At 54.8% G+C, this 134772-nt stretch overlaps 6 protein-coding genes across 21 annotated transcripts; 4 read left to right on the plus strand and 2 right to left on the minus strand.

Annotated features, from left to right (window-relative positions):
• The first annotated feature begins 13255 nt into the window (after positions 1-13255).
• On the plus strand, positions 13256-73194 carry P2RY8 (P2Y receptor family member 8). Of its 6 annotated transcripts, none has more exons than XR_006340113.1 (3): positions 13256-14175; positions 17931-17933; positions 36186-36197. XR_006340113.1 is itself a non-coding variant. In XM_043897776.1 (3 exons), exon 3 carries the CDS (start codon positions 71762-71764, stop codon positions 72824-72826), a length of 1065 nt encoding a protein of 354 aa, XP_043753711.1. In that variant the 5' UTR covers positions 13256-14175; positions 51193-51324; positions 71708-71761; the 3' UTR covers positions 72827-73194. The 6 variants fall into 6 exon arrangements, 4 of the variants coding, with proteins under 4 accessions (XP_043753711.1, XP_043753710.1, XP_043753712.1 ...); XM_043897776.1 differs by lacking the exons at positions 17931-17933; positions 36186-36197 and adding exons at positions 51193-51324; positions 71708-73194; XM_043897777.1 differs by lacking the exons at positions 13256-14175; positions 17931-17933; positions 36186-36197 and adding exons at positions 37960-38101; positions 51193-51324; positions 71708-73194.
• Positions 73195-74684: 1490 nt separating this feature from the next.
• Positions 74685-78591, plus strand: LOC122690617 (basic salivary proline-rich protein 1-like). Its single transcript, XM_043897498.1, has 3 exons — positions 74685-74776; positions 76718-76763; positions 77737-78591. The coding sequence occupies exons 1-3, from the start codon at positions 74685-74687 to the stop codon at positions 78589-78591; spliced, it is 993 nt and encodes a 330-aa protein (XP_043753433.1).
• A 226-nt stretch (positions 78592-78817) lies between these two features.
• Positions 78818-101156, plus strand: ASMTL (acetylserotonin O-methyltransferase like). 3 transcript variants are annotated; one of them, XM_043897772.1, is made up of 13 exons: positions 78819-78998; positions 80602-80733; positions 83203-83250; positions 87274-87338; positions 87987-88048; positions 89775-89883; positions 91004-91388; positions 92328-92490; positions 95078-95241; positions 96754-96886; positions 97888-98031; positions 99466-99588; positions 100187-101156. In XM_043897772.1, exons 1-13 carry the CDS (start codon positions 78906-78908, stop codon positions 100405-100407), a joined length of 1842 nt encoding a protein of 613 aa, XP_043753707.1. In that variant the 5' UTR covers positions 78819-78905; the 3' UTR covers positions 100408-101156. The 3 variants fall into 3 exon arrangements, with proteins under 3 accessions (XP_043753708.1, XP_043753707.1, XP_043753709.1); XM_043897773.1 differs by lacking the exon at positions 80602-80733 and having other exon boundaries at positions 78818-78998; XM_043897774.1 differs by lacking the exons at positions 80602-80733; positions 87274-87338 and having other exon boundaries at positions 78865-78998.
• LOC122690822 lies at positions 97176-102699 on the minus strand. 5 transcript variants are annotated; one of them, XR_006340116.1, is made up of 6 exons: positions 102472-102699; positions 101926-102020; positions 99742-99855; positions 99501-99636; positions 97694-98139; positions 97176-97599 (listed from the first exon to the last, which is right to left on the minus strand). XR_006340116.1 is itself a non-coding variant. In XM_043897780.1 (2 exons), the coding sequence occupies exons 1-2, from the start codon at positions 102449-102451 to the stop codon at positions 101662-101664; spliced, it is 654 nt and encodes a 217-aa protein (XP_043753715.1). In that variant the 5' UTR covers positions 102452-102461; the 3' UTR covers positions 101159-101661. The 5 variants fall into 5 exon arrangements, 1 of the variants encoding a protein (XP_043753715.1); XR_006340115.1 differs by having other exon boundaries at positions 99742-101789; XR_006340117.1 differs by lacking the exon at positions 101926-102020.
• Positions 102700-105355: 2656 nt separating this feature from the next.
• Positions 105356-110224, plus strand: SLC25A6 (solute carrier family 25 member 6). Its single transcript, XM_043897779.1, has 4 exons — positions 105356-105610; positions 107329-107815; positions 108776-108916; positions 109677-110224. Exons 1-4 carry the CDS (start codon positions 105500-105502, stop codon positions 109832-109834), a joined length of 897 nt encoding a protein of 298 aa, XP_043753714.1. The 5' UTR covers positions 105356-105499; the 3' UTR covers positions 109835-110224.
• A 2025-nt stretch (positions 110225-112249) lies between these two features.
• IL3RA (interleukin 3 receptor subunit alpha) lies at positions 112250-133084 on the minus strand. 5 transcript variants are annotated; one of them, XM_043896365.1, is made up of 13 exons: positions 132259-133084; positions 131107-131228; positions 126658-126756; positions 120810-120934; positions 120168-120279; positions 119337-119454; positions 118857-119041; positions 117942-118060; positions 116174-116200; positions 115530-115650; positions 114034-114133; positions 112771-112852; positions 112250-112491 (listed from the first exon to the last, which is right to left on the minus strand). In XM_043896365.1, exons 3-13 carry the CDS (start codon positions 126719-126721, stop codon positions 112417-112419), a joined length of 1128 nt encoding a protein of 375 aa, XP_043752300.1. In that variant the 5' UTR covers positions 126722-126756; positions 131107-131228; positions 132259-133084; the 3' UTR covers positions 112250-112416. The 5 variants fall into 5 exon arrangements, with proteins under 5 accessions (XP_043752300.1, XP_043752301.1, XP_043752299.1 ...); XM_043896366.1 differs by lacking the exon at positions 132259-133084 and adding an exon at positions 131903-132059; XM_043896364.1 differs by lacking the exon at positions 132259-133084 and having other exon boundaries at positions 131107-131854.
• Positions 133085-134772: the final 1688 nt, after the last annotated feature.

Raw genomic sequence — 134772 nt, forward strand, 5'->3', positions numbered from 1 at the left:
CTCCTTAATGAACTGGAGAGAGCTCCCTTATATTGATCCTTTGGTCTGGTTTTGAAGCCAGCACTTCTAAAGAATTATCCATCCCTAGCAAAAGCATCAGCCCGGTCGTTTCCCAAGAACATTTCCCGATTGATGGAATCTGCCGTCTGCAACTCAGTCTCTTGTTAGATCAATTCTTTATTTAGTCCAGAACTTTTAATGCAATTTCTCATGCTGTTTGTTGTTCAGTTGAAAGTCGTGTCCGACTCTTTGGGATCCCATGGACTGCAGCACGCCAGGCCTCCCTGCCTCCACTGTCTCACAGAGTTTGCTCAGACCCATGTCCATCGAGTCGGTGATGCCATCCAACCATCTCATCCTCTGTCGTCCCCTTCTCCTCCCGCCTTCAATCTTTCCCAGCATCAGGGTCTTTTCCAACGACTCAGTTCTTTGCATCAGGTGGCCAAAGGATTGGAGTTTCAGCTTCAGCACCAGTCCTTCCAATGAACACCCAGGACTGATTTCCTTTAGGATGGACTGGTTGGATCTCCTTGCAGTCCAGGGGACTCTCAGGAGTCTTCTCCAACATCACAGTTCAAAAGCATCAGTTCTTCAGCCCTCAGCCTCCTTCTTGGTCCAGCCCTCACATCCGTACCTGACTACGACGCAGCACAATAAAAAGTCACCCTGCGAATGCAAGACAGAGCAGAGAATACAGTCTCTGCTCTGCTGGTGTTGGTTGCACAAGTTCATCTGATTTTCCAAAGGAGGCTGGGCAAATTCTATTACATACCATTTTCAATGTGCCCACATTCTCTTTGAATCTGCAGTCTCGATGTTGATGTTGCTAATTCATCCTATGGAATGATTTTCCCACAGATATACAAAAGCATATGTGTAAGTTGTATTCCATATGTTTGTGTGGCAGCTCCCCAAGGTGGCGCTAGTGGTAAAGAACGCACCTGCCAATGTAGGAGATGCAGGTTCGATCCCTGGGTCGGGAAGATTCCCCTGGAGGAGGGCATGGCAACCCACTCCAGTATTCTTGCCTGGAGGATTCCATGGGCAGAGGAGCCTGGCGAGGCTACAGAGTCAGACGCGACTGACAGACTAAGCATCCACGCATCCTCAAAGTTGGAACTCTCCATCGTAGAGGCAAAAAGAGACCTGTCTTTGATTCAGGTTAAATCTTCACGACACCCAAGCAAGGGGCTTCCCTGGTGGTTCAGTTGGTAAAGAATCTGCCTGCTAACCCAGGAGACGCAGCTTCGATCCCTGAGTGGGGAAGATCCCCTGGAGCAGGGCATGGCAACCCAGTCCAGTATTCTTGCCTGGAGAATCCCATGGACAGAGGAGCCTGGCGGGCTACAGTCCAGGGGGTCGCAGAGAGACGGACATGACCGAGTGACTGAGCGTGCACGCACACACACCGTCCCTGTAGGTGTCAAAGGTGTGTGTGCAGTGGATGCTTCTGGCTGCAGGGGACCTGACATTGGAGACAGCCCTCAGGCACACACAGGATGCCGAGGAGGCTCTCACAGTAACGGCGACGCTGAGTCAGGCTCGGATGTCCTCCCCCACCCACGCTCTCATGTGAAGACTTTATGCTGCGGGCCTGTGACATCCCCCACGGTTATCATGACTCAGCGTTCCCAGGAGGGTTCACACCAGGATCCGCAGTGTGGGGTGCGGGTGGAGGCAGCTGCCGTGTCGAAGGTGGGGAGAGGAGGAGGAGGATGGAACGAAGGACTTACAGCTTGATCAAGGGGTGTCCGGTTGGATTACGGGGATATGAGGGAGCCTGAGGTCCCAGGCTCTGGCCACCGGGTGAGGTGGCCAGAGGAAACCAACAGCGGAAGGGACACTCTGGAGTAGGAAGGAGGCAAGTGAGTCCAGTTGGAGTTGGAGTCAGAGTCGGAGACACCTGCAGCCTTAATGGAGCTGTCCCATAAGGTAAGGAGTCCAGGGTGAGCCTACGGCAGAAAAAGGTCATGATATAGGAGTAGCTTCCCCAGGACAGGAGAAGAAACTGGGCACAGTCCATTAGTCCACACGTCTGTCCCTCAATTCATCCGTCCGTCCATGTCCATCCATCCATCCATCAGTTCATTTGTCCATCCATCTATCACCAACTCAGTTATCCATCCATCCACCGATTCAATTATTCAACAGTCCACTAGTTCAATTATCCATCCACCCACCCATCCATCTAATAGTTCAATCATCCATCCATCCATCCATCCACCAATTCAATTATCCATCATCCATCCATCCATCCATCCACCCATCTATCCATCCACCAATTCAGTTATCCATCCATCCACCAATTTGATTCTCCATCCATCCATCCATCCACCAACTCAGTTATCCATCCATCCATCCATCCATCCACCGATTCGATTATCCATAATCCATCCATCCATCCACCAATTCAATTATCCATCCATCCATCTGTCCACCAATTCAGTTATCCAACCATCCACCAATTCAATTGTCCATCCATCCATTCATGCCAGCATCAATGTGTCACAATATGCATGGAATATTGTTCACCAGGGAAGCTCCCCTGAACCTCAGCATCCAATAGTTAGCGGTACTCGAACACATACCAGCCATGTGGCTGTTCTTTAGTTTCCAGCCCCTCCCAGAAGTTCAGGAAACTAGTATTTGCAGCCTCTGTCTTCCCCTGGAGTTTGGATCTGACACGGTGTGTCCCAGAGTCCCCATCATAAATTGCTTCCTCCGTCACCCCCTTCTCCTCCTGCCCTCAATCTTTCCCAGCACCAGGGTCTTTTCCAATGAGTCAGCTCTTTGCATCAGGTGGCCAGAGGACTGGAGCTTTGGACCTGTCTTTGAGTCAGGTCTAGTTGTCACTTCGTACAAGCCAGGAGCTTCCGTGGTAGCTCAATGATAAAGAATCCGCCTGCCAATGCAAGACACTCAGGTTCGATCCCTGGGTGGGGAAGATTCCCCTGGAGGAGGGCATGGCCACCCACTCCAGTCTTCTTGCCTGGAGAATCCCATGGACAGAGGAGCCTGCCGGGCTACAGTCCACGGGGTCACCGAGAGTGGAACATGACAGCAGCTGAACAATGCCAACGGCATCTTCAGTACACAAGCAAAGTACAGAAAAGCCACGATTTACGGCAGGCCTTTGAAGGAAGATGACAAGAGGCGATAGACAGCCTGCGGAGGTGAGGGCGGAGTCCCCTTAGGAGAACAGGATGAGAGCTTCAAAGGCGGGAGGGACCACAGGGCTCTTGAAGGAAGCTGAGATGAACCTGGCCTCCTGGTGCGGACAGGGTTCCTCTGCACGGAGCCCAGGCAGCAGCAGCCCAAGGTCCTTACGGGGACTTTCTCTGGGGGCGAGGAGCTCAGAGCCCTCCGGCGGGGTTCGCCCAGAGAACAATCCTGGCCGATCGGCACGAAGCCAAACCGTACCCCGGCCGGCAGCTTCCAAGTGGAGGCTGTGACTAGAGCCCGCTGCGATAAGTCCGCCTTCATCTCTCACTTCCCTTCGCCTACGTGGCCCGTCACAAGATTGTAGACAGACTCGCAAGGTGTTTCCTGGAGCAGGAGGTCGCTTTAGCAAGGGCCCTCCCCGCTCCAGGCGTGCAAAGCTGGGCTGTATTTTCAGGGTGGTTGTTCCTTCTTTGCAGACATGAGTCAAGTATCTTTGGGCTTTGCTGTCTTCTCCATCATTTCTCAAAAACATTCCTCAAATCGCCACAGTCTTTCTACCCCAAATCTACACAGTGAGCACCAGAATCATTTTTTTTTTCATATCTATTTGTACTGAAGTGTTGTTGAGGTCAGTTCAGTTCAGTCGCTTGGTCGTGTCTGACTCTCTGTGACCCCATGGACTGCAGCACGCCAGGCCTCCTTGTCCATCACCAACTCCTGGAGCTTGCTCAAATTCGTGTCCATCGAGTTGGTGATGCCATCCAACCATCTCATCCTCTGTCGTCCCCTTCTCCTCCCGCCTTCAATCTTTCCCAGCATCAGGGTCTTTTCCAAAGAGTCAGTTCTTCACATCAGGTGTCCAGAGTATTGGAGTTTCAGCTTCAGCATCAGTCCTTCCAATGAATATTCAGGACTGATTTCCTTTAGGATGGACTGGTTGGGTCTCCTTGCAGTCCAAGGGATTCTCAAGAGTCTTCTCCAACACCACAGTTCAAAAGCATCAATTCTTCAGCGCTCAGCTTTCTTGATAGTCCAACTCTCACATCCATACATGACTACTGGGTCAACCATATAGCTTTGACTAGATGGACGTTTGTTGGCAAAGTAATGTCTCTGCTTTTTAAAATGCTGTCCAGGTTGGTCATAACTTTTCTTCCAAGGAGCAAGTGTCTATTAACTTGATGGGTGCAATCACCATCTGCAGTGATTTTGGAGTCCAAGAAAATAAAGTCTCTCACTGTTTCCATTGTTTCCCCATCTATTTGCCATGAAGTGATGGGACCAGATGCCATGATCTTCAATTTTTTTAATGTTGAGTTTCAAGCCAGCTTTTTCACTCTCCTCTTTCACTTTCATCAAGAGGCTCTTTAGTTCTTCATCGCTTTCTGTCATAAGGGTGGTGTCATCTGCATATCTGAGGTTATTGATATTTCTCCCGGCAAACTTGATTCCAGCTTGTGTTTCATCAAGCCCTGCATTTCTCATGAGGTACTCTGCATATAAGTTAAATAAGCAGGGTGACAATATACAGCCTTGACGTACTCCCTTCCCAATTTGGAATCAGTCCGTTGTTCCAGGTCCGGTTCTAGCTGTTGCTTCTTGACCTGCCTACAGATTTATTAAGAGGCAGGTAAGGTGGTCCAGTATTCCCCCCTCCTTAAGAATCTGATTTACAATATTGTTCATTTCTGTTGTACAGCAAAGCGATTGGGTTATACGGATATGTACATTCTTTTCTTAGTATTCTTTTCCATTATGGTTTACCATAAGATCTTTTTAAATTGGAGGATAATCACTTTATGATATTGTGTTAGTTTCTGCTGAACAACATCATCAATCAGCGATCCATATGCATATATCTCCTCTCTCTTGAGCCTCCCTCCCACCCCCCCTCACCCCTCTAGGCCATCACAGAGCCCCGAGCCCAGCTCCCTGGGTTGTGGAGCAGCTTCCCACCAGCTCTCTGTTTTGACACACGGTCATGTATAGAGGTCAGGTCTTTTCAGATGGGTCAGTGGGTAAAGGACCCGCCTGCCAACGCAGGAGACGTAAGAAGACGCTGATAAGATCCCTGGGTCGGGAAGATCCCCTGGAGGAGGGCGTGGCAACCCACTCCAGTGTTCTTGCCTGGAGAATCTCCTCTGACACAGGAGACTGGGTGGGCTCCATAGGGTCGCGAAGCGCTGGACGCAGTTGAAGGAACTCAGCACGCACACACACGTATATGTGTCGATGCTATTCTCTCGGTTTTTCCTGCCTTCTCCTCCACCCGCTGTGCCCACAAGGACTCCATCGTGGTCCAGTCGCTCAGTCGTGTCTGACTCTTTTTCTTGCCTTGAGAAACACCCCATGAGGACGTCTTCCTATCTAATAAATGACACCAGCCTGAGCCCTCCCCTTCTCCTTCCTGAAAGGACAGATGACATGTGTATGGTTCTCTTGGAGTCTTTCTGCCCCCCTCCCTTTCTCTCCCCCTGGCTATACGACACACGCGTCATCTCTGATCTTGGGGTTTGCAGACAGACCCCTGAGGGCTGGTGCGAGGCAGACAGAATCCGCCCCAAGTCCCTGGAAATTGTCCAGGGGCTGATTGGACAAGCAGAGGTGATCTGTGTCCAGCCCTTGTTGATGGCGAGCTCGCAAGAATCAAACAGGTTCTGTGAGAAAGGACCCGGGGTACCACTCTGGGTTGTTTAAGGTTGCTAAGCAACCGGTGTGAGAAAGGTCCCGGGGTACCACTCTGGGTTGTTTAAGGTTGCTAAGCAACCGGTGTGAGAAAGGTCCCGGGGTACCACTCTGGGTTGTTTAAGGTTGCTAAGCAACCGGGGACCGGGGAGGACATTTCACTGACAACACAGCCTCTGCTACAGATTCTGGGAATTCATTATATGTTGGTGTGTGAGTGGTGTTACAGATGTGGTGTGAAGGATGCAGACGGTTTGGCTTATTTCCTTTGTGAGAGGTAGACAATGACTTGTTGTGAAGATCAGATCAGACAGAGGCTTTGGAACAGAAGAGAAAGATACAAAACCAAGATAAACAAGAGTCCTTCCCTTTGCAGAAATGATGTCTTTGGGTGTCTCACCCGAGTCCATGCATGTGGCGTGCATGCTCAGTTGCTCGGTCATGACTGACTGTTTGCAACTCCCGTGGACTGTAGCCCACCAGGCTCCTCTGTCCACGGGATTCTCCAGGCGAGAATACTGGAGTGGGTGGCCATTTCCTCCTCCAGGGGATCTTCCCGACCCAGGGATCGAACCTGCGTCTCTTCTGTCTCCTGCATTGGCAGGCGGGTTCTTTAGCACAGCCCCACTCCGGAAGCTCCGTGCAGGAGTCTGGGCTCATTGAAGTCATTCGTTTGGTGTGCGCCTCAGTTATCTGGGGCCAGTAACCTGTTTTTCTCCCGAGTCCTCTCAGGGTGCTCTGTGGGGAGCGGCTACTGTGACTGAGGACGGGGTCCGGGGGTGTGCATTCCATTTATTTCAGTCCTGACTTCCCTAAGGGGTCATGGTCAGGAGACAGTAGTGGCTGAATAGCGGCAATATTGTTTTGCAATACGGAAGTCAATATTTTTCAATCACTGTTGCAATGATTGAGAATCCCACTGACAAGTGAAATGAGCTAGGGTCTGGGAAGTCACAGCACTGGCCACCTTTATACTCTTTATCAATTCATGCATGCACCCATCCATCCATTTGTCCACCCACCATCTACCTACCCATAAACCTTCTATCCAACATTTATCCATCCCCCCACCCACTCAGGCAGCCACCCACACACTCATTCATCCACTCATCCATCCATCCATCCACCCACCCATCCATCCATCCATCCATCATCCATCCATCCACTCATCGATCCACCCATCTATCCATCCACCCATCCATCCATCATCCATCCATCCATCCATCCACTCATCGATCCACCCATCCACCCAACCATCCTTCCTACCTCTCTACTCTCCCAGCCTTGATGAGTGAACACTCATCACAAACCCTTCTCAAACTCTCCGTCTCCGCACATCTCATCCTCAGTTGAGAGAATCGCCACTTTGGACAAAATTCTCTTGATCAGGGGACCACCAGTCTCTCCGCTTCATGTTTCATGAACTTCGCCTCCTGCCTCTCATCCTCATTTAAAATGATACTGTTTGGTTCCTTGTGAATTTCTGCAACAAGTTTCACTCTCCTCAAAGATCACATACCAGGAGCATCGCTCTGCTGATCAGTGAATTTGGGGCCGCTAGTTTTACGGCTTCCCCAAGGACATACGATCAGCAAACTCAGGGAAACTCGCCAGTTATTGCTGGCATTTCCCTCTCCTGGAGACAGTAGCTAGCTTTGCAGCCCATCTCAGTCACCCAGCCTGGCTCACAGGTAAGCTTGCTGCTTCCTACAGCGAGGGGCTGGGTGGGGCCGGCTCTTAACTTCCTGCCTTCTCTCGGTTCCATTTTTCACCTCTTTGCTCACCAAGCATCTTGCAGCTGCTGTGACAAAGACAGACATGCAGAATTGCAGGGATATTTAGGGGCTGGTTAGGGCTTCCCCGGTGGCTCAGATGTTAAAGAGTCTACTCACAATGCAGGGTCTCGAGCCCTGGGTCAGGAAGATCCCCTGGAGGAGGAAATGGCAACCCACTCCAGTATCGTTGCCTGCAGAATCCCGTGGACAGAGGAGCCTGGCGGGCTACCATCCATGGGGTCACAAAGAGTCGCACATGACTGAGCGACTCACACTTTCACTTTAGAGCTGGAAGAAGTGTTTACCTTGCCATGTGCCCCTTCTCCCGCTGTGCAGAGGGTTTCGGCACCCATCGTGGCCAGGACCCTCACACCTGGGTCTTTCCATAAATGAACCAGTTCCCTAGCATTCACTTTGCCTGTCTGTCCCAGGCAGCTGCAGAGATGCAAACAAACTTTACAGTTCCTTTCCTTGCATATGGAAAGCGGTTAGGGTAAGATCAGCCTGCGACAATGATGGGTTGTGTTGCTTGGAAAAGCCCCCTCTGACTCCACGTTGGAACTGTTTCTTGGACTTGCTCTCTGTCGCGTCTGTTATTATAATCACACACAATGGCCTGCCTCAGAGAGCCCTGCCACTCTGCCTGGCTGATAAAGCACCTTTGTTCAGAACCCCGTCCACCGGCGGATGGCGTGAAGGAAGAAATGAACGCAGCCCCCTGTCTGAGGCTCGCCATTCCAGGAGATGTTTGCAAGACGAATGTGTTTCCTCACCTCCCCACCTCACCTCCAGCCTCGGTTCTGAGCTGTCGAAAGCCAGGAAATCTCGACAAGAAGGAAGAAGGGTGGGGGTCCCTCACTCTGAGCTGTTCTGTCTTTGCCTTGATGAGAGGGGATCGGACTTGGCGGGAGCGGGGGCTGAGACCTGCCCCAGAGGAAAACCCCGAAACCACACAGAGGAGGGTGTCGTCTGTGGGTGGGCCCACAACCCCCAGGTTGTCTCAGAATGAACCCACTCACCACCACAAAGAAACCCACGCTCCCGGGGAGAGTCTGGGGGTAGCCTTGGGCTCCCTTCTGTCTGCGGCCGAGCCCTGGGGCCTGAGAACTTATGGCAATCCTTGTGACTGAAGTGGGAACACTCTTTGCAGAGGTAATTCATGCAATAATCCGGGTGAGGCCCCTCCTGGATGGGGGGTGGCCCTAAACCCAAGGACGGGGTCCTTATAAGACACAGAAGAGGAGAGACAGGGACACAGAGGAGAAGCCACGTGGAGACGGAGGTGGAGATGGGAGGGAGGCAGCCACCAGCCCAGGAATGGATGCCTGGAGCCCGCAGAAGCTGAAAGAGGTGGGGAGGACTGTCCTCTGAAACATCCAGACAGAATCGACCCTGGGGCCACCTTGACCTCAGACGCCTGGTCCCCAGGACTGGGGGACGATGGATTCCAATTGTTTTAGTATGTTCAGCTTATGGTCATTTGTAGCAGCTGGTGGGGCTTCCCAGGTAGCTCTAGTGATACAGAACCTACCTGCCAATGCAGGAGAGAAAAGAGATGTGGGTTTGATCCCTGGGTCTGGAAGATCCCCTGGAGAAGGGCATGGCAACCCACTCCACTGTTTCTGCCTGGAGAATCCCATGGACAGAGGAGCCCGGTAGGCTGCAATCCGTGGGGTCACAAAGAGTCAGACACGACTGAAGTGACTTAGCTCACACACACACACACACACACACCCAGTGACCCCCACAGTGGTATGATTTAAAACTTGCAAGATTTTGAGTCCTTTGGGGGTGGAGAGAAATCGGGGTTCTGGAGGCCCTGGGCCAGGAGACCCAGAGGGCAGAGATAGGCCTCGCAGGGGATGGTTTGTTCTTGGGGGTAGGGGGAGGGAGGGCTGCGTCCTTGGCCAGGAGCCCGCGCACCTCCGTATGGCCCAGCCATGTTGAGTTGGGTCTCCAGTGTCTCAAGGAGCCCAGGGACAGGATCAGCGTTGCCATGACACAAACCGCCATGAGGAACTCACGTCGAGGGGCTTTAGAAACTGAATCTCGGGTGAGTCAAGTGCAGGCTACTGATTTTGCACCCTCTGTCAGTTTCACTTTTTGTTTTTGCCCGCAGGCAGCCATCTCCAGGGTCTCATCGCTTTTGCACGCAGCCAGCCTAATTCTGCTGGCCAGGATCATACAGGTGATACAGGGACCCTATTTCCGCTTCAGATATTCCATCTCTTGCCTGGGCTCTGGGCTCTTGGGTGATGGGCCGGAAGGGACCCAGCAGGAGACTCAAAAGCCCTGGGGGCAGTTCACACTCCCAAAGGACAGAGTCTGTCTCATTCTTGTTTTTCTTTTTAATTTCGGCGAAATCCACATAGCATTCAACGAATCATTTCAAAATCCACAGAGTTGTGCAACTGTCATCTTTATCTAGGTTTGGAACATTTCCATCCCCCCACAAAGACACACCACCCCAACAAGTCATCCCCCTCCCGCCAGCCCCCTGGCGCCACAAACCCACTTCCTCCCTCTGTGGATTTGCCTGTTCTGGTTGTTTCCTACAGATGGAGTCACACACTGTGCGTCTTTCTGTGTCTGCTTGTCTCACTGAGCGTCGTCTGTTCAAGGCCCATCCACGCTGAAGCCTGTGTCAGAGCTTCACTCCTTTTCATGGCTGCATAATATTCCACTGAATGGATGGACCCCATGCTGTTTATCCATCATCCACCCATCCATCTATCCTTTAATCCACGTACTTATCCATCCACCCACCTAACCATCCGTCCACCCACCCACCCACTCATCATCCATCCACCCATTCATCCACCCACCCACCCATCCATCCATCCATCCATCCATCCACCCATCATTCAATCATCCATCCACCCATCCATCCACCCACCCACCCATCCATCATCCATTCAACCTCCATCCACCCACTCATCCATCCATTATCCATCCTTCATCCACCCATTCAACCATCCAACCATCCATCATCCATCTGTCATCCACTTATCAATCATCCATCCATCCATCCATCCATCCATCCACCTATCCATCCATCCATCCATCCATCCACCCACCCATCTGCCCATCCATCTATCCACCCATCCATCATCCCCTCATCAACCATCCATCCATCCATGGCAACTTGGGTTGTTCCCAGCTCTGGGCTGTTGTGACTCATGCTACTTGAACAAGACAGACTCATCCTCTCCTGGGTCCCACTTAGTGGGACCCAGAGCCCTTTCTGATCCCCTGATTCACTCATACACTGAGACCTCACTGCCTGGCCACATGCCAGGGCTATGGGGGAACTGAAACCTTCCCCCTGGGCCTCTTGTACCCATGACCTTGTTTTTCCTCTTGAGGTTTTGTCAGTGCCAGCCTCTCAAGAGAAACCGCCAGACCGGACGGAGAGCGCTGATAGGTGAGCTGAAGGGTGTGTCCCTTTTTCCTCTTCCCGTGTGTTCACCTGATTCTCCGTACCAAGCGGGCCACCCAGGGCTGCACCGAAACCCAGAGGCTGTGGTACAGGGGCCCGCCTTTGCGAGAGACCAGTTGTGGTTCCTGCAAAACTAGGGGCTGGCTTCATCGCCTCTTAGGGTCCACTTTGCTCTGAAAGGTGGGATGGAAACCAAAGTGCAGGCTCAGGACTGTGACCTAGCCCATCCACCTGCTTATCCATCAACCCATCCATTCATCCACCCAAACACCCATCTACTCATCCATCCATCCTCTCATCAATTCATCCATCCATCCATCATCCATTCTCCATCCATCATCCATTCTCCATCCATTCATCCACCCAAACACCCATCTACTCATCCATCCATCCTCTCATCAATTCATCCATCCATCCATCATCCATTCTCCATCCATCATCCATTCTCCATCCATTCATCCACCCAAACATCCATCCACTCATCCATCCATCCCCTCATCAATTCATCCATCCATCCATCATCCATTCTCCATCCATCATCCATTCTCCATCCATCATCCATTCTCCATCCATTCATCCACCCAAACATCCATCCACTCATCCATCCATCCCCTCATCAATTCATCCATCCATCCATCATCCATTCTCCATCCATCATCCATTCTTTATCCATCATCCATCCATCAATCATCTATCCATGCATGCATGCATGCATCCATCATCCATGCATGCATGCATCCATCATCCATCCATGCATGCATGCATCCATCATCCATCCATGCATGCATGCATCCATCATCCATCAATCATCCATCCATGCATGCATGTATCCATCATCCATCCATCCATCATCCATGCATGCATGCATCCATCCATCCATCCATGCATGCATGCATCCATCATCCATCCATCCATCAATCATCCATCCATCATCCATCATCCATCTATCCATCATCCATGCATGCATGCATCCATCCATGCATGCATGCACCCATCATCCATGCATCCATCATCCATCCATGCATCCATCATCCATCATGCATGCATGCATGCATGCATCCATCCATCCATGCATGCCTGCATCCATCATCCATCCATTCATCCATCCATCATCCATCCATCCATCCATCCATCCATCCATCATCCATCCATCCATCATTCATGCATCCATCCATCCACCCATGGGTCTTGTCTCCTTGGGGAGGAAGAGAAAATGTGGGCAACTGGATTTCCCCTACACAGGCTCACCCCAGATGAGATCAGCATCTACCCAGGGGCGTGGCCTGGCCCCGCTCAGTGGCAGATCACGCTTCTCTTACCTTCTACTTTCACATTTGCTGTAACCAGGACCCCTGAGAGCCAGGATGGAGAGCAGACCCTCCACCCGCTGGAAAGACCCCAAGTGGACAAATTTCGCAGTCTGCATGAGAGTAGACATGGGTTGGCTGCCAGATTGCCATCTTGTCATCCTAAGGTGCTTTCCAACAACTAAACAATCCCACACCACGTGGAGGACGGACGTGTTCCTCCCCACTGTAACTGGGCAGGTGCCTACGAGGCCTTCCCAGGACAGACCATGCCCTGCAGTGTCCCCGGCCTGCCTTTGAGTTTGCAGCGAGGCTTTGCCCCCAGGCCTCCCTGAGTTCCAAAGAACACATTCAATCAGAGAACCGAGAAGACACAGAAACAAAGAAAAGCAATCAAGCAAGACAAAATAATAATCATGGTGCTTCCCCGGGGGCTCAGACGGTAAGGAACCTGCCTGCCATGCAGAAGACTCAGGTTCAGTCCCTGGGTCTGGAACATCCCCTGGAGAAAGGCCTGGCAACCCACCCCAGGTGGTTGCCAGAATACTGGAGTGGGTTGCCATGCCCTCCTCCAAGGGATCTTCCCAACCCCTTCAGGCGGATTCTTTACCGTCTGAGCCACCACGGAAGCACATAGAGGTACTTATATCCGCCATACCCCACAAGTAGACAGATGACCCCGGGTTTTCCCGAAACTGCGGTTCCACATTCGCTCATTCAGCACCCCTGTGACTTCCTAGAAGCCGGCGGCTCAGATTCAGCACCTTCATCCCCTCTTCCACATGACCCTGGGCCCCAGAGCTGGACTTTGGTTCTCGAAGGGTCTTTTCCCAGCAGCTGCCGGCGCGCCTGCTGTGAAGTCCCCTTCTTCACCTCTCCACGTCGGCCACACCATCCGGCCCAGCTCCCTCTCTGCTCTGGATTGCGTGATGGATCGAGGGGCTAGGGGGGTCTGGGGCTGGGGTAGGGGTGGGGTTGGGGGGTCGGGATAGGGGTTGGGCGTGAATCCCTCTCGGTGCAGCTGGAAGAGGGAACGTGCTCCCTGGGCGCCCCCGGGGGGAATGGGTCACCCGGGCAGGTCACCTTCTGGTTGCAGAACCAAAAGAGGTCCCCAGGCACCCAGGTTTCGCCTGCGAGAGGAAGTCTTCGCTTAGCACAGTTTTACAACTTTTTTTTTTTTAAATAAAAATCGTCAGGCGTTGTCTGGTCTGGGATTCACTGCGGGTCACTGCCGGCGGCATTGTAGGGACCTCGACCCCCGCCCGCCTGGTCTGCAGGGTCTGGTGCGCGTCTGGACGCTGCAGACCTTCTCGGAGAGGCGGCGTCTGCCCCAAGCAGTCACCCCGGGGCCCGGCACGAGCCACCACGAGGGCCCGGCTGTGCGCCGCACCCCAGCTCCCGCCCCTGCACCCCGCCCCCGGGCGAGGGCGCGCGCTGATAGGAGGGGCCCCGGCGGGCTTGGACGCCAGGAGACTGCAGACCATCAGACGGTTATACAGGAAATTTCAAAACGGGTTTCCTCTGCACCTACCCTGGGTCTCCACGGCGGCAGCCCGGAGCCGGGGAGGGGGTACCTTTCGAGGCTCTGTATCTGCCGAGCGTGCAAAGCCCGCGCGCAATGTGCGCGCCCCACACGGCGGCGATGCGGGCGTCCGGGTCGCGCCCTGACACCCACCCCGGGCTCCTTAGGGGGCGGCGGGACGGAGGCTTCCTGACGCCAGGCTCGGTCTGACGCACAGCTGCCGCGCGTTCGGATTCAGCCCCGGGCTGCGTCCACACTGCTGACGGGCATCATCGGCCTTTCCAGGTGCGTCCAGTGTCTGACTTACGCGCGTTGTCTGGAACCCGGGGCGCCGCCGGGGAAGGACTTTACGAGGGTGAGAGCCTGCGAAGGAGGGCTGCGTGTGTCCTCCTCTTTCGGGGGTGAGGGGCGCCGAGGAGACAGGAAAAGCTTCAGACAGGCAGGGCGTGCGAGCGCGCTCAGTCAGTGGTGTCCGACTCTTTGCGACCCCACAGACGGCAGCCCGCCAGGCCCCTCTGTCCATGGAGATTCTCCAGGCAAGAATAGGAGTGGGTTGCCATGCCTGTCTCCAGGGGATCTCCCCGACCCAGGGATGGAACCCGGGTCTCCTGCGGCTCCTGCATTGCAGGTGCGACCACTTGGCGGGGAGATGCTTTGAACGCAGTCTCCTGGTGCAAACTCCAGGAAAACTCACCGGCGCACAGATGAGCGCTGAAGGTGGCCAGGCACGACTAGGGGACGGAGACGGGGCTGCGTCGGGGAGGGTTCCAGCCGCTGGGGGGCCCCCGTGAGGCCCTGAGATCACCTCACTGGCCCCGATTCACCCAGAAACTGCGAATCCAGACCGTAGCCCACCTGGCTCCTCCGTCCACGGAATCGCCTAGGCAGGAACACTGGAGTGGGTTGCTGTTTCCTTCTCCAGGCAAATCTTTCCCACCCGGGGACCGAACCCCGCAGTCTCCTGTGGCTGCTGCCTCTGCAGGCGGGTTCTTTCCTTGGAAAGCTGCATTTTATAAACCACCCGCAGTTTGGGGAGCAGTGAGGCACCGCGTGCACATTGGTCTCTGCCCTGGGAATTCCTGGCGGTGCAAATCGGGAGTCTGTGCGCTTAGGGTCACGCCTGGCGAGGAGGAATTAACGCAGCGTAATGGTTCTGCTTCCAAACCAAAGAGGGTTTTTTTTTTCCCCCTTCTCTGCTTTCTGTCGTGTCTTCTGCGTGCGGGCCAGAAGGTGCACCCCGCCCCGGCTGCTACCCGCGCAGGAGCGCAGAGGAACCGGGGCAGGGCGGGGCCCGCGTGCTCCGTCCCCCTCTTTAGATGCGGCGCTGAGTGGTTGGATTGGAATGGGCACCTGGGCCGGACGTGAGCGCGGACTTTCCATTTAGAACGCCTCCAGGAGCTGCAAGAATCGCGGTTTCGTTTTCGGGGGCGGGGTGAGCCGTGCATTGCGGTGGCCAGCGTTCGGGGCCGGAGGGGGTGCACGCCCTGTATGTGGTCCCCGCATCCTGGAGACCCCTGCCCGCCTCTAGGAGGAGGAACCGGGCCGTGGGACGAGTCTGGAGGCTGGGCCGACCCTCCGGACATCTGCTGTGGTTTGTGAAACATCCCCACTCAGCCTCACAGACCCCGGGGGGCCGGGCGGGGGGGGGGGGGGTGGTGCGAAGGGGCAATACCAGCCCTTAGAGGTCACCTGGGACCCCCTCGCAAACCTACTGAGGCCTGTGTTATCATCTTAGGGATGAAGGTGGGAAGGCGGGGAGTGATGGGTTAGTGACGGAGAAGGGGGGGGGGGGTCCCTAGGGTGCCCCTCCTTGCTGGCCCAGCCTCTCTGAGCCTCCATCTGTGGGTGTGTCCACTAGATGGCCTCCTTCCCAACGCCCCTCTCCTGTCTGGGAGTCAGGAGTGGGTAAGACACCCGGAACCCCATTCCCCTCTGGTACCTTATCCTGGTCCCTGACTGTGGGAAATTGTCCAGGCCCCCCATCCGCCCTCCCCCAGGAGATGACCCATCCCCACCACAGACCTTTCCCAGAGCCAACACCACACCTCAAGGAGCCCTGACCCAGCAAATAAGCACACACATGGGGTGCAGGGTGGGGTCCCCCGGAACGGCCCCCGGGGTCCGCGCTGGGAGCCCCCAGGGAGAATCCTACAGCCGTGTCCACCATCCCCTCCTGGCTGGACAGATGGACACGTGGATGCAGGGCCTGCCTTCTCTTAGGGAAAGGCATGCTTTGACAGGTGACTGGTGACCAGGTTTGCTCTTGAGCCATGCAGGGAACTCAGAGCTTCCCTGTTGTCTCCGCAGAAAAGGTTCTGCCTGCCAGTGCAGGAGACACAGGAGATGTGGGTTCGATCCCTGGGTCTGGAAGATAAATAGATGCTAGGCAGACAGACAAAGAGATTGCAGACAAATTAGACAGATGATTGGTAAACCATCTGTTGATTGGTAGATAGTGGACAGATTGACAGCTGAGAGTTGGATAGACAAGTAGGTGAATTTTTTGATTTGTAGATAGATACACAGATAATAAGTGAGAGAGATAGATGCACAGATGATAGACTGACAGACAGGGATAGATTAAAAAATGGTAGATGAATCTGCCTGCCAATGCATGAGACTCGGATTCGATCTCTGGGTCAGGAAGGTCCCCCGGAGGAGGGAATGGCAACCCACTCCAGTATTCTTGCTTGGAGAATCCCATGGACAGAGGAGCCTGGCGGGCTGCAGTCCATGGGGTCGCAAACAGTCAGACATGATTGAAGTGACTTAGCATGCATGCCTGCATAGATAGGTAGACATAGATAGCACATACATAATAGAAAAATATAGATAAATGATGGATGACAGATGATAATTTGGGTGATTGAGGGAGGATAGATGGATAGATAGAAGACATAGAGAGAGGTATAGATGATACGTAAGTATGGAGACAGATGGATGGAGGGATAGAGAGAGAGATGGATGGATAGATGGATGGATAGATGAATGGATAGATAGATGGATGGATAGATGGATAGATGGATGGATGGATAGATGGATGGATAGATGGATCGATGTATGGATAGATGGATGGATGGATGGATGTACAGATAGATAGATGGATGATAGATGGATAGATGGATAGATGAATGGATAGATAGATGGATGGATAGATGGATAGATGGATGGATGGATAGATGGATGGATAGATAGATGTACGGATAGATAGATGGATGGATGGATGGATAGATGGATGGATGGATGGATGGATGATAGATGGATACATAGATGGATAGATGGATGATAGATGGATACATAGATGGATAGATGGATGGATAGATGGATGAATGGATGGATGGATGGATGTATAGATGGATGATAGTTGGATACATAGATGGATAGATGGATAGATGGATGGATAGATGGATGATAGTTGGATACATAGATGGATAGATGGATGGATGGATGGATGGATCAATGGATGATAGTTGGATACATAGATGGATAGATGGATGGATGGATGGATCAATGGATGATAGTTGGATACATAGATGGATAGATGGATGGATAGATGGATGGATGGATAGATGGATGATAGTTGGATACATAGATGGATAGATGGATGGATGGATGGATAGATGGATGATAGTTGGATACATAGATGGATAGATGGATGGATAGATGGATGGATGGATGGATCAATGGATGATAGTTGGATATATAGATGGATAGATGGGTGGATAGATGGATGGATAGATGGATAGATGGATGATAGATGGATACATAGATGGATATGTGGACAGATAGGTGGATAGATAGATAGATATAGATCATAGGTATGTAGGGTTGCAGATACATAGAGAGATAGTGATAGATGAAGGCTAGGTGGGTGTGGAGATAGAGAGACAGAAGACTGTCTTGGTTAGACAGGGTTTCTCAGCTCACACTATTAATACTGGCCCTTTAGACGGGATAATTCTTGGCCTGTCCTCTGCACTGTGGGCTGGTAAACAGTATCTGTGGTCCTCACCGACCAGAGGCATCTAGCATCCCCAGAGATCGTGACCTGCAAAACTGTCCCCAGACATCAGCGAAACCTCCTCTGGGGGACAGAGTCACGACCCGCTCCCCACCCCCCCCCCCGTTCACGACCACCAGGGAAAGGACGAGACAACGGCGGCGGGACGAGTGCAGCCACGGGGCTCGGCGGAGAAGCAGGACCACCTCACATTCCCCCCCCGCCCCCCGCCCTGGGTCTCAGGGTGACAACCTGCCGCTTCAGGGCCCCCTGGGCCACTTTGTGCCACGTCTCAAGCTTAGCCGCGTGCTCCTCTTCCTGCACATCAATAATGAAAATGAGAGAAGACCCTGTGATTCGCTGAGATCACGGCTACGGGATAAACGAGCATCCTTTGGGCGGGGCAATGTGTTACTCAAAGCGGGTGTAGAAGGTGGCTGCTGGCTGTTCAAAGGCCAAGAGACAGGCCAGGCTGGTGGAAGGGAAAGTTTGCTTTATTTCAGATGCTGGCACCTGGGTGGGGAGCGGGTGGCAGAGAGTGGTGGACATCTGTCCAGAGGCTGACTCCCCAACCCCCAGCTCTGACAAGCAGGGGGTGAGAGCTTTTGTACACAGAAGGAGGGGGCTCTACATGCCGAAACAGCACCGTCATCCCTAACGGTCATCTTCATATCGGTCATCAGTGCTCCCACCAGCCTCATCTTGGTTGTTTTACGTATAGTTCATCTTCAGTTCCAGGGGTGCACTTGTCTCCATTTCTTTGCGGCCAGCTCTCGGAATGGTGCCAGCTCATGTCCTGGGTACAAGTCCAGTCCTCATGCAGTTATCTTCTCCCCCTGACGTTCTAGTATCTATAAGACAGCTCACAGGATATGGCTCAAAATATAGAGCCCTTGAGAAAGAAGTAAAGGTCCTTGACTGTGTTTAATGACTCAGTTCAGTTCCATCGCTCAGTCGTGTCCGACTCTTTGCGACCCCATGGACTGCAGCACTGCCAGGCCTCCCCGTCCATCACCAACTCCCAGAGTTTACTCAAACTCATGTCCATTGAGTCAGTGATGCCATCCAACCATCTCATCCTCTGTCGTCCCCTTCTCCTCCCACCGTCAATCTTTCCCAGCATCAGGGTCTTTTCCAATGTGTCAACTCTTTGCATCAGGTGGCCAAAGTATTGGAGTTTCAGCTTCAGCATCAGCCCTTCCAATGAACACTCAGGACTGATTTCCTTTAGGATGGACTGGTTGGATCTCTGTGCAGTCCAAGGGACTCTCAAGAGTCTTCTCCAACACCACAGTTCAAAAGCATCAATTCTTCAGCACTCAGCTTTCTCCAGCTTAATGACTACATTATTATTATTTAGTCTCCTTTGACTGTTTTCCTTTGTTTCTGTATTTCCTACCTCTCTTATTAAACTTATTCTTTGAGTAAAGTTTTCCACAGACAAAATGCAGGCAGAAGACATGGGGGGGGGGCGGCATTCAGTGGGCAATGACCATAGCATCCTGCTCCATTTCAAATGGTCCGAGATTTAGACCCCACTGTCCACACAAACCAGTCACTCCCAAAGGAGATCAGTCCTGAATATTCACTGGAAGGACTGATGCTGAAGCCGAAACACCAATCCTTTGGCCATGTGATGTGAAGAACTCGCTCATCAGAAAAGACCCTGTTGATGGGAAAGATTTAAGGTGGGAGGAGAAGGGGATGACAGAGGATGAGATGGTTGGATGGCATCACTGACTCGATGGACATGAGTTTGAGTAAACTCTGGGAGTTGGTGATGGACAGGGAGGCCTGGCGTACTGCGGTCCATGGGGTCGCAAAGAATCGGACACGACTGAGCGACTGAACTGAACTGAAGTGTCCACACAAAGGGCCCCAGCGTGAGCCCTTTGCATCTTCCCCATACCATGGGATTACCCACTCAAGAATGAAGGAAGCATGGGCTCCAATAAGGGGCATTGTTACTGACAAAACGGGAAGTGTAGGAAGCGTCTTTTGTAACATCCTGTGCTATAAAGGGAATGGAGGGAGTGGGCGGATTACGAGATGCGGATCCCAGCCTTCCTGTCGGTAACCGCCGTGGACCAGGCCCATTGGCCAAGGTTGCAGGCTCCTCCGAGTTGCCCCGTGGCTGGAGGCGTGGGTCTCCTAGGTTCGTGTCACAGGCACCTGAGCAGTCGGGGCAGGGGTGGACCAGCAGGACGGCGGGCAGGTGGAGTAGAAGCAGAGACAACTCCTCAGTCACAGACACTGGGAATGAATGGGCGGGATGCATGTGGGGGCTGTGGCCTTGTGAATGAGGGGCCAGAATGAGTCAGCACGGGCTCAGTTAACATTTGTTGGATGATGGATGGAAGGATAGATGGATGGATGGATGGATGGACAGATATGTGGGTGGATGAATGGATGGATGGATAGTTGGATGGATGAGCAGATGGGTAAATGGATGGATGAATGAATGGATGGGTGGGTGAGTGAGTGGATGGATGAATGGGTGGTTGGATGGACAGATGGATGGACGGGTAGATGGATGGGTGGATGGATGGATGGATGGGTGGATGGGGATGGGTGGATGATTGAATGGGTGGATGATGGATGGATGGATGATGGATGGATGGATGATAGATGGGTGGATGGATGGATGATGGATGGGTAGATGATGAATGAATGATAGATGGATGGGTGGATGATGGATGGATGGATGGATGATGGATGGGTGGGTGATGGATGGATGGGTGGATGATAGATGGGTGGGTGATGGATGGATGGATGATGGATGGATGGATGATAGATGGGTGGATGGATGGATGATGGATGGGTGGATGATAGATGGATGGGGGATGATGGATGGATGGATGATGAATGGGTGGGGGATGGATGGATGGTTGGATGCATTGTTGGATGGATGGATGGATGAGTGGGTGAATTGGGATGGATAGATGAATGAATGAATGAATGAACAGGCAAAACAAAAGAGGAGGCTGGTTCCCAGTCAGTTCCTTTGAATTAGCTTCCTGGGACAGTCATAACAAATGACCACATACTGAGTGGATTAAAACACCATAATTTTTTCCTCTGACATTCTAGAGGCCAGAACTCCACAATCAAAGTTTCTGCAAAGCAGTGCTACCTCTGATGGATCCAAGGAAGGGTCCTTTCTGCCTCTTCCAGTTTCTTGGGTCCCCAGGCATCCCTGGACTTGTGGCCACCTCCCTCCAGCCTCTACTTCTGTCTTCGCACAGCCATCTTCGGTCTGTGTGTTTCTGTGTCCATCTGTGCATCTTCTGTTTTCACAAGGACACCGGTCACACTGGCTTAGGACCCACCCTAATGGGCTAATCTTAACTTATATCTTAATCACATTTTCTTAGACTCTATCTCCACATAAGGCCACATTCGCAGGCACCAGGGTTGAATATATCTCAAATAAATTCTCCTTGAAGTCTTGCACTCTTCCTCCTATCAGAGGAAGAGAGAAGGTACAGTGGAGAAATCGAGACCTGGGGCCCGGCCCAAACGCCCGCACTCTGAGTCCCTCACTTGCTCATGGACCCCTGCTGCAAAGCACAAGAAGAAGTTCCATAAGAACAGTATCGCCTAAAGGGGTCGTTTTGAAGACAGAGTAAGATCCACCTGTCTGTTCAACACTGGTGGCAGGCAAGTCCCCAGTTGATCTCATTCTCGGGGTTTCATCCTGATCCTTGCAGGATTCCCCATAGGGCTGTCATTGTAGGTGTTCAGGTGGATTCTTGGAACCGTCATGATGTCCCTCTGAGAATGTTGTCGACATCTCTTTGCACGTGGGAAACTGAGGCAGCAAGTGACTCTGTGACCTTCTTAAGGTCATCTAGCCAGCTGATGGTCTACACTGCCTTATTATTATGGTGATGATGATGAAGGTGATGGTGGTGATGATGATGATGTTGGGGATGATGGCGATGGTGGTGGTGGTGATGGTGATGATGGTGGAGGTGGTGGTGATGGTGATGGTGATGATGGTGATGGTAATGTGGGTGTTGATGATGGTTGATGGTGATGATGGTGACAGTGGTGGTGGTGATGATGATGTCAATGATGGTGATGGTGGTGATGATAATGATGGTCATGGTAATGAAGGTGTTGATGACGGTGATGGTGGTGATGGTGGTGATGGTGGTAGTGGTGATGGTGATGGTTGGTGGGATGATAATGATGCTGATGGTAATGAGGTGTTGATGATGGTTGATGGTGGTGGTGATGATGGTGATGGTATTTATGGTTATGTCGATGATGATGGTGATGATGCTGATGGTGGTGGTGATGGTGATGATGCTGATGGTGGTGGTGATAATGATGCTGATGGTGGTGATGGTGGTAGTGGTGGTAGTGATGATGGCATTGGTGGGTGATGGTCATGATGACGATGATGGTAGCGTAGTGTTGATGGTGATGGTTGGTGGGATGATAATGATGGTGATGGTAATGAGGTGTTGATGATGGTTGATGGTGGTGGTGATGGTGATGATGGTGATGGTAATGTGGGTGTTGATGGTTGATGGCGATGGTGATGGTGATGATGGTGATGGGGTGGTGGTGATGATGATGTCAATGATGGTGATGGTGGCGATAATGATGGTCATGGTAATGAAGGTGTTGATGATGGTGATGGTGGCGATGGTGGTGGTGATAATGATGGTGATGGTGGTGATGGTGATGTGGGTGTTGGTAATGATGGTGATGGCGATGATGATGGTGATAGTGGTGGTGGTAAAGATGGTGGTGTTGATAATGATGGTGATGATGGTGACGGTGGTGGTGGTGATGATGATGTCAATGATGGTGACGGTGGTGCTGATAATGATGGTCATGGTAATGAAGGTGTTGATGATGGTGATGGTGGTGATGGCGATGATGATGGTGGTGATGCTGATGGTGGTGGCGATAATGATGGTGATGGTAATGAAGATGTTGATGGTGGTGGTGGCGATGATGATGATGATGATGCTGATGGTGGTGGTGATAATGAATGTGATGGTGATGATAGCCGAGGTGGTGATGATGATGGGGATTGATGGTGATGATGGTGGAGGTAATAATGATGGTGATGGTGGTGGTGGTGATAATGCTGGTGATGATGGCGGTGGTGGTGGAGGTGATGTTGGTAAGCATTGCTCGTGCACGGGGAATCTGAGCCTTCTCTCTGACAGGCTGTTCTTGATGCTAAAATACGCGTCTGCGTGGAGATCGTGGAAGCGTTCTCGAACGAGGTAGGAGCGGTGCTGACATGAGGCGGTGAATGCACCGAACGCCAGTGAATCACCTACTTTGAAACGGTGAGCTGTAGATCCATTTTAAAGAGAGAGAGGAAGGAGGCAGCTGCCCGCCGCCACACCCCCACCCTTGACTTCCTCATCCCAGGCTGTACACACTGTCTGCCCGCGTGTTTGCTGAGCCTGCCGGCTCCTGCAGGCTCTGAGTCACGCTCACAGGAAGCCAGCAGAACGGGTGTTGCTGAGATCCTCACACCACAAGGTGCCTGGCCCCGCCACGGGTGGCTGATTTCCTTCCCAAGCTCGGCTCCCTTCTAAATAAACACTGCCCTTGCCATTTCTAAACAGCCATGCAAATGATGGACGGCCGGCTCTGGGCACCGGAGTGGGACCGGGGATGCTGGCTTTGTGCAGCCTCCCTCCCATCTGTGGCTTTTTTTTAATTAATTATTAATATTCCTTTATTTATTTGCTGCACCAGGTCTTAATTGTGGCATATGGGAGCTTTCCTTGCAGCATGTGGCCTCTAGTTCCCCAGCCAACGATTGAACCCAGGCCTCCCGCATTGGGAGCACAGACCACAGAACCACCAGGGAAGTCCCCCTGGTTCAGACTGTGATTGTCAGGTCATGAGATGCCTTGCAACTGGGCTGATCTGTGAAAACATCACTCTCTGTCCACACTTTTTCTCCTTGTTTAGTCACTCCGCCGTGTCCAACTCTTTGCAACCCCGTGGACTGTAGCCCGCCAGGCTCCTCTGTCCATGGGATTCTCCAGGCAAGAACACTGGAGTGGGTTACCATTTCCGCCTCCATTGTCCACATTGCTGTTCTTTAAAATGGACCACACAAGAGAGAGGATGGGGAACCAGACAGGATACCGGGGCCCAGAGATGCTTTGGAGACAGGAGTGAAGTGCAGGACTCAGGAAGCTTACTGAAGATCAGAGAAGATATTGATGAGCACAGACATTCCTGGGGGACCAGAGACTTTGGGGACTGGAGAAAAAACTGGGGAGCAAAATATTATTGGGGGGCAGGAAAGCAGAGTGATTATTGGGGGACAGAGAGAATATTGGAAGGCCATAGCCTTTGGGAGGCCAGAGAGGTTATTGGGGAACCCAAACATCATGGAGGGAACAGAGATATTATTGAGGGACTAGAGACTTTGGGCATCAGGGGAAATACTGGGGACCAGACACATTATTGGGAGAACTGAGAGGTTATTGGGGGGCCAGAGAGAATCTTTGGGGGACAGAGAGATGATTGGGGAACCCAAATATTTGGGAGGGATCAGAGGCATTATTAGGGGACCAGAGATTTTGGGGATCAGGAGGAAATATTTGGGACCAGACATATTACTGGGAGATCAGAGAGGTTATTGGAGGGGCTGCAAAGAATCTTTGGGGACAGAGATGACTGGGGAACCCAAATGTTAGGAAGGGATCGGAGGCATTATTGGGGGACCAGAGACTTTGGGGGACCAGGGAGATCACTGGGGGAGTAGAGAGGATATTTGAGACCAGAAATTATTGGGGAACTCAAATATTATGGAGGGGCCAGATACATTATTGAGGGGGGCAGAGAAAATACTGGAGTACCAGCTATATTATTGAGGGGCCCAAGATATTATTGGGGGCCAGAGACAATATTGGGAACTGGAGATCACTGGGAGACAGGAAAGAATACTCAGGACCAGAGAGACTATTGTGGAACCCAAAAGTTTATGATGGGACCAGAGACATTATTGGGGTCCAGATATATTATTAATTTGGGGGGACAAGAGAGGATGTTGGGGAGAAATGACTTGGGGCACAGAGGAAATATTAGGCAACAGAAAGCTTATGGGGGGGCAAGCGAGATTCCTGGGGACACCTGGCCAAATTCTGGCTTCACTCTCGATCACACTGGCAAATCCCTCATGGGTCTGCAAGACGGCCAAGCACACTTTCCCCGAGAACTGTGAACAGGCCACGTGTGTCCGGAGCAACCCCGCCTCAGAGGGTTTGATCTCTGCCCGAGCCCGGCACACCAATGAGCCTCAGATCCTCTTTTTTTTTTTTAACCCTGAAAGTGGTTTCCATTTTGCTCAGAGCGTCAGAAGACTTCCCTAGTGTTCAGGTCCTTGGTCCTCAGGCTCGGGGGAGGGAGGGGGTGTGCGGAGGGGGAACCATCACCCCAGGCCACGTGCCGGGGCTTTCCCGGGGGTGGGTGGGGCGAGGGCTGACATCTGCGGGGCTCTCGTGGCTCATCCTTGGAGCTGTCTGCCGCCCCGGACGTCCAGCTTCACCACCGCTGAGCGTGAGCCAGCTTCCTGTCCACACCTCTGCTGCTCACCTGTGCTCACCTGTGCTCACCAGGTGTGCACAGAGCTCCTTGCAACGCCTCCTCGCCACTCACCTAGCACCGGCCCCGTGCCCTTTCCACCCCCTTTTAGTGTCCAGCTGCTGAGCGTGGGGTGACCAGCAGTCTCGTTTTACCTGAAAAAACTCGAAGGTGGGACACAGCTTTAGGGGCTGAAATGCAGATAGTCCCGAGCAATGGAAATAATCACTCCCCCGGCTGCCAAGGGCTGAATTGTGGCCCCTCCAACACACGTCCGTGTCCTCACCCCCAGAACCCAGGAATGGGACTTTATTTGAACAGAGGGTCTTTGCAGACCCTTTGATGATGGAGTGAAGGGTCTGAGGTGAGGTCCTCCTGGATGGGGGGTGGCCCTAAACCCAGGGTCAGGATCCTTATAAGACACAGAAGAGGAGAGACACGGACCCAGAGGAGAAGCCGCGTTGGAGACGGAGGCAGAGACGGTGGGGAGGAGGCCCCCAGCCCAGGGACAGATGCCTGGAGCCCCCGGAAGCTGGAAGAGGTGGGAAGGACCTTCCCCTGGAGACTCTGGATGGAGCTGCCGGCCCTCTCTCTCTCTGGGAAGCCCGAGGGGGGTCTATCTAACTGCAGCTCATGGACGCCCACCCGGTTAAACAGGGACCCGACCCCGCCACATAGGCTGGGACATCGAGGGACACTGGGGGCTTGTTCACATTCCAGGGACCTCCCAATAGCATTGTCATGGAAACTCAGAGTCTGTCGTATCACACCGAGTGGGTCACGACCCAGGCCAGCTTCCTTGTCCTCAGCACTGTGGACATTTGGGGCCAGATTGGGGGCCTGATGGGGGCCGTCCTGTGCGCGGTGGGGTGTGGAGCAGTGTCCCATCACAGTCTCCGCCCAGCACGGGCCTGGAGCACTCCCTTCCCCAAGCGGTAGCCGCCAAACACGTGTGTCCAGACTTTGTCATCGGTGCTCCTGGGCGTGCTCAACTCATCCCCAGTTGTGAAGTGCTGTGCTGGATGGTAGATAGCAGGGGATAGAAAGATAGATGGTAGATAGATATGGATGGATAGATGGTTGGACAGGTGGATGGATAGATGGGCGGATGAAGGGGTGGAGGGATGATGGATGGATGGATGGATAGGTGAATGCATAGATACATAGATAAGGATGAATAGCTCGACAGACAGCAAATGAATGAAAAGACAGATGGGTAGAGGCATGGATAGATTTTAGATAGAAGATAGATGATAGGTAGACGTAGATATTTAAGATGATACATAGATGGATGAATGATAGCTAAATGACAGATCATAATAGATAGGTGGATGGATGGATGGATAGATAGATATGGATGAATAGGTAGATGGATAGATGGATGGACGATTGGGTGAAGAGAGATGGTGGATGGATGGATAGACATACACATGGGTTGATGGACAGACAGACAAGTGGATGAAAAGACAGATGGGTAGAGGCATGGATAGATTATAAGTAGAAGACACATGATCGGTAGATATAGATACTTAGATGATACAAAAATGGATGGCTGATAGTTAAATGATAGATGATAATAGATGGATGGAAAATAGATAGATGATAGACATGGATGAATAGAAAGATGGATAGATGGATGGACGATTGGATGAAGAGAGATGGTGGATGGATGGATAGATGCATACACTTGGATGGATGGACGGATAGACAAGTGGATGGAAAGATGGATAGGTAGAGACATGGATAGACTAGATAGAAGATAGATGAATGATAGATATAGACACTTAGATGATACATAGATGGATGAGTGATGATTAAATGATAGACCATAATGGATAGCTGGATGGATGGATGGATGGAAGACAGATGATGATACACAGATATGGATGGAGAGATGGATGAATAGGTAGATGGATAGATGGGTGGACGAGTGGGTGGAGAGATGATGGATGGGTGGGTGGATCGATACATAGATAAGGATGAATAGATGGACAGATAGACAAATGAATGAAAAGACAGATGGGTAGGTGTATGGATAGATTTTAGATAGAAGATAGGTGATAGGTAGATATAGATACTTAGATGATACATAGATGGATGAATTATGGTTAAATGATACATGATAACGGACGGATGGATGGATGATGGATAGATAGATGTGGATCAACAGAAAGACGGATAGATGGATTAATGATAGTTAAATGATGCATGATAACAGGTAGGTGGATGGATGGACGGAAGATAGATGATAGGTCTATAGATACGTAGATGATTCTGAGATGGATGAGTGATAGTTAGATGGTAGATGATGATGGATACATATATAAGTCGATGAAGTCACTGGAGCTAGGTCAGAGTTTCTCAGACTCACCGCTACTGTCACCTGGGGCTGGACGCCTCTCCGACATGGGGAGTCCAGCACCCCGCTGCGTTCCTGGTCTCCACCCACCACGTGCCAGGAGACCCTCCCGGAGGTGATGGCAACCAGAAACAGCCACAGGCAGCGCTGAGTGTCCCCAGTGGGCGGGGGCGGCCTGATCACCCACAGCCAAAAGCCCTTGACCGCCGCAGGGCCCGCTTTAAATAGCCGCAGCCCGTGGGCGGACGCAGCCCATGGTTTTGAGGGACGCTGATACTCGGGACAGCGGCCAGAAAATCAGCGTCAGTTGGACGGCGTCCAGTGCCGTGTGACCAAGAGCAGCCCTTGACTCTTGACCCAAAGCCACCGCCTCCGCGTGTCTGTCTGGGGCTCCGTCGTGAGAATGGATCTGTAGACAGGCCCCGACCCCCTGGGAAGCCGTGGAGGCGGGAGGGGAGGACCACGGGGCCACCCGTAGCATCACGGTCTGGCCTCACCGTGAGAAGGTGTGTGCGTCCGTCTGGTGAGGCTGGTGGGACTCTGCTTCTTCCCCCACAGACTGAGGTTCATCCCCAGCTGTGTGTCTGACCATGGCCACCCCGTGACCTAATGACTAAACCTCAATTTCCTCTTCCATCAAACGAGAAAAACACCACTTTCTCATCACAAGGACGCTGCACACACACACAAAAAGAGCTTCTATAAATATAAAACTACACAGGCGAGAGGTGTCCACCAGCAAAACAGGTCTAGCTGGCTCTCGAGGGGGTGTCCTTAGCTCTCCCGAGCCTCGGTCTAGAAATCCATACAATGGGTATATCAGCAGTCCTTGGTCTTTAACGTTAAACCGGCTCTGTGACTCCATCACGGGACACGGGGTAAATTAAGGACACGTTGGTTATGAGCTCAGTGATGGTTTTCTGGTCTCGAGGATTGGTGGGGTCCTAACGTTGGCCCATTGGGTCTCTAGATTAGAGACAGCATATCCTGGGACTTCTCAGTCTCCATGATCACAGCTGTTTCCTTATAATATATATGGAATGGGTTCTGTTGCTCTGGAGAACGCTAATGCTCAGTCGTGTCTGACTCTTTGCAACCCACTGGACTGTAGCCCGCCAGGCTCCTCTGTCCATGGGATTCTCCAGGCCAGAACACTGGAGTGGGTTGCCATGCCCTCCTCCAGGGGACCTTTCTGATCTAGGGATAGATAGAATCCACGTCTCCTGCATTGGCAGGCAGATTCTTTACCAGGGAAGCTCCAAAGCTAACGCAAGTATTAAAACGATGGATGATTAGATAGATAGATCGATATTTATTTATAGATGATAGATAAATTGATCATGAATGGTTAGATGGGGATGAATAGACACACAAGATGGATGATAAATACATGATAGATAGATGTATATAGTAAGTAGTAAAGTCGCTCAGTCGCGTCCCACTCTTTGCAACCCCATGGACTGGAGTAGCCTACCAGGCTTCTCCCATGGGATTTTCCAGGCAAGAGTACTGGAGTGGGTTGCCATTTCCTTCTCCAGAGGCTCTTCCCCACCCAGGGATCGAACCCGGGTCTCCCGCATTGTAGGCAGACTCTTTACTGTCTGAGCCACAAGGTAAGCCCTGTAGATGTATATACTTATCTATAAATTAGCTAGATAGGTAGATACATAGAGATGAGAGACAGAGGTTAAGGGCAAGGCTTATGAGTGTGGAAGATCTGTTGTTATTCAGTCGCCCAGTCGTGTCGAACTCTTTGCGACCCCGTGGACTGCAGCACGCCAGGCTTCGCTGTCCTTCACCATCTCCCGAGGTCTATTCACACTCACGTCCGTGGTGGAATGTGATAAGTCCCAGTTCTGCCAGGTAGACCAGTCGTCTGAAGGCCCGGGGAAGCGATGATGTTGTAGGTTGCATCTGAGGTCTGTCTGGAGGCAGAATTCCGTCTTCCTCAGACAACCTGTTTCTTTTCTCCAAAACCTTTCAACTGATTCGACGAGGCCCACCGGTGTTACGACAGGTCATCTGTTTTGCTCAGAGTTCAACGATTTAAATGTGAATCGCGCCTTTAAAAAAAAAATACATACACAGCAACATCTGGACCAGTAACTGACCACATATATGGATATTGTGTTGGAGATGGGCGAGGCAACCCACTCCAGTGTTCTTGCCCGGAGAATCCCATGGACAGAGGGGCCTGGTGGGCTGCAGTCCATGGGGTCACAGAGAGTCAGACACGACTGGGTGCACACACCCACACACGCATGGATATTGTAGACAAAACTCACTGTATTGGCTTGGTAGCAGTTCGCCTGGATTACATCAGGTCCCCAAGGCCCGACTTAAAGCTGATCCTGCCTCTCATGGCGTGACCTGAATCCCAGGGTCAGACCAGCTCCCCCAACCTCGGGCCCCTTGGCTTCTGTGACCTGCCCTTTACTCCTCACACAGGGGCCCCCCGGGGTCCCAGCCACTCCCCCAACCCTCCCTGTATCCACTCCTGTGGGTGTGGACGCTCGCAAGGCGTACCCATTGTCCCAGGGAACCACGTGTGTCCAGAAAACGGAAGCATCCAGGACTCTACTGTGATGCTTTTGAGTCACTGGGATGCGGTGATACTGTATGGAGATTCTGGTCACCATGGCAACCACGGAGCGGGGCTCTCTCAAGGGTCCTTTGGGGATCATCCCACGGGCCTCTTGCCTGGTGAAGAGCGTGAGCCTGTTTCTCCTCCCCGGATGGCAAACCCCCAGGCTCATCCTACAGGGGCCCACAGCATGAGAGAATGTGTTTTCTTCTCCCGTACGAGTCTTTGTGTGGACGTGTTTTTTTTCCTTCCTTTGTCCTCCCCAAATTAAAAAAAAAAAATGATGTTTATTTTTTTGGCTGTGCTTGGGTGTTCATTTGCTGTGCGTGGGCTGTCTCTAGTTGCAGCGGGAAGGGACTTCTCTCTAGTTGTGGTGTGCGGGCTTCTCATCGCGCCGGCTTCTCTTGTTGCAAAGCACATGCTCTAGAACACGGGATCAGTAGTTTTGGCAAACGGGCTTAGTCGCCCCGGGCGGGGGGGATCGAATCCGTGTCCCCCGCATTGGCAGGCGGATTCTTCACCACCGGACCACCAGGGAAGTCCAATCCCCTCGACTTTTATTGAGACCTAAGCGATCAGAACACTGTCTTGAGTGCAAAGTCAGCAGCGTGGCGGTTTGCTACCACTTTATGGAGCAGGGTTTTAAGAAGGAAACACAAAGATGCTTTGGTGAGTATCAGTCAGCACACGTTTCTGTTAGAAAGTTTAGAAATGCACGCTAACTCGCTCAGTCGTGTCCGACTCTTTGCGACCCCACGGACTGTAGCCCCGCCAGGCTCCTCTGTCCATGCGGATTTCTCCAGGCAAGAATACTGGAGGGGGTTGCCGTTTCCTCCTCCAAGGGATCTTCCCGACCCAGGGATCGAATTCAGGTCTCCTGCATTGCAGGCAGATGCTTTCCTGTCTGAACCATTTCTGCCCACCCCCCCCAATCTAAACAAGAAGATTCTGAATGTTGTGGTCAGAGCCAAAGTGAAGACATCTTTTGTTATGTCTTTAGAGATTCAGCAGATGTATCAGGACGGACAGGGTCAACTTTTTTTTGATTTCCCACCACGGTGGGAAACCCAGGGTCCTCGGCCGTCAGCGCCCCGAGGTGTTACGTGATGTTTGTCATGCCCTTCACGGAAAGATAAACATCTGCTTCCTACGATCTTATCACCTTCTCAACCATCAGCCCCTGGTCTCCTCTTGTCACCCAGGAAACCCAGCTCTTCTCCACCCAGGGGCCCCGCCTCTTGGTTGTTGGAGATGGGGCCTCAGATTCAAAGTGTGCAGAGCACACGTCTTCAGTGGCTCGTAGCCCACAGTGCAGCTAGATGGTCAGAGCACAGAGAAAGGTCTCGTGTTAATTCACCCAGCGGGAAACCGACAGAGTCACCAGACGCCTAGTCCGTCAGGCATCCTGCCGACCTGGGAACGCCAAAACACCGCCGACTTAGACGTGGGACTGTTAGGGGCTGAAAGGTGCACCTCGGAAGTTCAGCTGGGGACCTTGTCACCCCCAAGACCTCAGAATATGACCTTTATTTTATTTTTGGAAATAGTCTTTACAGAGCACAGTCTTTTAAGATCCTTTTGGCAGCACAAAGTCCTTTGAGGTGTGGTCCCTAATCCAAGGATCCTCCAGGCAGCTGAGTGGTAAAGAACCCGCCTGCCTATGCAGGAGATGGGGGTTCAAGCCCTGGGTCTGGAAGATCCCCTGGAGGAGGAAATGGCAACCCCACTCCAGTAGTCTTGCCTGGAGAATCCCATGGACAGAGGAGCCAGGAGGGCTACAGTCCACGGGGTCGCAAAAGAGTCGGACATGACCGAGCCGCTGAGAATGCACGTATGCACTCCAAGGGTCACAGACCATGAAAAACAGTACACGGACAGCCATTCATCTCAGGCTACCCCAGATTTCCTTAGCTACGTGCAGACACCACAGACATAATGATAATGTCCACGCACTTCCCAAACGGAACATCTCCTGGACCTGCAGCGAACCTCATACATTTCAAAGGATGAAACACATTGGGGACACGCAGTCTGATCCTCATGGGATTAGGCTGGAAACCAGTAACTAAAGGAGGGCTAACGATCCTTCAAGGGCTGGACGTTTCCAAATAACCCAAGGCTGAGAGAAAGAATTGTGGCTGAAAGAGGAGATTTTTTTTTTCATGAATGATGCAGGAGGGAGAATGAGCTAAGTTTGCGTGCTCAGGCGTGTCTAACGCTGTGCAACCCCATGGACTGTAGCCCACGAGGTTCCTCTGGCCATGGGATTCTCCAGGCAAGAATACCAGAGTGGGTTGCCATGCCCTCCTCCAGGGGATCTTCCTGACCCAGGGCTCGAACCCCCATCTCCTGCATTGGCTGGCGGATTCTTCAATGACTGAGCCATCAGGGAAGCCTGTGACAATCTCTAGGCCCGTCCATGTCGCCGCAAATTTCATTCTTTTTTATGGCTGAGTAATAGTCCCTTGTGAATGTGTACCACATCTTCTTCAACCTCTCCTGTGTCAATGGACATTTAGTTTGCTTCCATGTCTTGACCGGAGAAGGCCATGGCACCCCACTCCAGTTCTCTTGCCTGGAAAATCCCATGGACGGAGGAGCCTGCGAGGCTGCAGTCCATGGGGTCGCGAAGAGTCGGACACGACTGAGCGACTTCATTTTCACTTTTCCCTTTCATGCATTGGAGAAGGAAATGGCAACCCGCTCCAGTGTTCTTGCCTGGAGAATCCCAGGGACGGGGGAGCCTGCGAGGCTGCAGTCCATGGGGTCGCGAAGAGTCGGACACGACTGAGCGACTTCATTTTCACTTTTCCCTTTCATGCATTGGAGAAGGAAATGGCAACCCGCTCCAGTGTTCTTGCCTGGAGAATCCCAGGGACGGGGGAGCCTGGTGGGCTGCCGTCTATGGGGTCGCACAGAGTCGGACACCACTGAAGCGACTTAGCAGCAGCAGCAGCTTGGCTTGACTGTTTTCTAAACTCATTCGTATTATTTTTTTAGGCTCTACATACCAGCAGTTGTCTGTATTGCTCGTATTGCATATTTTTTTAGGTTCTACATACATACAAAAGCAATGTATTTGTCTTTCTCTGAATCATTTCACTTAGCACAAGAGGGGTGGTGTACTTGAGTGTTTCCGTGGGGACAGAATAGACGTAGCGTACAATTTACCATCTGAGCCACGAGGGAAGCCCCCTGCGACTCAGGTTTCCTTGTGAAAAGTGCCCGCAAAGTCACGCTTCCTCATTTGAATGTTTTTAGCATTTCAACATGCAGTTGCAATCCCATATGAATGAACAGTGAAGCAGGAGACGGCAACCCACTCCAGCATCCTTGTTTGAGCTGCGCAGATGTTGTCTATATGGTGGATAATGAACAACGTCCTACTGTGTAGCGTGGGGACTATATTCAATACCCTGTCATAAACCATAATGGAAAAGAATATGAACAAGAATGTATACATGTGTGTAAATGAGTCACTCTGTTGCTCAACAGAAATTAACACAACATTGTAAATCAACTATACTTCAAAAAAATAAAGAAATTAATAGATGCTTAACTGACATACTAACTGCATATGTGTGTGTGTGTGTGACTCAGTCGTGTCCGACTGTTTCGTGACCCTGTGGACTGTAGCCTGCCAGGCTCCTCTGTCCATATGATTCTCCAGGCAAGAATATTAGAGTGTGTTGCCATTTCCTCCTCCAGGGGATCTTCCCAGCCCAGGGATGGAACCCGCATCTCTTATGTCTCCAGCATTGGCTGGAGGAGGTGTCTTTTTTTTTTTTTTTTTTTTTTTTACCACCGAGACACCTGGGAAGCCAGGTACAGGATTTTATAAACCTTTAGCTGTGCAAATCTTCCTTTTCATTAAATGCATTGGAAGATCTGGACTGGGATTCACCTCCTCCAGGGACTAAATAACATCCAACACATTCTTTTACACAAAGGACATCAACCCTAAATACTCACTGGAAGGACTGATGCTGGAGCTGAAGCTCCAATCCTTTGGCCACCTGATGGGAAGAACTGACTCATTTGAAAAGACCCTGATGCTGGGAAAGGTTGGAGGCGGGAGGAGAAGGGGACGACAGAGGATGAGATGGTTGGATGGCATCACCAACTCGACGGACATGAGTTTGAGCAAGCTCCGGGAGTTGGTGATGGACAGGGAGGCCTGGCGTGCTGCAGTCCACGGGTTTGCAAAGAGTCGGACACGACTGAGCGGCCGAACAGCAACAAACTATTGTGTCTGAAGCTGCACAGTATATGCATGCTGCTCTGATGAGTTTTCACCCGAGGACCACTCACTGGGAAGAAACCTTTTAGCACATCGGCCCTGTGCTGCGACAGGAAACGAAAACCATCTCGATGTGTCAACGCTAACGCCTGTTTTTGTTGTCTTGAGTTGGACGAGGTGATAGAAGATGTGCCAAGGTAGATTTTGATGACATTAAATTTAGACTCTGCAAAAATGGTAAAAATGAAAGACAAGTTCACACAGAGAAAGCAGTAAAGTGAACTTAAAAAAAAAAAAAAGATTTAAAGCAAAAAGGATGGGAATATTACGATATTTTCCCCATCGTTTTTTCAAAGATTTTTTTTTTTGGATGTGGAATATTTTTAAAGGCTTTATGGAATTTGTTCCAGTCTTGCTTCTGTTTTAATGTTTTGGTTTTTTTGGCCAAAAGTCTATATCTGAGCTCCCAGACCGGGGGATCGAAACTGCACCGCCTTGGAAGGCGAGGTCTTAACCACTGGACGCCTGGCAAGTCCCTCCCCAGTCTTTGCCTACAGTTTCTCCACGGGCTGTTTCAGTGAATGATGGAGCATATTTCTCCTGAAAGAGTTAGCACGCCCTGAGAACCCTCACGACGGTCAGCCGGCAGTTGTATCTTAAAAGGGCGCGTGATTCACGGTGTGTTGGAAAAGCACATGCCTCCTTTAAAACTTAACGCGTTAGCTGTGAATCTTGAAAGTCTTTTTGCGTGCACAGAGAAAGTTATCAGTGCTCACGTTCCTTGCGGGGCTGCAACAAAGGACCATGAACTGGGTCAGGGAGGAAGGAAGGGAGCTTAAAACCACTGGCATCCGTCAAACTCATCTTCCCAGCCGCAGAGGGATGGCGGCGCGGTCTGAGGAGGGGGATGTCTCCGCAGGAGCATAAAGAAATCAACTCTGCTTTCAATGTGTCCCTGGGAGTCTCTTTCCACCCAGCACACGCCTGGAAAGCGCTCTGTTTCCCTGAGTCCAGAAGCGAAAGCCGGACACAAGGTCAGAGACACGCGAAAGCCTGCAGGTCCCGGGCAGTCACGCTGCCGACGGCTCCCAGGCCTGACATTTCGTGCTTGTCGGGAGTCATCTCCCGACACAGACAAAGCCGGGCCCAGCCCCGGACACTCCGGGGACGGTCTCACAGCCTGGCACGCTGCTCTGTGGTCACCGGAGAAGGTCGAGGTTGGAAAAGTCCCCGCCTTGGGCTTTCTTGGACTTTCCCAGGCACGGGACGTGGATTGGATCTCTGGTCATGGACAGGAGGAGAAGGGGACGACAGAGGGTGAGATGGTTGGATGGCATCACCGACTCTGTGGACATGAGTTTTAGGAAGCTCTGGGAGTTGGTGATGGACAGGGAAGCCTGGCATGCTGCAGTCCATGCGGTTGCAGAGAGCTGGACAAGACTGAGCAACTAACAGTCTTGCCTCTCCTCCACCACGTAGAAGGACCCCGAGGTGACTCGAGGCAACCTGGACAACCCAGGGTCATCTCCGAGCCCAGGGCAGCCCCAACGACATTGCTCGGGTAGCCGCCTGGAGTCCCCATGCTCTGCACAGCAGACCAAAAGCTCACGCCAGAATCAGTGTAGAAATTCCCTTTCCCCCCCACCCTACCCAATGTCAGAAGTTCTTTTATATTTCATCTTGATAACTTTTTGTAATCTTATGTGATTTGATTTTGCCTCAGACTCTTTTAGATGATACGTTATGACAAGGCATTGAATGTAATTTCTTGGGCAGGAGCTCAAGTGTTGATCTATTTTATACGTGGTGGAGTCTGTCTGCTCATCCCAAACTCCTGATTTATTCCCCCTTCTTGGCTTTCCTGGCGGCTCAGCGGCAAAGAATCCGCCTGCCAGTGCAGGAGACATACATTCGATCCCTGGGTCGGGAAGATCCCCTGGAGGAAGGAATGGCTACCCAGTCCAGTATTCTCACCTGGAGAATCGCACAGACAGAGGGGCGGGCTACCGTCCACGGGGTCGCAAAGAGTCGGACACGACGTAGAGACTGGCGCTTTCGCTTTCTTCCACTTGAGCTGCTACACAACCACAAACCCGTATCTTATGTTCTTCAAAATATTTTTCGTGTTACCTTGTCTCATCTTATTTTGTTTTTGCCTTTCAGTGCGATTTTTAAGAACAGATTCTTAAGTGCGTCATACAATCCTGTTATCAGTGGGCACGATGGCTTAGGCAGGTCGGACGGCCTGTGAGTGTTATCGCACAGGATCCGTGTTTTTGTGAGTTCCTCTCACTGGGCATCACATCCTGAAGGTTCATCTCTGTTGTTGCCTGTATCACAGTTGCCTTCCTTTTTCATGGTTGCGTAATATTCCCCCACACACATGGATCTCACTCTGTGTGTATCTAATCCTCAAACGTTTAATAGCAGAGCCACCATATGATCTAGCCATCCCAGGTCTGGGTCTATGTTTTTGTCGTCCTTCAGTCATTAAGTTGCATCCAACGCTCTGTGACCCCATGAACTGCAGCGTGCCAGGCCTCCCTGTCCATCACCAACTCCCAGAGCTTGCTCAAATTCATGTCTGTTGAGTCGGTGATGCCATCCACCCATCTCATCCTCTGTTGTCCCCTTCTCCTCCTGCCTTCAATCTTTTCCAGCATCAGGGTCTTTTCCAGTGAGTCAATTCCTTGTATCAGGTGGTCAAAGGATCGGAGTTTCAGCTTCAGCATCAGTCCTTCCAATGAACACTCAGGACTGATTTACTTTAGGATGGGGTGGCTGGATCTCCCTGCAGTCCAAGGGACTCTCAAGAGTCTTCTGCAGCACCACAGTTCAAAAAAGCATCAATTCTTTGGCACTCAGCTTTCTTTATGGTTGATTTCCTAAATAGTTCCTATTTAGCAGCTTTTCCAAAACAAACTAGTGTTAAATATACTCCTGCAAAGCCTCATTCCAACGTACTGCAGTTTCTCATCATCACCTAGCCACTCTTAGGAAGTGATTCCTGAATCTGTTTCGGGGAGACTTACTTTGTCTTACGCTTGTTTTGAAAAGAGGTACTATGAAAATGCGTAAAATCCCCTCTGGGGAACTCATCCACCGGCACCACCTCCCCAGGGACCCCACCTTGAAAAAGAGGAAGCTTTTCCATCGCGGACGGTTCTGCCCTCGGGCTCCGAGAGTTTCCTAACAGTTTGCGCATTTAATTAAAGCGTTCAGCTGACAGCTTACCGTTAACAGGCGGCCCCGCTGTGTCCCTGGAGGGTTGGGGACTCTGTCCGTTGAAGGGCTGGTGGGCGGACGGGCGCTAGGGTCCCCGGGAGACACAGGGGGAAGCTGTCTTTCCGCCCGTTTCTGTGTGGACTTCCCCCCTCTGCAGGGGGCCGGGAGGGTCCTCCAGCACCTGGCCCGAGCCTGCTCACCTAGGACAGCCACCGTCCTTGCAGCTACGTGAGTCAGGGGACCCGGGGCGGGGCGGGGGGTTCCACGAGGGGGACAGTGTCCCCCATGGAGGCCTCGGGAGGTGTGTCCCCACATCGTTAATAAACTATGATGTTTGTTAATGGGGCTCCCAGGGGCCGCTCATGGGAAAGAAACAGGCTGCCAAGGCAGGAGATATAAGAGACATGGGTTCGATCCATGGGTGGGGAAGATGCCCTGGAGGAGGGCGCGGCAACCCACTCTAGTATTCGAGGCTGGTGGGCGGCGGTCCATGGGGTTGCAGAGAGTCGGGCATGACTGACGGGATGTTGCTCGCCGTTATGAATACTTGTGCCGAGAGGGCTCACATCACATCACGTTATCTTCAGGCCTGTGTGAGTGTAACCCGGGCATCGCAGAGCCGTAAGGGTTACTCCTGAGGCTTGCAGCCAGAGGACACAGGCTGTGACCGGGGCATGAGATGGGGGCTCTAGTGATGGTTGAGGGGTCTGTGGAAACGCCCCCCCCATCCTTCCACACCCTAACGTGCTGTTGTTGTGATTGCTATTGAGATGGATACGGTCGCTCTGACTTGAGGAATCTGCCTAAGATCCAGAGGCGGGGAGGGCAGGAGGTGGGCGCCCATGGCTGAGTGCATGCCTACCGCGGTGTCCAAGCCTTGGTCAAGGCAGAGGGTGAGGACTCTGTGGATGTCTGTATTCCCGCTGGGGCGTGGGGGGAGGCTGGTTCCTGGTGGGTGACTCATAACGGGTTTCGTGGGAAACAATGGACTCTAGGCTCGAGTGAAGCAGAGGTGAAGGGAGAAACCAGCACGTTGGGTCATCAGAAGTGTTGGGGCAGCTTCAGAACGGCTTTACGCAGGGGCTGAAGTCAGCATTAATTCCCTGTCCGTTCCTATTGTCCGTGAGCAGGGGGACACGAGGGGGCTGTAAATCAGATCAGCACGGGGACACGGGGCATCACACCAGGTCACTCAGGGACATGGGGACTCACACCAGGTCACACGGGGAAACAGGGAAACACACCAGGTCACACATGGACACGGGGACGCACACCAGGTCACACAGGGACACGGGGAGTCACACCAGGTCACACATGGACACGGGGACACACACCAGGTCACTCAGGGACACGGGGACTCACACCAGGTCACACGGGGAAACAGGGAAACACACCAGGTCACACATGGACACGGGGACGCACACCAGGTCACTCAGGGACACGGGGACTCACACCAGGTCACACGGGGAAACAGGGAAACACACCAGGTCACACATGGACACGGGGACGCACACCAGGTCACTCAGGGACACGGGGACTCACACCAGGTCACACGGGGAAACAGGGAAACACGCCAGGTCACACATGGACACGGGGACGCACACCAGGTCACTCAGGGACACGGGGACTCACACCAGGTCACACGGGGAAACAGTGAAACACACCAGGTCACACATGGACACGGGGACGCACACCAGGTCACTCAGGGACACGGGGACTCACACCAGGTCACACGGGGAAACAGGGAAACACACCAGGTCACACATGGACACGGGGACGCACACCAGGTCACTCAGGGACACGGACACTCACACCAGGTCACACGGGGAAACAGGGAAACACACCAGGTCACACATGGACACGGGGACGCACACCAGGTCACTCAGGGACACGGGGACTCACACCAGGTCACACGGGGAAACAGGGAAACACGCCAGGTCACACATGGACACGGGGACGCACACCAGGTCACTCAGGGACACGGGGACTCACACCAGGTCACACGGGGAAACAGTGAAACACACCAGGTCACACATGGACACGGGGACGCACACCAGGTCACTCAGGGACACGGGGACTCACACCAGGTCACACGGGGAAACAGGGAAACACACCAGGTCACACATGGACACGGGGACGCACACCAGGTCACTCAGGGACACGGACACTCACACCAGGTCACACGGGGAAACAGGGAAACACACCAGGTCACACATGGACACGGGGACGCACACCAGGTCACTCAGGGACACGGGGACTCACACCAGGTCACACGGGGAAACAGGGAAACACACCAGGTCACACATGGACACGGGGACGCACACCAGGTCACTCAGGGACACGGACACTCACACCAGCTAACATGGGGACACGGGTACTCACACCAAGTCACATGGGTAAATGGGGACACAAACCAGGTCACACAGGGACACAGAGATACACACCAATTCATACAGGGACACAGGCGCCAGGTCACGGGGACACGGGGACTCACACCAGGTCACTCAGGGACACGGACACTCACACCAACTCACACAGGGACATGGGGACTCACACCAGGTCACACGGGGAAACGGGGAAACATACCAGGTCACACATGGGCACAGGGACACACACCAAGTCACTCAGGGACACGGACACTCACACCAGGTCACACATGTACACGGGGACGCACACCAGGTCACACAGGGATACGGGGACACACACCAAGTCACTCAGGGACACGGACACTCACACCAGCTCACAGGGGGACACGGGCACACACACCAGGTCACACGGGGACACGGGCACACACACCAGGTCACACGGGGACACAGGCACGCACACTAGGTCACACAGGGACACGGGCACGCACACCACGTCACACAGGGACGCACACCAGGTCACTCAGGAACACGGGGACTCACACCAGGTCACACAGGGACACGGGGACACACACCAAGTCACTCAGGGACACGGACACTCACACCAGGTCACACAGGTACACGGGGACACACACCAGGTCACACAGGGACACGGACACTCACACCAGGTCACACATGGACACGGGGACGCACACCAGGTCACTCAGGAACACGGGGACTCACAGCAGGTCACACGGGGGTGCATACCAGGTCACTCAGGAACATGGGGACTCACACCAGGTCACACAGGTACACGGGGACACACACCAAGTCACTCAGGGACACGGACACTCACACCAGGTCACACAGGTACACGGGGACACACACCAGGTCACACAGGGACACGGACACTCACACCAGCTCACACGGGGACACGGGGACGCACACCAGGTCACTCAGGAACATGGGGACTCACACCACGTCACACAGGGACGCACACCAGGTCACTCAGGAACACGGGGACTCACACCAGGTCACACAGGTACACGGGGACACACACCAGGTCACACAGGGATACGGGGACACACACCAAGTCACTCAGGGACACGGACACTCACACCAGGTCACTCAGGGACACGGACACTCACACCAGGTCACTCAGGAACACGGGGACTCACACCAAGTCACTCAGGGACACGGGGACACACACCAAGTCACTCAGGGACACGGACACTCACACCAGGTCACACAGGGACACGGGGACACACACCAGGTCACACAGGGACACGGACACTCACACCAGCCCACACGGGGACACGGGGACGCACACTAGGTCACTCAGGAACACGGGGACTCACACCATGTCACATGGGGATGCATACCAGGTCACTCAGGAACACGGGGACTCACACCAGGTCACACAGGTACATGGGGACACACACCAGGTCACACAGGGATACGGGGACACACACCAAGTCACTCAGGGACACGGGGACACACACCAAGTCACTCAGGGACACGGACACTCACACCAGGTCACTCAGGAACATGGGGACTCACACCAGGTCACACAGGGACACGGGGACACACACCAAGTCACTCAGGGACACGGACACACACACCAGGTCACACAGGTACACGGGGACACACACCAGGTCACACAGGGATACGGGGACACACACCAGGTCACTCAGGGACACGGGGACTCACACCAGGTCACTCAGGAACACGGACACTCACACCAGGTCACTCAGGGACACGGGGGCACACACCAAGTCACTCAGGGACACGGACACTCACACCAGCTCACACGGGGACACGGGCACGCACACCAGGTCACACGGGGACACGGGCACGCACACCAGGTCACACGGGGACACGGGCACGCACACCAGGTCACACGGGGACACGGGCACACACACCAGGTCACACGGGTACACGGGCACGCACACCAGGTCACACAGGGACACGGGCACGCACACCAGGTCACACGGGGGTGCATACCAGGTCACTCAGGAACACGGGGACTCACACCAGGTCACACAGGGACACAGGGAAGCACACCAGGTCACACGGGGATGCATACCAGGTCACTCAGGGACACGGACACTCACACCAGGTCACACGGGGATGCACACCAGGTCACTGCAGGGACACGGGGATGCACACCAGGTCACACAGGGACACGGGCACTCACATCAGGTCACACAGGGATACGGGGACTCACATCAGGTCACTGCAGGGACACAGGGACAAACACCAGGTCACACAGGGATACGGGGACACACACCAAGTCACTCAGGGACACGGACACTCACACCAGGTCACTCAGGAACACGGGGACTCACACCAGGTCACACAGGGACACGGGGACACACACCAAGTCACTCAGGGACACGGACACTCACACCAGGTCACACGGGGATGCACACCAGGTCACTGCAGGGACACGGGGATGCACACCAGGTCACACAGGGACACGGGCACTCACATCAGGTCACACAGGGATACGGGGACTCACATCAGGTCACTGCAGGGACACGGGGACAAACACCAGGTCACACAGGGATACGGGGACACACACCAAGTCACTCAGGGACACGGACACTCACACCAGGTCACTCAGGAACACGGGGACTCACACCAGGTCACACAGGGACACGGGGACACACACCAAGTCACTCAGGGACACGGACACTCACACCAGGTCACTCAGGAACACGGGGACTCACACCAGGTCACACAGGGACATGGGGACACACACCAAGTCACTCAGGGACACGGACACTCACACCAGCTCACACGGGGACACGGGCACGCACACCAGGTCACACGGGGACACGGGCACGCACACCAGGTCACACGGGGACACGGGCACGCACACCAGGTCACACGGGTACACGGGCACGCACACCAGGTCACACAGGGACACGGGGGTGCACACCAGGTCACACGGGGGTGCATACCAGGTCACTCAGGAACACGGGGACTCACACCAGGTCACACAGGGACACAGGGAAGCACACCAGGTCACACGGGGATGCATACCAGGTCACTCAGGGACACGGACACTCACACCAGGTCACACGGGGATGCACACCAGGTCACTGCAGGGACACGGGGATGCACACCAGGTCACACAGGGACACGGGCACTCACATCAGGTCACACAGGGATACGGGGACTCACATCAGGTCACTGCAGGGACACGGGGACAAACACCAGGTCACACAGGGATACGAGGACACACACCAAGTCACTCAGGGACACGGACACTCACACCAGGTCACTCAGGAACACGGGGACTCACACCAGGTCACACAGGGACACGGGGACACACACCAAGTCACTCAGGGACACGGACACTCACACCAGGTCACACGGGGATGCACACCAGGTCACTGCAGGGACACGGGGATGCACACCAGGTCACACAGGGACACGGGCACTCACATCAGGTCACACAGGGATACGGGGACTCACATCAGGTCACTGCAGGGACACGGGGACAAACACCAGGTCACACAGGGATACGGGGACACACACCAAGTCACTCAGGGACACGGACACTCACACCAGGTCACTCAGGAACACGGGGACTCACACCAGGTCACACAGGGACACGGGGACACACACCAAGTCACTCAGGGACACGGACACTCACACCAGGTCACACGGGGATGCACACCAGGTCACTGCAGGGACACGGGGATGCACACCAGGTCACACAGGGACACGGGCACTCACATCAGGTCACACAGGGATACGGGGACTCACATCAGGTCACTGCAGGGACACGGGGACAAACACCAGGTCACACAGGGATACGGGGACACACACCAAGTCACTCAGGGACACGGGCACTCACACCAGGTCACTCAGGAACACGGGGACTCACACCAGGTCACACAGGGACACGGGGACACACACCAAGTCACTCAGGGACACGGACACTCACACCAGGTCACTCAGGAACACGGGGACTCACACCAGGTCACACAGGGACATGGGGACACACACCAAGTCACTCAGGGACACGGACACTCACACCAGGTCACACATGGACACGGGGACGCACACCAGGTCACTCAGGAACACGGGGACTCACAGCAGGTCACACGGGGGTGCATACCAGGTCACTCAGGAACATGGGGACTCACACCAGGTCACACAGGTACACGGGGACACACACCAAGTCACTCAGGGACACGGACACTCACACCAGGTCACACAGGTACACGGGGACACACACCAGGTCACACAGGGACACGGACACTCACACCAGCTCACACGGGGACACGGGGACGCACACCAGGTCACTCAGGAACATGGGGACTCACACCACGTCACACAGGGACGCACACCAGGTCACTCAGGAACACGGGGACTCACACCAGGTCACACAGGTACACGGGGACACACACCAGGTCACACAGGGATACGGGGACACACACCAAGTCACTCAGGGACACGGACACTCACACCAGGTCACTCAGGGACACGGACACTCACACCAGGTCACTCAGGAACACGGGGACTCACACCAAGTCACTCAGGGACACGGGGACACACACCAAGTCACTCAGGGACACGGACACTCACACCAGGTCACACAGGGACACGGGGACACACACCAGGTCACACAGGGACACGGACACTCACACCAGCCCACACGGGGACACGGGGACGCACACTAGGTCACTCAGGAACACGGGGACTCACACCATGTCACATGGGGATGCATACCAGGTCACTCAGGAACACGGGGACTCACACCAGGTCACACAGGTACACGGGGACACACACCAGGTCACACAGGGATACGGGGACACACACCAAGTCACTCAGGGACACGGGGACACACACCAAGTCACTCAGGGACACGGACACTCACACCAGGTCACTCAGGAACATGGGGACTCACACCAGGTCACACAGGGACACGGGGACACACACCAAGTCACTCAGGGACACGGACACACACACCAGGTCACACAGGTACACGGGGACACACACCAGGTCACACAGGGATACGGGGACACACACCAGGTCACTCAGGGACACGGGGACTCACACCAGGTCACTCAGGAACACGGACACTCACACCAGGTCACTCAGGGACACGGGGGCACACACCAAGTCACTCAGGGACACGGACACTCACACCAGCTCACACGGGGACACGGGCACGCACACCAGGTCACACGGGGACACGGGCACGCACACCAGGTCACACGGGGACACGGGCACGCACACCAGGTCACACGGGGACACGGGCACACACACCAGGTCACACGGGTACACGGGCACGCACACCAGGTCACACAGGGACACGGGCACGCACACCAGGTCACACGGGGGTGCATACCAGGTCACTCAGGAACACGGGGACTCACACCAGGTCACACAGGGACACAGGGAAGCACACCAGGTCACACGGGGATGCATACCAGGTCACTCAGGGACACGGACACTCACACCAGGTCACACGGGGATGCACACCAGGTCACTGCAGGGACACGGGGATCCACACCAGGTCACACAGGGACACGGGCACTCACATCAGGTCACACAGGGATACGGGGACTCACATCAGGTCACTGCAGGGACACGGGGACAAACACCAGGTCACACAGGGATACGGGGACACACACCAAGTCACTCAGGGACACGGACACTCACACCAGGTCACTCAGGAACACGGGGACTCACACCAGGTCACACGGGGACACGGGGACACACACCAAGTCACTCAGGGACACGGACACTCACACCAGGTCACACGGGGATGCACACCAGGTCACTGCAGGGACACGGGGATGCACACCAGGTCACACAGGGACACGGGCACTCACATCAGGTCACACAGGGATACGGGGACTCACATCAGGTCACTGCAGGGACACGGGGACAAACACCAGGTCACACAGGGATACGGGGACACACACCAAGTCACTCAGGGACACGGACACTCACACCAGGTCACTCAGGAACACGGGGACTCACACCAGGTCACACAGGGACACGGGGACACACACCAAGTCACTCAGGGACACGGACACTCACACCAGGTCACTCAGGAACACGGGGACTCACACCAGGTCACACAGGGACATGGGGACACACACCAAGTCACTCAGGGACACGGACACTCACACCAGCTCACACGGGGACACGGGCACGCACACCAGGTCACACGGGGACACGGGCACACACACCAGGTCACACGGGGACACGGGCACACACACCAGGTCACACGGGTACATGGGACGCACACCAGGTCACACAGGGACACGGGCACGCACACCAGGTCACACAGGGGTGCATACCAGGTCACTCAGGAACACGGGGACTCACACCAGGTCACACAGGGACACAGGGAAGCACACCAGGTCACACGGGGATGCATACCAGGTCACTCAGGGACACGGGGATGCACACCAGGTCACACAGGGACACGGGGATGCACACCAGGTCACACGGGTACACTGGGATGCATACCAGGTCACACGGGGAAACAGGGAAACACACCAGGTCACACGGGGACACGGGGCATCACACAAGGTCACTCAGGGACACGGACACTCACACCAGCTCACACGGGGACACGGGGACTCACACCAGGTCACACGGGGAAACGGGGAAACACACCAGGTCACACGGGGACACGAGGACACACACAAGGTCACTCAGGGACACGGACACTCACACCAGCTCACACGGGGACATGGGGACTCACACCAATTCACATGGGGACACGGGGAAACACACCAGGTCACACGGGGACACGAGGATACACACAAGGTCACTCAGGGACACGGACACTCACACCAGCTCACATGGGGACATGGGGACTCACACCAATTCACATGGGGACACGGGGAAACACACCAGGTCACACGGGGACACGAGGACACACACAAGGTCACTCAGGGACACGGGGATCACACCAGGTCACACAGGGACACGGGGACTCACACCAGGTCACACGGGGACACGGGGAGTCACACCAGGTCACACGGGGACACGGGGACACGGGGACGCACACCACATCACAGGGGACACGGGGATCACACCAGGTCACACAGGGACACGGGGACGCACACCATCTCAGTGAAGGGCTCACAGGGAGACTGACACCAGGTCCCAGGCAGCAAGAGACAAGAGGCACTGGCCGGTGAAGTCACAGGACCAGGGCAGGTCCACATCCACAGCGCTGCCTCTCTCTGTGGGTCCTCTGTGCCTTCCGCCACCCTCTTCCGTGAGATCCTGGAGAGCGTTTGGCCTCCCTCGGCCTCTCACCGGCTCACTCCCTGCCTTCCGTCGTTCCCAGGATTACCCCCATGTCCGGCTCTGAGCTCAGCCCCGAGCTGACCGTGTCCCACCCCAGGCCCTTCACCCCTCTGCACCTCAGGTCCCCAGAGAGCCCCGTGGACAGAGGCATGTGCCGGCTGCAGTCCACAGGGATGCAAGAAGTTGGACACGACTGAAGCGACTTAGCACGCACGCCCAAAGGGCGATGCCCTCCAGAGATCAGGCGCCGTGGCCCGACGGCTCCAGGAAGCATGGCCCGCCCCTTCCATGCTCTCTCCCCTGGAACACAGGGCCAGGAAGGAGGCGTCTGTGACCTTCGAAAAGAAGGAAATGAGAACCGGAGCCCCTGGCCAGCTCTCTCGGGCCACAGAGGCGTCTGGGACAAGGCTTTGTGCAAACAGTGAGGACGCCCAGCCCATCTCTTCCTTCTGTTCAAGTCCTGGCGGGCAATTCAAGCAGGCTCGGGGACCGCAGACCCAGGCACGTGGGCGGGCGGTCAGCCCCAGACACCCAGCCCTGACCCAACGGGTGCGGATGATGGAATCAAGGGAGGGACGGTCTCCAAATGAGGGGCGAATGGGGAGCTAGGGAATTCATGGGGCGGCAGGCCATCTAGATACATCCAAGCACCCCAGACCCAGCGTTAGGTTTCCCCCGGGGCTCACGAGGCTTATTTCAAAACTAAGCTAGCATCTGCACCACATGCAGTTAACCCTTCAAAGGAAACAATACACATGTGCATGTTAGCCGCTCAGTCGTGTCCGATTCTTGCAACCCCGTAGACTGCAGCCCCGCCAGGTTCCTCTGTCCGTGGGATTCTCCCGGCAAGGATAGTGGACTGGGTTGCCATTTCCGCCTCCAGGGAATCTTCCTGACCCAGGGATCGAACCTGTGTCTCCTGCATTGGCAGGCGGATTCTTAACCATCTGAGCCACCTGGGAAGGCCCCAAACAAGACAGGTGCATCTAGGATATACACAGTGTTGTTCAAGCTGTTGTCTCTGCTTCAAGAACATTCTCAGCACCCCCAGAAGGAGACCCCCATCCCCATGAGTAATCAAACCTCAGTCCCTGCAAACCAAAAATCTGCTTTCTTTCTTTTAAATCTCTCTGGATTTACCTGGGCCGGATGTTTCCTATCAGTGCAATCACACACCGTGTGTCCTTCTCTGCCTGCCTGTCTCACTGACCATCCACGTTGTAGCCTGGAGCCCCCAGAAGCTGGAAGAGGCTGGAAGGACCCTCCCCTGGAGCCTCGAGATGGAGCTCAACCCTGGGACCCCTTGACCTCAGATGCCTGGCCCCTAGGACTCGGGGAGGGTGGATGTCTGTGGTTTTAAGCCCCCAGGTTGGGTTCTGGCAACCGCAGGAGACTGAACCACACTGGCAAGTGTCCACTCTCTCCGCGGGCACTGGGAAGCCACAATCACCAGTTGGCAGTTTCTGCTATAAACCAGAGGTCAGCCTTCACCACCTCTTTACTGGTTTATGTCTGCTTCCTTTCTGGCCCCGCAGAGAACCCCAGGCGTGTCGGCAGCACCTCCTCCAACTCACTGTGAAACTGCCATTCACTTTCTGAGTCGTGACCGACTCTTTGTGACCCCCTGGACCACAGCACGCCAGGCCTCCCTGTCCGTCACCATCTCCCAGAGTTTGCTCAAATTCATGTCCATCAATTCGGTGATGCCATCCAACCATCTCATCCTCTGTCATCCTCTTCTCCTCCTGCCTTCAATCTTTCCCAGCGTCAGGGTCTTTTCCAGTGAGTCGGTTCTTCAAACCACGCATCCAAAGGATTGCAGTTTCAGCTTCAGCATCAGTCCTTCCAATGAACACTCAGGACTGATTTCCTTTAGGATGGACTGGTTGGATCTCCTTGCAGTTCATGGACTCTCAAGAGTCTTCTCCAACACCACAGTTCAAAAGCATCCATTCTTCGGCACTCAACGTTCCTTACTGTTCAGCTCTCACATCCGTACATGAAAAACCATAGTTTTGAGTAGACAGACATTTCTTGGCAAAGTGATGTCTCTGGTTTTTAATAGACTGTCTGGGTTTATTGTAGCTGTGCTTCCCAGGAGAATTAGCCATTTTCTGACCTCGTATTGCAGCCCTCTGGCCCTGTAGCTCCTTGCGCCATTGGTGGCTAATGAGACTTTCTATGGAAGTCCACCGACATCTCCTCTTCCTCATTAAACAGCTTCCAAGCTCTGCCCGTTTTGCATTTACTCATTTCCAGACCCAGCTCTTACTGACTGCGGCAGTTGTGGGGGGGTGGCGGTCATTTCATTCATAAACCAGACACATGCTGATGGTCAGTCCATCCGCTAACTCTCAGCAAAGTGTCGCGTCTTTCCTACGTTCCAAATGAAAACCAGAATTAAGTTGGCCAGCCCTGAAATGTCCTTCTGAGCTCCCTCCCCGCCGCCCCTCGCCGGGTCATCTGGGACCCTCTCCGGGGGATGGGCTCTTTGGACACCCTCCCTCTGGGCCATGTCAGATTCACCAGGTTATCCTTGGAGGTTTTGGTGTGCGGTCTGCCCAGCTTCGTCTCTGACCTTCTCCAGCTGAGCTTGCGGGGGTCGGGGGGAGATCCAGGTAGGAGACGTGTCTGTGGAGTTTCATGTCCAATACAGACTTGTGCCCAAGAGGGCTCACTATGGCGCCTTCGCTTCAAATATCCTTTTCTGGGGGAACGCCAAGCACCTCCTGAGAAGTCGCCAAGACACGCAACTGGGTCTGTGTTCAGTGGCACGCCAGCGAGTTTTTCCATGTTGCCAGGGCTTCCCTGGTGGTTCAGGCGGTAAAGAATCTGCCTGCAAGGCAGAAGACACAGGTTCGATCCCTGGGATGGGAAGATCCCCTGGAGGAGGGCGTGGCAACCCGCTCCAGAATTCCTGCCTGGGGAAATCCTGTAGACAGAGGTGCCCATGGGGTTGCAGAGTCGGACGCAAGTGAAGCGACATAGCCTGCAGACCCTGATTGGGGAATCAAGGGTGTGCAGAACTCTCTCTATATCTCTGCCTTTATCTCTTCGTCTCTGAGACTTTCTCTGTCTACCGATCTGCTAGGCAAATCTCTCCCACTTCTTCTCACAGCTGGTGTTCTGGTTCACCCACAAAGCAAGCCCTTGTGACTCTCACAATACATGCAACCTGCAAACTCCTATTTCCCGGCAGGTCCGCCGCCCAACCCCCCACCCCAGGCCAGCTCTTTTTTTTTTTTCTTTTCTTTACACAGTGGTGCTTCAGGTTAATTAATGCTTAATTAATGCATCCACTTTGAGTGGCTTCCTGCCTTAGAGACAGAGGCTAAATTTGCAGGTGTGATTCAGACCCGACGGCTGAGGAGTGCAGCCTGACAATGGAAAAAAAAAAAAAAAAAAGATTAAAGAACAAAACATTGTCATGCAAAAGAATAGCAGAGGTTTCCCCCCCACCCCCACTTTGGGTAGAAAGTGGACGCTGGCTCCTTTGGCGAAGTCTGGAGAGCAGAAACACACGGGAGGCAGGGAACACTAGGCTGGGTTGTGGAGAAGACAGATGAAAATCACACAAGTGTGGGCATGCAAATGATCTGTGATTCTCTGCGTGCCGATTGTGCAATTATGGGGCCCACAAACGGGGGACGGAGATAAGAGCCCTGCTCGTGTGTTTGTGCTCAGCTGTCCTGCGATCCGAGAGTTCCACTCAGAACACAGAGGGACAGACGGCCGGGCCGTTCTCCATCCGCCACCCCATCTCCACGGCTCCGCCTGCAGAACGGACCGTACCCCCTCAGGGACGACACACCAGAGGTAACGTCTCGGGGTGACAAAGACAAGGGCGGGGCCCCCGAGAACGTGGAGTCTTGAGGTCATCAGGTCCCACTTAGGGTGTGGTTCCAGCCGCAAAGTGACCAGAAGGCCACGCAAGATGCAAGGGCCCTCTTAACAACGCCCGGCGTGGAACACAGTTCCCGTTTCCTCGCCGGCGGACTGTGGGTGCCGGTGATTTCAGATCCCACTCACTCTGATACCCATCAGGTGCCAGCTTGTCCTCACTGGGGTGTTACTTTTTACAATTCTCTGCCGGGCTTACGACCTGTGACTTCTTTTCCTGCGCCTCTTTGCTGTCTGGACAACTTCTTCGATGAAGCTCTTGGGTCTTTGGCAACCCCTTTTTCATTTGGGTTGTTTGTTTTCCTGTTGTTGATTTTTAAGAGCTCTTTCCATATTGTGGATTCTGGTCTTTCCCCACCCGCCCGCCCCAACCCAGGTATGTCTTTTTGCAGATATTTTCCCCCAGTCTATGGCTTGTCTTATTTTATGGACAGAGTTGTTGGCAGAGCACATATTTTTAATTTTGACAAAGTCTATCTTATCTGTGATTGCTTTCAGGGATTGTGCTTCTGGGGTTGTATCTAAGATGTTACAGAAAATTCCCAATGATGGTTTTGGCCAACCCAAGAAAAAACATATCACCGTGCATGGGGTTATCTGGGTTTTTCTGCTGCATTATCATGTAGAAGTCTTACTGTTTGTGTTTTACATTTGGACTGTGATCCGTTTTGAATTCATTACTGTGAAGGGAGGAAGGTCTGTGTGTAGATTCTTTTTCTTTTCTGCATATGGATGTGAGTTGCTCCAATATCGTTTTTTTGAAGAGACTGTCTTTGCTCCTTCTTGTCAAAGATCTTTGCTCGTTTTTGCCTTTTTTTTTTTTGCTCCATTATAATGCTTTTTTGTCAAAGATCAGTTAACCTCAAGGAGAGTGTCTCCCTCTGTGCGCTGTTTTGTTGCATTGATCCATTTCTCTATTATATCATCAATGCCACACTGTCTTAAAAAAAAATTACCTAAAATATTCCTAAATGGTCATGATTCTTTTTTTTTTTTCACTTCATTATAGTTGGTGTAAAATAGTGTTGAAGTTACTGGTGTACAATCTAGTGATTCACAGTTTTTAAAGACTATGCTCCCTTGACAGCTACTATAAAAAATTGGCTGTATTACCTGTGCTGCACAACATGTGTTTGTAGCTTATTTTTTTGTATCTTCCCCAACATTTTTAGAATTATTTCCTCAGTTCAGTCGCTCAGTCGTGTCTGACTCTTTGCGACCCCATGGACTGCAGCACGCCAGGCCTCCCTGTCCATCACCAACTCCCGGAGTTTACTCAAACTCAGGTCCATCGAGTCGGTGATACCATCCAGCCATCTCATCCTCTGTCGTCCCCTTCTCCTCCTGCCCTCAATCTTTCCCAGCATCTGGGTCTTTCTCAGCGATTCAGTTCTTTGCATCAGGCGGCCAAAGTACTGGTGTTTCAGCTTCAGCATCAGTCGCTCCAGTGAAAGTTCAGAGCGGATTTCTCGCTGGAGTGTGGTGGCTTCACAGTGTGGCGTTAGTTTTTCTGTTGTACATCAAAGTGAATCAGCTGTGAAAGTCTTCGTTGCTCCGTCGTGTCTGGCTCTCTGAGACCCCCTGGGCTGTAGCCTGCCAGGCTCCTCTGTCCGTGTGGATTCTCCAGGCAAGAACACTGGGGTGGGTTGCCATGCCCTCCTCATGGTTTCCCAGTAGTTCATCTATTTTATACATAGTTTCCTTGTAGCTTACTTTATAGATGATAGTTTGTGCCTCTGATTCCCCTCCCCCCGCCGTCCTGATTACTGTAGCTTTATTACTACACTACGGTAATCACTACTATAATTACTACTGCTTATGACTGTAGTAAGTCTTGAAGTCAGGTGGGGTCAATGATCCCGTTTTCTCCTCCTTAAGTCCTGTGTTGGCTATTCTGGACTTTTGGCTTCTCTCTAAGAGCCTCCCTGGAGGCACAGATGGTAAAGAATCTGCCTGCAATGCAGGAGACCGAGGTTCAGTCCCTGGGTGGGGAGGATCCCCTGGAGGAGGGCACAGCAACCCACTCCAGGATGGCTGGACACTCTGGAGAATCCCATGGACAGAGGAGCCTGGCGGGCTGCAGTCCATGGGGTCGCAAAGAGTAGGACACGACTGAAAGGACTTAGCACGTGCATGTAGAGCCTAGAATCACTTGGTCAGTATCTGCGTCTCATAAAAGGTGTTAGAATTGCAGGGATATCTCCAGTGCCCCCAGATAGGCATCTTCAGGCAAAGGCTGACAGCCCCCACCTGGGAAGACAGCAGAGTTCAGAGGGGTCAGCCAAGTCGGGGACGTCTCAGATGCCCCTGCATCCTGAGAGTTTGACATTTTCCTTCCGGCGTGGTTCTCTCAGATTGCATCATGCGTTTGCTCAGCAGACACGGAGCCTCTGCCAAGGGCAGGCGTGGTGACCGTCCCTGCAGGTGATGGCACGGTTACAACGTGGCCTGGGCAACAGAAAGCTAGGGAAACGTCAGACTCCCCGGAGGCCCAGCACCTGAGACTGTGCACTTTCACGGCAGGGCGAGTGGGTTCCATCCCTGGTTGGGGAACTGACATCCCACCTTCCTTATGGAGCAGTCATTTTATTTCTTTTCCAAGTAAGAAAAATTTTAAAGTAGAAGGAATTAAAAAAATTTTTTTTTTTAGTTACTGCTTAGAGAAGGTACTCCTGAGCTAAGTGTGAAATACACATGACATAGTGCCAAGATTTTGTAACGTAAAGATAATGATAAAAAGAGGATGAGATGGTTGGATGGCATCACCGACTCAATGGACATGAGTTTGAGCAAGCTCCGGGAGTTGGTGATGGACAGGGAGGCCTCGCGTGCTGCAGTCCATGGGGTCACAAAGAGTCAGACAGGGCTGAGCAACTGAACTGAACTGAACTGAAAGAGACAAAATATCTGAACTGAACTGAAAGATACAAAATATCGAGACTTCCCCAGGGGCCCAGTGGTTAAGACTTTGCCTTCCAGTGCAGGGGGAGTGGGGTTCCATCCCTGGTCAAGGGGGCTAAATTCCCACATGCCTTTCGGCTAGAAAGCCAAAACATAAAACAGAGGCAGTATTGTAACAAACTCCATAAAGCAAAGCACTTAAAAAAAAAAAGACTCACTTGAAAAAATGATCCAAGTGGATCTTTAAAACATCTTTAGAGATGCAAAATGCGACTGAACCCATCCGACGCCACCAACAAGAGTCAAAGTTGCCCCTCGTGGATAGAGAACCAGGGCCACCACATGGGCCAGAAAAAGTGATGTGAATCAGGGTCAGCAGTACAACACGCAGAGAGAAAAGCAGAGTTATGAGGTGGCCACTTCGAGAGCCGATCAAGACAGTGTGGTTTGCAAATACACACGATGGTATGTAAAGTAGATACCTAATGGGAACCTACTGTCTAACACAGACAACTCTACCCAATACTCTGTAACGGCCAGTGTGGAAAAAAGAATCTGAAAAAGAGGGGAGAAATACATACACATATCGCTGCTTCACTCTGCTGTACCCCTGAGGACTGATGCAACATTGTAAATCAACTCTATACTCCTATGAAAGTGCTTCAAAAACAGTTGCAAATTTCCGAGGTTATGATCCTATTTGTAACCAAGACAAATACATATGTTAGTTATAAATATGTACGTACAGCACAGATAGTCTTTTATTTCCTTTCTAGCGACCGAAATTCTTTTGTTAATACGAACACAAGCCATTCAGAGTAGCAAAAATGCTAAAACTTGTGAGGATGGAGAGGCCTAAACTGGGAGATTGGGCCGGACAAATAGACAGCCCTATGTATAGACAGTCAACAAACCTGTTGTATAGCACAGGGAAGTCTACTCAATATTCTGTAATAATGTATATGCTAGAAGAATCTTAATAACCCATAGGGGAAAAGAATCTCAAAAAGAATCTTAATAACCTATATGGGAAAAGAATCTTAAAATCTTAAGAATCTTAAAAATCTTAACATAAAAAAAAATCTTACATATATTTATGTAAAACTGATTCACTTCACAAACAGAAATGAGCACAACATTGTAAATCAACTATCTTTCAGAAAAAAAAACTTTAAATAAAAAAAATTTAAATAAAAAAATTTTTTAAACAACAAAAAAAAATATGGGAGATTGGGATTGACAAATACACTCCATCGAAATTATGTATAAAATAGCTAACTGATGAGAACCTACTGGATAGCACAGAGAACTCTACCCAGGACCCTGCGGACCCTTGTTCATCGGCCATACCCCAAGATAAAATAAAAAGTTTAAAGTTTGAAAAAAAAAAAGAAAAAAGAATCAGTAGCCTAAGAACTAAAGTGCACGTGTTATTTTGTGATTGCAAAAGACTTATCTTTAACTGGTTGCAGTTTGTGAACCATTTTGAGGCTTTTTTTTATATTGTTAGATACCCAAGTAAGTTGGAGAACAGGAAGAATCATACTTTGTGTTCATCTAAAAGGGAAGGAAACCCAAAAAATAGAGGGGATATTTCCATATGTATAACTGACTCACTTTGCTCTGCAGAAGAAAGTACCCTGACATTCTAAAGCAACCATGAGCTGTGCTTAGTCATCCAGCCGTGTCTGACTCTGTGAGACCCCACGGACTGTAGCCCACCAGGCTCCTCTGTCCATGGGATTCTCCAGGCAAGAGCACTGGAGTGGGTTGCCATGCCCTCATCCGGGGGATCTTCCCCACCCAGGGATCGAACCCATGTCTCCTGCATTGCAGGTGGATTCTTTACCCTCTGAGCCACCTGGGAACCCCCAGAACACTGCAGTGGGTAGCCTATCCCTTCTCCAGGGGGTTTTCCTGACCCAGGAATTGAACCCAGGTTTCCCGCATTGCAGGCAGATTGTCTACCCGCTGAGCCACCAGGAAAGTCCTATACTGCAGTATAAAGCAAGTAGACTGCAATAAAAAATAGTTTTTTAAAAACAAGACAGTGTGATTTGGGTGAAAGAGAGACACGCAGATCAATGGAAACACAATAGCTTGCCCAGAAACAGATCCGCACCAATATGATCCACTCGATCGTGTAGAAACGGCCGCTACCGTCATGCTGATAAGACAGACTTGGTGACCCAAGGGCGGGTCTAGCTCGGTTTTGGCAAGGCCATTCCGCCGAGGAAGGGCCAGCTGAGAGACGCTCAAGCCAGGGAAGGAGCAACAGAGACGCTCGACCTCCGTGGCCCCCCATGTGAGGTGTGACTTGAGCCTTGGGGGACAGGGCAGCTCTCACCCCTCAGATGGAAACGATGACACAGCTTGCTGGCAGACTGTGGCTGTCGACAGCGTGACACATGAGTGCCCCCTCCCCCCAGCCCACCCTGGTTCTGCTTTCTGCAACTTCAAATTGTCACCGTGTGTGGGAAGGATCTGGGGGTGATAGCGGCTGTTTTCTTATTTTCTTTGAGGGGGGGGGACCAAAAACATAGAGAATTGCTACCATTCGATCGTTCAAGTGTCTGGTAGAAATCATCAGTAAGTCCATCTGGACGTGGTGCTTTTTTTTTGGGGGGGGGAGAAGTTATTGATTATTGATTCTATTCTTTAATAAACGCAGACCGATTCTCATAGCCTGTTTAGTCTTTGGTGTGTCTCAGCAGGTTGTGTCAAGGATGTGGTCCGATTCATCTAGGTAATAAAATCTGTGGGCGTACAACTCTTCATCGTATTTCTTGATGGTTCCTTCAATGTCTTTGGAAAGGGCAACCCGCTCTAGTATTCTTTTAATTTTTTTAAAATTCTAATTGATTTATGTTTAATTGAAGGATAATTGCTTTACAATAGCATCTCGGTTTCTGCCATATAGCAACGCGAATCAGCCGTAGGAATACATACCTTCCTGCCCCTCTTGAACCTGCCTCCCCGCTCCCGTTTTCTCGCCTGGAGAATCCCACGGACAGGAGTCTGCGGGGCTTACAGTCCACGGGGTCAGAGAGAGTCAGGCATGACTGAACGGCTAAGCAAGGGATCTGCAGCGACAGCCTGTCTCTGGTGGCAGATCTTTGTGATTCGTGTCTTCCCTTTGTGTCTCTTGTTGTTTTAATTAGAATACAGCTTCTTTACAACGATCTATTACTGTCCACGGCACGGCCGAGTGAATCGGCCGTACGTATCCCGATGTCCCCTCCTTTTCTTGGATTTTGCTTTCCATTTAGGTCACCACAAAGCAGTGAGGAGAGTTCCCTGTGTGGTACAGTGGCTTCTCATTAGTTACCTACTTCATACAGGATATCGGCGGTGTATATCTGTGAGCTCCATCTCCCAATTCATCCTACCAACCCTCCCCCAGTGGGTGTCCATATACGTATCCACTATGTCTCATTCTCTTTTCTCTTAGCCTGACTAGAGGTTTATTGATTTTCCCGATCTCTTCCAAGACCCAGCTTTTGATTTCTTTTTCTTTCCTCGCCTGATGTTCTGTTTTCAGTTTCACTGCTTCCGGCTGTCACTTTTATTACCTCTTCTCTTCTCCTCCCTTGGGATTTAAGCAGATCCCCCTGTTCTAGTTTTCTAAGGTGGAAGCCTGGAGGGTTGGTTTTAGATCTATTTTCCTGTCTAACTAACATAACGCTTTCAGTTTAAAATGAGCGTCACCTTTGTGTCGGCAAGCCTGTGTGTGTGTTGGCCGCTCCGTAAGTCTTTGACACCCCGTGGACTGTAGCCACGTGAGTCTTTGACACCCCGTGGACTGTAGCCCCGCCAGGCTCCTCCGTCCGTGGGACTCTCCAGGCAAGAATTCTGGAGTGGGTTGCCGTGCCCTCCTCCGGGGGATCTTCCCGGTCCAGGCATCAAACCTAGGTGTCCTGCACTGCGGGGCAGATTCTGCACCATTTGAACCACAATCTGGGCTTTGGAAGACGTTATCACAGCCATATACAGAAATGCTTGCCTAGGTGTGTGTGGTCAACAGACTATGAAGGTCAGGCAATGCGTCCGAGGGCCCACAACTTGGGGAGCAGGGTGAGATACACCCACTGCGTATTCAAGTGTGGAAAACGGCAGAGAGAAACTGTATATATGTGATGGAGACGTTCTTCAATGCTCAAAGTGAGAAGGTCATGACAGGCGATGTGTGCAGCATACAGGGTAAAGCGTCTGCCTGTGTGGGTGAGTGTCGTTGACTAAAATAAATAGTCACGACCAGAGATTAGTAAGGGACTTATTTTATTTGGTGGCCATGTTGAGGACTCTGAGTCTGGGGGCGACAGCATCTCAGTACCTCAGAGAAAACTGCTGCAAGAAGGCAAGAGGGGGAATCGAGGCTGGATGCAAGTTTGCAAGAAAGGGAGCCGGCGGTCTGAACAGCAAAGATCAGGCCTCAGTGAAGGAATTTAGCATTCTACCTACGGGAGGATGCAAGCCTCTGGGCTCACTGAATTCACTCCTTTCAAATGCACCTCAGCTGCCTGGGCAAATCCTGTCCCTGGTTTACCTTGCCATTGTTTGGTCTCTCAGCTGTGTCCGACTCTTTGCGACCCCATGGACCGCAGCACGCCAGGCCTCCCTGTCCATCACCATCTCTCGGCGTTTACTCAAACTCACGTCCGTTGAGTTGGTGATGCCATCCAACCACCTCATCCTCTGTCATCCCCGTCTCCTCCTGTCTTCAATATTTCCCAGCATCAGGGCCTTTTCCAGTGAGTCAGTTCTTTGCATCAGGTGGCCAAAGTGTTGGAGTTTCAGCTTCAGCATCAGTCCTTCCAATGAACATTCAGGACTGATTTCCTTTAGGATGGACTTGCTAGATCTCCTAGCAGTCCAAGGGACTCTCAAGAGTCTTCTCCAACACCACAGTTCAAAAGCATCCATTCTTTGGTGCTCAGCTTTCTTTATGGTCCAACTCTCAGGTCTCTATGTGACTACTGGAAAAACCATAGCTCATGTGGAGGGTAGAAATTGCTGATGGCTGTGACCTTTCTAGTTTACTGATATGGCAGGAAATACTCTCATTTCACACTGTACATATGTGAAATGTGTGTTTCACACACACCGAGACGTGCCCGGAAGGATGTTACCGAGCAGACATCTCCCAGTGGTCAGCTGTGGGGTGGGCCGTGGTCCTGAAGGGGAAAATACGGTCCAACACTGTTTCTTTTTAACATTGATCTGTTTGGCTGTGTCGGGCCTTAGTTGTGACACACGGGATCTTTCGTTGTAACACTCGGGATCAGTGGTTGAGGCTCGTGGCTAAGTTTCCCGGTGGGACATGCGATCTTAGTTTCCCAACCAAGGGTCGGACCCATGTCTCCTGCATTTTAAGGCCGATTCCTTTATTTTTTTTTCAAACTGTAAAGTTTTTATTATTGGTGTATAAACAATTAACACTGTTGTCATAGTTTCAGGGGGACAGCAAAAGGACTCAGCCTTTATACACGCATCCTTTCTCCCCCAAACTCCCCTCCCATCCAGGCTGCCACGTGACATTGAGCAGAGTTCCCTGAGCTGTCCAGCGGGTCCTTGCTGGTTCTCCATGTTGAATCCAGCAGTGTGTCCATGTCCATCCCAAACCCCCTGACTATCCCTTCCCCCATCCTTCCCCCTGGGAACCATAAGGTTATTACAGAGTATTGAGCAGACTTCCCTGTGCTGTCCAGCAGGTCCTTGCTGGTTCTCCATGTGAAATACAGCAGTGTGTCCATGTCCATCCCAGACTCCCTGACTATCCCTTCCCCCATCCTTCCCCCTGGTGACCATCAGGTTATTACAGAGTATTGAGCAGAGTTCCCTGTGCTGTCCAGCAGGTCCTTGCTGGTTCTCCATGTGAAATACAGCAGTGTGTCCATGTCCATTCCAGAGTCCCTAACTATCCCTTCCCCCACCCTTCCCCCCTGGGAACCATAAGTTCATTTTCCAAGTCTCTGAGCCTCCTTCTATTTTGTAAGTAAATTCATTTGCATCATGTCTTTTTAGATTCCACGTGTAATTGATGTCAAAGATGTTCCCCCTTCCCTGTCTGACTTACTTCACTCCGTAGGGGAATCTCCGGGTCCACGCCTGTTGGTGTGAATGGCATTATTTCCTTCCTTTTCATGGCTGAGTCATACTCCATTGTGTGCACGTAACCACATCGTCTTCATCCGTCCCTCTGTGGACGGACCTCTCGGTTGCTTCCATGTCCCGGCTGTCGTAAACAGCGCCGCAGTGAACACTGGGGTATGTGTACGCTTTCAGCTCGTGTGTTTCTCTGGATGCCTGCCCGGGGTTGAGATGGCTGGATCACACAGTAGGTCTACGTTTACTTTTCTAAGGAACGTCCATTCTGTTCTGGTAGCGGCTGCACCCACGTTCAGCAACCGTGTAGGCGGGTTCGGCAGGTGGACTGTTAACCCCTGAACCTCCAGGGACGCCCCTCGGTGTGCGTTCACGGCACGCTGAGGGCAGTTTTCGCATCTTTAACTTCTGTGACCGTCCGCCAAGTGACCCGCGAGGCTGTTGGCCACGTCCTCACATCTCTGTCCTTCCTGCCGTCTCAACTGTTCACGCCCTACATTCTCTTCAAGATTCCTCCCCCTCTTTCATTTCGCAGGATGATTGCTCTGGCTTTCTGTACTCTATCGGCCAAATTCTTTGCTTCTTTGCGCTTGTGCGCCTGTTTCCTGGCTCTGCTGGAGGGAAACCGCCTCCCCACCCCTAACTGGGAGCAGAGCTTGAACAACACAGATTCAGGGCCTTTCACGTCTGGAGACCTGAAGTCAAGCTGTGTGTGAGAGGGTGGGTGTGGCTGTGAATCTTTTCCATGCCTCCTTCCCAGCCTCTGCGCTTCTCCGGTACCTCAGATGCTCACGAACCCGCCTACCAACGCAGGAGACGCAGGTTCGATCCCCAGGTCAGGAAGATCCCTCTGGAGCTGGGATCTGGCCTGTTCCAGGCCTGGAGCATCCCACGGACAGAGGAGCCTGGTGGGGCTACAGTCCACGGGGTCGCAAAGGGTCGGACACGACTGAAGCGATTAACAGTTTCACTTGTCATTTCGTCTCAGCTTCGGGTGTTTTCCGGCCCATCCTTGGCATTCCTTGGCTTATTGAAGCATCTTCTCCACCTCTGTATCCATTTCTGCCCGGCCGTCACCCTCCTTCTGCCCCAGATGCCCCCCGCCTTTTTAATATTTATATCTTTTTCGCTGCATTGCGTGTTAGTTGTGGCATGCAGGGTCTCCCTTGCAGCTCACAGGCTCCAGGCCGCTCAGACTCTAGCTGATGTCTGAAGGCTCAGTCCTTACGGCTCTCAGGCCGAGTTGCCCCAAGGCATGTGAAATTTTAATTCCCCTACCAGGGATCGAACCTGTGTCTCCTACATTGGAAGGCAGATTCTCAACACTTGTACCACCAGGGAAATCCTCCTGAACGTCCCCTTTTTATAAGGACACCGGTCATAGCAGACTCAGGTCTCTCCTCTCGCTCCAGTAGGACGTCACGCGTGGTCAGTCACTTCAGGCGTGTCCGACTCTGCAACGCCAAGGACTGCAGCCCGCCAGGCTCCTCTATCCATGGGATGCTCCTGGCAGGAATACTGCAGTGGGTTGCCAGGCCCTCCTCCAGGGGATCTTCCTGACCCAGGGATCAAACCCACATCTCTGGCATTTGCAGGCAGGTTCTTTACCCACTGAGCCACCTGGGAAGCCCAGATGGACCTCACGTGAACCTAAAGAATTACATCTGCAAAGATACCAGCTTACCCCCGCCTTGGAACAAAGGAGACCCTTTTACCTACAGGGAGTTAGAGCGTCAACCTGAACTTGAAGTGGGAGACATGATTCCCCAGTGACAGCCACAGAGTTTCCGGTGTCTTTTCTGGGTTACCCCTAGGGTGAACCAGAAAACCCATCGCAGCTTCCTCTGCTGGGCAGGTTCACAAGCATCGCTCGGGTCCCGGAGTCATGGGCAAGAGGGCAGGATCTCCCACACGAGACTGATGACGCACCCCTATCCCGGCAGGGAATGGCCCAAATGTCTGGGCGTGGTGGTCAGATTGCAAAGCAACCTCATGTAGCTCCCACCTCTGCAGGATCTAATGCTTGGAAAGTCTTCTGTCCGCGCTCGTGACTCAGCCCTGATGCTGGCGGGGACGTGGCTGAAGCTAGTTGATGCCTGGAGTGGGGGCCAGCAAAGACGTATCCACATCCTGACCCCTGGGACCCATGAGTGGGGAGAAAACTGTGGTATCTGCAGATGTGATGAAGGGAAGGGCCTGAGATGAGGCCCTCCTGCATGCTTAGCTGCGCTGAGCTGAGTCACTCAGGCGTGTCCGACTCTCTGCAACCCCATGGACTGTAGCCCGCCAGGCTCCTCTGTCCATGGAATTCTCCAGGCCAGAATACTGGAGCGGGTTGCCGTTCCCTCCTCCAGGGGATCTTCCCGACCCAGGGATCGGACCCAGGTCTCTCCCATTGCAGGCAAATTCTTTACCAGCTGAGTCACCAGGGAAACCCAAGAATAACTGGAGTGGGTAGCCTATCCCTTCTCCAGGGGATCTTCCCAGCCCAGGAATCGAAACCAGGTCTCCCGCTTTGCAGGTGGATTCTTTACCAGCTGACCACCAGGGAAGCCCCCTCCTGGATGAAGCGGCCCTAAACACAATGACAAGTGACCTTCCACAAACTGCATCAGTCGGTGACCCTAAGATCTTTTTTAAAATCCTGCCAATAGATGACGGGCACCTACATAAAGATTCTGGATATTGTACAATGATTAGCCTCCAGTTAAAATTTATAAATTAATTTAAAAAACAATGCCCCCCCCAAAAAACATTCTAGAAGAGTGCATTGAGTATCATGATCGAATTTCAGAAGAAATCCACCTGTTATTTGCTGAGTTACTTATAGGACTTTTGTTCAATGGGTGGTGTGGTGGGTTGAAGGCTGCCCCCCTAAGATTCATGCCCACTCACAAAGTCAGGCCGGGGCATGATTAGGAAACAGGGTCTGTGCAGAGGTGATGGAGTGAAGGGTCTGAGATGATGACCTCCTGGATGGGGGTGGCCCTAAACCCAGGGAGAAGGTCCTTATAAGACACAGAAGAGGCGAGACATGGACATAGAGGAGAAGCCATGTGGAGACAGGCAGAGATGGGAGGGAGTCGGACACCAGCCCAGGGATGGACGCCCGGAGCCCCCAGAAGCTGGAAGAGGCAAGAAGGACCCTCCCCTGGAGCCTCTGCAGGGAGCTCAGCCCTGGGACCCCTTGACCTGAGATGTCTGGTCTCCAGGGCTGGGGGGGATGGATGTCTGTTGTCACTAGTCCTCCAGTTTGTGGCCCTCTGTCAGGACAGTCCAGGACATCCCCCAAGTTACTGATCTAGCCAGTATTTATGGACACACCCCAGCTGACAGCATGCTTCGCTGTTACTAGTTCCCTTGGTACCATGCCCACCCTCAGAGGGTGAGTCTCCATCCGTGATATGACAGATGAGGACATTGAGGGTCTGGGTGGGCAGGACCTCACAGCTTGCCTTTTCCCAACCCTTGCTGCACCAGGCAGCTGTGAGCTCCGTGTGGTTAAGTCATCCCAGGATTCTCGACCCAGGATTCAAACCCGGGCCTCCTGGGCCGGGAAGATCCCCTGCAGGAAGACGTGGCAACCCACTCCAGTGTTCTTGCCTGGAGAATCCCTTGGATAGAGGATCGTGGCAGGCTACAGTCCATGGGATCGCAAAGGGTCAGACACAACTTAACAACTACACAACAACATCCTGGGAGAGAATATTCTATGGACTACAAGGCACCATCCATTTGGACTCTGTGATGTCACCAGCTCTCTGAAGCTGTGGCCCTTGAATGCTTTGGGGCTGAGGTTTCCAGAGCTGCCCCCACAAAACACCATGACTTGGGTGGCGTAAGACCCCCCCAAGAAACCCAGAAAAGAGGCCAGCCCACACTGCAAAGGGCTGGATCATGGTTTCCTTTTGGTCCCTGCTATGAGCTCAGCCCTAGGAGAACCCCCCAGCGCTTGGGAACTTTGGGCTGTTGTTGAAAAGACACAGGGGAGGTCCTTAAAGAGCAGTCATCCCTTTGACTCAGGGCTGCTTTTCACTCACCCCACCTGAGTAAGACCCACCTCAGTAGAGGCAGAAGGACCACCATCCTGAGTGTCTCTGACCTTCAGAGGGGGCGTGGAGGGGAGTCCTGGGCTTGGTGTAAGTGTTAGCAGCTAGGGATGGATGGATGGATGAGTGGCTGGCTGGCTGGCTGGATGGATGGATAAGTGAGTGGATGGATGGATGGATAGATGGATGATGTATGGATAGATGGGTGGGTGAATGGGTGGATGGAAGGATGGGTGGATGGATGGATAAGTGAGTGGATGGATGGATGGATGGATGGATGGATGATGGATGGATAGACGGGTGGGTGGATGCATGGATGGATAAATGAGTGGATGGATGGTTGGATGGATGATGGGTGGATGGGTGGATAGATGGATGGGTGGATGGATGGATGGATGATGGATGGATAGATGGGTGGGTGAATGCATGGATGGATAACTGAGTGGATGGATGATTGGATGGATGATGAATGGATGGATGGATGATGGATGGATGGATGGATGGATAAGTGAGAGGATGGATGGATGGATAGATGGATGGTTGGATGGATGATGGGTGGATAGATGGGTGGGTAGATGCATGGATCGATGGATACATGGATGGATAAATGAGTGGCTGGATGGTTGGATGGATAATGGATGGGTGGATGGATAGATGGATGGGTGGATGGATGGATGGACAATAGATGCATGGATAAGTGGTGGGTGGATGGATGGATGGATGGATGATGCATGTATAGATGGATGGGTGGATGCATGGATGGATAAATGAGTGGATGGATGGATGGATGGATAGATAAGTGAGTGGGTGGATGGATGGATGATGGATGGATGGATGGATGGATAGATGGGTGGATGGATGGATGGATAATAGATGCATGGATAAGTGGTGGGTGGATGGATGGATGGATGATGCATGCATAGACGGATGGGTAGATGCATGGATGGATAAATGAGTGGATGGATGGATGGATGGATGGATGGATAAGTGAGTGGGTGGATGGATGGATGATGGATGGATGGATGGATGGATGGATGGATAGATGGGTGGGTGGATGCATGGATCGATGGATACATGGATGGATAAATGAGTGGATGGATGGTTGGATGGATGATGGATGGATGGATGGATAGATGGATGGGTGGATGGATGGGTGGACAATAGATGCATGGATAAGTGGTGGGTGGATGGATGGATGGATGGATGGATGGATGATGCATGGATAGATGGATGGGTGGATGCATAGATGGATAAATCAGTGGATGGATGATGGATGGATGGATGGATGGATGATGGATGGATGGATGGATGGATAAGTGAGAGGATGGATGGATGGATAGATGGGTGGGTGGATGCATGGATCGATGGATACATGGATGGATAAATGAGCGGATGGATGGATGGATGGATGATAAATGGAGGGATAAGTGGTGGGTGGGTGGATGGACAGATGGATGATGCATGGATAGATGGATGGGTGGATGCATGGATGGATAAATGAGTGGATGGATGGATGGATAGATAAGTGAGTGGGTGGATGGACGGATGGATGGATGGATAAGTGAGTGGGTGGACGGATGGATGATGGATGGATAAACAGCATGGGGTCCATGTGCACAGGGGAATATTATGCAGCCACAAAAAAGGAGTGAGGCTCTGACACAGGCCACAGCGTGGCTGGACCCTGAACACACACTGCTCAGTGAGAGAAGCAGACACGATGTGTGGTTCCATTTACACGAAACGTGTAAGGCAAACCCACAGACTCACAAGGCCCACCAGGGGCTGGGAAGATGTGGGAACTCTTAAGGGTACAGCATCTCCTTGTGAGGGGGATAAACATGTCTGGAACCAGACAGAGATGACAGTCGTGAAAGCCGGCGAGCCCTGCCCCATAACACAGAGTCCTCCACTTTCAACATGGTGAACTGTGCGATAGGTGAATCTGAGCTCCATTTTTAAACGTGTATCCGTATGCATTGGGGGAGGGAATTGGGGGGTGACGGCCTGGGCATGCAGGGTTTCTTTTAAAGGCGATGAGGATGTTCTGGGATTGTGTGATGGGACTGGTTGCGTCTCTTTGCAAATATATGAGAAACCACCACTGTGTCCCTGGTGGCCCAGATGGTCAAGAATCCGCCTGCAATGAAGGAGACGCAGGTTAGATCCCTGGATTGGGAAGATCCCTTGGAGGAGGGTGTGGCGGCCCACTCCAGTGTTCTTGCTTAGAGAACGCCTTGGACGGCGGAGCCTGGTGAGCAACAGTCCAGGGGGGTCGCAGAGACTCGGACACGACTGAGGGGCTAACGCCCGCACCTGTATGTCAACTTTGCAGAGGTGATCTTGATGACGTTTTCCTGGCGGCTCTGTAAAGCCCTTAAGAAGAGAGGTCGACGGGGATGGGGGCGGGCGGGGGGCACCCAGGAGCCAAGGACGGACCGGCTGCAGCTCTCGGCGAGCTCGTGTGTGACGTCTGCGTGCAGCTTCCGGCAGAACCTCCGCCCCACCCGGCACCCTGCGGCCCCCAAGCCTCCAGGCTGCCCCGTGCCTCTGGCAAAGAGCCGCCTCTGCCCGCCCAGCGCCCCGAGGGGAGCGTCTTGCGGCCGCCAGCAACCGTTTCTGGCTCATTTCACGCCACTTCCATCCCCCACCCCCTAGTCGTCCGCCGCGCCCGCCCGCCCGCGGCTTTGCGAGCCGGCCGCATCTGTTAGAGGTGATTTCTTTATGAATCAGCCGTGCGTCGCCGCGCTGCACGGGAAGGGGCTGCCTGCCCGGTCCCCGAGACGGGCACAGGTGAAAGCTTGGGGGGGGCCCTGGGGGCTGGGGGGGGGGGGAGGCGGCAGCTTCGGGGTGCAGACCGAGGCCTCCCGGACGCCCACGTGGCTTCTCTGCGGGGGCCAGCCGCTGGGTTATGCAAATGAAGTCTCTTTTGAAGCTCCCACCGGGAGGTTACGACAGATCCGGGGGAAGGAAGGTGGGGCGGGGGGGGGGGGAGTCATCACTGGGCAGAAGTGGAAAAGCGTGCTAGCCGCGGAGTCGTAGACCGACTCTCTGCGACCCAGCGGACTGTAGCCCCGCCAGGCTCCTCTGTCCGTGGGATGCTCCAGGCAAGAACACTGGAGCGGGTTACCATGCCCTCCTCCAGGGGATCTTCCCCACCCAGGGATCCAACCCAGGTCTCCTTCATTGCAGGGAGATCTTGACCATCTGAGACCCCAGGGGAGCCTCCAGCAGGCTCCCCGCCCCCCAGTGCCACTCGACGGGGGAGGCTGGACTTTCTGTCTCCAGCTCTCTGCAACCCGCCCCCCCCCATCTGCTCAGATTCCGCCCCCCACACGACTGTGGACACGCAATAGCCTCCTGGTCAACCCCCAGCCCCGTCCCCTCCACGAGTTCCCCTTTCCCCTGCAGATCAGAGAGCTCTCTCCTCTCCACGGCCCCCTCCCCCTGCGGCCTCCACGTGCGATCCTGAGACGTCCGGGTCACTTCTGCTCCTGAACCCCAAAGGTGGATGGAGATGGGGGGCCGTGATGTGTGGGGTGGCACCCCCCGCCCCCCAACCGTAACTGTAAGGTCGCACCTGGCCGTGAGCTAGTGGTGCGGAAAGTTTTCCTACTCAAAGCGAAACCCGGGCCATTTTTAAATGGGTTTGAGGAACCTCGTTCGGCACACCCCCACCGCAGATGTTACATCTCCTGCGGAGGAACGCACAGATGTCCGCGGCGCCAGGGTCTGAAAGGGGCGCTGCAATGCCATCAGCGTTGAAGGGCCGCGCGTGCTGGCTTCGCCGGCGACTCAGGGACCATGATTCCTGCCAACAGACCCCCTGGGGGATGGACGTCCTCCCCGGACCGCGCGGCAGGTGTCCAACTGCAAGGCGCACGTGAGCCAGGGGGCGTCTTCCGGGCGAGCTATAACGGGGGTGGCACCCGGTTGCCCAGCTGAGCCCCACGCCCTGATTTCTGGAGCCCAGATATCAGGCGCGCGCGCGCACAAACACACACACACACACACACAGGGCCAAAAATAGAAGTGACAGCTTCAGCCACGGGAAAAATAGCAACTTCGCCGGGTGGCTGAGACAGTAAAGAATCCACCTGCAATGAGGGAGACCCGGGTTTGATCCCTGGGTCGGGAAGATCCCCTGGAGGAGGGCATGGCAACCCACTCCACTATACTTGCCTGGAAAACCCCATTGACAGACGAGGCTGGCGGGGTATACAGTCCATGGGGTTGCAGAGTCCGACATGACTGAAGGAGTGAGCAAAGAGGTAACTAAACCATCCCCCAGACTTTGAAAAACCAACAGAGGTGAACTGCGAGCTGCCTTTGGATTGCATTTAAGTAAGAAATGACAAAGACAGTGACACTTGGAACCCACTGTGTCCAGAAGGCGGGGGCAGGCAGCCCCAGGAGTTGCTTCTCCCCTGGGCCCCGGGCCCCTTTCTCTCTGTGAGTCTGAGGGGCCGGCCGGTCATGAGCAAGGTGTGTAAGCAGCTTCGGGGACTTCTCTGTTTTGAGCGGGGAGGAAGGTCAGCAGGAAAAAAACAGAAGTTCAAGAGTGCAAAGTTTCAGGTTCCAGCAGCAGGAGTCAGCTCAGAACTCACCGTCTCCAGCAGGCTGGCACTTCCAGTCAGGCTCCGGGGCATCTTAGCACCCCATGCAAAGTCATTCAGTCGTGTCTGACTCTTTGTGACCCCATGGACTGTAGCCCACCAGGCTCCTCTGTCCGTTGGATTCTCCAGGCAAGAACACTGGAGGGGGTTACCATGACCTCCTCCAGGGGATCTTCCCGACCCAGGGATTGAACCGGGGTCTCCTGCATTGCAGGCAGATTCTTTGGCATCTAAGCCACTAGAGAAGCCCACAATTGAATACATTTGTGTTTATATATATACATACACATGCATGTATATACCATAAGATTTATATCTGTGTGTTATGTATAGACACACACACACATATATACATGCAATGGACTTCCCTTGTGGCTCAGGTAAAGAATATTCTGCAGGTAAAGACTCTGCCTGCAGTGTGGGAGACCTGGGTTTGATCCCTGGGTTGGGAAGATCTGGAGGAGGAAAAGGCTACCCACTCCAGTATTCTGGCCTGGAGACTTCCATGGACTGTATAATCCATGGCGTCGCAAAGAGTTGGACTCGACTGAGTGACTTTCACTTTTTTCACATACATGCAATATGGTGTGTGTGGCTATATCACATGTATATACATCTATACATGCAATATGGTGTGTGTATATATATCATATAAAAATATATATAGAATATAGTGTATAAATATCACATATACATATATACATGCAATATGGTGTGTGCATATTTTATGTATGTGTACATATATACACACAATATAGTGTGTGTATATCTCATAGATACATACAATATAATGTGTGTATATGTCATATATATATACATATACACATGGAATATGGTGTGTGTGTGTGTATATATCACATATATAGATATATACATACAATATGGTGTGTGTGTGTATATATAACATATATATAGATATATACATGCAATATGGTGTGTGTGTATGTCACATATATATACATATACACATGGAATATGGTGTGTGTATATATATCACATATATATACATATACACATGGAATATGGTGTGTGTTTATATATCACATATATACACATATACACATGGAATATGGTGTGTGTTTATATATCACATATATAGATATATACATACAATATGGTGTGTGTATATATATCACATATATATACATATACACATGGAATACGGTGTGTGTATATATATGACATATATACATATACCCATGGACTATGGTGTGTGTGTATATATCACATACATAGATATATACATACAATATGGTGTGTGTATATATATCACATATATATACATATACACATGCAATATGGTGTGTGTGTATATATCACATATATATATAGATATGTACATGCAATATGGTGTGTGTATATATCACATATATAGATATACACATGCAATATGGTGTGTGTATATATATCACATATATAAAGATACACATGGAATATGGTGTGTGTGTATATATGTCACGTACATAGATATACACATGGACTATGGTGTGTGTGTATATATCACATACATAGATGTACACATGGAATATGGTGTGTGCATATATCATATACATAGATGTATACATACAATGCGGTGTGTGTATATATATCACATATATATACATGTACACATGGAATATGTTGTGTGTGTATATATCACATATATAGATATACACATGCAATATGGTGTGTGTATACATATCACATACATAGATATACACATGGAATACGGTGTGTGTGTATATATCACATACATAGATATACACATGGAACATGGTGTGTGTGTATATATCACATACATAGATGTATACATACAATATGGTGTGTGTATATATATCACATATATATACATATACACATGGAATATGGTGTGTGTGTTTATATATCACATATATAGATATACACATGGAACATGGTGTGTGTGTATATATCACATACATAGATGTATACATACAATATGGTGTGTGTATATATATCACATATATATACATATACACATGGAATATGGTGTGTGTGTTTATATATCACATATATAGATATACACATGGAACATGGTGTGTGTGTATATATCACATACATAGATGTATACATACAATATGGTGTGTGTATATATATCACATATATATACATATACACATGGAATATGGTGTGTGTGTTTATATATCACATATATAGATATACACATGGAACATGGTGTGTGTGTATATATCACATACATAGATGTATACATACAATATGGTGTGTGTATATATATCACATATATATACATATACACATGGAATATGGTGTGTGTGTTTATATATCACATATATAGATATACACATGGAACATGGTGTGTGTGTATATATCACATACATAGATGTATACATACAATATGGTGTGTGTATATATATCACATATATATACATATACACATGGAATATGGTGTGTGTGTTTATATATCACATATATAGATATACACATGGAATACGGTGTGTGTCACGCATATACGTATATGTAATGTGTGTGCCTACATCACATGTGCACGTACCACACGACGTCCGCGCTCCCGCGAACGTGCGCGCGCACCCATGACGCTCCGGCGTGTCCCCCGCTCTCCCAGGACGCCCCGCCCTCCGGCGCCTCTCACCTTCCCGCCTTGTCTTGCAGATCGGCAGCCCCTACCCTGAGACCCCCCGCCCCCGCCCCCGCCACGGCCGCAGCATGGACATGAACGTGACGCGCCCGGACAACGCCACCATCCTGATGCTGCGGGACCCGGCCATCGCGGTGGTGCTGCCGGCGGTGTATTCGCTGGTGGCGCTGGTGAGCATCCCGGGCAACCTGTTCTCGCTGTGGGTGCTCTGCCGGCACATCGGGCCCAAGACGCCGTCCGTCATCTTCATGATCAACCTGAGCGTCACGGACCTCATGCTGGCCTGCGTGCTGCCCTTCCAGATCTACTACCACTGCAACGGCAACCACTGGGTGTTCGGCGTGGTGCTCTGCAACGCCGTCACCGTGACCTTCTACGCCAACATGTACTCGTCCATCCTCACCATGACCTGCATCAGCGTGGACCGCTTCCTGGGCGTCGTGTACCCGCTGGCGTCCGCCCGCTGGCGGCGCCGCCGCTACGCGCTGGCCGCCTGCGCCGCCACGTGGCTGCTGCTGCTGGTCGCGCTGTCCCCGCTGGCGCGCACCGACCTCACCTACGCCGTGGACGCGCTGGGCATCGTCACCTGCTTCGACGTGCTCAAGTCCACCATGCTGCCCAGCGTGGCCATGTGGGCCGCCTTCCTCTTCACGCTCTTCGTCGTCCTCTTCCTCATCCCCTTCGTGATCACCGTGGCCTGCTACACGGCCACCATCCTCACGCTGCTGCGCTCCGCCGACCGCCACGGCCGCGCGCAGCGGCGCCGCGCCGTCTGCCTGGCCGCCGTGGTCCTGCTCGCCTTCGTGGCCTGCTTCGCGCCCAACAACTTCGTGCTGCTGGTGCACATGGTCAGCCGGCTCTTCCTGGGCCGCAGTTACTACCACGTCTACAAGCTCACGCTCTGCCTCAGCTGCCTCAACAACTGCCTGGACCCCTTCGTCTACTACTTCGCGTCCAGCGAGTTCCAGCTGCGCCTCCGCGACTACCTGGGCTACGGCCCGCTGCCCGCCGCCGACAGCCCCGACAGCCGCCGCGAGAGCCTCTTCTCCGGGCGGACCCTGTCCGCGCGCTCCGTGGACGGGCAGGAGGCGCCCGAGAGGCCCAGCGTGAGGCGGCAGGAGAGCGTGTTCTGAGACAGGCACCCCTCATCGCGAGGGGGTGGAGTGTTGAGGGACAGCAGGGGTCTTTTCGGCCTGTTTTCGGTCACTCCGGGCGCAGGGGGATTCAGCCAGACCACGCTGGACGGGCCCTTTAGGGCCCCGTGCTCTGGGGTCTCAGGGAACCCGGAGACATCAGCTGGTCCCCCCTCACCACCACCACCATCGGAGCCTGGCAAACGCCAGGGTCAGCTGCGCTGGGTTGCTGTCGGGGGCTCAGCTTCTCCAGTCATGTCTGACCCTTTGCAACCCCATGGACTGACTATACAGTCCACAGAATTCTCCAGGCCAGAATACTGGAGTGGATAGCCCATCCCCTTCTCCAAGGCATCTTCCAACCCAGGGATCGAACCCAGGTCTCCTGCATTGCAGGCAGCTTCTTTACCAGCTGAGCCATGAGGGAAGCCCAAGAATACTGCAGTGGGTAGCCTGTCCCTTCTCCAGGGGATCTTGGCCTGCCCAAGAATCAAACTGGGCCCGCCTGCATTGCAAGCAGATTCTTTACCAGCTGAACCACCAGGAAACCAAACTTATACTTAAACGTCCACAAGCGGCGGCCGCCGGACGGGAAGGATCCAGGAGGTGTTGACCGAGGGGAGGTGTAGACCAAGGGTCTCCGGGTGGACATGAAGTTGCTGAGGGTGGTCAGTTTATGTTCCTACGGCTGTGTCTCCCTCTAGTGCCTCGGGCTGCAGCTTGCCTCCGGGGGGGTCTCCCCTGGCCCCTTCTCTGCCCGCCGAGCACCCCCAGCCACGGCAGGTCCTCTGGGGGTCTGTGGTGGCTCCTGGTCTGATCCCTGCCATCCTTTGAGGGCCGGGCTAGACCACCGAGCACACGAGCCCGCAGCAGCCCCCCGCTGCTATGCGGTTTTGAAAAGATGATGGACCGCAATTCCTGGAGCGCCCGGGATGCTGAGACAGCAGGTTGTCAGGGTCTGGGCATCACAGGGAGAAGCGTAGGATGAGTTCAGGGTTCCCTCGGAGGGGCTGGGGGGCGCAGAAAACAGCCCTGAAGCCTGTAAGGTGAGACCTGGCAGGGGCCAGCAGGGAGGGGCTTGGGGAGACCCCCAGGGCGGGGCAGCTGCAAAGCGGGGGACATCCCCCGCCCCGGACCTCAGAGATGCTGGTGGGACTGTGAGCTGATGTTATGGCAGCAGTTGGTCCCCCAACGTCGTTGCTTGGGAATGAGAAGCAGACACGCGTGTGGCGGAGTGGGTGGTGTCCCAACCCCACAAATCCATGTCTGCCCGGAATATCAGAGTGCGACCTACAGGATCAGGGTGGCCCTAGACCCCTGTGACAGGGTCCTTATGAGACACAGAAGGGGAGAGACACGGACACAGAGGAGAAGCCGTGTGGAGATGCAGGCGGAGACGGGAGGGAGGCGGCCACCAGCCCAGGGACGGACGCCTGGAGCCCCCAGAAGCTGGAAGAGGCGGGAAGGACCCTCCCCTGGAGCCTCTGCAGGGAGCTGAGCGCTGGGACCCCTTGACCCCAGACGTCTGGGCCCCAGGACTGGGGGCGGATGGATGCCTGTCTGGGATCCCTCAGTTTGTAGAACTGTCATGGCCGCCCTAGGAGACCCCTGCAGTCTGAGATTCTGAGACTGGGCCTCTGGCCACTGGCCGAGTGATTCTTGGGGCCACAGTGCCTGGCGCTGGCTCCTGGGGCGGGATCTGTACAGTGCCGTCCAAGCTCTTGGCGGGGAGAAGGACTTGCCTGCGGGTCCCACCCATCCCCACCCCCACCACGGGAGGCCCCCACAGAGGACAGTGTCCACAAGCCCGTCCACAGTGCTTACACAGGGCAGAGACCCACCCTTTGGTGCTTTCAGAATGCCGGCCAGACACGCCACCCAGCCCAGAAAGGATGTGTGCCCGCGGGCAGCGGGAGAAGGGCTGGCATCAGGGACTCGGATCGTCCCAGGGTGAGCGTGTGGTCCACCTGCTCTTCCCAACTGTTCCCAGAGCCGAGCGCCTAGAAAGCCAGGTCACCACAACAACTGTCCGGAGGCAGAAGAACCCTGACCCAGCAAGACGGTGGCAGCCACGTCCTGGGCGTGGGCTTCCAGCGTCTGACGCTAAAAAGCTGTGAAAAACCTCAAACCACCCTCACGGAACCGTCTTCTTGCTGAGTTGAGAAGAAGCATCACCGTCTGAATTCGGAGGAAGCCGGTCTAGCCAATAACGCTGCCCCTCACCACCCCCACCCCCCAGCCCGCAATAGGCGTGATGTCCATCCAGCCTTTGGGTCCCAGAGGGCTTAGGTCATATTTTGTCACCATCATCACCACCAGTTCATTGTCCAGCCCCTCGGGCCACTGACATCGCCCTGATTTCTGCGTCCCAAGGACCCCCTGTTCCGCTGAAGTTGCTGAGGGTCTGACAGCATCTTCAGGGACATGTCGACCTTTCCGAGGGGCACCTGTCAGATCAGCAGAAATTCCAGGGCTGGATTTCCTTTTGTTTCAGCATGTTAATAATATTGTCTGTGTCTGTGTGTTGGTCTTGTTCAGTTACTAAGTCGTGTCTGACTCTTTGCGCCCCCATGGATTGCAGCATGCCAGGCTTCCCTGTCCTTCACCACCTCCTGGAGCTTGCTCAAACGCATGTCGATCGAGTCGGTGATGCCATCCAACCATCTCCTCCTCTGTAGTCCCCTTCTCCTCCCGCTTTCAATCTTTCCCACCATCAGAGTCTTTCCCAAAGAGTCAGCTCTTCACATCAGCTGGCCAGAGTATGACATCTCTTTTCTTGAACTTATTTTAAAACACCCACACTGAAGTCATGGGGTTTGCTGGACATCGAAAGACGAAGACATTGATTTATTGTTTTTTTCCCAGTGTCTGCTGTGTCTTGGAAACCTGTGTTTCTGTAATTTCAGTGACATTTCTCAGTGCCGTTAAAAAGCCTCTAGAGCAGGAATGCATGTAAATGAACAAACTGCATGGGAGTTCCTGAGGGGGATGGAATGTGTCGGAACACAGCTGTGGGAGTCTCAGATAAACCCCAAACGCCGGGCTGGTGTGTTAATTCCTGCCGCTCGCCCCTGGCCACATCCCTGCCTCGGGTGGGGTGAGGGGGGAAGGGGATGAGATTGGGACACAGATCCATCCTTGGAGAAACAGCGACGACGGTTCTTTGTGGGGCCAGTGGGTGCCTGTGACATTGTGTGTTCACCCAACATGGAAGGATGGAATGACTGCTTAGGGTTTCAATGCTATGGTGACAACTGCTCTTTAAATCTAGAACTTCTTCAAAATAAACCATCTATTTTTTTTTTTTTTTTCCCAAGCAAGATGTTTGGCTTGTGTGTTGAACAGAACAGGCATCTTCGGGGGCTGCTGATGGAGTCTAGGGGGCAATTTAACCCAGCGAAGGAGACTTTATCCTAACTCCACACGGGGGTCATGCGTGCTAAGTTGCTCAGCTGTGTCTGACTCTTTGCGACCCCAGGGACTGTAGCCCACCAGGCTTCTCCGACCATGGGATTCTCCAGGCAAGAATACTGGAGTGGGTTGCCATGTCCTCCTCCAGGGGATCTTCCCGACCCAGGGATTGAACCCAGGTCTCCCACGTTGCTGGCAGATTCTTTACCGTCTGAACCACCAGGGAAGCCCAATATATAGCATACTCCATGATATACCATATATATATAGAGGTTTCCGTGGAGGCGCAGTGGTAAAGAATCTGCCTGCAAGGCAGGAGATCCGGGTTCTTATATACAGTCACATGAACACAAAGATATGTATTAGTTTAAATATAGGTGGTATGAATTAGTCAGGGGTTATTTTGCTTCTCGGCACTGGGGGCAGGGGCTGCCCCTGGAGGGTGGTGGGGGGAGACCAGAGCTGCTCCACACCCCACAGGGCCCAGGACGCCCCACACCAGAGACTCGTCCAGCCCCAGACAGCGGTAGGGCAGAGACCCCGAGCAGGCATGACACTTACCTGCTTATCTGTCATCTCTCCTCATCCATCTATGTATCCATCCATCCGTCAGTCAGATCTGTTGGTTTCTATAGTGTAATGTGCCTCATCTGTCCATCTAGCACTTTTCTAACACCTACTTATCTGTCTACATCAATGTATATGTATCCATCCATTCAACAGTGCAACCATCCATTATAGCTATCAATCATCCTATCTATCTATCCATCCATCCGTTTTATCTATCATCTATCTATTTACCTATCCATCCATGCATCTATATCTGGCAATCATCTATTCACTTTATCCATCCATTATATCTATCATCTATCTATTTATCTATCTATCCACGCATCATATCTATTGATCCATTCAGCCATCATATCTATGATCTATTTATCTGTCCATCCGTCATATCTATCTACCTAACCATCCATCCTATCTAACTATCCTACCTAACCATCATATCTATCATCTATCACATCCATCTATCCATCCATCCATCCATCCATCCATCATACCCATCCACGCATTCATCCGTCCATCACATCTATCCGCTGGTCCATCATATCTATCAAATATTTATCTATCCATCCATCCATCCATCCATCCATCCATCCATCCATCATACCCATCCACGCATTCATCCGTCCATCACATCTATCCGCTGGTCCATCATATCTATCATCTATTTATCTATCCATCCATCCATCCATCCACCCAGCCATCCGTCCATCATGTCTATCCGCCCGTCCATCACCCACCTCTCCAGCCCTGTCTAGCCGGGGCGCACAGTGAGGGCTGACTCGGTCCCCCAGTGAACGGGGCGCCTGCGGACGGCCGGGTTGTCACCATTAGTGGGCAGCTATTGCCATCTAGTGGACACAGACCAGAGCCGCTACTGAACGCGCTGCAGCCGCCCAGGGCAGCCCCACGAAAATGAATGATCCGGCCCCTAGCTTCAGCAGTGCTTAGGCTGCCGAAGTGCCCGCACCCCCAACGCAGGCCGGGGACCTGCGCACACCCCCACTGCATTCCGGGGGCCACCATCTGCACAGACCACCGCGCCCCGAAAAACCCCATCTCCACACACCAGCACTGCATTCCGGGGACCCCCGTCTCCGCCCCCATCGAGTCCCGGGGACGCCATCTCCCCTCCATCGAGCCCTGGGGACCCCCTACCTCCTCTCCATCAAGTCCTGGGGACCCCATCTCCCCTCCATCAAGCCCCAGGGACCCCCGTCTCCCCTCCATTAAGTCTCGGGGACCGCCATCTCCGCCCCCATGAAGCCCCGGGAACTCCATCTCCCCTCCATCAAATCCCGGGGACTCCCGTCTTCCCTCCATCGAGCCCCGGGGATCCCATCTCCCCTCCATCGAGCCCCGGGGACCCCCACCTCACCCCCATCGAGTCGCGGGGACCCCATCTCCCCTCCATCAAGCCCCGGGCCGCCCCCCATCAAGCCCCGGAAGCCCCGTTTCCGCCCCCATCAAGCTCCGAGGACACCATCAAGCCCCGGGGACCCTCATCTCTGCGCTCCCAAGATGCCTTGCGGGCTCCGGGCCCCGCCCTCTGCCTGGGTCTGGTAAGAATCCCCAGCTGCCGGGGGCGGGGCTTCGAGGGTGGGCGGGGCTTCGCTCGCGGCCGGCCCGGAAGCGCCGCCGGAGCCCCACCAGGCTCGGGTGAGGGCGGGGCCAGGGGCGGAGGGGCCGGCCTGGGACGAGATTTCATTGGTGCTGAGGCCGGGCCGTGGGCGGGCCGAGGCGGGGCTTCGTTGGTGGTGAGGCCTGTGCGAGGGCTTCATTGGTGGTGAGGCCCGGCCGTGGGCGGGCCTGGGTCGGGGCTTCTGTGGTGGCGAGGCTTGGGCGAGGCTCAAAGGGCATGGGCGGGGCTTAATAGTGGGCAGGGCCCTGGGGCGGGGCCCGTGCGGGCCGAGACGGGGCTTCATTGGTGGGGAGGTCTGGGGCGGGGCCTGTGCGGGCCGAGGCGGGGTTTCATTGGAGAGGAGGCCCGAGCGTGGCTCCAGCGGCCGAAGGCCGGGGCCTCGGAGGGGGCGGGGCCTCGGCGGGGCTGGGCGCGCTTTGCTGCGCGCGCAGCGCGGCTCGAGGCGGTGGGCGCCGGGCAGAGATGCTGTTGTGTCCGGTGATCCGGAAGCTGCAGCACAAGCGCGTGGTGTTGGCCAGCTCCTCCCCGCGCCGCCAGGAGATCCTCAGCAATGCTGTGAGCGGCCCGGGCCCGGGGTCTGGGGGCGCCGGGGTCTGGAGGGGCCGGGGCCTGTGGGGGCCGGGCCTGCAGACCCGGGCCTAGTGACTGGAGGCCTCGGGACTCCCGGCGTCGTGACCCAGGCCTCCCGGATGGGCGCCAGAGTTGCGGGTCCGGGGTCTAAGAAACTGGGGGTGTCTTAGTAGTTAGGGGACGGCTTTGGCCAGTGGCCGGTGGCCGGAGACGAGTGCCCGAGGATCCTGATGACCTAGGCTTCATGGGCGGGGGGCGGCGGGAGAGATGACAGGGGCCTTGGAGGGGTCTGCAGGGCCGGTGCCTAGTGTTTGGGGGTCCTAATGACTTGGGAGGGCGGAGGTAAGAGGGGGTGGGTGTTTGCAGGCCCGGGGTCAGCGGTGGGCCCGACTGGCAGGGTCAGAGATCCAGGGCATCAGGGCAGAGGCCTTGTGACTGAGGGTCTGGTGAGCAGGGCCGTGGGGAATCTGCAGGGCTGGGGGCCTCAGTGACTGGGTATCTGGAGTCTGCAGGACTGGGGCCTGAGGTGGCCAGAGGGCAGGATCCTAGTGACCGGGGTCCAGATCTGTGGTCTCCGTGACCGGGGGGAGCTCTGGTCTTCCAGCTCTGAGCCAGGGCTCAGTGACCTGGCGATCTGCTGGCCATGGGGTGTGGGGTTGCCAGGCCAAGGCCAGGTCTGTGTGCCTGAGCTGGATTTGTCCAGGTGCTGGTGGGGATGGGGGAGGCTTGGTCTGCATGGGGAGGCCCTATCTGGGAGGGGCAGAGAAGCAGGGATACCAGCTAGGGGGAGAGATAGAGCAGAAATTCTTGCCTGGGTAGGGGGCGTGAGCTGGGCTGGGTGGGGGGTAGGTACAGAATGAGGGGTGCTATAAGTACCTCCTGGGGAGGGTACAGAACTGGAGGGGGGGGTGTCTCATACTGTGACCCAGGGGTTAACTGGGGGTCTGGGAGGTCCACGATGGAGGTGGGGAGGGGGCTGGGATGCAGAAAAGTAAGAGGTCCTGCGTGGGCAGTGCGGGAGGGGGAGTTTGACCCTCTGTGGTCAAGACCCCCAGCCCCCACTCTGGAGGCAGCGGTGTCCATGACCCACCTCCCACAGGTCACCTGCCTGGTCACCACTCTGGAGGCAGCGGTGTCTGTGACCCATCTCCCACAGGTGACCTGCCTGGCCACCTGTGTTGGGCACCAAGCTAAGGCACCCCAGTTATTCTTCCCTCATGCAGCCACCGTGTTTGTGGCTTTTGGGGGGCCTTTCCTGCAGCCGCTGTCATCTCAGTAGTCTGACCCCTGTGAGGGCAAAATGCCGGCCTTTGGGACTCTCCAGGAGCCCTTTGACCCCTCAGGGCTGCACCCCAATCGATAGTGCCCTGCTGGCCTCTGCATGCACAGAGGTCTTCCCACCATAGTCCCCGGGCCCCCCCACCCCCGCACCGGTCACACTCGCCCAGCGGCCGGGAGCTGGCCCTTGCTCAGCATCTGGTCAGGGAAGGTGGGCTGGGTGGGGGGGAGAAGGCAGGTTCCTTAGTCCCTGCTCACCTGTCAGCGTCCTGGGGCTCCCCCCGCAAACCCCTCTTCCGTCCCGTTCCAGGGCCTAAGGTTCGAGGTGGTCCCGTCCAGGTTCAAGGAGAAGCTGCACAAGGCCTCGTTCGCCAGCCCGCAGGCGTACGCCGTGGAAACGGCCAAGCAGAAGGCCCTGGAGGTGGCCGGCCGGATGCACCAGGCGAGGGCTCCTTTCCTGGGTCTCCTGCTAGCTGGGCGCCTTCAGGCGTTGATCACACCTGTTGTAAAGCAGTGCCCTTCGCAGCGGGCAGTGGGTGTAGCTTCTCTGTGACCGAGTGTCCTTGCGTTGTGGACACGTGTAATTCATGGGATGGGATTGTTTATACAACGTTATCTCTCACTTTGCTAGTATGTAACGTGCTGTTGCAATTCGTATCAGAGTGTCACTCAGGGTAAAGAATTGATCTACCTAGTCTATTGCCAGGTGTTACCAGGCCGTGTGCTACTGTAACTAATATAATAGCATCATTTATGATATAGAATTCCCTGGCTTCTGGATAGAATCCTGGAGGAGAAAGTGGCAACCTGCTCCAGTATTCTCGCCTGGAGAATCCCATGGACAGAGGAGCCTGGCGGGCTTCAGTCCATGGGGTCACAAAGACTTCAATGCAACTGAGCGACTGAGCGTGATATAGAGTTAATGCAGCTTTAATACTAAATTACCATATAATATACTATTATACTATGGTATTGACTATAGCAGCATCATTGATGGGTATGGAAATAATGCAGCTTGTCTGTTACTGTTACTTTGTAAAATACTATGGTATTTAATATAACAGCATCATGATATGGAAATAATGTAGCCAGTTTATTACTGTTACTGGCTATATAACATTCTATAGTATATAACAGCATCATTAATGACACAGAAACAATATAGCTTATATGTTACTGTTAGGATTTAATATACTATAGTATGGGCTTCCCTTGTGGGTCAGCTGGTAAAGAATCTGCCTACAACGCAGGAGACCTGGGTTCAGTCCTTGGGTTGGGAAGATCCCCTGGAGAAGGGAATGGCTACCCACCCCAGTATTCTTGCCTGGAGAACTCCATGGACTGTATAGTCTATGGGGTCGCAAAGAGCCTGACACCACTGAGGGACTTTCACTTTCATACTATCGTATATGATATAACAGCATCATTTATGATACAGAAACAGTGTAGCTTATATATTGCTGTTACTATTTAATATAGTACAGTATTGAATATAACAGCGTTATTTATGATACAGAAATGATGTGCCATATCTATTACTGTTACTATTTAATATATTATGCTGTTTAATATAGCAGCATCATGATGTAGAAAATAAATGTAACTAGTTTATTGCTATTACTATATAATGTACTAGAGTATATAACAGCATCATTTATGGTATAGAAACTGTTGCTTACATATTCCTGTTACTATTTGATATAGAAATAATGTACCATATCTATTACTGTTACTATTTAATATATTATGGTATTTAATATAACAGATATAGAAAATAACTAGTTTATTACTATTACTATATAACCTACTATGGTATATAACAGATCATTTATGACATAGAAACAGTGTTGCATATATATTACTGTTACTATTTAATATACTATGGTATTTAATGTAGCAGCATCACTTATAGGAATAACATATCTCTGTATTGCTCTAAGTGTTATTATGGAATATCCAATTGCAATTAACATAACCATATCACTTACAATGTAGAATTAATATACCTTATGTATTATGAGGTGTTACTCTATAATATACAAAATATATAATATTGTATACTATATGCTTTTATGTATAGTGTATATAATGCTATATAGCGTACATAATGAATTATATACATCATAATAATATAACAATATCATTTTAAATATAGAATTAATATAAATTATGTCTGTGTTACTATAAAATGTATTAATTAATGTAACTGTCATTTATGATGTAGAATCAACATAGCTTCCTATTACTTACTTATAATAGTTGTAAGTAATATAATATATAATTATATATGAAAGCATGAAGTGTCATTTGCTCAGTTGTGTCCGACTCTTTGCCTTGTGACCCCATGGACTGTAGCCCACCAGGCTCCTCTGTCCCTGGGATTCTCCGGTCAAGAAGACTGGGGTGGGTTGCCATTCCCTCCTCCAGGGGATCTTCCCGACCCAGGGATTCAACCCAGGTCTCCTGCATTGCAAGCAGGTTCTTTACCATCTGAGCCAGCTGGGAAGTCATAATTATATATAGTAATATATAACTGGGGACCCCTTTACCCGGTGGTAAAGAACCCACATACCGATGCTGGAGACACAGGTTTGATCCCTGGGTGGGAAACATTCCCTGGAGAAGGGGAATGGCAACCCACTCCAGTATTCTTGCTTGAAGAATCCCATGGGTAGAGGAGCCTTGCTGGCTATGGTCCAAAGGGTTGCAAAGAGTTGGCCACGACTGAGCGACTAACTTTTACTTTCACTGTCTCCCATGATTGGTGTCTTGAGGACACTCAAGTCTTGCTTTCTAAAGCAAGACTGGATCCATAAATAAGCTGTGATGCTGTGTGCCGCGCGTCGTGACGTGAAAATGTGTTAGACGTATAGGCTCATCCTGCCTAAAGCCGAGCCTGTATTTCTTGCAGAAGGACCTGCGCGCCCCGGACGTGGTCATCGGAGCCGACACCATCGTGGTGAGTGTGTTTTCTGGCTTTCCGTGTCGCTGGTGACTGAAATCCAGGCCTTGGAAGGCAGGTTCTTTCTCTAAGACCTGGGGGAGAATCCATCCCAGGCTTCTCTCTCTTCTGGTTTCTGATGGTTTTCTTCCAAATTCCTGGGCATCCCTGGGCTGGTGGCCGGCTCCCTCCCGTCTCTGCCTCCGTCTCCACGTGGCTTCTCCTCTGTGTCTGTCTCTCCTCTGACAAGAGCACCGTCCATCATGGATTAGGACCCCCCTGGCCCCAGTACAACCTCCTCTTAAATGTTGTTACATCTGCAAAGATCCTATTATCGAATAATGTCCTGTTCACAGGGCTGGGGGGTCAGGACGTGGGGAAAAGGAATCTCCCCAAGATAGGGGTTTTCGCCGCCGAGAGCCAGGCTTTTGGATGGCTCATCACAGTGATCCGTAGAGCAGCTCTGTTTCACTGGCCTCGGCCATCTGTCTGAGACTCCGGCTGGCCTGACAGTGAGCATCGCCCAGGGATGCTAGGCCTCACTGCTGGGGTGTTCATAGCAGCAGTGTCCCTGGATGGCTGTGTCGACAGATGATGGATGGATAGATAGATGGATGGATGGTTGGGTAAATGGTTGGATGGATGCTGGATGGGTGGATGGTTGGTGGATGGAAGGATGAATGGATGGATGGTGGATGGATGGGTGGGTGGATGGATGGATGGATGGTTGGGTAGATGGTTGGATGGATGGATGGATGGATGGTTGGCTGGCTGGCTGGCTGGCTGGCTGGATGGTGGATGGATGGATGGATGGATGGATTGGTTGGGTAGATGGTTGGATGGATGGATGGATGGATGGTTGGATGGATGGATGGATGGATAGATGGATAGATGGATACATGGTTGGATGGATAAATGATGGGTGGATGGATAAATGGATGGGTGGATGGTTGGGTGGATGGAAGGATAAATGGATGGATGGTTGATGGATGTATGGATGGATGGATGGTTGGGTAGATGGTGGATGGATAGATGGATGGATGGATGGGTGGATAATGGATGGATGGATAGATGGATAGAAGATGAATGGATGGATGGATGGGTAGATGGTTGGATAGACGGATGGATGGATGGACAGATGGATGGGTGAATGATGATAAATAGATGATGGATGGATGGGTGGATGGAAGGATGAGTGGATGGATGGTTGATAGATGGGTGGATGGATGCATGGGTAGATGGTTGGATGGATGGGTAATGGATGATGGAGAGATGATAGATGGATGGGTGGATGGAAAGATGAATGGCTGATGGATTGATGGATGGTTAGGTAGATGGATGGATAAATGGATGGATGGTTGGGTAGATGGTTGGATGGATTGATGGATGGATAGATGATAGACGGTTGGATAGTTAGGTAGATGGTTGGGTGGATAAATGGATGGTTGGATGGATGATGAATAGATGATGGATTGATGATGGATGAATGGGTGGATGGAAGGATGAATGGATGGATAGTTGATGGATGGGTGGATGGATGATGGGTAGATGGTTGGATGGATAGATGGATTGATGGATGATGCATGGATGGATAGTTGGGTTAAATGGTTGGATGGATAAATGGATGTGTGGATGGATGATGAATAGATAATGGATGGATGGATGGTTAATGGATGGGTGGATGGATGATGGATGAATCGAAGGATGGTTGTGTAGATGATTGGATGGATGGATGGGTGGGTGGATAATGGATGCATGGATAGATGGATAGAAGATGCATGGATGGATGGTTGGGTAGATTGCCAGGGTCCAGCCTCGGCAGGATCCAGGGGATACCCTCAGGATGAACGGCGTCAGCGAGAGAGAGAGAGAGAGAGAGAGAGAGAAGACACGTGAGACCAGCCTTGATAGGGCCATGTCTGTCTTTTTTTTTTTTTTTTATTAGTTGGAGGTGTCTTTTAATTTTTGATAACAGTTTATATACCTTCACTTAGAATGTATCCAAGATACAAGATGCTTACTCATGTTTATACAGGGTTAGTTTACATTACATCAGTTTGTCCTTAAGGAAGAACAAGATGCTTTCTGCATTTTGTTTTTTTCTTTTTCTTTTTTTTTTTTATTAGTTGGAGGCTAATTACTTCACAACATTTCAGTGGGTTTTGTCATACATTGATGTGAATCAGCCATAGGTTTACACGTATTCCCCATCCCGATCCCCCCTCCCACCTCCCTCTCCACCTGATTCCTCTGGGTCTTCCCAGTGTACCAGGCCCGAGCACTTGTCTCAAGCATTTTGTTTCTATAATAAATCTTTACACATTATCTTTTGGCCTTGGGGCTATTAATATTTTATGTAAGTCAGGTGAATGTAGGCCTGTTTTCTGTTTCTGTGGTGACCTTAACAAAAGAGTTACAGTCTTATAGGGCAACAGTACAGCATGTCACAACATAGTAAAAATATGACCCTGTTAATACCAACAATTTTTCTGCAAAAGTTGTCAGTTAAATTTATCTAAAAGTTTTACCCCATACAGACTTTGCGGCTCTAATAAGGCAGCCTCTGCCTAGCACTCCTGGCTAATAATTAACAACTGTTTCATTGTTACAACACTAGGGCTAAGCTCTTATTTTTCTAGATCTATAACTATATTAACAATGGATTCCATAGCACCGCCGTAGCACACTAAAAGCAAAAACACAGCAAGCAAACGTTAACCCAACAACCACTTTTATAATAATCTTTTCTTATATTTTCTAATAAAACTCCTTCACCCCTCAAAAATGCTCTATGTCTATTAGGGCTTTTATATAATCAGGTTCTTTATGCTATTTTATGATTAAAATATTATAAGCAATCATGCATATTAGTACCAAGGGCATAAATGCATTTGGCTAACCAACTACCAGCAAAGGAGTTTAAATTAAAACACTCCTTTCACCCTAAATAATCTCATAAAATACCATCACCCAAAAAACTTATAAAGTTCTAAATTGATTCTTATTTGGAAAGAAATCTGGGAAAGCCTTCTGCCTATGTTCCAGAAATTAGGGAATAGTCTATTAAAGCAAGCATCAGAAGAACAGATACCATCTTTAAGGTGAGCGCCGCGGGCAGCTTTGGGGCAGCTTTTCGGAATCCCTGAAAACCTGATCTGCCTTGCCCATCAGGCTTTCTCCCCATGACCTTGTCATGGGTAGGATCTCGTGTGTTGGCTCCCGGCAGTAGATGGTTGGATGGACTGATGGATGGTTGGGTAGATGGTTGGATGGATTGATGGATGGATGGATAGTTGGATAGATGGATGGATGGATGAATGGATGGGTGGATGGATGATGAATAGATGATGGATTGATGCTGGATGGATGGGTGGATGGAAGGATGAGTAGATGGATGGTTGATGGATGGGTGGATGGATGGATGGGTAGATGGTTGGATGGATTGATGGATGGATGGATAGTTGGATAGATCGTTGGATGGATAAACGGATGGGTGGATGGATGGATGGATGATGCGTGAATGGATGGATGGGTAGATGGTTGGATGGATAGAACGATAGGTGCTTGGATGGATAAGCAGCATGGGGTCCACCCACACTGTGGAATATGACGCAGCCATGAAAAGGAGTGACGCCCCAACGCAGGCTACAGTGGATGGATCTTGAACACCCAGTGCTCATCAGAGAAGCAGACGCAGGACATATGTTATTCTGTTTGTATGAAACATCCGGAATAGGTGAACCCACCGAGGAGAAAAGCAGATCAGCAGCTGTCAGGGGCTGGGGAACGAGGTAGGGAGAGACCGCTCGTGGGGGTGGGGTGTCCAGACGATGAAAGACTTGAGGAGCTCGGTAGTGATCCTCACCCCACAGTGGAAATGTGCCACACGGTTTCGTTTAACATGGTGAGTGCCACGTTACACGAATCTCACCGAAATTTAAAAAAAAAAAAAATACATGAGTCTAAAACGGTGGGCAGTGCGGCTGGCGCACGGCAGCTCGGGGAACAGAAGCAGTGTTGTCCGTGGCGTTTCTCTCGCAGGCGGTCGGGGGGCTGATCCTGGAGAAGCCAGTGGACAAGCAGGATGCCTACCGCATGCTGTCGAGGTGGGTGGGTCCCGGCCGTCCTCCGGGGACGCGTGGGACAGAGGCTGGGCCGTTCGCCATCTGTCCACTCAGCACCAGCATCCGCTCACCACCTATCTGTCCGCCCACCCATCACCCATCACCCATCACGTCCCCCTGTCTGCCACGGGCCCCACATCCGCTGTCTCCCAGAGATACCCCCTTCTGGTTCAGGTCAGAGGACCAGGCGGTGCCCTTGAAGCGACCTCGACTCTTAACAGGACTCCGACTCCCCACAACATCCCCCACATTCAGGGTCTCCTCCTGGCTCGGTCACGCTGACTGTCCACGCCCAGGACCGCACAGGGACCCAGGAAAGGGGCGGCCCAGCTTGGCCGGGATCCGGGTCCTCTGTGCCCTGCCGGCTGCTCCCGTCAGGGTCCACGTGGCCCCGTGTTTCGTCCCGTGAGATGGCCCGACCACCCCCTCAGCCCCTCTCTGAGCACAGCGACCACAGTCCCGCGGGGAGCTGCATGGTCCCCGTGGAAAGGTTTCCTCGGGGACCGTGCAGCCAGGGTGATGGGGGGCAGGGCCGGTGGGTGGACAGGGGCCTCGTGCTGTGAGGCGGGGGTCGCCCTGCATTCCAGACGCTGCAGACAGTCACGCGTCCGGCCCGGCCGTGTGTTGCAGGCTCAGCGGGAAGGAGCACAGCGTCTTCACAGGCGTGGCCGTCGTCCACTGCTGCACCAAAGGTACCTGGCCCCCCCGCGTCCCCGAGCTCCCCTGGGACCCAGGGCCACCGTGGGAGCAGCCGGGGCTCCTGGGGGCAGGGCGCGGGCACCCTGGGGCGTCCCTGTCGTTGCTACCACACGGGTGTGCCCTCCCACCTGGCCTGGGAATGTTGGGGTCCCACGTGGAAATATGGGGGGTTCATCTTGAGCATCCAGTGGACCCCATGTGGGGTGTGGGGGACAGTCCACCTCATCCAACATGACCCACCCAGAGCCTGCCTTTGAGCTCTCTGGTCTGAATGGTGGCAGAGTTTGGCTACCGTTGGCGGGCGTTAAAGACATACCGTGATGAAAACAATATTTTTCTTTTTAAAGCACAAAAAGCCTGAGGAATAACTTTAAAGCTGCTTAAAAGAGATTTTAGCCCCAGGAATGAGCCTGCCATGGGGTCTAGGGCCACCCTCATCCAGGAGGAACCTTAGCTCAGACCCTTCACTTCATCCCCTGTGCAGAGACCCTGTTTCCATATAACGTCCCGTTCTGAGGTCCTCGGTGGGCGTGAAGTTTAAGGAGCACCACGGAGCCTGCGGGGGGCTTCGCAGGTGGCTCAGTGGTAAAGGACTCGCCTGCCAATGCAGGAGGCACAGGAGAAGCGGGTCCGATCCCTGGGTCGGGGAGATCCCCTGGAGAAGGGAATGGCAGCCCACTCCAGCGTTCTTGCCTGGAGAATCCCCGGGACAGAGGAGCCTGGCGGGCTGCGATTGATGGGGTCACAGAGTCAGACACGAATGAGACATTGACCTCACACGCACGCACACACTCGTTGACCCCGGGACGTCTGGCGTGGAGGTTTTTCCCAAGTGGCCCCTGTGTGTGCCCAGCGTGCCGTGTGCATGGGGCATTTCCAAACCCACAGCCGAAAGCCTCGTGTAGATCCCAGAATTGTCCTCTCTTAACGACAACTCCAGTCTGTAAATTCCACAGGAACCAGAGGCCCCGTCTCGTCCAGCCCTGGGGACTGCAGGCCTTTCTGCCGCGTGCCCATCTTTTTGGCTTCTTTTCTGGTTTATCAGCTTCCCTGGTAGCTCAGACAATGAAGGATCTGCCTGCAATGCAGGAGACCCAGGCTCAATCACTGGGTCGGGAGGATCCCCTGGAGGAGGACATGCCAACCCACTGCAGTGTTCTTGCCTGGAGAATCCCATGGACAGAGGAGCCTGGCGGGCTACAGTCCGTGGGGCTGCAAAGAGTCGGACACGACTGAAGTGACTCACACTGTCACTTCACTTTCTGTTTTATTCTTTCTGTTTCTCCTGTGTACAGTGGAGAATCTTTTATCCACCATTAATGACTGTGTGTGTGTGTGTGTGTGAATCACATGCAAAGGTCAGGCTTTCTTGCTGTTCACTTGTTCAGTCATGTCCGACTCCGTGTGACCCCATGGACTGCAGCACGCCAGGCTTCCGTGTCCATCACCAACTCCCGGCGTTTGCCGAAATTCACATCCATCGAGTCGGTGATGCCATCCATCCATCGCATCCTCTGTCGTCCCCTTGTCCTCCCGCCCTCAATCTTTCCCAGCATCAGGGTCTTTTCCAGTGAGTCAGGTCTTCACATCAGGTGGCCTGAGTATTGGAGCTTTAGCTTCAGCATCAGGCTTGCCTCCTCACGGGCTCAAACGGTTAGACCCGTGGGCCCCCACGGGCACCAGCTGCGCCCCCTCACCGCAGCGCGCGCTTCCTTGCAGACGGCCAGCTGGACACCCAGGTGTCCGAGTTCTACGAGGAGACCACGGTGAAGTTCTCGGCGCTGTCGGAGGAGCTGTTGTGGGAATACATCGACAGCGGGGAGCCCATGTGAGTCTCTGTCCGCAGCCGCGGTGCTCAACCCCGCCCCTGTCCGCAGCCGCGGAGCTGAACCCCGCCCCTGTCCGCAGTTGCGGTGCTGAACCCCACCGCTGTCCGCAGCCGCGGTGCTGAATGCCCACCGCGGGCAGGAGACGGGCGGGGCTGAGCCCGCGCCTGGGGCCTGTGCCGGCCACGTGCCCAGGGGCCCAGGGCCGGGCAGCGTGCTTAGGAAGGCTGGAAGGATGTCTTACCCCGCGCCCCCGTCCGTACACCACTGCCGTCTCCCCCAGCAAGGGGCACTGCTGTGGGCCGGGCGGGTCAGTGCAGATGCTGCCGTGGGGCTGGTCTCCCCGCCCCGCGTCAGTGAAAGCCGCTCAGTCGTGTCTGACTCTCTGCAGCCCCACGGACTGTAGCCCACCAGGCTCTGTCCATGCGATTCCCCAGGCGAGAATCCTGGAGTGGGTTGCCAGACCCTTCTCCAGGGGATCTTCCCAACCAAGGCATCAAACCCGTGTCTCCTGCATTGCAGGCAATTTCTTTACCACTAGCGCCACCTGGGAAACCCTTTGACACTTCGAGGGAGCCCCCCGCACCCCAAATCCCCAAATCCCAGCTCCTCTGTTCTTTGCACCCTGGTCTGTGGGAAGAGAGGGGTGGGTAGAGTCCAGAAGGGCTGGGGGCTCAGTCAAGATGGACCAAGGCGCTGGACGTACCCCTTTACCCCGTAAGGAGGTCTCAGCAGAGGTTTCCGGCAAGACCCGGGCTGTGGACCCCCCGCGAAGAGTCCTCCTATTGAGGCTTGGGGCAGAGAGATGCGTGAAGACCCCACTTGGGAGCCCGTGTCTCATGTGGGCAAAGCCCACTCCCTCAGGAGACGCCAGCCTGGTGTGGGGGCAGGTGCCCCCTCGCGCACCCCCAGAAGCCGCCTTCATCCCGTCCTGGGGGCGGGACCGAGGGATGCTCCTGGGGGCTGGTCCTGGAGCCGGCCGCCCGCGGCACACGGCTGTCCCGGGCCGGAGGTCAGCGGGCTCCCAGCAGGCCGGGTGTGTGCACCCAGCAAAGCTCATCATCACCGTGTCCGTCTTCTCCCCTTCCTTCCCACCCCGCTGCGGTCCTTCACTCCGCGCAGGGACAAGGCCGGCGGCTACGGGATCCAGGCGCTGGGTGGGATGCTGGTGGAGTACGTCCACGGCGACTTCCTCAATGTGGTGGGCTTTCCACTGAACCGCTTCTGCAAGGAGCTGGCGTGCCTCTACCACGCGCCCCGGGACCCCGGCGCCCCGCAGCGGATCCACTATGACTCCATCCCTGCCGTCGACACCTTCGAGGATCTCAGCAACGTCGAGGGAGGCGGCTCCGACCCGGCTCCCACCAACAGGGGCCTGGAGGCGGGCGGGGTGCGGCCGCGGGCTCCCGGCACCCTGGACGCGCCGGACCTGAATGGGGTGAGGGACAGCCAGCCCCCGATCCCTGCGCGCCTCCTGGGGCTGATGGACGGCTTCAAAGCATCCAAGGTACCCCTATGCATTCGCGATCACGTGACCCCCAGCACAGGGGCCGCTTCAAACCACAGGCATCCATCTCACACCCCCCAACCCAGTCCTGGGGACCAGACGTCTGAGGTCAAGGTGTCACAGGGCTGAGCTCCACCCAGAGGCTCCAGGGGAGGGTCCTCCCTGCCTCTTGCAGCTTCTAGGGGCTCCGGGCATCCGTCCCTGGGCTGGTGGTCACCTCCCTCCTGTCTCTGCCTGCGTCTCCACGTGTCTCCTCTTCTGTCTTATAAGGGCCCTGTCCCTGGGTTTAGGGCCACCCCCGTCCAGGAGGGCCTCATCTCAGACCCTTCACTCCATCACATCTGCGAAAACATTTCATTTCCACGGAAGGCCTTGTTCGCATGTTCTGGGGGTCAGGATGTGAACGCTATCTTTTTCGAACGTGACTGTGGTCTGTGCCCGGCGGGGCTGGGGCGGGGTCCTAGTGGGTGTCTGCAGGGACACGGCTCACAGCACGCTGTGCGCCACGTGTCCGGGGAAGGTTCCTGTTAGAGAGCCCCGGGGAGGTCAGCCCGTCCCGTGAGGAGTGTCGTGCGCAGCGTGGACAGTCTGTGTCCTGCAGGGAGCGCCCAAGTCCACACACAGCCTCGTCTCAGGGTCCCAGGGCTTGTGGCCTCGACGTAGGCACCGTGGGGAGCTACCGCGCACCCCTTGACCGAGCGCATTGGCTTTTCTCTGCCGTGAGAGCTTTTCTGCTTAACCCTCCCTGACTTGTTCGTCCCTGGAGCAGACCTTATATAAGCAAGCTGGAGCCCAAACCCAACTCTCCCCTGCAGAAGAAGGGTCCCTGACGGGCGCTCATTTCTGACAGTCCCGCCCCCCGCTCCCCGCCATCTGTGGGGGTCACAAGCGATCGGTCAGTCTCGTCGCAGCCTGACTGTGGCCCTCCTTCACGGGCAGGTCCTGCTCACGGCTTGCAGGCTCAACGTGTTCGATGTTCTGAAAGACCGAGGCCCCCTGACGGCCGCGGACGTCGCCCGCGAAATCGATGCCTCGGTGGACGGCGCCGAGCGCCTGCTGGACGTCTGTGTGGCCCTGGGGCTGCTGGAGAAGGCGGGCGGAGGTGAGGGGCCGCCCGGGTGTCGGCGTGGCGGCCCTGGGGCTCATGGAGAAGGCGGGCGGAGGTGAGGGGCCGCCCGGGTGTCGGCGCGGCGGCCCTGGGGCTGGTGGAGAAGGCGGGCGGAGGTGAGGGGCCTCCCGGGTGTCGGCGCGGCGGCCCTGGGGCTGGTGGAGAAGGCGGGCGGAGGTGAGGGGCCGCCCGGGTGTCGTTGCGGCAGCTCCGCAGGTGGGACCCGGCTGCCAAGCGACGGTGGCTCCTGAGCAGAGATGGGCAGACCGGCCAGCCCTGTGTCCCGGACACGGGGCGGTTCCCAGAGGGCAGGGAGCAGGGGGTGAGCAAAGAGGAAACGGGGGTGTGTGTGTCTGTGTGTGTGTGTGCATGTGTGTGAGGTTTAGGAGGAAACAGGTGTGTGTGTGTGTGTGATGTTTAGGGGGAACTAGGGGTGTGTGTCGGAGACGGCAATGGCACCCCACTCCAGTCCTCTCGCCTGGAAAATCCCATGGACGGAGGAGCCTGGTAGGCTGCAGTCCATGGGGTTGCAAAGCGTTGGACACGACTGAGCAACTTCACTTTCACTTTTCACTTTCACCCATTGGAGAAGGAAATGGCAACCCACTCCAGTGTTCTTGCCTGGAGAATCCCAGACACGGGGGAGCCTGGTGGGCTGCCGTCTGTGGGGTCGCACAGAGTCGGACACGACTGAAGTGACGCAGCAGCAGCAGGGTGTGTGTGTGTGTGTGTGTGTGTGTGTGTGTGTGTGTGTGTGTGTGTGTGTGTGTGTGTGTGTGTGTGTGTGTGTGTGTGTGCAGCAGCAGCAGGGGGTGTGTGTGTGTGTGTGTGTGTGTGTGTGTGTGTGTGTGTGTGTGCAGCAGCAGCAGGGGGTGTGTGTGTGTGTGTGTGTGTGTGTGTGTGTGTGTGTGTGTGTGTGATGTTTAGGAGAGAGACTTCTTTATGGACTCAGAGGGCTTGTGTGTGTGTGTGTGTGTGTGTGTGTGTGTGTGTGTGTGTGTGATGTTTAGGAGAGAGACTTCTTTATGGACTCAGAGGGCTTGTGTGTGTGTGTGTGTGTAATGTTTAGGAGAGAGACTTCTTTATGGACTCAGAGGGGTTGTATCCACCGAGGTTCTCCAAGGAGACAGCTCTCAGGGTGTGGATGTGTGCACAGCGTAGATACCTGCACATTCTTACTTACCTGTTCAGGTAGGCAGACAGGTGAGGTGAATGCCTAGACGCTGAGTGGTAGTAGAATGATACTTAGATTGATGGATGGACAGATGGGATGGATGGATGGTGGATAAATAGACGGTTCACAGATGACAAACAGGTCACAGACAGATGGTGCTTTGCTCAGCCGCTTCAGTCGTGGCCAGCTTTTTTGTGGCCCCAGGGACGGTAGCCTGCCAGGCTCCTCTGTCCGTGGGATTCTCCAGGCAAGAATGCTGGAGAGGGTTGCCATGCCCTCCTCCAGGGGATCTTCCCGACCCAGGGATCAAACTTGTGTCTTCTGTGTCTCCTGCATTGGCCACAATATTCTTTACCGCTGAGACCCCTGGGAAGCCCAGTAGATAGATGGGTGGATGGATAAATGACAAATAGCTTGATTGATTCATAGATGAATATATAGGCATGTAAATAGATAAGTAGATGGATGAACAGATGGTTGATAGGAAGGTAGCTAGTCAGATAGCTGATGAATATATCGAGGACACACAGATGGACAAACAGATAATAGGATAAGTGAAGGGACAGATGACAGAAAGACAGATGATAAATACAGGCTTGATGGATGGATGGGTGGATAAACAGATAGTAGATAAATTGACAGATCAATAGATATAAACTGATAACAGAGATGACCGCAAGATGGGTAGATAGATAAAGTGAAAAGTGAAAGTGAAGTCGCTCAGTCGTGTCTGACTCTTTGTGACCCCATGGACTGTAGCTTACCAGGCTCCTCTGTCCATGGAATTTTCCAGGCAAGAGTACTGGAGTGGGGTGCCATTGCCTTCTCCAGGGTAGACAGATAAATGATGGATAAAAAGGTGATGGAGGGACTGATGAATAGGTAACAGATGTGTTGATGGATAAATGATAGACGAGCAGAGATGACAAGTGATAGGTAAATAGACTTATTCACACACAGATGATAGCTGCTAAATAAACAGGTAGATGAGACATATCTAGATTGACAGATGGTTAACAGATGAGGGAGAGTTGGAGGTGACTGACAGATAATAAACAGACAGGCTGATACATAGACGGGCTTCCCAGCTGGCTCGGTGGTAAAGAACATCCCCGCCAGTGCAAGAGACGTGGGTTTGCTCCCTGGGTCGCGAAGATCCCCTGGAGGAGGAAATGGCAACCCGCTCCAGTCCTCTTGCCTGGACAATCGCATGGACAGAGGAGCCTGGTGGGCTGCAGTCCCTGGGGTCGCAGAGTCGGGCGCGTGCGAGGGTGTCACGCTGTCGGCCGGAGGATGCTTGCGCTCACACCGCCGGGACCCCGAGCGGCGGCTCCCCCCGCCCCTCCCCCGCCCCTCCGATGCTCAGGGGAGCCCTTACAGGGGTCCCACGACGCCCCTTCCTTTCAGGCTACAGCAACACGGAGACGGCCAGCCGGCACCTGGCGTCGGACGCCGAGCAGTCCCTCCACGGCCTGGCCGCCTACCTCGACGGGCCCGTCTGGGGCGCCTTCACGCACCTGGGCCGGGCCGTGCGGGAGGGGGCGGCGTGGACCCCGGAGCCGCTGCCGCAGGTACCCCGGAACCTGACGCTGCTTCTCACGTGCCGTCTCTGCCGCTGAGAGACTGGCCACGGGCCCCAAAAGCGTCCCAGACCCGGGGACCATCAGAGCCCGTTTTCCCAGCAGAAGGCTGCGGATGCGGGTCCTCAGGGAAGGCGTGGGGGGCAGCTCCCGAAGAGGGTGTTTCCACGAAGGGGCTGCCTCAAGCCAAGGCCCCCCGTTTCCTACGTGAGGTTAGACTGTGTAGAGACTGTGGCTTGTGAGCTCGGAGTCTGCAAATCCCTCCCTGCCCTGCCTCCTGGCTCCCGACCTTCCAGAGAGAGCCTTGTGGGGTGTCTAGTGGGTCTGGGGGGGCTTCCCTTGTGGCTCAGCTGGTGAAGAAGCTGCCTGCAACGCGGGAGACCTGGGTTCTATCCCTGGGTTGGGAAGATCCCCTGGAGAAGGAAATGGCAACCCACTCCAGTATTCTGGCCTGGAGAATTCCATGGACTGTACAGTCCATCGGGTTGCAAAGAGTCAGAGATGACTGAGCAAGCTGCTTCCCTGGTGCCTCGGACGATAAAGCGTCTGCCTGCAATGCGGGAGACCTGGGTTCGATCCCTGGGTCAGGAAGATCCCCTGGAGGAGGAAATGGCAACCCACTCCAGTACTCTGGCCTGGAGAAGCCCAGGGAAAGGGGAGCCTGGTGGGTCCGCAGTCCCTGGGGTCACAGAGTCGGATACAACTGAGCGACTTTCACTTCACTTCAGTGGGTCTGGGTCTTCAGGGCTCTCAAGGGGGTCTAGAAACAAAAGGTTTCCCTTCTGGTAAAGAATTCGCCTGCAATGCAGGAGACCCGGGTTCAATCCCTGGGTCAGGAAAATCCCCTGGAGGGGGAAATGGCAACCCACTCCAGTATTCTTCCCTGGAGAATCCCATGGTATATAGTCCATGGAGTCGCAAAGAGTCGGACATGACTCAACGATCTGCAGCTTCTTTTCACTTAGAAACAAAAGACACTTGTTTCCTGCGGTTGTAGAAGCGGGACGTCTGAGATCCCGGTGAGGGCAGGCTTAGTGTCCAGTCTGAGATCCCAGTGAGGGTGGGCGTAGTGTGCGGTGAGGACGCAGTTCCTGGCTCCTCGATCGATGTCTTCTTCTCTCCTTCCTCTTCCACTCTGTCCCCTGGACCCCTGCCCATCTGGTCTGCCCCCATCATCCCGCCGAGCAAGCCCCCCACGCTTCGTCGCTCAGTTGTGTCTGACTCTCTGTGACCCTATGGAGTGTACCCCCCCAGGCTCCCCTGTCCATGGGATTCTCCAGGCAGGAGTACTGCAGTGGGTTGCTGTCTCCTCCTCCAGGGAATCTTCCCGACCCAGAGACAGAGCCCAGCTCCCCTGCATGGCACATGGCCTCTTTACCGTCTGGTCCACTGGGGAAGCCCACCAAGCCCCCTGCCCTCAGAGAGGCCACGTAGAACGTCATCGCGGGTGCAGGACCGCCTGGGCCCCCGGTGGGTCTCTCCTGAGATCCTGTTCCGTTTCAGGCCCCCCACAAGCAGAGCACGGAGGCGACCCTGCAGTTCATGAGGGCCTCGCATGGCCTCAGCAAGCTGACCGCCCACCACGTGGCCACGGCCTTTGACCTGTCCCCGTTCACCTCCGCCTGCCACCTGCAAGGTACATCCCTTCAGCCGACAGCAGTCGGGGCAAACAGCTGCAAGCCTTCCTTCTCTTGTCGGAAGCTGCAGGTGCCTTACCTACAGATAGGCTTCCCGGGCAGAAGAGTCCGCCAGCAGTGCAGGAGATCCAGGTTCCATCCCTGGGTCGGGAAGATCCCCTGGAGAAGGGAATGGCAACCCACCCCAGTATTCTTACCTGGAGAATCCCCATGGACAGAGGAGCCCGGTGGGCTACAGTTCATGGGGTTGCGGAGTCGGACACGACTGAGCAACTAACACACAATACCTACTAACAAGACTTGGAAAATGGGTTTATCTCTACAAACCACACAAGGATCTAAATGTGTCCAGGGTGGATGTGGGGCTTGGGCTGACATTCCCAAGTGCTAGGAGGTCCCAGGGATGGCTCAGACCCTCGTAGAGGTTATGGAACCCTTCCTGGGGGCTGCCAAGCAGAGCAGGGGGCCGTGGAACCTGTCTGCTGCCATCTCATGAGGTCTAATTATGCCCCCCACACACACACCCTCCTCCCCTCCCAGCCAGTCCTTCCCCCAGGACATTAGATGGAGGAGGAGCAGATGCCTTCCCAAGGGATGTAGTGGGATTGGGGTCCTAGGAGGGCTCCTGAGCTGGCAGCTTGCATTTTCCCATCTTCTGCACAGCTTTCCTCCTGGTGGCCCAGAGTGGCTGCTGTGGCACCAGCCATCACACCTGCATTCCGGCAACAGAACAGAGAAGGAAAGAGTGTAACTCTCTAGAACTCTGCCCTAAGGATTCCCTGTGGATCTCTTTCCACTCTGCTCACCTGGCTCGGGCCAGCGCTTGGTCCACCATCAGTCCACAAGGCCCTGAGTTTGAGACAGCAGAGATCTCCCCACTGGCTGACCTCCTGTGAGGGCACATGCTGAGGTCATGTCCGAGAGCGCTGACTTGGTCCTGCCAGAGCTGAGCTTCTGGACACAGGCCAGGTTGGTCCAGAGTCCACATTTCTTCCCACAGGCTGCACGGGCGCCCTGGCCCACAAGCTTGTCCAGGAGTACCCACGTCTGCAGGTGACCGTGTTTGACCTCCCAGAGGTCATCGAGCTTGCCGGGGACTTTCAGACCGACGCACGGCCGTCGGAGCGGGTCCACTTTGTGCCAGGTCAGTGCGGCGTCCTTGTCTGCCAGTGGTCACTCTTTGGGCGACCTTATTTATCTCCTGTATCGGGTGGGTAGGGCTTCCCTCGTGGCTCAGCGGTAAAGAGCCCGCCTGCCAAAGCAAGAGATGCGGGTTCGGTCCTTGGGTCGGGAAGATCCCCGGAGGAGGAAATGGCACCCCCTCCAGTGTTCTTTCTGGGGAAATCCAACAGACAGAGGAGCCTGGTGAGCTGCAGTCCATGGGGTCTCAGAGAGTTGGACATGACTGAGTACGCACACACATACGGAGTGTGTGTGTGTCTATATGTGTACATTTCTGTCTCTGTGTGTTGTGTGTTTCTGGGCCTGTGAATGTGTCCACGTGTACCTGTATGTGTGTATGCGCATGCATATGTGGTCTGTGTGTGTGTGTGTCTAAATGTGTGTGTACCTGGGTTTATGTGTCTATATGTGTATTTTCCTGTGTGTGTGTGTGTGTGTATCTGTGTTTCTGTGTGTGGGTAAAGTGAAAAAGTGTTAGCTGTTCACTCCACGTCAACCCCATGGACTGCAGCCCGCCAGGCCCCTCTGTCCATGGGATTCTCCAGACAAAAATACTGGAGTGGCTTGCCATTTCCTCCTCCAGGGGATCTTCCCAACCCAGGGATGGAACCCAGGTCTCCTACCCTGGGGGTGGATCCCTTACTGTCTCAGCCACCAGGGTGTTGCGTGTGCGGGTATGTGTACATATGCATGCTTCTGTGTGTGCTTACGTGTCAGTGTGTGTATCTGTGTTCCCGTGTGTGTCTGTGCATCTGTATGTGTATGTGGCTGTGTGTTGCTATGTGTGTCTGTGTGTTGCTATGTGTGTCTGTGTGTTGCTATGTGTGTCTGTGTGTTGCTGTGTGTGTCTGTGTGTCTGGGTCACATCTGTGTGTGTCTGTGTGTATCTGTGTATTGCTGTGTGTAGCTGTATGTGTGTGTGTCTGTGTGTGTGTAGCTGTGTGTCTGTGTGTGTCTGTGTGTGTCTGGGTCACATCTGTGTGTAGCTGTGTGTGCATCTGTGTGTGTCTGGGTCACATCTGTGTGTCTGTGTGTGTGTGTAGCTGTGTGTCTGGGTCACATCTGTGTGTGTGTCTTTGTGTGTCTGGGTCACATCTGTGTGTGTGTCTGTGTGTATCTGTGTATTGCTGTGTGTAGCTGTATGTGTGTATGTGTGTGTGTGTGTCTGTGTGTGTGTCTCTGTGTGTCTGGGTCACATCTGTGTGTGTGTCTGTGTGTGTGTGTAGCTGTGTGTCTGTGTGTGTGTCTGTGTGTGCGTCTGTGTGTGTCTGGGTCACATCTGTGTGTGTGTCTGTGTGTGTCTGTGTGTGTCGGGGTCACATCTGTGTGTAGGACGCTGGCTGCAGAAGCAGCCCCTGCGGCCAGCACGCCTCCACCCCGTCTGTGTGTGACCCAGGTGACCTTGCCAGCGACCGCCTCCCGCCCGCAGACCTGTACGTTCTCTGCATCCTCGCGCACGCCGGGCCTGACGACAGACTCCACGGGCTCCTGAGCCGGGTCTCCCGCGGCTGCAGAGCAGGTGAGACCCTGCACTTGCCTTTTCTTCATGCACTTGCCTTTCTTCACACTTAAAGACAATTTCCCATCAAAAAAAAAAATGAAAGAAACCCGGATGCATGTCAGACAGTCCGCCTCCCCACCCATCCAGCCCACGGTCCGCTGCCCAGTTTACCGCCTGCGTAGCTGATTGCCAGTTGCCCCTCATTCATTTCTGAGCTTTCCAGCCGCAGCAAGCGTATGGCGTCTCATGGGCTCCCCCTGGTGGCTCAGACGGTAAAGAATCTGCCTGCAGTGCGGGAGATCCGGGTTTAATCTATGGGTCGGGAAGATCCCCTGGAGAAGGGACAGGCCTACCCACTCCAGTATTGCTGCCTGGAGAACCCTGTGGACAGAGGAGCCCGGCGGGCTACAGTCCACGGGGACGCAGAGTCGGACACGCCTGAGGGACAGAGCAGACCGCACCTCCGGGCATCGCAGAGTCTGCAGCCCTGTCCCTGCAGACAGAATTCCTCCCACCTTCCCACCGGGAAGTCCCGGGGAGCCCCGGGGGACCCGCAGGCTGGGTCCTGGGATGCCTGCGCGTCCCTTCCCCGTTATCTCTGTGTCTGTCTCCCCAGGCGCTGGCCTCCTGCTGGCCGAACTGGCGCCCGTGGAGGAGGAGGAGGCTGGCGGGGCGGCGCGGAGGCCCCCCGGGCTGCAGATCCTCGGGGCGGGGCGGGCCCCCCGGGGCCCCGGGCAGTACCGGCGCCTCCTGCAGGGGCTTGGCTTCCGGGACGTGCGGGCGGCGCGCGCGGGAGACCTGCTGCACGTGGTCCTCGGGACCCGGGCCCCGCCCTGAGGGTCGCCCCGCCCCGAGGGTCGCCGCGCGAGCCTGGGGGTGATTCCCGGAGAAGAGGCGTCCGCACGGGACAACGATTATTAAAGGAGGCGGAAAGCAGGCAGTCTCCGCGCGCGTCTGTAGGGGGCGACCTGGACCCAGGAGATGCGCACCCCCAACCCGGGAGGGGAAGGGTACGCGGGCTGGCAGTGCTTGTTGGGGGGGCGGGGGTCGCGGGGACTTGGAGAGGGGCCTGGGGCGCCCCGGGGCTGGAGGCGACCGACAGAGGGGACCCCGGGGAAAGGCAGGGGGTGCGGTCCTTCTCCCGAGGGCACCTGGTCGCAGCCGGGCTGGGCCCCCAGCGAGAATGAGTGACGTGCAGAGCCAGCCCTCTGCTCCCCAGGGGCGCGTGGGGGGCGCGGTCCCTCCAGACAGCAGGTTCCCTAGAGGAAACTTGCTCTTCTAACCAGAGGGGTCAGAGCACCGGCCCGCGGGGAGGGGGGTACCCGAACCCCACCCACCCAGCCCAAGAGTCCTTGGACAGTGCGCCTGGTGCAGGCCGGACTCGGGGGCCCACACCCACGACCAGGCCCGTGAGCCGGGGACACGCCCGAGCGAGGGCCCCAGCTGGAGGCTGACGGCAGCTAACGTCTGCGGAAGCCAGGGAGGACGGCCCCTGGGGCCCTTGTTCGCCTCACTCTCCTTGTCCTGCTGGGACTCTTTGCAGTTAAAAAAAAAAAAAAATTAAAAGGCGAGAAGTGGAAATATGACTGACGGACACATAACCTGTCTCTTCATTGCTTAGATACACAAACGATCAGGTGGCGCTAGTGGTAAAGAAGCCACCTGCTAATGCAGGAGACCTAAGAGACGCAGGTTCGATCCCGGGGTCGGGAAGATCCCCTGGAGGAGGACATGGCCGGCCACCCGTGCCACTACTCTGGCTATCGTCTATGGGGTCGCAGAGTCGGACATGACTTAGCAGCGAGACGACAAAAACCATCTCGGATACGCAGCCTCTAACGCTGTGAATAGCGTAATTAAACCTCGGGAGGGTGCTGAGGAATGGGGGCCAGCCCGCTGTCTCTGCACCCCTGCCCCCCCGGAGTCCGGGAACAGGACCCCCTTCCTTCCCCCACCCCCACCCCCCAGCCGCCATCCCACTTCCCTTAACCATCCCCATCCCACCCCTCGGTCTACCTGGGTGCACAATCCCACGGGTGCACAGTCTTTCCCCAGTACCCGGGGTGTTTGTGGTCCTGCCGCCCTCCCGGCTCAGCCGTGACTGCAGCACACGGCCTGGGTCACCATGCCCCCAGCCCGTCCCCAGGACACACACAGGGAGCAGACCTCCATCGAAGGCCCACGTGAGATGCTTTTAAAGGAGAAACACTTTCTGCGCCCTAGTGAGCAAGGAGGACAGATGTCACATTCATTGAGTCCTTCCCGCAGACAGCAAGCTGCTGACCTGGGCGGGGGGGTCGGAGTGGGGGTGACCCCTGGGATGCATGTGGGGCCCCAGGGAGGGGGATCCGTCACCTAGGGGAGGGGACAGAGTGGCCCAGAGGTTAACCGCCTCCACCACCGCCACACCGAGGCTGCAGAGAGCCGTCCTGCTGTGCCCAACGCCGGCTCTGAAAGCAAAGTGCGGACTGCCAGGGCCTCCCCGCCTGAAGGACCAGCTCCGGCTGGCTGGTCCTCGTTGGCCCAGCGGGCAGTGATAAGCATCGCGGGGTCCCGTCCCGCCCAGACGGGCGGGTGCCCGCTGTGTACAAACTGCAGATGACCGGGGAGATGCCTCCCTGACCGGGGCGTGCCCCGCAGCCAGCGACCAGAACCCGGGGCGGCCTCGCCCTCTCTTCCAGCGCCGTGTAGTCGCGGCCGGCTGGAACCGGGCTGGGCCACCACCCAGCTCCGTCCTCCAGGCCCCAGGCAAGCCCCAGTGAAGCCTCAGAAAATGCCAGAACACCAAGGCCCTCCCCCGCCCCCCACCCCCGACCCCCGCTGCAATCCTAACCCGCTGACAGCCACCTGATCCGTACCCACCCCTCTTGGGCCCGGCCATTCTCCGGCCACGCCTCTTACCAGCCTCTCCCAGGAAAGAAGTCACGAGAGGACTCTGGAAGGCCCTCCTGCCAGGTCACCGGGGGCTGGAGAAATGAATGAGCGGCTGGGGCGGGGGTTGGAGGAGGTTGGGGTGGGGGGGGGTGTGCTGGGCTCTTATGGGTCGGTCCCTAGCATCCATCCATCCAGTGTCACTTGGAGGAGACCCCCTCATGAGAAGGAGGGCGGGGCAGCAGAAAGGACCTAGAGGCAGGGATGAGAAAGAAAGAAGCCACGGAAACAGGAAAGGAAGTGTCAGTCACTCAGTCGTGTCCGACTCTTTCCGACCCCATGGACTGTATAGCCCACCAGGCTCCTCTGTCCGCGGGTTTCCCGGGCAACAATACCTGACTTGGTGGCCATGCCCTCCTCCAGGGGGATCTTCCCGACCCCGCCATCGAAGCCTGGCTCTTCTGCGCTGCCGGCAGGTTCTTGACCATCTGAGCCCAAGTTGGGGGGCGGGGCATAAAGAAAAAAAGAGGACGGGGTTAGAGAAAAAAACAACAGGGGAGAGAGAGGCAAATTAAGAAATAATTCTTTGAACCCGCGTTGCTACAAAGATTTATTTTTTCTGGACCTGGCTGGTGACACACTTTGGCATTCGCTTTGTGAAAATTCACAGGATGATACACTTAGGACTTGTGTTATTTAATTATTTAAAATTCAAAAAGGAGTTCACAGGGCTTCCTGTGGTGGCTCAGACAGGAAAAGAACCTCCCTGCAGTGGATGAGATCTGGATTCACTCCGAGTGGGGAAGATTCCCCTGGAGGAGGAAATGGCAACCCACTCCAGTATTCCCGCCTGGAAAATCCCATGGACAGAGTAGCCTGGAGGGCTAAAGTCTATGGGGTAGTGTCAACTAAAATTGGCAAAGAGCATTGCCAACAACTGAACAACAAAGGCAATTTGTCATCTGCCTCTAGGGAGGTTGAACCTCCTTGCTGCTATTGCTGTTGACCTTCAACAATCCCTGGGGGAGTTCAGGGTAGACTGAGGCACTCTGTGCTCCAGGGGATGTGGTGGGACTGGTCTTTATTAATAGTTGGATGTTTTTAGGAACAGATTGCATGATCTCAATCCTTGCAACTCCTCATATCTAGTCCAGTTCAGCTCAGTTCAGTCGCTCAGTTGTGTCCGACTCTTTGTGGCCCCATGAACCGAAGCATGCCAGGCCTCCCTGTCCATCAACTCCTGGAGTTCAGTCAAACTCATGCCCATTGAGTCAGTGATGCCAGCCAACCATTTTCTGTCGTCCCCTTCTCTTCCCACCTTCAATCTTTCCCAGCATCAGGGTCTTTTCAAATGAAATCAGCTGTTCGCATCAGGTGGCCAAAGGGCTGGACTTTCAGCTTCAACATCAGTCCCTCATACCTAGAGAATCACTAAATCCCTTCATGGTGACATTAGATCCTCAAGACTAATAGAAACTTTTTGTAAACCAAGTGCTTCATCGCATTGAACTCCCCCTTCACCAAAACTTAATACATTGACTTTCCCCTACTGCTGCTTTGGCGCAGTCTCTCAGCTATCTGAGATGCTGCCTCCCACGACTGCAGTCCTCATTTTGCCCCAAACAAAACTTAACTCACAACTCTCAAGTTGTACTTTTTTTTATTCCACAGTTGCAAACGGTCAGACACGCCTGAAAGAACACCACTTGCACAAGGCGGTCAGGCCTTCCAAACACCAAGGTCTCCGGACACGCCCTTGGAGGCAGGGGGCCTATAATGCCGCGTGTGACACGTGTGCACAGAAGTCCGCGCGTGGGCATGTGCAATGGCTGCATACGCGAGCATGTCTGTGGACACACGTATACACTCACGTGCGTGCACCCGTCAGTGAGCCTGTGACCTCAGCACACGTGTCCCTGTTCTTCTAGGAGACCCTCTTCCAAGTCGCGGTGCCCGGCTTGACAGGGACACCCCTAGTGTGAGCCCCACTGGGCCCTGGAAAGGCAGCCGGACCTCCCCATCCTGGGGCCTCCAAGTGCACCCGGAGGCCTCAGGGTCAGGGCTGGGGGACCGCACGGCGGGGCGCTGGGTCCTCCGGGGGCGCTCTCCTGGGCGGACTCGGGGCTCCCGGGCGGGGCACAGGCAAACCTTGCTCCGAAGCCGGCCCGCGCGGGGTTCTGGGGCGGTTTCGTACGCTGGGTCAGAACCCACAGACTGCATCGCTCGTCCCCCGGGGCGACGCGGGGCCTGGAGGGCGCCAGGGGTCATCAGGGTCTCTCGGGGCTGCGGGGTTGGGGGTGGGGGTCGCAGGCGGGACTCGGAGGTCTGCGGCGCGGAGACCTGCACCGGACCTGCGGTCCGAGCCTCAACGATCGGACCGGCCGGACTGGACGATCTCCAGGACGAGCCTGGGGACCCGAGCGTCCGGGGCTACGATCGGGAGAAGAGAGGGCGCGGTTCTCCGCAAGGCCCGACCTGTCCCCTTCACCGCCGCAGCCCGTCGCGGTCGCCACACCAAGCGTGACCTTCACAAGGTCAAAGTGGCCGCCGCTCACCTCACCGTGACCCGCCCCGGGCACGCTCGGCGCAGGGGCGGGGCGAGGCTCCCAACATGCCCCGCGGCGCGGCGCGCGGGCTGCGGGGCGGGGCCTGCGTGGTGGCGCAGCCAATAGGTGCGGCGCACGGGGGGCCTCGGGGCAGGGCGAGGCGCAGCTCCCGGCAGCCCACGGGGGTCGCGGCGCAGGCCCAAGGGGCGGAGCAGGGCGGCGGCGCGGCCAATGGGAGCGGCCGTACGGACCAACGGGGCGGGGCGAGGCGCCGCTCCCGGCAGCCCGCGCGGGGGCGGGGCGCGCGCCCAGGGGGCGGGGCCTACGTGGCAGCACAGCCAATGGGCGAGGCGCGCGGGGGCCGCGGGGCGGGGAGCGGGCCCCTTAGCGGCTGCGCGGTGGCCGCCCAGTCCTTTCGGTCCCGGCGGCGGCAGCGCTGAACTAGCGGCGCCCAATATCCGGCTGTCTCTCTCTGCCTCTCTGCGCCTCCGCTCCGCTCTCCGCCCGCCGCCATGACGGAACAGGCCATCTCCTTCGCCAAGGACTTCCTGGCCGGGGGCATCGCCGCCGCCATCTCCAAGACGGCCGTGGCCCCTATCGAGCGCGTCAAGCTGCTGCTGCAGGTGCGTGTCAGGCTGCGGGCGCGCGGCGGCCGGCGCCGGGCCCCGGGGAGCTCGGGGGCGCGCACGACCCGCGACCGGAAGCGGGGAGGCCGCGCCGCTTTGTCCGCGCGCGGCCGACCCGGCCGGCTTCCGGGGGGTCGCGTCACGTGGGCGCCGCCGCGGGGGGAGCGCATGCGCGGGGGGCGGCCGGCGGCGATGTCTGCGCGTCGGCATTGGGGCGCGGGGTAGCGCAGGCGCGGTGGGCGGCCGGCGGCAGCGGCCTCCGCGCGTGCGCACTGGGGCCTGCGGCGCTAGGGCGCGCAGGCGCGGTGGGAGAGCCGCGTGGACTGACCCTGCGAGGCTGGGTGTGGGGTTCGTGCCCTTGGGCGGTGGACGGAGTCGCGCGAGGGCAGTTGTCTCGTCCCCGTCGTTGTACTGGTCCTCTTCGCCCACTGTTCGCACTTGTTTGCTCGGTTCTGACGCGGAATAAACTGCACTGGTCTGTTTTGAGCGTCACAAGTGGGAAGCTAGTGGAATTAGCGTTGCAGTGTGATTGCAACCCCTAAAGAAAATAGGATTCTCCAGGAAGGATGTTAGGAGAGCTTAAAGGCCCCGTACAAATGTCTTATTAAGGACACGTCTGTCGTTGGTGATTTTTGCAGGTGTCAACTGCAAATTGACACTTGTGGGCACCTGCTGTCTACCTCTGAAAGCGGTATTAGGTCAGTTGTGTCCGACTCTTGCGACCCCATGGGCTGTAGCCCTGCCAGACTCCTCTGTTAATGGGATTCTCCAGGCGAGGATACTGGAGTGGGTTGCCAAGCCCTTCTCCAGGGGATCTTCCTGACTCAGGGATCAAACCCGGGTCTCCTGCATTGCGGAGTGATTCTTGACCATCTGAGCCGCCTCTATGGGTATTAAATCAGGTGCTTCTGACCTTCAAACCCCGTGAAAGGACTTCAGGGTGGAGAGCAGGAATGAGGCATGCGGGTTCTGGGAAAATGTGACAGGTCAAGTCATCAGACAGATGTTTCCAGTGGCTGATTGTGAGCTCACTTCTCGCTTGCCCTCCTCATGTTTCAGTTTAGTCGCTCAGTCGTGTCCAATCGTTTGCCGACCCCATGGGCTGCAGCACGCCAGGTTTCCCTTTCCATCATGTTTAGAAAAGCACTAAAAACCTTTACGGTGACGAGTGCTCCTTGAGGCTATGAGAAAGGCTTTGCGAAAATAAGTGCTTGCTCTGTGAATTTCCCATTGACCAGAATCTCATTCATACTGACCTTCCCGCTCACCTCTGGAGCAATCTCTCAGCTATCTCGGCTGCCCTCCGCACCCCCCCCCCCGGGGTGTAATTCTCGTTTTGCCCCAGATCTTAATTCGCCACTTCCAAGTTGTGTATTTTTTACAAGTGGACATGGAGGTCTGCCCGAGACCCTGGGTGAAGCCCTGTTCCCCCTCACCCCCGCCCCAAGGTGCAGCAGGCCAAGCTTCCCTGTCCATCATGTTTGAAAAAGCATTGAAAAACCTTCACGGTGACGAATGCTCCTTGAGCGTAAGAAACGCTCTGCGAAAATATGAACTTGTGGGTCAGAATCTCATCCATACTGACCTTTCCCTCACCTCCTTGGAGCAATCGCTCAGAGCTGTCAGAGCTTCACCAGAATCTCCTCATAAGTCGACATGGCGGTGTGCCCAGGCCCCCGGTAAAGCCCTGTGTCTTCCCCCCCACCGCCCCCCAGGTGCAGCACGCCAGCAAGCAAATCGCGGCCGACAAGCAGTACAAGGGCATCGTGGACTGCATCGTGCGCATCCCCAAGGAGCAGGGCGTGTTGTCCTTCTGGCGGGGCAACCTGGCGAACGTCATCCGCTACTTCCCCACGCAAGCCCTCAACTTCGCCTTCAAGGACAAGTACAAGCAGATCTTCCTGGGGGGCGTGGACAAGCACACCCAGTTCTGGAGGTACTTCGCAGGCAACCTGGCCTCGGGCGGGGCGGCCGGCGCCACTTCTCTGTGCTTCGTCTACCCGCTGGATTTCGCCCGGACCCGCCTGGCGGCCGACGTGGGCAAGTCGGGCAGTGAGCGCGAGTTCAAGGGCCTGGGAGACTGTCTGGTGAAGATCACCAAGTCCGATGGCATCCGCGGGCTGTACCAGGGCTTCAACGTGTCTGTGCAGGGCATCATCATCTACCGCGCAGCCTACTTTGGCATCTATGACACCGCCAAGGGTGAGCGCCCTGCTCGCGGAGCTGGAGGCAGGGGTAGGGGGTGGCTCCCGGGAGGGCCAGGGCCTTCTGCTCCCTGGGGGCGGGGGCCTACTCCTGGAGGGGGGGCGGTGCGCTTCGGCTGCAGATAGCTGGGGGCTCCCAGCCCTGGAGGCTGGAGCCACATGTGGGCGGGGCTCTCTCCTGGGCCTGTGGACCCCCTGAATCCTCATGAGCTGCTCCCTCTGGGTCTGTCTGTGCCTGACCTCTTTTCATAAAGACCCCAGTCCTGTGGGCTGAGGACCCACCCCGGTGACCTCGTTTTCATCTTCTCTTGAAAGACCCTCATCTCCAATCACAGCTATATTCTGGGCTCCTGAGGTTAGGGATTCAACATGTAAATTCGTCACCATTGATAAGAGGGATTCCTGATTGGCCTGGGCAGATATCACAGGGCAGCTTAAGCAGCGCACCTTTATTGCTCCCAGTCCTGGAGGCTGAGACCCTGGTGTGGGCGGGGCTGGTTTCTCCTCCCCGAATCCTCTCGTGCTGTCCTTGTGTGTCTGTCTGCCCTGACCTGTTGTTCTTACAAGGACCCCAGTTATAGTGTTAGAATTTTTCCCTATGAATTCGGTTTTGTCTGTAAAATATTTGATTTCCCGTACTAGGGTACCTACAGTTACATACATACGATAGAGTTCCTATACGTACGGTTACGTCCTCTGGGTCTGGGGTTTGGGGCTCCACCACGATCTGGGGGATGGCACGGCTCAGTCCCTGTAGGTGCGCCGCCCCGGAGGCGGGGCCGGGCCGGCTGGCACCCTCAGCAGTGGAGCAGGTGTCAGAGCGTCCCCTCCCTGCCAGCCGGCAGGGCGTGTACTGACCCCAGTCCGGCCCGGCCAGTGTCCCCCGTGGAGCTAGGAACTCCACATGGCTGTGTGGGCAGCCCTGGGGCCTCACCCCGTGACCCCCCCGTGCCCGCAGGCATGCTCCCCGACCCCAAGAACACGCACATCGTGGTGAGCTGGATGATCGCGCAGACGGTGACGGCCGTGGCGGGTGTGGTCTCCTACCCCTTCGACACGGTGCGGCGTCGCATGATGATGCAGTCGGGGCGTAAAGGAGGTACTGGCTCAGCTCAGGGCCGTGGTGGGGGGGGGGGGGGTAGGGGGCGGTCAAAGGATTCGCTCGGGGTCGCGCTCTGATGGGCTCGGGGAGGTGCCGGGGGCCCCATGAGCGGCCCTGGGTCTTCCTGCAGAGGCGGGGGCCAGCGTCTGGTCCCACAGAGAGGCAGCCGGCTTTCATGGGAGCAGGGGGCGGGGGGGAAGAGTCCTCCAGGTGTTGGGGGTTCTCTGAGGCCCCACGGGGGTGCCCGCCCCCGCCGGGCTTCACGGGGGCGGGGAGTGGGCGGGGCAGGCACCGGCCCTTCCAGCATCCCGTGATCACATATGGGGTTCCCGCACGGGTGCCGGTCCACACCGGGCTTCATGGGGGCGGGAGTGGGCGGGGCAGGCACCGGCCCTTCCAGCATCCCGTGATCACATATGGGGTTCCCGCACGGGTGCCCGTCCACGCCGGGCTTCATGGGGGCGGGAGTGGGTGGGGCAGGCACAGGGCCCTTCCGGCGTCCGGTGATCTGATATGGGGGGTCCCCCGTGGGTGCCCATCCGCACCCGCAGCTCCTTGGTCTTTGCCCTGGCGTCCCTGCGCCTCGTGGGGGCTGGAGTCCTGGGCTTGATCCTCTCCCGAGAGCGCGTTCCCAAAGCCACCTCTTCTCGGGCCAGAGCTCCTCCTGGCGCGCAGACGGCGGCCCCGGGCTCACTAGCTCTGCCAGGTCCCCCGGGGCCGCGTCCGAGCGCGCCGTGACCCCGCCGTCTCCCCGCAGCCGACATCATGTACAAGGGCACGGTGGACTGCTGGCGGAAGATCCTCAAGGATGAGGGCGGCAAGGCCTTCTTCAAGGGCGCCTGGTCCAACGTGCTGCGTGGCATGGGCGGCGCCTTCGTGCTGGTCCTCTACGACGAGCTCAAGAAGGTCATCTAGGCACCCGGCCGCCCGCCGCGACCGCCTCGCGCCATTCCTCACTGTGACGGACCACCGACTTCGAGAAATTCCAGCGTCCCCGCCGGGGCCGGGCCGCCCCGCGCCGGGGGCTCCTCGCCGGAGGACCATCGGCCCTGGGTCCACGCGTTGATTGGGGTGGGGGGAGAGGGCAATCGGGGGATCTCCGTGGGTCCACAGTCGAGGCAGCTCCGCACACCAGACCTAGACTCCAGGTGCTTGTAGGACCGACCCGTGTTTAAGTATTTATTTAAGAAAATCATGTCTCCATTTGTACTTAAGCACTATCCTCTCTTTGCACAGCCGGGTACTCGCGACTATGTTTCTCCGTCCGGCATTTCCGCTGCGGAACAATAAAATCGGGACACAGAGGCGCTCGTCTCCTTTCTCAACAGAGAGTCCTCGCGGGGCGGAAAGCAGCAGGAGGTTTGAGACCAGGTCTCCCTGTCCATCACCAACTCCGAGTTTGCTCAAACTTATGTCTATCGAGTTGGTGATACCATCCAGCCATTTCATCCTCTCTCGTCCCCTTCTCCTCCTGCCCTCAATCTTTCCCAGCATCAGGGTCTTTTCAAATGAGTCAGCTCTTCACATCAGGTGGCCAGAGTATTGGAGTTTCAGCCTCAGCATCAGTCCTTCCAGTGAACACTCAGGACTGATTTCCTTTAGGATGGACTGGTTGGATCTCCTTGCAGTCCAAGGCAGTCTCAAGAGGCTTCTCCAGCACCACAGTTCAGAAGCGTCAGTCCTTCGGTGCTCAGCCTTCTCAGCTGTAGCTGGGGTTTAACCACACGGGACCCCCAAGGTGGTGGCAGCTGTGGGGCCCACCCGTGCCCAGGGCTCCCGGGAATGCCCTCTAAGGTGGGCGCCCTGGGGCTTCCCTGGTGGTGGTGGTGTAGTTGCTAAGTCTTTTGTGACCCCATGGGCTGAAGCCCCGCAAGCTCCTCTGTGCGTGGGAGTCTCCCCGCAAGAACACTGGAGTGGGTTGCCAATTCCTTCTTCAAGGGCTCTCCCCAGCCCAGGCCTCCTGCATTGCAGGCAGATTGTTCACCAACTTTTAGGCTCTCAGCTGTCGCCCTTGCAGTGCCAGAGACCCGGGTTCAATCACTCGCTGAATTGGGAAGATCCCCTGGGGGAGGGCATGGCAACCCACTCGAGTATTCCTGCCTGGAGAATCCTCTGGACAGAGGAGCCTGGCCGGCTACAGTCCACGGGGTGTCAGCCATCACTGATGGACTTAAGACACACACCTGCCCCGCCAACCCCCCGCAGCTAAGTATTCCTGCCGAAACCAGAGCCCTACTGCTCACTGCAGGGACAGTCCACCAGGCCGATGTCAGGGTCGTGGCATGTGATTGTAGGGGGCGTGGGGTGGGCTCCGAGGCCGCCTCGGGGTGTCTGTGGAGGTTGGGGAGAGTGTCCGGGGGGTCATCAACCAGCCTGAGCCCTCAGGAGGCTGCACACAGAGGTGTCCCCTGGCTCCACTCAGCTGCCAGCACCCAGTGACATTGGAGAGGTCGGTTGGGGGTCATCTGCAGGTCGCAGCCCAACCACAACCCTCACCCCCAAGCTGGCTTATGTCCTTGAAAGGCAGGGCTTGGATAATCTGCAGAGCAGCGTGAGGTCACTCCGAGAACAGGAAGTTGGAGCCAGCTGTCCCCAAGGTCGCCCAGCCCACGCTGGAACGAGTCCAGCCCGCACTCGCCGAAGGGGGTTGAGCCAGGCGGGGTGTCCCGACTTCCGACCCAGCCGCTAGGGCGGACCGACCGAGTCAGGAACCTGTCAGCCCAGACCTGTGCTGACGGCGGGGGTCAGATCCTGGACATGGTGCCTTCAGCACCTTGAGTGGAATAACCACAGGGGCACGTTCAGCTGGCTTACCTCCCTCAGGCTTGGCAACCCCGCCTCTGCCTTTGGGGTGGATTCTTTGCAGCCAGAACTCTAGTGTGTGAACAAGACTAAAGAGATCCGAGGTCCCTCCTGAGAAGCCCTGAGTTCCTGTGGGGGGTAGGCCAAGTCCTTTCCCGTGTTTGGGGGTGGGGGGCGGGGTAGGCTAAATCCTTTCGTGTGTGTGTGTGTGTGTGTGTGTGTGTGACTTCAATCCTGTCCGACTCTGACCCCATGGACTGGGGCAGGTCTGCACTCCCAAGTCTACCTGCCCCCTGTCCCACAGATTTAACCTTGTAGCTGGGGGTGGGGGGCTGTGTGTGTGTGTGTACACCTCTCAATTAAGTGATTTAAGGGGCTTAAAAGGGGAAATGGACGACTAACACACAATGGGAAATGGAACCATTTAAAGAGAAACCAGGCCAGCCAACACAGTGGACATTTGGGGGTGTCCAGGGCGCTGTGCGGCATTGCGGGGTGACCCCCCCCCCCACCTCCAGGGGGCCCGTGACAGGTCAAAAAGTAGTTTATTTGAGAAATAAGCACAAGGAAGGCAATCCCCCAGTCAGGTGCAGCAGGCTTTCCCATCCTCAGCCGTGCAGCAAACGTCCGCGTCCAACCCGGCCCAGCCGTGCGCCCTCCCCAGCAGAAGAATGAAGCCCCGGGTTGCATGAGTTTCATGTTTCCCCCAACACCTGCACCTGGGCCACGGGACAGTCTTCCTGGCTCTCCGGCTCTGGGTCCCAGGCCACCTGCAGGGCGCAGGGGGTGGGGGTGAGTGGGGGTGCGGGGTGGGGTACGGGAGCGGCAAGTGCGCCCCGGAAAACCTCGGATAGCGCAGGGATCCGGGACAGGGCACCCCCCACCTCGGCAGGGGGCTCCCAGACCCGCGCCTCGGGGGCGACCTCCCCTGCCCATCATGCTTGGCCACCGCCGGCAGCCAGCGGGAAGTGCACCCCCAGCCCCGATCCCCGGGCGGGGCGCGCGGCCCCAGACCCGGCCACGCGCGCCAGCCCCTGCGCAGCGCGTACCATCCTCTCATTCTGAAAGCTGTCGCCGATGGGGTCTTTCACGTGAGGGACACGCGGGAACAGCTTCCGCATCACCGGCCACCTCGGAGGAGAAGAGGATGTGTGGGTGTGAAACCCGCGCGGCACCGCGGCGCCCCCCAGAGGGCCCAGCGCGGCCTGCAAGCACTCGGACTCCGCCCTCCGTTGGGACGGAGTCTTCGTTCCCACCCCCCGCCCCCCACCATCCGGACACAGAAATCGGAGCCTTAGTAGAGTGGCGGCAGCGAAATCAGCTCCTCCTCGGCACCTCCCCCGAGATCCTGTAAGGATGGAGGCCGCCCCAACCCATCACCATGGAGGCCGTCCCATCCCATCACCATGGCAACCTCCCGCTCCCAGTGGCGTCCACGGGAAGCGGGTGGTCCCCCTGCTTTGGGGCTACGGCCCATCCACTCCCAACCCTAGCCCCTGGCTAGGCGGTGTGTGTGTGTGTGTGTCTCTCTGTCTATATATGGGGTCGTGTGTGTCTGTGTGTGTCTACGTGTTTCTGGGTGTGTCCGTGTGTGTGTGTGTGTGTGTGAAACCAGGAGCTTCACGAGGCAAGAGCCGCACCGAGCCCCGGAGGTGGGCCGAGGGCGGCGCACGGATGAGGCTGAGCGCGCAGCGTTTGGCAGGCACCGCGGGGGCGCGGTCAGGGCTGAAAGGGCCGCACACCGCCGGCGTCCGCCTGCTGCCTGTCTGCTGGGCTCGGGAGCGCTCCCTGAGGCCAGTGCGGAGGTTGCTGGAGGGCGGCGGGGTGGGGGCCAACGGCGTCGCGGCGAGGTGTGAAGGGAGCACAGTGCGGGGGGCGACAGGGGACCGGCCGCGGAGCCCGGCCGCAGATAGCGCGCCCCACGCGCACTGGGGGCCCGCGGAGGCAGGGACCCCGCGCCCCGAGGATGGTACCCTGTGGACTTTGGGCTCCTTGGCTTCTGCAGGGGGCAGAGAACAGACAGGGGAAACCAGGGTCCTGCTGATACAAGACCGCTGGGGAGACTGGAAGCGGCGGCCGGAGACGCCGGGCACGCGCGTTCCGCGGCCAAGACGCAGGGCGCACGGGTCCGGGCGGGAGCGCGCGCCGCCGGGCCTGCAGATCGCGCTCCACAAAGTGTTAGCCGCTCAGGGGGGCTCCTCTGTCCGTGGGGATTCTCCAGATAGCGGATACTGGAGTGGGTTGCCCGTGCCCCCCTCCAGAAAAAAACCTCCGGAGCGCAAACCGGGGGAGGGCGGGCCTGCGGGGCTCACCTGCGACAGAGAAACAGGAGCCCCACCAGGAGCAGCGCCCCAAGCGGGGCCAGCAGGTACACCAGCCAGAGCGGGAAGGACGCGTCCTTGCGGTCACAGTCTAGGGAAGAAGGGGCGGGCGGGAAACGTCGGGCGGGGCCCGGGACAAGGCCTCCCTGCGGGGCTGGGGACGCAGGGCCGCACCCAGGAGCGCGATCCACCCCGCGGACATCAGCCACCTGAGCCCGCTGCCCGCGCCGCGCGGGAATCCTTCCCAAGTCGCCAGAATACCGCTACCTGCCCCCTGCCCCCGCCACTGACCACCAGATGGAGTCTGGCGCACAGAATGTGCCTGCCACGCGGGAGACCCGGGTTGGATCCCTGGGTCGGGAAGATTCGCTGGAGAAAGGCATGGCAACCCACTCTACTATTCTGGCCTGGAGAATCCCATGGACAGAGGAGCCTGGTGGGCCACGGTCCATGGGGTCGCAGAGAGTTGGGGACACCACTGAGCGACTGACGCTTTCACAGCACGCGCCACTTGGGCTGGTCTGTTTCCCAGGCGAACCATCACCACCTCCTTCCCTGTGGCGTCCTGGGTGCGCCCCTGCGTCAGCCTTTGAATTTAATATATGGTCATCACGGATTTCTCACATCCCTTTGGATTTTTTTTTTTTTTAATGCATTAAAAATCTTCTGAGAGGTTAGGCGATGGCCGTCTCCACGCGCATCTTGCGTATCTCCATGGAACAACTTGGGCACACAGTCCATCAAGGATGGGAAGGAGGCGGCCACCAGCCCAGGGATGGACGACCGGAGCCCCCAGAAGCTGGGAGAGGCGGCAAGGACCCTCCCCTGGAGCCTCTGCAGGGAGCTCAGCCCTGGGAACCCCTTGACCTCAGATGTCTGGTCTCCAGGACTTCGGGAGGGTGGGTGTCTGTTGCTTAAGCCCTGTCTGTGGTCATTTGTTACAGCCGCCCCCCTCCACGCCCCAGGACACTCACGCTCACGGCTCAGCCTGGTGCCCCAGGTTTTCCTGCTGGGTCAGGTCAGGAATGGGATGTGGCCTGGGGCCTGAGAGGAGGTGGGGCTTTGGAGCAGAGCTCAAGGACACCCAGCAGCTGTCACCTGAGGAAAGCCTTCTAACTGCAGAGGAAAACCCGTCCCCAGGGCAACTTTGGAGGGAGACAGAGACCCCCGCTAGCAGTCCACACCTCCCGTATGATGTATGATGGGCTGGGTGGGGCGGGTGGGGTGGGTGGGGCAGGGCTGGTTCCCCGGGACCATCTCCTGTCTCCCGCCCCTCGCGGGTCAGCCATGGTCCCTGGAGCCCTGTCTGGGGAACCAGGCCGAGGTGGGTGGACGGTCTCCTCTCCCTCCAGCAGGTGCATCAAGGAGCAGTGATGGTCAGAGTGTCTGGCAGGCTGCTGGCTGCCAGGGATCCTTGCCTCCGTGACCCCCGCCCCCAACACACACACACCCCACCCCTGGAGAGACGCAAGGGGCGTCCCCCTCACCGAGGTGCTGCGGGGCGCTCCACTGGCCTTGCGGTCTTCTCCTGAAGAACATGGAGTCCATGGCCTTGACCTTCACCGTGTAGGGTCCTGGGTTCCTCAACATAAAGGTCTTGAGCTCCGTCTGCAGTTGAAAAGCAAGCAGACAGCGGGGAGAGACCCCTGCAGATCTGTGGCTGACACTCAGAGCCTCAGAAGACGCCTTTATTATGGAACAGGGTCTCTGCAGAGGTGATAGAGTGAAGGGTCTGAGATGAGGTCCCTCCTGGCTGGGGGTGGCCCTAAACCCCACGACGGGACCCTTATAAGACACAGAAGAGGGGAGACACAGACACAGAGAAGTCACGTGGAGACGGAGGCGGAGACGGGAGGGACAGACAGAGACAGAGACGACGGAGACGGGTTCTCGACTGGCACTCATGACTGCCCGCGGGAACGGCCGCCTCTGTGGGTTAGATGCGGTTAGTTGGGCGTGACGATGGGGTCAGCAAGTCCCCGGGATCTAGCCGCGAAGCGGGGGTGCATAGGTGATAACGCCTGGCCCGTGCGCTGGGGCGCCTCGTCTCAGAGGGTCTGGACACCGATTCAAATAAGGAGCCTGTGCTTGAGACGGCAGATTGCGGGGGCCACGCAGGGTGGATACCCACCTCCTTTTTGTAGGGGAGGTCCGTGCCCTGTAAGAGAACAGTGGAGCATGGGAGGCTGATCCACACCCAGGAAAGGCTCATTGGTCCAAGCGGTTTCACGGTCACAGAAAAGCCGACGCTAATCACTCACTGAACAGAAATCACAGATGTCATACGTATGGGATGCCCCAGGCAAGAATCCTGGAGTGGGTCGCCATACCCTCCTCCAGGGGATCTTCCGGACCCAGAGTACGAACCTGGGTTTCCTGCACTGGCAGGCGGATTCTTTACCATCTGAGCCACCAGGGAAGCCCATAAAAATAATAAATAGAGATAATTGAGAATAATGTATCAATGAACGGAAAAGTACCTGGCGGAAGGACAAATTAGGAGTTTGGGATTTATATACACGCACTGTGTCTGTGTGTGTGTACTTGGTCATGTCCGACTCTGTGACCACGTGGACTGTAGCCCGCTGGGCTCCTCTGTCCGTGGGGTTCTCCAGGCAAGGATACTGGAGTGGGTTGCCATGCCCTCCTCCAGGGGGTCTTCCTGACATGGGGACTAAACCCAGGTCTCCTGCATTGCAGGCAGATTCTGTCCCATCTGAGCCAAACTCCTCCCCCATACAGGCACTAATATACAATACTTGTTTCTCTCTTTCTGACTTACTTCGCTCTGTATAACACACTGTAGGTTCACACACCTCATTAGAACTGACTCAAATGCATTCCTTTTCATGACTGAGTAATATTCCATCATCTGTATGTGTACTACAGCTTCTTTATCCATTCCTCTGTCAATGGACATCTAGGTGGCTGCCACTTCCAGGCTATTGTAAAATAGGGCGCTCTGGTTCTTGGTGGATAGGATTCCACTCTGTGGCCATATTTCGGTCATCCCATCCCTCAAGTGGTGTCAAACTTGAGGACCATTATACACGTAGGTTCTGTGAACACCGAGGTACCATCTTTGGTGGGGAGGAAGGATTTCATTTTTCGCACGGAAACTGCAGGCTCTGTGACATATGACCAGGTGCTGCTAGTGGTAAAGAAGCTGCCTGCCAGTGCAGGGGACATAAGACACGCGAATTCTATCCCTGGGTGAGAAAGATCCCCTAGAAGAGGACAAGGCAACCCACTCCAGTATTCTTGGCTGGAGCATCCCACGGACAGAGGAGCCTGGCGGGATACAGCCCATGGGGTCACAGTGTCAGATACAACTGAACGGAGTTAGCTCAGACGCGTGCATGTGACCTGCGATCAGAGGGTTTCCCCAGTGTCTGTCTCAGCCTTGTCTTTTTCTATCACGTCATTTGTCTCCTGCACAACGACAGCTGAGCATGTCTCCTCCACCCCAAACATGGCAGAAAACTTTCCTGCACGTTCTGACTTCTTTTCCAAGGTCAGCGTTGTCCTTCAAACACCCAAACGCTTATTTTGTTGTTGCTGTCTCAATTTTTTTTTCCTGGACCATTCTTAAAGTCCTTACTGAATCTGCTACAATATTGCTTCTCTCTTACCTTCTGTTTTATTCTTTTTTTGGCCTCGAGGTCCATGTGATCTTAGGTCCCCAACCAGAGACTGAACTCACGCCCCCCGCACTGGAACGGGATGTCTTAACTGACAGATGGCCGGGGAAGTCCCAGACAACCAAACGCTTCGGGTTTCGCTGCCGCTCAGTTATCTCATGGTTCCTCTTTTCTTTAGACGGCTTGACTCCCCACAAAACTCCAGAGTCTGGGGCATCAGACCACAAGAGACGCCCACCTGGGAGGTGGCATGCTTACCTTCTGTATCTCAAGTTCATACTTGAGGTCTTCAGTAAAGAGACTCTTTACTTCCCATTCCATGAACGAGTAGTTTTTGTTACACCACGTTTTTGTGATGTTCGGGGCAGCTAATATTTCTAGGGGAGGAAAAAAAAAATTCTATGAGTAAAGCACATGAAAAGCAAACAAACAAACAAAATATTGTTTCCTGAAGATACTTTCAAAACAGGCCTCCTAGGACTTCCTTCCCTGTGGATCCACCCAGTGGATACGAATCCAGCTGCCAGTGCAGAGGACAGGAGTTCAATCCCTGGTCCAGGAAGATCCCACATGCCCTGGGGCAGCTACGCCTGTGGGCCACAACTATTAAGACTGTGCTCTGGAACTGGGGAGCCAGAACCAGCGAACCCATGAGCTGCAACGACTGAAATCCAAGCGCCCTAGAGCCCATGGAAACCAGTCCTGGATATTCATTGGGAGGACTGATGCTGAAGCTGAAACTCCAATCCTTTGGCCACCTGATGCAAAGAACTGACTCACTGGAAAAGACCCTGATGCTGGGAAAGACTGAAGGCAGGAGGAGAAGGGGACGACAGGGGATGAGATGGTTGGATGGCATCACGGACTCGATGGACATGAGTTTGAGCAAGCTCCGGGAGTTGACGATGGACAGGGAGGCCTGGCGCGCTGCGGTCCACGGGGTCACAAAGAGTTGGACAGGACTGAGCGAGTAACACATGCCGCCCCAGCTTGAGGGATTTGGTTACAAGGGTCTTGAAAGCAAAGACCCTTGGTGTTACCCTTAGGTTACCCTTTGGTTCCGAGGGTGGGGTACCCTGCCCCACCCTCCGCCACAAGATACCAGCATTGCAAAGCCAAGGAACGGGGGTGGGGGGTGGGGGGCACGTGAAGGAGGTTCTCACGTTTTCTCACCAATTTCTTGTAATCTGTGAAGCGTTTCGCGGCAGGGGATTTTGGAACCACCGCTGGTACCATTCACCAGGAAACGGAACAGAGTGTGGCTTTGAAGTTGAGGTTTAAGGGAGATGCTGTCAAAATGGCACTGGACGTTGACGCCCTGCTGGTTCTGCATGTACTTCGGACACGGCCACGTCTCCCTAGAGGGGTAGCCGGTGCTTGGGGCCGGGTCCGGGGGCGACCCTGAAGCCCCGCCCCGGAAGCCCCTCCCCGGAAGCCCCGCCCCTGCCTTGATGGCCCGCCCCTAAAGCCCCGTTCTGAAGCCCTGCCCCTGAAGGCCGGCCCTTAAGCCCCGCCCCTGAAGGCCCGCCCTTAAGCCCCGCCCCTGAAGGCCCGCCCCTAAAGCCTCGCCCGAAGCTCCGCCCCACCCCGCCCTTGGGGTTTGGGGGGCGGGGCTTGGGGACGCAGCCCAGCCACACCTACAGGGCATGCTTCAGGCAGAAATAGTATTGCACGTCCGCCGGGGCCTCCTTGCCCACCGCCCAGCTGCAGCTGAGCTGATCCACGTCGTGCACCCGGCAGGTCAGGTTGTCCGCAGCCGCCCGGGGGTTGCCTTGGGGTTCACAAAGAAGAGGGAGGAGGCGGGAAAGTGAGCTCCTCGATAAACACCAGGGTCCGGCTGTGTGGACCACGGGGAAAAGCATCCACTCTTCCGGGGAAAACCGTCATGCGAAAGAATATACGTATATACCACGGAGTCACTGTGCTGTTCAGTGGACATTAACTTGGACGGCGAGGAGAGCTAACCGGTCAATCCTCAAGGACCCAATGGACACGAATTTGAACATCAGTTCAGTGCAGTTCAGTCACTCAGTCGTGTCCGACTCTTCGCGACCCCACGGACTGCAGCACTCCAGGCCTCCCTGTCCATCACCAACTCCCGGAGCTTACTCAAACTCATGTCCATCGAATCGGTGATGCCATCCAACCACCTCATCCCCTGTCATCCCCTTCTTCTCCTGCCTTCAATCTTTCCCAGCATCAGGGTCTTTTCCAGTGAGTCAGCTCTTCGCATCAGGTGGTCAAAGGATTCGAGTTTCTGCTTCAGCATCAGTCTTTCCAATGAACATTTGGGACTGATGTCCTATAGGATGGACTGGTTGGATCTCCTTGCAGTCCAAGGGTCTCTCAAGAAATGGCCTTTTTCCCACAAACCTACGTCACTACAGACCCATCCATCCAAGTTAAAAGTCATCATCTTGCTATTCGGAATGCTAACGGGTGATCAAAAGCAAACGAAACCCCAAGAGAGTGTCTACCCCTCACCTTGCTTCGGATACTGAATCCAAGCAGAGAACGGTTGACCTTTCATCACCTTCACGGTGTAGTTTTTTACTTCGCACGACAAGTCCCCAAGAGTGCATTGGTTTCCCTTTGCCTGAGAGAGATGAAGCCATTTATTCACAATAAAATCAAGCCACCTGGAGAGCCAACCAGTTCATCCTAAAGGGGAGCAGTCCTGAATATTCATTGGAAGGACTGAGGCTGAAGCTCCAATCCTTTGGCCACCTGATGGGAAGAGCCGACTCACTGGAAAAGACCCTGATGCTGGGAAAGATTGAGGGCAGGAGGAGAAGGGGACGACAGAGGATGAGATGGTCGGATGGCATCACCAACTCGATGGACATGAGTTTGAGCAAACCCTGGGAGTTGGTGATGGACAGGGAAGCCTGGCGTGCTGTGATTCATGGGGTCACAAAGAATCATACACAACTGAGCAACTGAACAACACCACCACTTTCAACTGGGCTTGTCTGTCCAGCTGCAGTATCTCAGCCCCTTTTCACACCAATCCCGTCCAGGAGGTACCACTGCGGATGTCTTGAGCCGTGGTGTCCATAAATGACCCCTGGGCCCAAGGGTGGAACCCATGTCTCTGTGAGGCTAAGTCCAGGGAAGACGGCTTACCTCTGTTAAAGGTTTTGAATTGACGTAACACGCAATTTTGGAAACATTCCCATGCTGCTCCCAGACCAATCTTTTTCTTTGTGGATCTATCCTTAAGTTCGTAATTGGGTCTGGATCGGAGATGGCTACAGAGTGGGAGAGAGACACAGAACGCTTAAACTGTCTCTGCGGACTCAGCCTTTGGGAAGCTGAGTTCTAGGCGGAGACGCGGTTGCCAGGAGCAACCACGAATCTGTACAAATTCAAAGTCAAGAATTTGTAGCATCTTAGTGATCCCACCTTCTCACCAACGACAGTGGCAGGGTGGGGTGGGGGACGGTAGGGAACGTCAGGAAAGCAGGTCACCTCTCCCATCCTAGCTGTTAGGAAATGTACCTTTCTCAGCCACACACGTCAAAGAAAGTTGTGTTCGAACGGCTGATTCACTTTGCTCTACGGCCGAAAGCAACACGGCGTGCGTGCGTGCTAAGTCGCTTCGGTCGTGTCCGACTCTCTGCGACCCCGTGGACTGCAGCCTGCCAGGCTCCTCTGTCCATGGGGTTCTCCAGGCCAGAGTACTAGAGTGGGTTGCCAGGCCCTCCTCCAGGGCATCTTCCCAACCCAGGGATGGGACCCACGTCTCTTACATCTCCAGCGTTGGCAGGAGGATTCTTTACTGCTGGGCCGCCTGGGAAGCCCAACCGTCTTTAAAGAAGGCTTTAAGCAAAGCAGACCTTTCCCAACCCAGCCTTTACAGGATGGCACCTGATAAAATGTTACTAGACGCTCAGAGAGGCAGTCATGTGTTGGCCGTGACCAGAAGCATCAGGGCTTAGAAATCGTCCCATTGGGACCTCCCTGGTGGTCCACTGGTTAAGAATCCGCCTTCCAGTGGAGGGGACGTGAGTTCTATCCCTGCTCAGGGAACTAAGATCTCACATGCTTTGGGGCCTCTGGGCCCACACGGCACAACTATAGGGTAACCCGAGTGCCACGACTAAGACCCAAATAAATATTCCAGAACGAAGTTGTGCCATAAATGGCAGACAGTGAAAGTAAGAGAAAAGTCTGTTAAAACAGCCATTCAGTTCCATTCAGTGGCTCAGTCGTGTCCGACTCTTTGTGACCCCATGGACTGTAGCCCGCCAGGCTCCTCTGTCCATGGGATTCTCCAGGCAAAAATACTGGAGTGGGTTGCCATTCCCTTCTCCAGGGGATCTTCCCTACCCTGGGATCAAACCTGGATCTCCTACATTGCAGGCGGATTCTTTACTGTCTGAGCCACGAGGGAAGCCCAAAATAAATAATATTAATAAATGAATAATCATAATAAAAGTAAACTAGAGACCCTCTAGTCAAAGCTATAGTGTTTCCAGTAGTCATGCATGGATGTGAGAGTTGGACCATAAAGAAAGCTGAGTGCCAAAGAATCGATGCTTTTGAACTGTGGTGTTGGAGAAGACTCTTGAGAGTCTCTTGGACTGCAAGGAGATCCAACCAGTCCACCCTAAGGGAGATCAGCCCTGAATGTTCATTGGAAGGACTGATGCTGAAGCTGAAACTCCAATACTTTGGCCACCTGATGTGAAGAGCTGACTCTTTTGAAAAGACCCTGATGCTGGGAAAGATTGAGGGTGGGAGGAGAAGGGGACGACAGAGGATGAGATGGTTGGATGGCATCACCGACTCGATGGACATGGGTTTGGGTAAACTCCAGGAGTTGGTGACAGACAGGGAGGCCTGGTGTGCTGCGGTTCATGGGGTCGCAAAGAGTCAGACACGACTGAGCAACTGAACCGAACTGAACTGAAAATCACTGCAGATGGGGACTGCAGTCATGAAATTAAAATAGGCTTGCTCCTTGGAAGAAAAGTTATGACTAACCTAGACAGCATATTAAAAAGCACAGACATTATTTGTCGACAAAGATCTGTCTAGTTAAAGCTATGGTTTTTCCAGTGGTCATGTATAGATGTGAAAGTTGGACTATAAAGAAAGCTGAGCGCTGAAGAACAGATGCTTTTGAACTGTGGTGTTGGAGAAGTGTTGAGAATCCCTTGGACTCCAAGGAGATCCAACCAGTCCATCCTAAAGGAGATCAGTCCTGGGTGTCCATTGGAAGGACTGATGCTAAAGCTGAAACTCTAATACTTTGGCCACCTCATGTGAAGAGCTGACTCGTTTGAAAAGACCCTGATGCTGGGAAAGATTGAAGGCGGGAGGAGGAGGGGATGACAGATGAGACGGTTGGATGGCATCACCGACTCGATGGACATGAGTTTTAGCAAACTCCCGGAGATGGTGATGGAGAGGGAAGCCTGGCGTGCTGCAGTCCACGGGGTCGCAAAGAGTCAGCGCGACTGAGAGACTGAGCTGAACTGAAACTAGAGACCAATATGCCTTATCACATAGATACAAAATTCCTTTACAAAATGTGAGTACATAAAATAGGGCAACACATCAACCTGGTAAGACCTCTTGACCCAAGACACTTATTCTAAGAATGCAAGTTTATTTTAACCATCACTATAATTCACCCTTTCTAACAGAAAAGTGACAGTCTCCTCAACAGAAGCAGGAAATATTTTGACTTTTTTTTTTCATTTATTGTTTCTCTTCTGGCCACACCACATGGCATGCAGAACGTTCGGACCCAGAGCAGGGATCAAACCCGTGTCCCTTGCACTGGAAACACGGAGTCTCCATCAGTGGACCCCCAGGGAAGTCCCAACTTTTGTTTTTCTTTTCTGAATATTTCGACAGCATTTTAACACCCGTGAAGATGAAAAGCTCTCAGCAAACTAGAAATGGAAGAACACGACCCTCCCGTAGATAAAGCTATGAAAAATCCATGCGCTAATTAAGACTCGGCGGTGAAAGACGAACCACTTCTCCGTATGACTCAACACGAACATGTGTGCGGTCTCAGGGCTGCCTTCTCTTCCTCTGCCTCCTGTACCCACAGCCCCTCTAACGCAGTTTCACCAAGGCTGTATTTTTAGGAGGGCCTGAAGGGTGGGTCCTTATACTGTTGCAGCCTGCAGCCCGCCTCCTTCACTGTCTCCTAGAGAGGAGGTCACTTCCTGCCTGTGGTCAGTGACCCCTCCTCACCCACGGGCCTGACGTGATCCCAGAGGTGGCGGCAGCCTCGCGCCCCAGAACAGTGGGGCCAGACAAGAGGCAGGACGTGCTGGGGGGCAGCATCCCGAGACGTGAAGGGAGCCCCCTCCCCTTCTAGAGCTCCTGCATCTCCCAGCCCCTCTGATCACCAGCCGCAGTCTCGGGACTGATTTCAGCACAAAGAGACGGACAGAAGCAACCTGTTGTCTTTGCAGTTGCGGTCCCTGGAAAACCTCCCTGGGAGGCCTCTACACACTCGTCCTCCGAGGTGATGGAGCCAGCTGGGGTGGAATGAACGCTGGTCTCTCCATCCTCCCCCACAAACCATACTGAAGACCTAATTTGCAGGACCTGAGAATCAGACCTTCTCTGGAAATAGGGTCTCTGCAGCTGTGATGGAGTGAAGGGTCTGAGATGAGCTTCCTCCTGGATGGGGGTGGCCCTAAACCCATGACTGGTCCTTGTAAGACATGGAAGAGTGGAGACACGGACACAGAGGAGAAGCCACGTGGAGACGGAGGCAGAGACGGGAGGGAGGCGGCCACCGGCCCAGGGATGGATGCCCGGAGCCCCCGGAAGCTGGAAGAAGTGGGCAGGACCCTCCCCTGGAGCCTCTGCAGGGAGCTCAGCCCTGGGACACCCTGACCTCAGACGTCTGGTCTCCAGGGCTATGATAAATAAATCTGTCACTTAATCCTCCAGACTATGGTATTTTATTAAAGCAACACAAAGCTGCATAAGTCAGTAGCCCCTAGGGAGACATAGGCCCCCAACACACACATACACATATACACACATGCATATGTGTATACACACATATGCACACACACGTACACACACGTATACAGACACACGCACACACATACATATACAATACACACATGCACATGCATACATCTATATGCATGCATGCATGCATGCACACACACAACACACATGAACATCTTAACATGCACACACACACACATCCCTACAGGCACGTATCCATAGAGACACACACTACACACATGCAGACACACACATACACACACATACACATACAGACAAACATAAACACATACACACATCCATATATATAGGCACACATACACACATGTATACACACAACATGCACATACATGTATGGGTGTGTGTATATGTATGTACACACATATGCGCACACACACAGAGAGACAAACACACACACGTACACAGCCGCACACACCACCTCCATTCCACGACCGTTTGCGCAAGGAGCAAACCTCTCCCGGTTATGCAACGTCGTGGCTGTCACCACAGGCAGGTCACCCTGTCTGACGCAATCACAGGGCATCTGTGCTGAGCAGCTGGCCTGGCTCTGCTCCCGTCTGTCGCCCAAAGCCTGGTCCCCGTCTGCATGCAGTGGGGGTCGGACAGGAGGCCGAGGTGGACGTCGCCCCCTCGGCCCCTGTGCGGGGTCTGCTGATCAGCCAGAGAAGTCTGCACGGGATGGGCTTCCACTGCAGACCCTCCCCAGGGCACACGCCTGCCTGGTGGGCACCGTGTCTCCTTGAATCCCACCAGCATCCCCGGGCTTGCAGCCAAAGCAACGCACAATCTCTGTACCTGGGGCGGCTGAGGGCATGGGTGTCCCCCGGGGGGACCTCTCCTGCAGCAGCTGGCAAGACCCCGCAACCGCCACTCTGAATGGTCTCCGTCAGCCACAACTGCCACCCAAAATCAGCCAGACTGTCAGAGACGGGTGCGTGGCGTGACAATCTCCATCACCCGGTCTCACGTCTTGATCGACTGTTACCCCCGAGGAGTCTCACGATGGTTTTGTGAACCGCTCACTATCCACCATCTTCAGTGACGATCCTGGGAACCTGAGACCCTGGTCTGGCCCCCACCTCCCTTAAATCTCCATGAGGAATGTCAGAAGAACAGTATGGGGTTGCCCCCAAAGCATCATTTTTTTTTTTTTCATTCTCTTTCTTCATGTGGACCAGTTTTTAGGTCTTTATTGAATTCGTTACAATATTGCTTCCATTTTATGTTTTGGATTTTTGGCCACAAAGGTCAAAAATCTTACCTTCCCGACCAGGGATCAAACCTGCGTCCTATGCATCAGAAGGCAAAGTCTTAACCACTGGATGGGCAGGGAAGTCCCAAAGTCTGTCCTTTAACCCATGCCCTAGAGCCCGTGATCCACAAGAACAGAAGCCACTGCAATGAGAAGTCTGGACACCGCAACTAGAGAGAAGGCCCCCTGCTCGCCGAAATTACAGAAAAGCCCGTGTGCTGAAACAAAGAGCCAGCACAGTCAAATAATAATAATAATAATATAGAGCATGTGTGAAGACTGTTTCCAAACAACTCCCCTTCTGGGGTCCTGTTGGTTAAGACTTGAGCACATGAATTTGCTGAGGACAGAGTTCAGCCCGTCTCCTTCATTTTCCCACAGACGTCTCCCAATCCAGGAGAAGGATGACAGGAAATCGAAGATAAGAGATGGATCCTGGCGCCCCAGCTACGCCAGCAGCTCTGCCTGTAGCCTCGTGACCGTATCAGCACGAACATTCTGGCTCTGAGGTCCGAGTTTTGCAAGACGCACCCGCCAAGGCGGCTGAGAAGAGGGCCACATGGGAAGCGGCTGATTATCTCCTTCACTGGCCAGGCGCCTCGGCCGTGACCCCAGCGCCGGCCGTTTAACTGAAAGGCAGCCCAGCCCCAGGGGCCCCAGCACACCGCACGGGGCCGTTCTCCCCCCGCTCCCCCCGGCTTTTCCTACCGTGGTCCGTGGTCATTGAGCGGCAGATGAGTGTCAGGAGCACGGCCAGCCAGAGGAGGGCCATGGGCGAGGCAGTTCCCACAGGAGGGCAGGCGTCAGCTGGAGGAGGAGACACAGTGACCAGTGGGCGGCTGCGGGGGACGGCTGGGGGAGGGGGCGGGAGGGGGCCGAACCCCCCGGGGTGTCCGGCCGGAAGGGCAGAGAGCTGCTTCCGGAGGGGAGCCTCCTGTGTGTGTGCATGTGTGCACATGTGTGTATATGCATGTGTGTGCGCTGAGTGTGCATGTGTGTACATGCGTACCTGTATATATCTGTGTATACCACATGCCTATGTGTGCATGTGTATGCACATGTTTATCTTTTTGCTGAGTGTGCATGTATGTGCATGCATGTGTCTGTATATATCTGTGTGCATGTGTGTATATGCATGTGTGTGCACTGAGTGTGCATGTGTGTGTACGTGTGTACCTATGTGCGTATCTGTGTATACCGCATGCCTATGTGTGCATGTGTATGCACATGTTTATGTATTCGCTGAGTGTGCATATATGTGCATGCGTGTGTCTGTATATATCTGTGTGCGTGTGTGTATATGCATGTGTGCACTGAGTGTGCATGTGTGTGCATGTGTGTACCTATGTGTGTATCTGTGTATACAGCATGCCTATATGTGCATGTGTATGCACATGTTTATATGTTCACTGAGTGCATATATGTACACGTGTATGTCTGTTTGTATATGTCTGTGTACATGTGCGTGTATGCACATGTGTGTACATGTGTCTTGTATATGCACCTGTGTACACTGCATGTCTGTGCATATATATGAATGTGTGCACATATTACTTGCGTTTATTTGACTGTGCATGCATATATGTGGATGTGTGTATCTCTGGGAATATGTCTATGCGCACTGTGTGCACATGTGTGCACATACATGTGTGCACATGTGCACGCATCCATGTAGACAGCATGCCTGTGCACACATGTGTGTGCATGCATGTGTTTATGTGTCTGTGCACTGAGTGTGCATATATGTGCACATGTGTATCTGTGTATATATGTCTGTGTGTATGTGTGTATATGCATGAGTGCACATGTGTGTATGTCTTATATATGCATCTGTGTACACTGTACGTATGTGCCTTTGTATGCCTGTGTGCACATACTACTTGTGTTTATGTATCTGTTGGGACACTGTGTATGCATATATGTGCATATGTGTATCTCTGTGAATATGTCTGTGTGCCCCTATGTATGTGTCTTGTGTATGCATCTGTGCAAACTACATGCCTATGTCTATGTATATGCATGCATGTGAGCACACAGTGCCTGGGTTTACGTGTGTGCGTGGCATGTATGTATATGTGTGCATCTGTGTGCTTCGGTGTGCACATTGTGTGTGCATGCGTACATGCAGGTCTGCATGTGTGCACACATGTGCCTCTGTGGGCCTCGCATGCATCTGTGGGTATCTGTGTGAACACCTGACTCATGTGTTTGTGTATCTGTGCAGATACATGTCTGCATGTGTGCACACGTGTCTGTGTGTGCTGGGTATGCATATGTATCTGTGTATCTGTGTGCACACATTACACATGTTTGTGTGTCTGTGTGCATGTGTTTGTGTGTGTGTGCTGTGTATGGACATGTTATCTGTGTGCATCTGTGCGCACACATTACATGTGCTTGTGTGTGTGTGCTGTGTATGGATATGTATCTGTGTGCACACACGTGTTTTTGTGTGTCTGTGTGCATGTGCTTGTGTGTGTGTACTGTGTGTGGACATGTTATCTGTGTGCATCTGTGCGCACACATTACATGTGTTTGTGTGTGTGTGTGCATACATGTCCACATGTGTGCACCTGTATGTCTGTATGCCTACGTGTGTATCGCCCAGTCCCTACAGCGCTCCCGCCCTGGGTTATAAATCGCCCTTGGCACCACCCCACAGGAGCCCAGAAAGCACGTTCCAGGCGGCACCGGGAAATGCCAGGCTCACAAACAGTGGAAGGAAGTGCAATTAAACGCATGAAATCAACACGGACTCACTTTCCTGCTCAGACCCAGTTACGGTAATGGTCACCACCCCCACCAGAATTCTTCCCCCTGGGGTCCACATGAAGCGCCCCCCTCAGCAGGCCGGCTCTCCTGAACCTTCCCCGGGGGGGTCCACCTTCCTCACCTCCTGGGCCCCAGCCGTGGGGGTCTCCTGGTGGAGCCTGCCCACCCTTCCCCACCTGCCTGAGTCACTCACGCAAACGCCATCGGTGCCTGTGGGCCAGGGGGGGGGCGGCTACACAGATGGAGCCTCGGACGCTCCCCTGACTGGGGGGCCGCCCCTCACCAGGGCCTCAGGATTGCTCCCGCAAACGTACCCCCTCTGAGGGCAGCTCACCTCGAGAATCTAGCCTGGAACTGACGAGGAGGGGCGGGGACTCTTCCCCCCCATCCTTCAGGGCCTTCTCAGCTGCTCTATCACGACACCCAGCCCAGACTCCAGCCATCCAGGACCTCGCCTGCTCTCCCAGCCCGCTCCGGGGCTCCCACGAGTCTCCCCAGGACTCACCTCTGCACCCGCCCCCCCAAAAGCGCCAGCTTTCACACACATTTGATCCCAGAGGCTGACTCCTATTGTAGTTCTTGCTGAACTTGGGGGGGAAGCCTGGAGAGACTCCGTCTCAGGACAGGTCAACAGGGAAGCCCCAAGACTTGGTATCACGGGGAGGTATTCAGGCACGGACGCCTGGCAATCCATGTGAAGTACAAGGATCCGGGTGTGGAAAGCGAGGCATCAGGCGCCTCCTAATGTTTGAGTTTGAGAGGAGGCTGCCTCCAACCAAGCCCAGCGTCGCAATCCAGGACAGCTCAACACCCTGCCCACGAGCGTTCTGGCTTCCCGGGTTGCTCAGTGATAAAGAGTCCGCCTGCCCGTGTAGGACACGCAGGTTCCATCCCTGACTCGGGAAGATTCCCTGGAGGACAAATGGCAACCCACTCCAGTCTTCTTGCCTGGGAGAATCCCATGGACAGAGAAGCCTGGCAGGGCTACCGCCCATGGGGTCGCAAAGAGTCGGACATGACTGAACGACAACAAATGGTCCAGGTAGCAAGCTCACGGGAAGAGAAAAAAAACAAAATCCGAACAGTGAACAAGTATCAGATGAGGTTGCTTTCCTGGTGGCTCAGCTGGTAAAGAATCTGCCTGCAATGTGGGAGACCTGGGTTCGATCCCTGGGTCAGGAAGATGCCAAGGAGAAGGGAACAGCTACCCACTCCCATATTGCTGGGCTGCCCTGGTAGCTCAGCTGGTAAAGAATTTGCCTGCAATGCGGGAGCCTTGGGTTTGATCTCTGGGTCAGGAAGATTCCCCTGGAGAAGGGAACGGCCACCCACTCCAGTATTCTGGCCTGGAGAATCCCATGGGCTGTATGGACCATGGGGTCACAAAGAGTCAGACACGACTGGGCAACTCTCATTCATCACGATCCAATGAGGAGGCCGCGGGGCTCGTCTTCGTCTATGCAGACAGCCCTCGGGGATGTCCCTGGAAGGGTGGCGGTGCACTCCTGGCTTTTGCTCAGGTGAGCTGAGCCCCGCCCCCGCCCCGCCCCACCCCACCCCACCGCTGCGTACACAGGGCTCCAGCCCCGTGACATTCGCGTCCACCCACAGGCTTCCCTCCTCGCCCGGAGATGCTCACATCTTTAAAGACCCAAATAGCACGAACGTGGTCATCATCTGCAGCTGACCCCAAAGGACAAAGGGACGGGGCCTGTCTGGACAGACCTGGGCCCCCAGAGGCTGGGGCTGGGGTCCGCAGAGTTGGAAGGGGGAGACGGTGGGGCTCTCGACATTAGCAGCCCCACCGTGTCTGGGTTGGAGGTGGCAGAAGTTTGAGCCAGAAAGAGTTGCTGGGCATTCTGGTTACCGGGAGCCTCTCGTCCTGGGAAAGCCACTCCGACCAGTTCATTCATTCAACCATAAGACCTGGCACGAAATACAGAACCGGTGAAGACACACCACACATCCAGGCTCGCACCAGGGTGAAACCAGCGTCCTGCCCTGTTCTCAGTCATATCCGACTCTCTGCGACTCCACGGACTGTAGCCCGCCAGGCTCCCGTGTCTGTGGGATCCTCCAGGCGAGGATACTGGAGTGGGTTGCCATGCCCTCCTCCGGGGGATCTTCCCGACCCAGGGCTCGAATCTGCCTCACCTGCATTGGTTAGTTAGACCCTCCATCATTGCTTCTTGGGCATAACGTCTTTGGATCTGGCCTGTGGTGGACTCCGGACGTGGTCTGAGATGTGGTGGACACATCTCAGCGGCCACGAGATGCGTTCTGAATCCCCGTGTCTCCCAGGAGGCGGTGCTCATGACTGAGTCTCCAGGGGCAGCCGTCTGCCTTCCCCACCTCTTGGGTGAGGGGTGTGTGTGGGGGTCTTACCTGGGATGCAGAGCGGAGTCCGACGTCAGTGGGAGCCAGGCGGGCCCCGCTTGGCGCCTGTCCTGCTGGCCTGGGGGTGGATCCTGGGCTTGAGTTCCCGGCCGTGTGATGCAGTCTGCTTCCTGAACGAGAAACAAAACTTGTGTGTGTTTTTTTTTCTTCTCCCCCATTCAACGTTTTTATAGCCTCCAGCGGGGGTGGGGGGACGGCGGGGAGGGCAGAGGGGGCGGCTCCACCCCATCAGAAAAAAATAAAAGTAAAAATCATCAACCCCATGAGGGTGTGACCGAGTCCGGCTGGCATCCCGCCCCTCCTCCCCAGCCCGCGAGTCACAATTATAATCTGGGGGTCAGGACCCTGGCCAAGGTTCTGGGTTTTTCCTGGAAGAAACACTCTCTCTTTCAAAGTATTTCTTTTCCTGTTCTCACTTCTCTTTGCAGCTTCTGCTTTGTCAGGACCCCTGTGGCTGCCCACCCCTCCACCTCGGACTTGGGCAATTTCCTGGAGCCAGCCGGAATGAATGTCTGGGGGGGCCCTGGACGCCTGGACACCCCCCCCCATTTGTCGAGGTCCCCATGGGAGTGACCCCTCGTGCCTGCGGGGACAGGGAGGTGACCCCGGGTACGCCCACGTGCTGGCTGCCTGAGTCTCAGTCCGCCACATTCACGTTTCAGCCCGGAACGCCCACCAGGACGTCTCTGACTTCCCGGCGCCCGGAGCCTCCTCCTTGCCCTCACGCAACACGGGTCACCCATCCGTGTGTTTGTCACAGCTCCTGGGTTCCAGCCCCACTCACCGCTCCCTCCCCCTGATGGGCCCCGGGCGGCACATATCGAAGGCCACAAGATGCGCGCCAAATCCCGGTGTCCCCCAGGAGGTGGTGTTCAGGACTGCGTCTCCAGGGGCAGCCGTCTGCCTTCCCCACCTCTTGGGAGGGTGTGTGTGTGTCGGGGGTCGGGGGGATCTTATCTGGGATGCAAAGCAGAGTCTGACAGGGCTCCGCCCCATCAGAGCGGGCCTGATGTCGTGGGCGGGGAAGTCGCACATGCCTCCTTGTCTCCTGTCTATTCCCCCCCCCCCCCCCCCCCCCCCCCCCCCCCCCCCCCCCCCCGCCTAAGCCTTGCACGCCCACCTGGAACCTCAGAGCCTGACCTCTTGTGGAAGCGGGGCTCTCTCGCAGGGGTAAGGATGAGGGTAACACACAGTCCAGCTGGGACAGGGTGGTCCCCACGTCCCACGGGGCCACGGCGCTTCTGAGCAGACGGCCCCTCGTACACCGGCAGGTAGAGGATACGGCCGCTTGCGGATGGAGGCAGAGATGGGAGGGGGCGGCCACCCGCCCAGGGATGGACGCCTGGAGGCCCCAGGAGCTGGAAGAGGCGGGGAGGACCCTCCCCTGGAGGCTTCCTGGAGGGAGCTCAGTCCTGGGACCCCTTGAACCATCCTGGGACCCTGGGACCTCAGACATGTGGTCCCCAGGACTGCGGGAGAGGATGGTTTCCTGTGGATTGCAGCCGTCCAGCGTGGAGTCCTCTGTGACGGCCGCCCGCCTGCCACAGAGCAGGAGTCTTGGTTCCCGGGTAGCCTCTCCAGGAGACGAAAGCTGTGTCCCGCCCCCCTCCAGAGAAAGGGTCGGATCCATGGTCCCTGCATCCCCCTCGGGGATGATGACTGTCTTGCTAAGCGCTGGGGAGATTCCAGAATGCCCGATGGACAACGACCGCCTGGGGTGGACGCCTCTCATCTCCGGCCCCTCTTGGTCTAGGACGGAAGCAGGATGATGAGGAGCTGGGTGTGGGGGCGGGGTTCCCAGGGAGATGGAGGAGGCGGACAGATGACCCAAGTGAGGGGTCGCAGTCAGTCCAGGGCTGACGGCACTGAGCCCGGGGCGGACCTCTTTCCAGGCAGCGTGTCCGCCCTGGGGGAATGGGGTGGGGTAGGAAGCGGGCAGTTTCTGCAGAAGCGGGGGTGGCGGGTGCCCGCGGAGATAAGGAGGCCACGCTGACCTCGGAGCTGGCCCCACGGTTACGACACACGCTGGCTGGCCCTCCTGCCGTCCCGGGCTCTGAAGACAAGGTGTGGCCGCCACGGAGAATGCGGCCAGCGCTGGGCGTGCAGACGCGGACGTTCCGAATTCCAGCGTCAGCGCCAAGGGGCCTCATGGGGGCTGCCCGGCTTTGCTGCCTTCATCGTCTTTTCCTTCCCCGACCCTTCACCTTGCTCTCTTTTTTTCCCGCTTTTCTTCCTTGCTTCCTTTCTTTCTGTCTCTCCATCTTTCCTTTCTATCTTATTTCCCTTTTTTTCCCCATGTTCTTTTCTTTCTTCCTTTCTGTCTTTCTGTTTTCTTTTCTGTCTTATCATTATTTCTTTTTTCCCCTTTCTTTGTTCTTTCCCCCTTTGTTTTCTGTTTTCATTTGTTTTCTTTCTTTCCCTTTTTCTTTAAAAAAAAATAAGACGTGTTTTATTTGGACAATGTAACGGGGCATAGTCCCACCGTCATCACTGTTTTGCAGTCGCTCAGTCGTGTCTGACTCTTTCTGTTCCCCGTGGGCTGTCGCCCACCAGGCTCCTCTGTCCGTGGGACTCTCCAGGCAAGAAGACTGGAGTGGGTTGCGGTGTCCTCCTGCAGGGGATCTCCCCCACCCAGGGGTCGAACCCAGGTCTCCCGCGTGGCAGGCAGATTCTTAACCGTCTGAGCCTCCAGGAAAGCCTGGACGTGCTGCGAGGAGAGCTGCCAGTGCCAAGCCTGCTTCAGGAACTCTGCACCCCGAGGTCTGCTCACAGCCCCGCCAGCGCCCCCACAAACTGGGAGCAGGCTCAGCATCTGGCCCTGAGGCACAGAGGCTTGTGGGCACGTGCGTGCTGGGCCCTGGGCCTCCCCAGCATCGCAGACCCCTCGGTCCCTGGCTCCGGGGACCCTGGCTCCATCCCCACCTGCCTTCCCCCCCTACACACACTAGCCCCTCCATCACCTGTTTCCTCTCTGCTTCTCGTGCCCGGCGACCACCAGTGACCAGCTTCAGAAAAGCCGGCACAGAACCAGGAGTGCCAGACATGGCTGCGCTTACCCACCGTGCGGCCGGAACCGGCCCTCGCGGGGCGGGGTCCGCGAGGAACAGAAACGGGGAACCGCGAGCGGGACTGGGCGAGCCCAGGGCCCCGAGCAGCTGGGCCGGGAGACAGACCAGAACCGCGGCTTCTCGAGGTCGGGCGCCTTCCCCTCAGCCCCCGCCTCCCGAGGGCGCGGCCAGCAGGGCGGAGGGGCCACGGTGCAGGAGAGCCTCCTCGGCTCTCGTCCGACGCTCGGAAACGAACCGTCAGAGGGGAGACAAGTGCTGAAAAAGCAAGAGGTTTCATTGGAAAAGGGGTCCCCCCCACCCCCGGGCGGGGAGCACCGGGGTAAGGGAACCCAGGGTGACCGCTCTGCGCCGTGGCTCCGCGGTCCCGGCTTTGATGCCGATGAGCTTTGTGGTTCGGTCGCTCGGGCGTGTCCGACTCTCTGCGGCCCCGTGGACCGCGCAGCAGGCCGGGCCTGCCCGTCCATCACCTGCTCAGGCCCACGTCCGTCGGCGTCCGGGAGGGCAGCCGCCGAGAGCGCGCGTTTCCAGTTTCCCTCCGGCCGATTGCTCTGAATCGGGGTCCTTCCCGGTGGCGCATGCATGCGTT

The sequence above is a fragment of the Cervus elaphus genome, chromosome X (genome assembly GCF_910594005.1).
Source record: "Cervus elaphus chromosome X, mCerEla1.1, whole genome shotgun sequence".
Lineage (NCBI taxonomy): Eukaryota > Metazoa > Chordata > Mammalia > Artiodactyla > Cervidae > Cervus > Cervus elaphus.

Excerpts from the sequence above, each read along its gene's own strand:
- LOC122690617 (XM_043897498.1), top strand. The coding sequence starts at position 74,685 with ATGCCGGCCAGACACGCCACCCAGCCCAGAAAGGATGTGTGCCCGCGG. Across the intron at positions 74,777-76,717 it reads GGGACTCGGATCGTCCCAGG|GGCCCAGGACGCCCCACACC; the intron begins GTGAGCGTGTGG and ends CACACCCCACAG. Across the intron at positions 76,764-77,736 it reads TCGTCCAGCCCCAGACAGCG|CTTCAGCAGTGCTTAGGCTG; the intron begins GTAGGGCAGAGA and ends TCCGGCCCCTAG.
- IL3RA (XM_043896365.1), bottom strand. The coding sequence starts at position 126,721 with ATGGCCCTCCTCTGGCTGGCCGTGCTCCTGACACTCATCTGCCGCTCA. Across the intron at positions 119,455-120,167 it reads GATTCAGTATCCGAAGCAAG|GCAACCCCCGGGCGGCTGCG; the intron begins GTGAGGGGTAGA and ends GTGAACCCCAAG. Across the intron at positions 114,134-115,529 it reads GAGCGCCCCGCAGCACCTCG|ACTGTGACCGCAAGGACGCG; the intron begins GTGAGGGGGACG and ends CTTCTTCCCTAG.
- P2RY8 (XM_043897776.1), top strand. The coding sequence starts at position 71,762 with ATGGACATGAACGTGACGCGCCCGGACAACGCCACCATCCTGATGCTG.
- LOC122690822 (XM_043897780.1), bottom strand. The coding sequence starts at position 102,451 with ATGGCCGGGCCCAAGAGGGGTGGGTACGGATCAGGTGGCTGTCAGCGG. Across the intron at positions 101,790-101,925 it reads CACTCTGTCCCCTCCCCTAG|GGCGCAGAAAGTGTTTCTCC; the intron begins GTGACGGATCCC and ends CTTGCTCACTAG.
- SLC25A6 (XM_043897779.1), top strand. The coding sequence starts at position 105,500 with ATGACGGAACAGGCCATCTCCTTCGCCAAGGACTTCCTGGCCGGGGGC. Across the intron at positions 105,611-107,328 it reads GCGTCAAGCTGCTGCTGCAG|GTGCAGCACGCCAGCAAGCA; the intron begins GTGCGTGTCAGG and ends ACCGCCCCCCAG. Across the intron at positions 108,917-109,676 it reads GCAGTCGGGGCGTAAAGGAG|CCGACATCATGTACAAGGGC; the intron begins GTACTGGCTCAG and ends GTCTCCCCGCAG.
- ASMTL (XM_043897772.1), top strand. The coding sequence starts at position 78,906 with ATGCTGTTGTGTCCGGTGATCCGGAAGCTGCAGCACAAGCGCGTGGTG. Across the intron at positions 83,251-87,273 it reads TCGGAGCCGACACCATCGTG|GCGGTCGGGGGGCTGATCCT; the intron begins GTGAGTGTGTTT and ends TTTCTCTCGCAG. Across the intron at positions 95,242-96,753 it reads CCCCGGAGCCGCTGCCGCAG|GCCCCCCACAAGCAGAGCAC; the intron begins GTACCCCGGAAC and ends GTTCCGTTTCAG.